At 37.5% G+C, this 144,179-nt stretch overlaps 1 protein-coding gene across 8 annotated transcripts; it reads right to left on the reverse strand.

Annotated features, from left to right (window-relative positions):
* Positions 1 to 23,819: 23,819 nt before the first annotated feature.
* HTR1F (5-hydroxytryptamine receptor 1F) lies at positions 23,820 to 119,261 on the reverse strand. 8 transcript variants are annotated; one of them, XM_081952202.1, is made up of 4 exons: positions 119,112 to 119,261; positions 38,962 to 39,097; positions 36,913 to 37,044; positions 23,820 to 26,180 (listed from the first exon to the last, which is right to left on the reverse strand). In XM_081952202.1, the coding sequence occupies exon 4, from the start codon at positions 26,141 to 26,143 to the stop codon at positions 25,028 to 25,030; it is 1,116 nt and encodes a 371-aa protein (XP_081808328.1). In that variant the 5' UTR covers positions 26,144 to 26,180; positions 36,913 to 37,044; positions 38,962 to 39,097; positions 119,112 to 119,261; the 3' UTR covers positions 23,820 to 25,027. The 8 variants fall into 8 exon arrangements, with proteins under 8 accessions (XP_081808328.1, XP_081808329.1, XP_081808332.1 ...); XM_081952203.1 differs by lacking the exon at positions 119,112 to 119,261 and adding an exon at positions 118,365 to 118,633; XM_081952206.1 differs by lacking the exon at positions 119,112 to 119,261 and adding an exon at positions 86,321 to 86,379.
* Between the last annotated feature and the right edge of the window lie 24,918 nt (positions 119,262 to 144,179).

The following is a 144,179-nucleotide window of genomic DNA, read 5'->3' on the forward strand; positions in this document are numbered from 1 at the left end:
AAGGTGGTATGTCTCTGGCTCCTGACCTGTATCGGGTCATAGAATATAGGCATCATACAGTAACCTTTCCTATTTGCTAAGATTCATTATGACCTAACGGCTGAAAGCAAGACGTCCTTACTAAAGATGTTTGTGGAGAAATCTTTGCTAGTGGAAAATTGCTTAAAATAGGAAAAGTCCTATTTGCATTTTAAGATTATTTTGACTAGGGCTTCATTAGAATACTTCTAGTTGGGATGCTTTGCCCATGTAAGTATTGTGTGAATTTACTATCTAGTCTTTCATATAAATGTAATGTTGAATTCTGAATGTTATTTTGGGTAGCATTTTAGTTGTGTTATTTTTTTTCCTTCTCTCCCCCTGCCCCAAATGTGAAACTTTCTGAGTTTTTTTTAATGCATCTTGGCCATATTTTAAATGTACTGAACAATTTCAAGGCTTCAACAAGGCTTGAATGATTCATGACTAATAGGGTCCATTCCAGTTTTCTCATCCCATCTTGATTAAACTGTTGAAAGTGGTGTGGTACTAGAGGTTTTTTAAAAACTTCTTAAATCCTCTTAAATCCTCTTAAATAATACAGAAGAAAATCTGTATTAAACAGGCTGATTGCTCAGAATTTTTTTCTTGTCTCTCATCAACAAATGGAGGACAGAAAGGATTGGCAATGGGGAGAAAAACATTGAGAGGGAAAGACAAAGTTTTCAGACAACTTGGGGTCACAAAAAAGGGGCAGGGGCTTTAGATATATTGAATTTTCTTCTTTAAGAACAGAAAGGTATATGACATCAGTTCCCTTTGGTCACACATGCACTGTGTTAAATGCTAAAAATCCCAACAGTTGCAAATTATGTTGGCGGTTGGACACGGGATAGGCTGGTTTAAATAATGTATTATTTTCCATAACCTGAATGTTGATAAAGAACAGATACAATCATCTGTACATCTTCATTTTGATCTACTAGTCTGCTGTCTCCAGGGCACAGGAGATCATATACTGTAAATCCCTAGATCCAAGCACTCTGCTATTATGGTTTATCTGTTTAGTTTCTTATGGCACAGAAAATGTATCTGAATTTCCCTTTTAGTATACACATGTGATAATTGTTGATGTGGTAGAGAGTATCTGTGTATACAGTACACCCCAGTCATAGATTTTGGCAACTTTTAAAGTATTTTTGCTGTATGATTAATAATTATTTGGTTTCAAGGGCATGTTTCAAAAAGGGCAGGTAACTACATCAGCCACTAGAGGGAACTGCTGATCCAGGAACGAAACTTATTAATTTTGGTGAGCTTAAAAACTGTAGAAATGGGCCAACCACTGTATGTGTTTAGCATAACTTTGGGTTAAAATACTGCCATTTTCCTTTACTTCAGCTGGCAGTTAGCCAGGGTTATTAGTGAGAACCTTTGTTTTATTGGTATTAATACAAGAAACAATCAATGCTGGGAATACACCTGGTGCTACAAGTCTTTTGATTGGAAAAGCTGATTGTAGAGGTTAAGAAGTGATTGTTTTGTGACAATTCCAAACTCTCCCCTCATCTCGCTTATAATCACCTTTTGAAAAACATTTAAACTTCTTTGGCAACATGTGTTTATTTGTAGACCACTTTTATTATTTTTACAGATTACTCAAGGCAGCAAACATATCCACCACATCTTCCTTCTCCCCCCCCCCCCCAACAATAACTCTGTGAGTTCAGTTAGACGGAAAGTCACCTGGACAGTTTTCATTGCTAAGATAGGGCTTGAATTCATAGTCCCTTGTTTTCTAACCTAGTGCCTTAACCACTAGACCAAACTGGCTCTCATACTGGTTAACAAACTAATAAGTTATATTTATGAAATATACAGAGAAAAATGCAAGATGAATTGAAGATCAGTAAAAACATAATACTCCTCAAACATCTGGAAGCATTTGGGGGCTTCTTTTCTGAAAAGTTTTCTAGAAGGTTTGTCCTACAATATCCACAAGCTGATAATGTACTTTGCCATAGTACTGTTTGCTACGACCCATCATTAAAACTAAAGTCATAATCTGGGTGAGCTATTAGGAAGGAACCTAAATTGTGATGTGCTGATTGTATCCTTTCACACAGAAAGGAACAAACCATCTCATAAACAAAGAATTGTAAAGTATTTCCATCTAGGACTTGTTGGGATTCTGCATGTTCTTGAGGAGAAAACTGGTTCTACCCTTGCTCAAATGGAATCTAAAATTCAGAGTTAAGTCATTGATAATAATAATAACAGCACATCATTGTATTCTATCATTCTTCACCATCTATCTATTCTTCTTTACCTTTTTATCTTTATATTATATTTTATAATATCTATATATAAAAGGCTATATGTATGTATATGTTCCAGCATAACTCTGAAGCACCTTGAGCAATTTCAACCAAACTTGGTACACAGATGACTTAACCTCTGGAAACAAATACTGGGGGGGGGGGGGAGAGACACCACTGGCGTGTGTGTCTGTGTGTCTGTTTCTGTGTTTGTGTCTGTGTGTGTTCCAGCATAACTCTGGAATGTCTAGCCCAGTGGTACTCAACCTTTTTCTACCTACCACCCACTAATGGATCTTTCTTGATGGAAAAATTTCCTTTTTGCGCAAGTGCGGAATATTTTTTAGAAAGGAGGATGTTTTTTTTAAAAAAATGTACATACATTTATCTTTTTATTTCTACTTTATGCATGTTTATAATGTTTTTAACTTTATAAAGTTTAATTAGAAAAAAATAAAGTAAATTGAAATTAGCTTTACTAGTGATTAATGAGATCTTTGAGGCTGATGCTGCGAGACTAAATGTTTGATATCTGGTTCGATTTTTGTAAGGAACAAACGAAGGTCTCCTCTTTCGGTGCTTTTCCTTTTTATCTCCTTTTTTTAAATCTTCCTTAGGGCTATGTACAAAAGTAAGGCTGAGCTAGTTAGCCCACTTATTATTATTAGCCAACAACAATTCTCTCCTGCCTTTTCTTTCTCCTATTTTGCAACTGCTCTGCTCCGCTTCTGCCTGTCCCTGCTATCAGTTTCTACTCGACTTCTCCTCCTCGTCTTCCTCCTTTCCCCACAACCCCACTCCCTTCTAGCAGTGATGATGTTACCTAGTTTGGTAATGAAATGTCTATAAGAAAACCACCAAGCTCAGAAAGCAGCAAGGATCCCATTATCCCCCACCTCCTCTTTCTCCCTTTCATTCTCCTTTTTATCTTTTCTGCTCCTTCCCCCCCCCCCCCCCTTCTAGCACTTCACCAGCTCAGGCGCGACCGGAGAATTTTCTCCTCTCAGAAATGTCTTCAGTGGAGCAGTGAGGAGCTGAGGAAACTTCTCCGGTTGCGCCCGAGCTGGTGAAGGGCAGGCAAGCGCCGTCCCATCACCAGGGAAACAATGAGTGAGGTGAATCGCGTGGTTGCTCAGATCACACGGGTGCAGCCCGACTGGAGAAGTTTCTCTTCTCAGAAATGTCTTCTCGGGCTGCGCCTGTGTGATCTGAGCAACCACGTGATTCACCTCAATCACTGTTTCTCTGGCGACGGGACGGCGCTTCTCGCGCGCGTTAGTTCAAAAGGAGGTTTTAACCTCCGAAATCCCCACCGCCCACCTGGAATCCCAAAAGGCCCACTAGTGGGCGGTAGGGACCAGGTTGACGACCCATGGTTTAGCCCATTAAGGAGAGCGAGTGCAGCATCCTAGAACGGCAATTGTCTGTGATGTCATTTCCTTTGCAGCTTCCTCTGGAAAGCCAGCCATGATATTTGCCCTCCAGGGAACCAATGGGGAAGCACCTGATGGATTTGGGGCAATGTGCCAGGATTGTAGACAGGGTAGAAAAGAGGAGAGCTTGGGAGAGGGAAGGGAGAGGGCAGGGATGATGGGCATGGGAGTAGGGGGAAGAAAGATCCCTCTCAATGGCTCCCTGTCAGTCAAACGCTTTGGGGCAAAGTGCCAGGATCATAGGCAAGCGGGAATGAGGAGCACATGGAAGGGGAAAGGGAGGGGGCAGGGATAATGGGCATGGGAGTAGGGGGAAGGAAGGCCCCTCTCAATAGCTCCCTGTCAGACAAATGCTTTGATGTCTATAAATACCCGGGGAACACTGGGTTATCAGCTAGTATAATATATTAGAAGATCAACACTTGCAACAAAGAATCATGGAAAAGAAGTTAGCTGTGAAGATTAAGATTGCTTGTGGAATTATTATAGCCACAAGGTATCTGTCTTAATTGTCTTACATTTAAAATATCCTGTTTTCAAATTTCTTTTCATAAGGAGTTAGTTTTAACTACTAAAAATTCTCCTACGTCCTCTCTTTGCACTTCTCCATCTCCTTGCCACTGGATGTCCTTAGATTAGGGCTGTCAAACTCTTGGCCCATAGGTCACATGGTCACGTGCTGGTCATGCCCACATGAAGGGGGAAAAAGTCCCTATATGTCATGTTACACCACCATGATGACATGAGTTTGACACCCCTGCCTTAGATGATGATACAAAAAGCAAGCAGCTTGGTCCCTCAGGGAGCAATCTGACCAGAGTGCTGAGCAAAGGAAAACAGTAGTCTACAGACAACAAGACTGTTTTAATACACTCTACTTGGCCTTAAAGAACCTTTGGAATTAACATTGGTTGCTAATTGGCTTCTGAGTCCAATTTACAGTGATATTTTTTCGTGGCTTGCATATGGATATCTTCAAACCTGTTCCGGATGCCGATGCAACTGGTATGGTGCAACAGGGCCGGGTGTCCACCACATGCACGGGTGCAGAGCGCATGCATACTTACAGCCCACAATGCTCCGTGACGCTCCAACTGCTCAGCGGAGCATTGTGCAGGCGCCGTATGCTCCGTGCACGTAAGCCCCGATCGGCTCAAATACAGGTAAGGAGGCTGGGCGAGCGGGCCCTCGGACCGCCGTACCGGAACAGTACCGGATGTTCCCAGTAGGCACCGGGGTGTACCAGTTGTATCCCGCCACTGCTTCAAACCCAACAGTTTGAACCAAATAAGATCTATCTGAGAGAAACTAATGCAAATGCGATTTTTTTCAGTTCATGGGGCTGAGGTGAGATTGTATTGTGTTTCTGTTGCATGCTGAATTGTTCAACAGCCTTCCAATGGAGATTATTGGCCTTTCTTTTACCAATCAGCTCTTCCAGATTTTCATAATGCTGTTATCTAGTGAAAACCCTGCTAGTGCAAACTCATCAGTATAAACACTTATGGAAAAGGGAGAGGACTAACGAGTACTGATGCAGAAATGAAAGCTAGCTTCCTAAGAAACATCGACACCATCTTCACTTCTGAGAGCTCTCTTTATCCTTATTAAGGATAAAGATCAAAACGGAGATACCAATGAATTAAGAAGCTTGATATTACCTAAATACTTCATAAATTCCCCAACAATAAGCCTTGCATGTTGTGCATTAAAAGTTCATTTAAAAAACAATCTGGATCGTTTTAGCTTTTAGAAAGCTATGCCTGTGTTTTCAGCTATATTTTATTGGTCTGCCTTCGGTGCCATAGTAAGCAACCCTTCTGTCAGTCAGTTTATGGCTAATTATAGAGACTAAATTATGTCTTTTCTATTTTAACCAATTTTCCTGCTTCATCTATTGTGCATAGCTCTGTGTGGGTGGAAATAGCACATGGAAGAAGCTAAGCACATGGAATGGATAATTCTATGAACTGTTGCTTTATTTATATACAATAACACCATTTTTTTTTTCAAATTTTCTCCTTTCAAAACAATACTGTAATAATTTGTCAGTAGATTTCAAAATTTTAATTTCAAATCGGGAAATAAATAGCAAGAAAAATGAAGGTAACCTGAACATATTTTAATAGAAACATTAGCTGACACAATTTATTAATTGGCAAAAAAAGCCACACCATTGTTTTGTTCTTGTCATTTTGTGGTTGATGGCATTAATGTCACATAATGTCCTAACCTGGATGCCAAGAATAAACAAAATATTGCCTAAAAGCAATCATGGAAATAAAAAGCTGCAGTCAAGGTGAGGATACTACTGGATAAGCATTTTTATTTCAATCAACTAATCTTCTTGTTACTGGCTGTGGTCCTTCAGGCTGTACTGTATTATGTGATTAGTTGTACATAAGAGGTATGAATAAATTAATTACATATTTAAGCTGCTGCTGCTTTCTAAAATCAAAGAATTCAGTACAAATAGTTCTGAGTCGAGGATATTCTCATGATATTATTATTTTTGCTTTGTTTTCTTGATTCAATACTCCACATTTCTTCCTCATTTCTTCTTGCTTTGTTCCAATCGTTGGAAATGTGTTCTCAGGATAGATTAGTAGAAACAAACATTTCTCCACTGGCCTAAACAAGCAAGAACTCAAAATTAGCATGTACTGGAAACACTGCAAAAGACAAAGAAAATGCGATTGGACAGTGCAGACATGAAACACATTTCACAGGGATTGGGACAGAAACGAAGAACTTGGGATGATTCAGGATGATTTTGAGAAAGATTTTGAACTTAATTCAAATTCAAAGTACATCATACTTGTACAATCTATTCCCAAAATTAATTTATTTCCTGGTTGTTTATTTATTTCATTTGTACTGTAAGCACAGTTTGTAAAACACACTACTTTAAGTTGTGTGTTGCTTTGAAGACTTTGAGCATTCCTAAAAGCAGCTCTCTGGTTAAATGATGGAGTAAAAGTAAAGTTTCCTTTGACTCAAACTTGACTCCTGGCAATTCAGTGGACACAGTGATATAATTTTCTTGGCAATTGTATAGATGTGATTTGACACTGCCAGCAAGTTGTTTGACTTCCACTCTAGGATTTATCTCATCTAACAGCTCATCAGGTTTGCCACTGCTTCACCTTCTCAAGGCAAGCAAAGTCAGCTAGGCACTGCCACTGCTAAAGCTATCATGGGACAAGAACTAATTAAAAATCACAGCACAATCCTCTTTTAAAAACCAGTAATATTTAAGGAGGAAGATTCTCTTATGCTTTGGGGTCAGAACTCACACAGGTAATTTGAGATTATGCTACGGTATGGATGCCCAATAAATTGGCTGTCATAAAATGGAATTGCTCATTTATAAATTGCTGTTATTATAGCAGCCTGAAAAACTTTTCACCACTGCTTCGAAGTCTCCCACAATATTTTAAATTAAACATATGTCATTTCCTCCTACCTTCATATATATTTGTTTTCGTAGATTTTCACGGGTGTAGGTATGCTGGTTTTGTTGTATTCGGGTCTTTTCCCGTGTAAGGTTGAGATTGTCTTTGCAACGTTTCGGCAGGATCTCACCTGCCATCCTCAAGCTGTGGGCTAAAAAAAAAAATACTTTTTTTTTTGAGCCCACAGCTTGAGGATGGCAGGTGAGATCCTGCCGAAACATTGCAAAGACAATCTCAACCTTACACGGCAAAAGACCCGAATACAACAAAACCAGCATATCTATATCTATATCTATATCTATATCTATATCTATATCTATATCTATATCTATCTATCTATCTATCTATCTATCTATCTATCTATCTATCTATCTATCTATCTATCTATCCCTCATCTACAATGTTTTCTAAGAAAATAAAGATAATGCCTATAAAACCTATATGCAACAATTTATCTTGGAATTAAAGTTTATTGTGGATGATGAACAATCACTTTACAGCTTTCCAATTTAATATTTTAAAATTTGAAATGATTTTGGAAGATGCCAGGTGGACTTAAATGGAATTCAAATTGGCAAACTGAATTAAGAAAATGAAAACAATATTGATTTAAGGTAAATGCATCAAGAACAGAATGCTTAACATGCAATCAAAGTAAGATAGGACATTTTTAGTTAAAAAAAAAGTTTTTTCTAAGGAGAAACAAATCTTCTAATACACCATACCTACATACATATGTACATTCATATGCAAGATATTTGTAATCTCTTTCCCCCATTTGAATGTTGTTAAGTTCTTACATTAAAACCAACATATAAAATATTGTCAATTTGCAGAAGATATAGCTATTCCTGGTTTTGCTATTCATATCGACTTGCCTTATTATATAACTATTAATAGTGAGGACCTGTGAAAAACAAAACAAACCACGAGTGTGGTGAAATAATGGGAATCTTGGTATGATCTTGTGAGGTTCTTTGTTTTCCAAAGACTGGGCATGCCATAGCAAAACAACTCTGTTCATTGTAACACACATCTTTCCCAACAGGCTATTGCTCTGAATAAACTGCACTCTTCTAGGATTTGCAAGATAATGTGGCCACGTCTTTCATATCCAGTCCCTTCATACTTTTTCTTTTAATACTCAGTTCAAACTAAAGTTTCAAAGTCTTTAAAGTAATATACAGCATTTGTCTCTTTTTTTCTCCAAATGTTCTTGCATTGGTGAGATACTATTTCATAAGGTGACCAACCGTCCTCCTTTAGGGAGGACAGTCCTTCTTTTGTAAGTTCTGTCCTCCCTCGAAAAGTGTCCTCCTACATGTCCTCCTTTTTGATATTTGAAGGCTAATCTGTTGCGCGTTATGTGACGTATTTTATTAAACAGTTTTTAATGGTGTTTTTTTTTACTTCATCGCAAGTATATTGAACAGATATTGAATCTTGTGTTGAATTTTTATCTAAAGAAATTCTAGACATTAAAATAGACGACAATAGTCTCTTTGAAGAAATTAGAAGACTGAATGTATATTTAAATTCTGAAAAATTAATACAATGGGAAAATCAACATGTTGAAATTGATAAAAGATGGGTGGATATTTTCAGCCATTTCAAAAATGAACATATTCCATGTGAACATTTATTTATACTTGTTCGATTTACGTTGTGCTGCCCTGGAACTAATGCAGCAGTTGAAAGAGTTTTTTTCAATTGCCAATGATTTTTCGACAAGTGAGAAATCGAGATTGAATGTTGATACTCTAGCTGCAGCACTTGCCGTTAAATTCAATATGAAGGATATTTCTTGTTCAGATATTTCCAATATATTGTTAGAAGATGATACATTGACAAAAAATATTAATTCAATGGAAAAGTACTCATTTAAATAATAATTAACAGGCATGTAAGCATAATTACAATATAAAATGTTGCAAATGTTTTATTATGCATATATCATATTTTAGTGTATTATTGTTGCAATGAATAAAATATTTCTTTTATTTACAATATATTTTTTCCAATTTATTTGTCCTCCTTTTCATTGTAAAAAAGTTGGTCACCTTAGCATTTTGGACAATAGAACGTGTTTTGTCCTCCTTTTCATTGTAAAAAAGTTGGTCACCTTATATTTCAGTGTAATTGTTCCTTTTACTTGCTTGCTGAGCTTCAGGCAAATCTCCAAGCTCCAGGCAGGGCTCCCATCAGGACATGCTATTCACTACAGCTTCTGGTCTGGCAATTCAGTGAAAGTCCTCTTGCTTGCTTCAAATAGCGGTCAGTCCACAGACCTGACCTCCACTTCCTCTCATTTGTATGCCATTTGTTGTCACCTTTCCCTGTACACACACCCTTTTCCCCACTCTGTCTTAGCATTTCCTTTTATATGTATAAAAGACTGGGTGGGACGAGGCTTCCTCTGGACATCAACTTGCCCTTGAAATTACCAGGCATGGCTCCATTGGCTAAACAGCTGGAACGATGGCTTGGATGCCTGTGAGTACAGTTCTGAGGGAATGGATGACTGCCTGAGGAAGAAGGGTGTAGGTGTGGAGATGAAGCTTGTCTACATGACTGCAGCTACTTTCGAAAAGAGCTTTACTCCTCCACAGATCTAGATATGTTGCTGCTGCAGTGTTCAAAATTACTAGTTAGAATGTGCCCAGGGTATCCTGGTAATCAAGTCTCAAAGAAAAAACACAAAACATCTGGAAAGTCCTGTATTCACAAAAAACAAAACAAAATAAAGCTCTCTGCTCAGATGATTGTATACATGCATTTCATATTCCATACCATTTACTGTGAATCTTGTTATTTTTCATTGTTTGTACTTTGGTTGTCTTTCTGCCCCGCCATCTCCTAAACTTTAGAAGCAACAGAAATCTCTTTAGCTCCAACTTATATACCCATAAAGACATCCTTTTCCTTGCTAGATTCGCCTTCTCATTTCGCAGTGTCTTTTGATACATTTGTCTGCAAAACAGTTCTGAACGTTAGCTTTGGGAGGGAATTTCCTGGCTGCAAAAACATCATTCCTCTGTTGTATTTAAAACCTTTTTTTAATATATGTCTGTGCATGGCCTTCATGAGCTCTGTTTTCAGCTGCAATGGCCTCCTGCAGCCCTCTGCCAGTGAAAATGGGGCTTGGGAGTAATGCATGGTGGCTGCGCATGGGCCTCCTGAGCTCCATTTCTCTGGTAGAGGCAACGCAGGCTGGTCCTTCACTGTTTTCAGGGCAGCACTGAGGGCCAGATATAATAAGCACCTTGCAGGCCAGATCTGACCTGCGGGACTTCAGTTTGACACCCTGTTTTAGATGCAGAAAAAGCTGGTAAGCAAATGAGCAGTGGTGAGAGAGGCAAAGAAAATGATTCACACAATATATCTTGCTAATGGCAAATCAAAGGTGAAGGGCACTGGCCAACACATCTAAATTCAGAACATAAAAACAAAGCTGATTTAAGATCTGAGACAGATGTGTCAATTCAGAAGTGAGAATGAGACACAATCTGCAAAGCTAGAGTGAGAAAAGAATCAAGCAGGAACATAGGAATCAGCAGGGATTAGGTACATGTAAAATATGTAGCAGGAAGCCTAAATAAACTGTTAAACTAATTTATGCCCAGGAGGAATAAGTTGTTGCTGTTTGTCTAAGGCAGGGGTCCCCAAACCCCTATTTACAACCTATTTACAACTGGGCTGCGGGCTAGCACACATGCACACATGCAGCTTGGCTCGGGTGAGTGGTGGACCGCCGCTCATATGCCTGCCTGCATATGTGTATGCATGTGCATGCTGGTCTATAGCTTGCATGGCTCAGTTCCCTTCTCCCCCACCAGCCAGACTGCCAAGCCCCAGAGTTTGGGGAGTGCTGGTGTAAGGGTTGAATCCATGTGCAAATATTTCACTAGAGCAATTATTCTGTATAATTTTTGTATTATCCTCATGGACTTTCTCTTTTTCACCTGTGTAGAAGAAATTATTTAGTAATCTTTCAGTAGTTGCTTGAATCAGAGTTGGATGTTTAAAATTTTTAATTTGGATGATCACAATAGAGTTTACAATGACCTTCAGCAGTCTGCAAAAGCCCTAGCACATATTATGAATAGCATGACCATTTGCCATGTTGATTAGGATGATGATAATTGTAGTTCAACCTATTCTTACTTTATTGTCTTAAATGCCACATTATACTATAATTCCACTTTACCCAACCTGGGTACTTTTTTAGGAATGTGTGAACTTCAACATTGAGTAAGTCCTCAGCCATTGGTGAGTTTTCTTGAAATTGGCCCATCTATCTGGAAAACATTGAGATGTGGAAAGCTACTATAATTAAATAATCCAGGATTTTCAAATGCTTTCTATTGTGCAAGGTTATCCTCATCAATGGATATCTTATATTTCAATAGAAATTTTGTAAGTACTCATTTTATTTTCTACTCCCAAAATCCTAACATCACCTTATTTCTGTTAAATCCAAGTATGTTATGTTATATGATATGATATATGATATGATATGATATGATATATGATATGATATATGATATGATATTTTATATTATAATCCCAAGTAGAGTTAACAAAATAACATCTTGTTATTTTGAAGCTAACTTTCTCAACATGAACTGGCCCAGTTACTTTGATCAGTAGATATCTTCAGTTCTTTTATGAGACAATTAGATAACAAACAAGAGATTAAGACTTTTATTTAAAAAAAGGTTTATTATACAATTATATGCAAAATAAACTGAATGTTCTCATCCTAAATACTATGATTTCTGGTTTGTGTCATTTTGGAATGATATTACTCAATATTCTTAATAGTTTTAACCTTGGAATTTCATTTTAGTCCTAAAATTCTTTGTACTTATCAATAATGTTCTCTGCCTAAACACAAAATTGTTCACTTTACTCTTCCCTGTTTTCACCTCACCATGGTTAGCTATTATTAACACTTTCTTGACTCTTTAATTGTTTTACGGCTTAACTCTTATTTTATTACTTGTTTTATTACTTTACTGTCTTTTCTCTTTCCATCTTCTCTTTTTCCTCAGCTTAGCTCCATTCAGGTTTTTCACGAAAGTCTCTGTATCTCAACTGGTGGCTCTCAATAAAATCACATAGCTCACCTGCTCATGGTGCAATTTCCCTCTCTTAGCCTCCATCCTTTTGTAAATATCTTTTATGGTAATTTTGGGGTGAATGTACAAAGCACTTTTGCCAGCTTTCTTTTTTTATCTCAGTCCTTGTGGTATCTATTCAGCTTCTTTACACATTATGCTTTCTCTGATTCCAGCAGCTATCGCCATCATCATCCTTGACTTTGCATAATAACAGATTTGGGAAGGACAGGGCTATTTCATATCAATATCACTTAGACTTACATACTGCTTCACAATGCTTCACAGCTCTCACTAAATGGTTTACAGAGTCAGCCTATTTCCCCCAATAATGTGGGTCCTTATTTTACCAGCCTTGGAAGGATGGAAGGCTCAGTCAATCTTGAGCCAGTCAGGATTAAACTCCTGGCAGTGAGCTGAATTAGCCTGCAATACTGCATTCTAACCACTGTGCCACTGTTGCTCCTCCTCATCTTCTCTTGTTTTGCTTCTCTCTCAGTTTTACTTGAAACATATGAAGCTTTCAGTCTGCTGGATTGCTGACATCCACATCTTCAACAGCAATCTTTTTTCCTTGCCTTACTACTTCATCTTCACTCTCTTTGGGATAACTTATCTTCCCCCCTCCCGCCCCCGACCACTGCCAGTAAGCCATTTTGCTGTTGTCATGGATTGCCTGCAGTCTGTTGTCAACCCAGTGACTAATTCCTATCTGTTCCTATTTAATACTTCTCAGCTTCATTTTCCCATTCCAGAATGGTAGCTTTCTACATGCCATAGAAAAATTCTTCTGGCGAGAGACATTAACAAGTAGCAGATAGAGAATTTTATGTCATTGCAGGAAAGGCCCTTTTGAAGGTGTCTGCCTCTGAGAAACTCAGATGTTTGTGTGAGAGGACTTTCTTGTATGTAGTTCTCAACTAAGGAATGAATTCCCAATATTAGCTGGGCCCCAACTTTCCCAGGAAGACAAACCACATAATGGAGAGAGTAATGGAGAGAGTAAGCTGGAATGAATGGCAAAAAGAATTCTGAATTAACAGATTGGAATCAGAGTCCAGTAAGAATTGTTGCTCAGGAAATAGTGGTGTTCTAAGTCTTATTTGTTCTCTAAAAATCTAGGAAAAGTTAGATAACACTGCACTAAGTTTTATTTTATTTTGGCCTCTGTGTGCTAAAGATTTGGTTTATTTTGTCTCTGATATTTATTTATCCCATTTCTGGGCCATCAAACTCCTTGAAAACTTCAAAAGATTACAGATAAAAAGGAAAAAAATACAGTATATGTAATAGGAAATAGTCACTGTTATTTATATGTTGTTTCTATGCAGTGTATTTTTGAATCAAATTGAGATAGCTTGTTTTTATAATATTAGTGAATCCATGCATTATATGATATGGTCAGAATCTTATTAACTATATATTTTTAAGATTCTTCAGAAGGACTCCTCTGATTTTAGCAGCACTGTAAGAGAAGGAGTAGAATAGTCCGGGGGGTGGGAGTCAAAAGAGGAATTAACCTAGAATCTCCAAGTTGCCAGAAGTGGACTAAATCCAACCTCTCTTAAATTCTGTTAACCCTTATCTAATACCCCAAAAAGTGCTGTTAGTTGACTAGATTCCTGTGCATATACATGAACAATACTGTAAATCAGTTTAATTGGAATTTAACATATGACTCTGGCTTTCACATCTGACAGCACTTATTTAAATCTTATCCATCATTTATTATTTTCTTGTGACTACTTATGTTATAAAGTAAGTTTTTCATGTTATATTTATCTATTTTTATATAGTGATTATTTTTAAAAGTAGCATTTTAGGAGTTTGGTTTAATTTCTCAAAGAAGAGGGGTTATGTTTTCTCTAGTAACATGCCTTAAAATGCCAAAGGCTAAGAGGTGGCACTATACAATACTCCCCCCTCCCTTTTCCCATAACGCAAACTGTCTCACCCATTCTTGGTAAGTGAATGATGTCATGAAGACATCCTGCAGAAGGATACGTAGTAACAATAACTATGAAATGTTACAATTGTGCTTTGAGTTAATTTTGCTAAGAAGTAAGTTGATTCTGTGTCTAAGGATAACAGGTAAGAAAAAGCAGCAGAAATGGAGGTAATTAGATCTTTTAAATGTGTTTCTTTCACTAAAATATTAATATAGTTTTTCAGTGGGCTCTTTAAAGCTCTTTTATTCTAACAGTAATAGGAGACAAAATCTTTTTTGAATTTAAATATGGTATTTTTCAGAGCTAAAGGTTAACAAAGGACCACTATTGATCACTGGATGGTGAATGATTTATAATGACTTATAAAAACAGAAGGGACACTGATTGTATCTACTTCTTATAGAAAAAAACCCCCAAAATTGACATTGTTACTTGCATTGATCGAGTTTGAATATTATAAAACTTAATTCAATAATAAATTAGAATAAAAGTCTTTATGTTTTCTTGCAGATAAATAAATTCGTTATATGTTTAAAGTAGGAAAATCTTCCATCATGTTGCAGAATTTGTTTCAGTGTTTTGTACAAAATTCGTCTAGACTAATAACACCCCGTGTTGTTCATTACAGCTAGCTTATCTTTTCCTCATTAATTCAGTATATAATGTTTGTTTGAAAAGTAGAAGCAGCACAGGGAAATTGAAAAATGGAAAACATAGATTTCCCATAGATTTCCCAAGGCCTGAAAACAATACAAAGTTGATTGCAACATCACACCTAGTATTGTGCAGGGTATTTTTTCCTAAATAATAAAATTATCTGGCATTTTTAGCTTATTTTAAACTCCTTGTTAAATGATAATTTGCCCTTGGGAATAATTTGATATTTTTCTTCTCCAATAGGAGTGTTTTAGGAAAATTCTTGCACTGATCAAGCATGATGATAATCAAATACCACTGAAAAGTGTAACAGAATTTTCCTACTATATCAATTCAGCCCAAATTAGGATTTCCCCACTTTGAATGGGAAATTATATTTATTTCAGCTCTATTGGCATTTTCCTATCTTTGAATTTATAAATTAATTCATTCATGCCTATATCTCTTAGCAGCCATATAGATTCAACAGAGAAATGAAAGATATGTCGTGTGTTTGAATCCTGAGTGGATCTCTCTGTTTTCCTTTTTGAATTAATGAATAGATTAAGCCTAAGTATTCCCATGGCTCTTCAAATTTACCGGTAGTTGAAGTCTGCTTATCAAGTTAGGAAGGTTGTATTTATCACTAGATTCAAACTTCAAACTCCTTCCTTATTTTCTGTGCAGATGGTCATGTTGACATTTATGCCACAAAAAGCTCCTAGAAAAATAAGCTCTCATGAGAAATAAAATGACTGCAAAATAAGTTTTGGAATATGAATTGTATTAAATAGAGGTTACATAAAAAACTTCTCAATACCTTAGAATAGGAGTCATTGTATTATACAATACAATAGCAGAGTTGGAAGGGACCTTGGAGGTCTTCTAGTCCAACTCCCTGCCTAGGCAGAAAACTGTTCTGTAGGGAGAATGAGGCAGGCAGGAACTGAGGCAAGGCAGGTGGAAGCTAACACAACCTTTATTAACAGTTTAACAAGGCAAAATGTAAGGCAAACCTCGACCCGGCAAACAGCAACATTTGACAGCTAACAGCCCTTTTATACCAGAGCTGTCAGACGCTGAACCAATAGAATGGCTGCATTCTCCCGCCAGCTGGCTGCTCATGTCTTAACCAATCAGGAGCTGGCAATGATAGTCAATGGCGTCGTAGCCTCGAGGACTTAACACCCGTCTCTTCCCAGTTAGCACATGCGTAGTCAGCCAAGTATGCCGGCCGGCGTCAGCTCCACCCCGATCGTCTTAGTTCAGGGGCAGTGGCCAAAGGAGGAGAAGCCGCCGCAGGACTCTCAGGAAAGCCTGGTGACAAGAACACATTGGTGGGGGGTGTTGCATGCGACTTTTTTTGCGCTGGAGCAGCCTCTGTCGATATTAGTTCCCTGGGGCAGGATTGGGCCTGCACCCAGTTCCGGTCTGCTGCGCTGGTGGCTCGCCGTCTGAGCTGCTTGATGTGTTGGCACCACATTTGCCCGTCACTGAGCTGGACCCTATAAGAGTAGGGTCCAGTGAGTTGCGTGATTTCTCCGGGAAGCCAATTGGTTTGGCCTCATAGTTTTGGGCGTAGACTGGGTCTCCCACATTAAAGGCCCATGTGGAGTGGCCTGCGAGGGGGCTTTTCTCTGCTGCATAACCTGGGTGTAGTCGGTCCAGGGTTGTCCGGAGCCGATGACCCATAAGCCGTTCTGCGGGACTTTGCTTAGTGATTGAACACAGGGCTGTATGCTGTGCCAGGATGCATTGGGACAGTTTGTTGTGCCAATTCCCTGGCCCCAGGTGGCCCAATGCCTCCTTAACTGACCAGACGGTTCATTCTGCCAGGTCATTTCTGGCCTGGTGGAACAGGGCCATCGGGCGTGTTGTATGCCATGCTGGTCTAAAAACATCTGGAAGGGTGCCAATGTGGACTGGGGCCCATTGTCAGTCACCACCACATTGGGCAACCCATGGGTCATGAATAGCCTCCCAAACAACCTAATTACGGCCTCTGAAGTGGTGGAGGGCATGAGTGTCAGCTCCACCCATTTCGAGTAGGCATCTATGAGGACCAAGAAGTTCTGCTCTAAAAATGGGCTGGCAAAGTCCAAATGGACTCATGCCCATGGAGCCCGGGGCATGTCTCATTCCCCGATGGGCACAGAAGGGGGAGCCGGTCTAGTTTGCTAGCACTGCTGGCAGGTGGCTACCCAGCTTTCTATTTCCTGGTCAATCTTTGGCCACCACACGTAGCTTCGGCCCAAAGCCTTCATGCGCACAATGCCCAGGTGAGCAGTGTGCAGGCAACTTAAAATTGGCGACCTAAGCTTTGGGGGAGCTACCACCCTATTGCCCCATAACAGGCACCCGTTAAGAATGGACAGCTCATGCTGCCGTATATAATAGGGGTGAAACTCAGGATCTACTGGCCGCTTTGGCCACCCCTTGCACACCCTGTCCAAAACTTAGGCCAGTATGGGGTCTGTGGCAGAGAGCCTGGCAATATCCCGGGCGGATACTGGCATGGCCAACTCTTCCATTAAGACGACTGAAACTGCAGGAGCAGGGTCCAAAACAGGCACTGGCAGAGGGCAGCGACTGAGGGCATCAGCGTGCCCCAAGTTTTTTCCTGGTCTATATTGCAGCTGATAATTATATGCCACTAGAAAGACTGTCCATCTGGACATCCTTGGAGACAAAATCTGAGGAGTCTGGCGATCCCCCGCCAGAAGACCCAAGAGGGGTTTATCGTCGGTCACTGTGAAAAAAAGACCATAAACATAATCGTGAAACCGCTTTACCCCTGCTACAGCAGCTAGGGCCTCTTTATCCAGCTGATTGTAATTTCTTTCAGCTGCTGAGAGAATGCACGAATAATAGGCAATTGGGGCTTCTGAGCCATTAGGTAGATTGTGACTCAGAACGGCCCAATGCCATAAGGTGATGCATCGCACGCCAATGGTAGGCGGTCACTGTATTGCACTAATAAAGACTTGGATGTAAGGATATCCTTAACTGCTCTAAAGGCTTGGGCTTCTTTAGACCTCCAATGCCAGGGCATCTTGGAGTCCAGGAGCCTATGAAGAGGCTCTGCCAAAGATGCCTTATGGGGTAAAAAATGGAATAAAAATTAAGCAGCCCCAGAAAGGCTTGCAGCTCAGCCTTAGAAGAGGGCGTGGGGCTTTCTTAATTGCCTCTACCTTGGCTGGAGTAGGGTGGATGCCTTTGGAATCAACTAGATACCCCAAAAATTCTACACTGGGAACCCCTATCCTACATTTTTCTTGTTTGAGCTTCAGCCCCGTTTGGTGGAAACAGGTCAGGACTGCTCTTAATTTATCAACGAGCTCAGCTTGATCCAAAGCAGAGATAAGCACATCGTCGAAATAGGGTACCACCCCTGGCAGCCTCTGGAGCATCCAGAGCATTAGGCTCTGGAAAATACCTGGGGCTACACTAACCCCAAATTGCAAGCATTTACATTTGAAAGCTCCCCGGTGCATTACAATGGTTTGAGCCATGGCAGTGGCTTCATCTACTGGAAGCTGCTGGTACGCTTGTGCCAAGTCTAACTTGGCAAAAATGTTTCTTTGGCCTAAGGAATGGAGCAGATGTTGAACCACTGGCACTGGGTAAGGCAACCCTTTATTAATTGTGTATTTAAAATCCCCGCAAATTCTAATACTACCATCCTGCTTAATAGGTATTACTATGGAGGTCTCCCAGGGGGAGTGGTCTACTGCTTCGAGCATTCCTTGTGTTATTAATTTATCTAAATCTAAATCTACCTTGGGGTGAAGAGCAAAAGGCACTCTCCTTGGTTTTAGACATATTGGCGCTACCTGGGGATCCAAGTTAAAAGAAATGGGGGTGCCATTATATTTACCAAGCTTGTTGTCAAATACATCTGCGAACTCACTGGCCAGCGCGGCAAAGGAATCTGGAACAACAGAGTGGATGTTGCCGGAGATGTTGAGCCCCAATGCAGAGAACCAGTCAAGCCCCAGGTGGCTGGGCAGAAGGCCATCTACAATGATGAGGGGAAGAGGCCCCCGGAAGTTATTGCTGGCTATGGTGAATGTGCCGCAACCCACAATGGGTATTGGCTGCCCTTGATAGTCTCTGAGGTGAAGTGCCCAGCCTGACCAAAGCTCAACTGTCTGAGTTGAGCTTTGGTCAGGCTGGGCACTATCCGTTTGATAGAAGCCCAAGAGACCAAAGTTTTGGAAGAGCCAGTGACCACTTCCATCTAGCAGGGCTCTCCCTCTATGTGCACGGTCAGGTATATCTTATGGGTAGGCTTAGTCAGGGAAGCATGGCTGATAGCCCATTCAGGGTGCTGCTGGTCATCTGCGATGGCAAAGCAGTCGTCGCGGTGTTTGGGAAGTTTTTTTGTGAATTGTTTAGACAAGGCGCGTTCCTGAGGTGGGTCAGAGATTGGCATGGCCACTCTGCAGATTTTGGCTAAATGTCCTTTCCTGTCACACCGACGGCATATTGCCGCTTTGAACCTGCAGACTGACCTTGCATGATTCCCACCACAACTCAGGCAGCCCGCCTGAGGTAAAAAATCAGCCTGAGTAATTTTTTTCTGGTGGCCAGTTTGAGGCGGCTAATCTCTTCTTCCTTGTCAGAGAAGTCTTCTTTATCATCTTCTTCATGATGCACAACAAGGCCCCTGCTGGCATGGGTGGCTGGTGGCAGAAATCTCTGAATTTCTGCGGTGGATTTGTCCGACATTTCATATGCCGTGGCTTCATCCACGGCTGCCTGAAGGCTCAGCTTTTTTCGTGCCAGCAAGCGTCGCTGTAGTCTGAGGTCTTTGATACCACAGACCAGCTGTTCTAACAGGGCATCGTCCAGTACAGGAAAGTCACAGTGCAGGGCCGCTGTTCTGAGGGAAGCCATGTAGTCGCTTACAGATTCCCCTTCTCTCTGGGTTCTCTGCCTAAAAGCATAACGTCTGGCTATGCGCGAGGGAGTTGGAGAGTAATGATTTTTAAGTTTCTCCAAAAGAGTCTCCCAAGGCATCGAATGGACGGATTGAGGGGCTGCTAAAGCCCTAGCTGTTCCAAACATCTCGTGGCCACATGCGCTGAGAAAATATCCTCTTTTACGGTCGCTGGACAAACCGGTGAAGTTGTTTGCCTCCAGGAAGCACTCGAACCGCTCAAGGTAGGCATCCCATGTTTCAGTGGCCAGGCTGAATGCCGGTAGACTAGCCATCCTTAGAAGGACGTAAGGCAAACCTCGACCCGGCAAACAGCAACATTTGACAGCTGACAGCTGATCGTCTTAGTTCAGGGGCAGTGGCCAAAGGAGGAGAAGCTGGTGGAGAGTCCTGTGGAACATCAGGAGACTGTGCAGCTGAGTCGGTGGGAAACTTGACCTCTGCAGGACTGACCGGATTCTCAGGTAAGCCTGGTGACAAGAACACATCTTTCCAGAGTCTCCACATCCTTTTTACATCGTGGCGACCAGAACTGAATGCAGTATTCCAAGTGTGGCCTTACCAAGGCATTATAAAGTGGTATTAACACTTTACGTGATCTTGATTCTATCCCTCTGTTTATGCAGTCTAGAAATGTGTTGGCTTTTTGGCAGCTGCTGCACACTGCTGGCTCATATTTAAATGGTTGTCCACTAGAACTCCAAGATCCCTCTCACAGTTACTATTATTGAGCAAGGTACCACCTATACTATACCTGTGCATTTCGTTTTTGTTGCCTAAATGTAGAACCTTACTCTTTTCACCATTGAATTTCATTTTATTAGATAGTGCCCAATGTTCAAGTTTGTCAAGATCCTTCTGTATCTTTAGCCTATCTTCTGGAGTGTTGGCTATTCCTGCCAGCTTGGTGTCATCTGCAAATTTGATGAGTTCCCCATTTATTCCCTCATCCAAATCATTGATGAAGATGTTGAAGAGTACTGGGCCTAAAACAGAGCTCCATTGAGGACTACACGTTGAGTGCGGTTGGTCAGCCAGTTACGAATCCAACAGATGCTGATGCCGTCTAACCCACATTCTTCTACTTTACAGTAGAACCTCATCTTTCATTCCTTAATTATTATCTACAAATATATCCATTTTTATGAACCTGAGCCACTGCATATTGGCATTAGTTTCAATCACTTCATTCCCAGCAGTAACTTCCTTTTTCCCTTAATTTTGGTTCTGCTTGCTTGGGTTTTTAAAATTATTACAGTGTAATGCTCCCCCCCCCATTTCATAACTATTATGAAAATGGGCCAAATTAATCAATTATTGGATCAGTGATTAGGAATTGAAAACTTTCAGTTTGGACAAATTTAATTTGAGGGTAATGATGCAATGTAAGAAATCCTTCCTTTAACATATAATTTTACGGTTCTTTGGTGTGCTATTCTCCCCTTGAAAAAGCAAATTTATGACAGTATTTGAAGTAGGAAAATTAAGTTCCACCCAACTTCCCTTCTCCCTTAACTGATTTAAACTTTATAGCTGCTGTATCTGGAAAAAGAGATATTTACTTCTAGCAAAATGTTTTGAGTCAACTACACATTTAACATATTTAGGAATATTAATGAAATTGCAGTTTCTTCAGTTAAAATGTTTTGACAGTACAGTGGTACCTTGGTACTAAGTTGCTTTGAAACACATTACATTTGGTACTCAACACATTTTGACATAAAATTTTTGTCCGGGTACTCATCGTTTGTTTGGTACTCAATGCACAAGCCAAAACCTGCTGATGTCAGCTGCCTTGTGATTCACTACATTATTCCTTATGGGGAAAAAATTGTTTAGTAATCATTTTTGGTTAACGATGAGTACCGAGGAACACTTTAGTTTATAACTATGTTTCGCAACAAAAGGAATAGGGAAATAGATGATCATAACAATTGCTCTTAATTATAGTTATGTTATTCTCTCTCCTGTCTCAGTCTAGTTATGTGTGCTAAAATTCAATGATACTATGTAATTATTACTCAGAATTCAAATTAGGACATTTAGGGAGATGATGGAGGGATGACTGAGTGACTGGCTGTCTGGCCGGCTGTCTGGCTGGCTGGCTAGATAGCTAGACAGCTAGCTAGCTAGCTAGCTAGCTAGATGATAGATAGATAGATGATAGATAGATAGATAGATAGCTAGATAGATAGCTAGATAGATAGATAGATAGATAGATATGATAGCTAGATAGCTAGATACTGGTAGCTAGATGTTTAAGGACACTTCTTCAGCAGTTCAAATATCAGGTGACATTAGAAAGGCATTAAAAATAACAATGCATTTTACAGACTCATAGTTAAGGATGTGTCATATTCCTAAACAAAAAATGTGATCCAAATATAAACTATGAAAGGAGAGAAACTTGAAAACCAGATTGAAGTGAATTTGGTGGTTTTAGTCCAGGCATGAAGTATCAAAGAGCTATAGCAAATATATAGAAGCAAGTAAAGAAGGTAAAAGATAAAGGTCAAACAGGTCCGTAATACTTACTTCTGGCTGAATATGCATTAAAATGCATTAAGTCTAGGAAAGAAGCACAGGTTAACAATGTTTGAAATAAACTAGTGAGACTTCCTAAACACAGTAGATCACAAAAATTCAGCCTCATGAAGGTTGCTTATAGAAATGGAAATTAAAGATAATAGAGTTGGTAGATATAATATGTAAAGATCCTTAAAATAGGACAATAGAATTGCTTTGCAATTTGCAAAATTCTCTTATTAAAAGTTTTCAACAAACAGATGCTACAGTGGGGCATTCTATTACATTTTTTGTAAATGGCATTTAGTTGGCATTTTTCTACACCTAACTATTTGGGAAAACAAAAGTGGGCTGACTTTAAAGTTGGTTTATTGATTAGGGAAGGGATGAGTAGCTCAGTTCCAAGTATTGTCTTCCATCCCTAAATATCCCTTTTCTCCTACATCTAAGACAATTGTTGCTTTTTAACACTAATTCCATTTTAGTTGTTAAAGGAAGGTGAGTGCAATGATGCTGAATGATTGAACCAAAATTTCAGATTCTATTAATAGCTAAATAATGGCAACAACAATAATATAAATAAAACAAATAAACAATTCACTTTGAGAAGAAAGTTACTATGGGGTAGGGAATCATGGTCACCAATCCATGTGCTTCTTACCAGGGGGAAAAATACTTGCTTACTAGGGTAATTTTATAGGTTTCCTTTCAGTGTGCTAAAATAAATTCTATAAAGTCTAATTTGCCTCATGAGCCAAATCAGATGACCTCCTCACAAATGTTCTTGTAGTCTTTTGAATCTGTGTTTTAGGCAAAGCTAAAGTAAGGTTTCAACTAAAGTACTTAGGTAAATACCTTCCTCAAAAATGTGTGATTTTTTTAAAAAAACAGCTTCAACTTTTCAATTACTATACTAGATAATTATTCGTTTAACATTCTTAGTATATTTTATTTGATGAACTATTATTAATAGTTTGTCAGTGTCCTGAATTTTTTTTAACTGTGCCATTATCTCATTGTAACCTGTTTAATTTTTCCTCATGATTCTGCAGTTCTGACTTTATTGATTTATTTATTAAGGCCACCTAATTCCCAAAAGACTATGAACAGCTTCCAATATTTTCAAGCCATAAGTTTAAAACATAGCTAAAACCACATGACTGTCTTGACTAATACAGTATTCTCAACACTCAAAAATTTGTATTTATTGCTTTAGTTATTTTTCTTAGCTTTGGCAATTACTGACTGTATGACAACTTCTTCCAATACTCACTCATTCTCTCTCTCTCTCTCTCTCTCTCTCTCTCTCTCTCTCTCTCTCTCTCTCTCTCTCTCTCTCTCTCTCTCTCTCTCTCTCTCTCTCTCTCTCTCTCTCTCTCTCTCTCTCTCTCTCTCTCTCTCTCACCATGTCATATGCCCAACTTAAAGAAAATGTAGTAATAGGAATAGACCATACTGATACATATATTTTAATAAGAGCTGAAAGCTGACCAAAGCCCCAGGAAACAATATTGCACCATTTGTGATGAAATGAAAAGTGCCCTTGGTTAAAGGAGATAAGCTTTGCATGATTTGTCCCTGGTGATATTACTGGCTGAAGCCTTGTGATAAAAGGGCTATTGGCTGTGGCTTTGGGAAAGACAGGGAAATTCTAAAGTGGTGTTCCATAATCTCCCCCTGAGCTAGACTAGGCTGAGGAATATATTTAAAGAATTCACTTCCTTAAGGAAAGTGACCTTTTGTTATCCAGGGCCACCACACAAGGAAGTGCTATTGACAAACTGTTACTTTTAAAAAATATCTATTATTTCCCGTATTTTCTACTTATGTTATAGTTTAAGTCATTCCACCATTAAAAAAATAAAATAAATTTGTCATATAGGAGTTTTAAATAGTATCGCAATCCTTAGGTTACTGAGTAATTTTATGTTAGTTACATTGAAAAAGAATTCTGTATCTTCTTGGTTTTAAATACGATCCTAGAGAACGGATTACCATGTCCCCTTAGGGTGCACCTTCCATGGTCAGATGTGTGCTCTTGTACTCACTGAAGAGCTGAATGTTCCCATTCTCACAAATATTCATACAGTTCTCTGTGTACCCAATAATTATAACCGTTTACTCATTTGAATCAACTTTTGTAGTTTCTTTTCTTCCCAATATACACTTTAACACGTGAAAACATTCATTATGATATATTAATGATACAAAACAGATATTTAATAATTGGCTTCTTTCTTAAACAGAGTGTACATTGTTATAAGTTAAATATGTAAACAATTAGAGCTACTCCACAAATAATTGAACTGAATTTGTTGTATATGTGTAGATTCTCATCTTATTTCTGGCACCAGAACTTAATCAATCCAGCTTGATTTAAATTTCTGGGAAGCTTTCTGGAAAGACTTGAGGCTAAGTTGTTGTACATTATATATATGTTTCAAATACTGCTGCAGTGCTAAGTTATGGCATAAAATCAGGACTATGAATCATATGTAATATACAACTCCTACAAAAGCTTCTGGAACCTTATTTTACCCTTTGATTTGGTAAATTCTCAATGCAAAGTTCCATAACGGGTAGATCGGTGAATTTGATTTTCAAATCCCCCCCCCTCTCAAAAATCAGATTTAAATCAACCAATGACTAAAAGCTCTCTTTTTTTTTTTTCAGAGAGAGCTCTTGCACTGAATAAGTTTCTGGAATGCTTTCTTAAAATCTTCATTAAAGATCGTGTAAATCAGTGGGTTAACCAGAGAATTGATATAGCCCAACCATGTCAGAAAATTAGACATTTCTTCTGAAATTTGACATCTTTCACAGGTATTAACAACCACCTCTTTTACAAAGAAAGGCAGCCAGCAAATCACAAAAGCACCCAAAATCAAACCAAGGGTAGTTGCTGCTTTTCTCTCTCTTGTAGTAGAAATGCGTTGCCTTTTCCATCCTTTTTCATTCTTAGATTCCGAATCAGGACTTCTCAGTGAAAATCGAATTCTCTCCAAATCTCCCGAAGGGTTGGACCTTTTATCTTTTGTACATGATGCGGTTGAAGAAAGCCGGCAGCTTTTCTCATTTGCTTCCAAGAGGTCTTGCCCATTGGCTTCCTCTTTAAGAACCCGACTCATACTCCTTCTATGAAAAGTCTTGGCTGCTTTGTATATTTTGTAGTAAAGAATCAGAATTAATGCCAGTGGGATATAAAATGCTCCAAATGTAGAATATATGGTGAAAGCAATGTGGTCATGCTTAATGATGCATTCATCCTCTTTGCTGGCTGCTTGATGTCTCCAAAACAATGGTGGCATTGAAATGAAGATGGAAATAATCCAGACAATAGCAATCATAAAGCCAGCATGTTTAGGTGTTCGCTTCCTGGCATATTCCACAGCATCAGTGATTGCTCTGTAGCGATCTAAAGCAATGGCCGAGAGGTGCAGGATGGAACAAGTGCAGCAGGTGATGTCAACACTAAGCCAAATATCACACATCACCCCACCCATGATCCAGGTTTCTTTGACAATGTAGACAATGCTGAAAGGCATGACGAGGATGGCCACAAGGAAATCAGTGACTGCCAAAGAGCATATTAAATAGTTCGCAGGGTGATGGAGTTTCCTTGTCACAATTATTGCAGTCATCACTAGAGAGTTGATAACCGTTGTCATTACTGCTAGAACAGAAAGTGTAATAGAAACTAGAATCTTGGAAGTTACTTTTTTAAATGATTCTGTATCATTTTGTTCTAGTGTATAATTTTGTTCAGTAAAGTTTAGGAAATCCATTATTTCCTTGAAGGTTGTCTTTGCCTAATGAAGATACCTGCAGGGAAATAGTTTAGAAAGAAAAAGCAACAATTAAAACTCCCAATTTTATATAGTTTCAAGTATTATGCAATATACAATGTTTTTTTTAAAGAGACTACTGGACTTTCTTGTTTTTCTTTGAAGATGTTTCGCTTCTCATCCAAAAAGTATCTTTCTTCAGCTCCCAGAAGCTGAAGAAGCTTCTTGGATGAGAAGTGAAATGTTTTCAAAGAAAAACAAGAAAGTCCAGTTGTCTCTTAAAAAAGCACCTTTGGGACAACCATGACATGGATGACTGGGAATCTCCATAGTCATTTTTTTTGAAACTTTCTTCCCAAACTTTTCTGTCACTCTTTGAATAGAGTGTATTTGAGATTCTTATAGAAAAAAGGAATCAAATACGTTTTTCATGAAATTGAAGTTAACTTTACCTAAGACTAGTACAGCTACATACATGTTATATCTATCTCACTATTCAATTTCAGGATTAGCAACATTGCAAAGTAAAGAAAGGCAGGGGAAAAATAGCAAGCCAAATAAATTAGAGAATTGATATAATTAGAAGAACAGCTTCTTGGCATCTCCCCATATGTAGACATCCCTTGTTTCCATAACATCCATATAGCATTTGATATTCCATACAATGCATGTAGAATGAAGTTCAAGATTATTTAAAGCAAAACAGGTGTGATATTAAATCTGTCTCTGCATTTTCTTCTTCTAAATAATAACAGGGATCAGAATAGGGCAGGTGGCACAAGTGTAGTACCTGTCAACCCTAAAGCTGAGCTGACTGGAGCTATATTGGAACTTCAGTGTTACCACACTGGAGGTGAAGGACAGGGATGGGGGATTAGAGATTGAGGGGTTTGTGTAGCCAAAATAAAACACTTTCTCTTGAAAACCAAGGACATTCTTAAACCTGCACTGTAGAAGAAGGCGAGAGGTCTCCAGATGACCAGACAGCATCTTGATTGGACCATGTGAATGATTGTTTGGGATTTGGGAAAAACTTTCTCTTTTAACTAGGTGAAAACCGCAGGAATCTTTAGAGTCGGTTTTCACCAGATATGTGCCAATATGATATTTCCAATAAAGCTATCCTTTGAGGAAATTGCCTGCCTCAGAGTTTTGCTTGCTATTGATCTATTACTTGGAATTCTGACAGTACCATTGAACCCTTCCTCCCTGCTACTGTCATTCTCAACTGTAATTCTCAAAACTGGTATTAGTACAAAAAATAAGTACAAAACACATAAATACAGGTATTAGATACAGTACTGATAACGTGCATGATTCACAGTTAAGAAAAGAAAAAAGAAAAGAAAAGAAAAGGAAGCCAATCTCAAGCCGCTGTTAGTATTTTCCTCAAAGCCAAATTTATTTCGAAAGTGTTTTGAATAGCATTTTGTTCTCAAGGAATAGTCTTTAAAGATGAGAGTAATTTTATGCTAATGCAATTTGACATTTTACCACCCCTAGTTCTCAAGGGTAGATTCAGAAAAATCTTCTTTACTGAAAAATCCTGCCCTTTCAGTCTGAATGCTATTGAGTCATAGCCTCGTATCCTAATATATTGTGATTTCTACAGAGATTCCCTTAAGACTCCGAGCACTTTTCTTTAGCTATTTCCCTGGCAGTCAGCTGAGTTCTACGTTTGTCACCAACTGTCAGACAAGAACTGAAGAACAATAGTTATCATAGCCAAATTCACATTGATAGCCTACAGGACTAAATCACTCTTAATAGCAGATTAAGCCATGAAATATCTTATTCACCTATATTTTATTGGCTGTAATAATAGAATCTCATGCTTATGCTTCATCTTCTCTTCCCCTTATAAGCCACTGAGTCAGGAAGAGTCTGATTCTTCCTAATACTATTTCCATGCTCCCTAAAAGCTACTCCATGGCCCCCTGTACCAACTCATATTCTTATGTTCCATGCCTAGCTGACCCCTGGCATTTAGTATATGTCTTTTTAGTTATTGATAATTGTCTGATGATTATGAACATTCCTGTAATAGAAGCAGTGCTACTAATTCTTTCATCTATTTTTTAAAAGAGACATTCAATATATTTGTATTCTTCAGAATTGCTGAGAAACAGCATTTGTAATAATTAATTTAAAAGATAACATTAGAGGCAACATTAACTGCAAATAATCATAGCACCTGTACCTGAGTACTTACATTCAAATGGGGCAACTAAAATAATATCTACCTGTTGCACCAACCAGGAAAATATAATTTGGATAACTTCAAGATATAACATTTATGTATTTTAAAGACCAGATACTGATCAATGTAAGAAAGTAATTATTATATCCCATTTAATCATTTTTAACACTAACATAATGTGACCTTCACTAAATATTACCTTATACATATCTAAAATGAACTATTGGGAATTCTAGAAATTGTCTACAGTGTTTTGGTGTTTTGTTGTAGTCTATAGTGTTTTGGTGTTTAAGAATTTAAGAATTCTTTCGGGCTAGTCTTATACATCCCTACTCTTCCCAGACTTCCTCTTCTACTTTCAACTGTGGGGAAAGTTACTAATGTGGGATACTCACAAACAAACAAATAGGTATTCGAGGAAAGGAAAGAGTAAGCTGGAATGAAAGTTGGCAAAAAGAATTCCAGAATTAACAGATTGGAATCAGAATCCAGAGGAAATAGGAGTCTTGTAAGCTTTATTTATTTTATAGAAGAAGAGGGAACAGTTAGAAAAGACATGCATTAAGTTCCAAGTTTTTGTCTCTGATATTTATTCATCTTTTCCATTTCATACCTGTCATGGCTGCATCTCTCCTACCCAAGCTTCATGAGCTGACAGCCTGACATTATCAAGGGGGGCGGGTTGGAATGTAAGGAGGAGAAAGGAGGGGGAATGGAAGTCCAGCTGAGCTGGCTGCATTGTGAGAAGCTTCAGTCAGTCAAGGTCAACCATCAATATGCAGAGCTGAAACTGAAAGCCTGTTTCCTAAACAATATACAAGCACCTAAGTGGACATTTACAGATAACAGTAGGATGGCGGAGGGGCGGGGGGAGTGGAAAATTTACTTTGTATTGTTTGCGTGGGAAAACCTCAGAAGCCTCAGTAAAAATATTCTTGGCAAAAGCAAATGGCCAGGAGTCTCTCTTTGCTAGATGAATGAATGGAGTAGTTGACAAAACCACTGTTAAAAAAAACTTCTCTTTTTCTCTATCTTTTTCTTCACCCACCTTCCAGGATGGTGTCATTTGCAGATCTAATAATATTTCCTGCAAACTCTTCGGGAATATGAAGGCACAGGACACATATTGGTCAGAAACCCTAAAAACAGATCCTTGACGTTATTGCTAGCAGTACAAGCTTTCTCTCCCAGTACACACGACAATCTTGGTATTTTCACATGGAGTGAAATGAGAGGGACATATTATTCCCGTGCATCATAACGATCCAAATACTCTTCAGCAAATCTTCCAGTGTTATTCATGATAAATAACACACATTACATTGTACCACAATTTTAATACCATAGTTAATTGTCCTTCTCTTATGCTCTTTGCTTGGCAGGGTGGCTTAAAAACCACTTTACTGTTTTAATGCTATTTCTAATTATATGACGAGCCTCTCGTTTATGTTTTCTAATGATACTTCTCCTTTCTTCATCTTTGGTTTAGCGGCTGGAAAAAAAATGTTAGCTTTAATCAAAACCACTGAGTGCTGAGAAGAATGGGAAAATGTTGGACCATGGACAGGCAGGTGATTTTGAGTACAAAACTATATATCTGTATCATATAGGAGAAGAAGTTCTCTTAGAGCCATTTCACACAATATACCCATGGCTGAGAAATCAGAAGAAATGGTCTCTTTCTAGTTTTATGAGCAGGCTTCGTTGCATCATTTGTTTCAGTATTTCAGTATGCTTTAGTTGAAATTATTGGTTTTTTTTTTAAAAAAAGCAAGGAATTACTGGCAAATTTAAAGGTGCAGCTGTCTGACTGACTCTCTGTTAACTAGTGACAGCTGAGCTGAAGAATCGTCTTAAGAATGTATATGACAGTAAAAGGTACAGAGGGGGCGGAAATAATTTGAAGAAAGCTTGCAGATTTCTCAAAGATTTTGGAAGTTGTGGGGGTGGGAGGAAGACAGATGGATTCTGAGTTGCTACCAGAAATGCTATTTGCAAACAGAGAGGGTTACCATGATTTATGCCAATTCACAATACTGCAGTTTTAGAAATAGTGGTTTTATTAATAAATAATTAGAAAAGGTAACGGTAGCCAGCAACCTGGGTGAATTTAAAATAGGATTAAATAGATTCATAAAAGCAATAATGATGCCTCTATATTGCTTCCAGAATTTTTTTATACTATGCCTATTTATTCAAGTTACTAGGAATGGCAAGCAGAAGCATATTATTTTCATTTGTATTGGTACTTCTCCAACTGTTTTAGTAACGCACAACTCCTGAATCTGGAAGTTCTGTTCTGTTATCACTCCTTCTACATAATTCCTTCTTTACACAATGTTATTTTCATTTAAAGCTATTCACAGGCACAATATTTGGTGGTGGACGTGTATGCGTAAGGAATATTGGCAAATGTAATCTAAAATCACATAGATGAGTGCTATATATACTGTGTGTTTCTGAACCTTGCTTTTCCTAAACACACATTGTTTGAAAGTTAGCAATTTATACTATGGAGATAGGAACTGGAAGAAATATCAGTTTCTAGGAACATAATTTGATAGATAACACAATGGTGGAGATAAGGGACACTAGCATAGGGATTTTTCCCTATCCCCCAAAGGCCCCCTGTGGAGGTTAGTGGACTAGCTATAATTAGAAATTGTCCCCCCTCCCCACTATCTAGCTTTAACTCATCACCAATAAAGGCAGTTGGAGAAGAACCTTGACAATTCTGTCAATAACTACTTTTTGCATTTTGTTTCTCCAATTTGTCAGAGGCCAACCATTCTTTTCTTTTGCACATACTGCTTAAATAATAAATCCGAAATACTATAAAAATGATTACTATTTCCAATTGCATTGCAGCAGATTAATAGAAAGTAGAATTCCAAATTAGTTTCTATGCCTTGTATAAAGTATGTGAATGTGTTAGAGACACTGGTGTAACTTGCAGTTCATTAATTGAATAAGTGCATTAGCTTCTGTATTCCTGCCTATTTTTAGTTACTTGTTACCTGTACTTGGCCTTAGAAAGCTGATTACACAGTTGAGAAGTATTGTATGTGATAAATATAAAATCATACAAAAAGCACCAGCTATTGACATATGAAATTGCTCATTACATTGTTCATGTAAATATTAAGCTGCTTTTACTTAATCAATGCTTCGTTCTATTTATCTTATCAGAGCACTTAAAAAAACAACCCCTGAATCCATGGCTAACTGAGGAATGAACCTATATACATTTGGTCAATAAATGTTTATGATGGTATTAAACTGGAATATAAATATAAATAAACTGTAAATTTGCATTCTATTTTGGAAATATTTTTGCAAGCTTCCCAGGAATAGATGGCCTCCTGCCCTGCCATAAGGATTCTTCTTAGGCTCTTAATATTCTGCATAGAAGTATTTCATTTTTCCAGTTGAATTCTTCTACTTTATACACAGAAGACTGCTATGATTTTCTTTTAATTAATATGATATAAAAGCTTAGTCTGATTTGTGGTATGTTCTGCACCGGCTATTATCATAGCGACTTTTTGAAAAGCTTTGTTTAATAATCATATTGCACTGAAATCTGCTTTGAATTTCTCAAAAAAAAATGCAAAAGGAAGAGGCTTCTAGGTTTCTGCCTTATTCTCAGGGTGGTTGATTTTTTTTAAAAAAAAAACCTTTCTTGGTTGGGTTAGAATCAAAAGAGGATGATACTGCTGGTATTTCAGTTTTTGATTATGTGTCTTCTAATCATTTAAATCTTCCTAGCTGGTTCATGTTTTCCAATCTGGAAAAAAAAATCCAGTGGAAAAGGTTCAGTCATAATTTTTGAGGATTTAATTGAGGAATAGGAAACCACTAACTGGATGACCGTAGATCCCATGTAATAGAAGAAAATATAAGTAGCTCAGGATTATACTGTGGAACCCTTGGTGCGCTCAATGTTTGATTGTTGGCTTCAACATTTGCTTGCAGAAGTTTCATTATCCAATGAAGTAACATCACCATAGTAAGTGTGGAGTTTGCTCTCTGTTTATATACAATAGCTTGTCCTTTGTAAGCCAAAGAACTTACAAAAAAGCTTTGAGGATATGTCACAGAGGGGAGAAAATATTCTATCAACTCCCCACTATAATGCTTCCAAAGACTTAAAAGTAGAAGAAGTTCAGATTATGCTTTCATTAGATATCACAGCATTCTTTATACCCATAGATCCAGAATTAGTGAAAGAATCTATGGCAGCAGTACAACACAACACAACACACCTGATCTAGCCCCAATACATTAGATTGAAATACCTAGAATCATGGACCTCATCAATCTCTGTTTCACTATCTATTTTACATTTTCTGTCTCACCACCTCTTTTCAATTTGATTGACATATCAAAAACCCAAAACATTTTCAAAGAAATAAAATTTAAAAAGGAAGAAGATAATAATACAGTACCCTTTCTGGATATCCTCATCAGCTGAGGGAACATCATCAAATTAGAAACTTAAGTCTCTATAAAAAAAACACCACTCTCAAGTATACAGTACAAGGAACTACTATGTAGAACAGACAGATAGAGACAAGTAGAGTGCATCATGAACACTAACTAGTAGTCAAAAGACAGGATGAAAATTCCTTACTCACTTCCTTACTCTTACAACACATAGATTGTCAGGCCTGTAGTGGTTCATTTAAGAATCTTTGGCCTGCCACTCTCTCTCTGTCTAGCTTCATCTTTAGTATGCCTTTTCATTAAGGGGGGGGGGGGAATAGCAAGGGGTAGAATGTGTTGTTTTCAAAACAAAAAAATCATTTCTAGAAGCTCAAAGTTATTCTTTGTCTCCGCACCATGACACCTGACCAGAACCAGCGGGAATGAGATGCCAACGTGGAAGAAGAAGATTGGACCATATAATGGATTGGTGGGTGGGGGACAAGATCATGAACTTTCAACTGGGTGGGAATCCCAGGTAACTTCCAGAATTGGGATTCCCACAGATGTGCCAACATGTCTGTATTATTAAATTGCAACTTTAGAGATAGCTCTGGCATGGACTCTGATTTAATTCTGCATGATATTTGGAACACTGACATAGATAAAATCAACCATAATTTGAAGTGGGAAATGCTGAATATCCTAAACCAAATTAAATAAAAAAATCTAGGGAATTCTTGGAAGCTTGGTATTCAGACAAGCAATAAATACATGGAGATAAAGCACATTTACACACTAATTAAAAGAAACAGCTAAAAAAAACCTAAGAAGGAAAAAAAGATCAGGCATCATCTCCAAATAAACAGGGATTCACTCTAGCTAAACAATCAAGCAGAAAACAATATTCTAATGAACCACATCCCCACAAAAGTAGTAGGGCAATTTGTTGTATGCAGACAGGCAGCAAGTCCCACACTCATTCACACTGATTATATTACCTAAGTATAATCTTTATTGTCATTGTACTTAAATACAACGGAATTGGTTATCTAGTCAAGTAATGCAATATCTTCAAGCAAAAACCAAGCTTAGAACACATAAAGATTCCACAAATGACTGTAGAATAAAAATCGGAAATTTGCACCCATGCACATCCATGTGTGTGTATGTGTGTGTGCACGCACACACACACACACACACCCCTTAACCTTATACCTTATAATCAAATAAATGAAAATATACCATGTAATTTTTTCACAAATCTCTTTTTCTTTAACAGGAATTTCAAAAGCAAATTCTCTTTCATAAAATTAAATGAGAATTAATAGACAATAGACAATTTCTCTGGTGATATCCTTTGGAAATAGCAATAACACTTAGACTTATACACCACTTCACAGTGCTTCACAACATGCTCTAAGCAGTTTACACAGTCAGCATATTGCCCCCAACAATCTGGGTTCTCATTTGACTGATCTCAGAAGGATGGAAGGCTGAGTCAACCTTGAGCCGGTCAGGATGAACCTTCAGGCAGTGGGTAGAGCTAACCTGCAATACTAACCACTGCGCCACCACATCTTTTAAATGTCACAATATATTTTCTTCATTGTCTCCATAATTAATACTTTTTCAAGTTGATCATGTAAAAGATCAGATGTTAATCATCTCCTCAAAAAGCCCAATTCTAAAGCTTTCTATCTTCACATAACAGATACTGCTACCAAAAAAAAATCAAAAACAAAACTCAAGTATGTAGTCAAGACATTACTAATCAAGGACGAAAAATTCTAGCACTTTGATTTTGCTCAGGAACAGAGCTGGCACAGTTACTTTACTTTTACTTTACTTTTATTTAGATTTTTATACCGCCCCCTCTCCCCAAAGGGACTCGGGGCGGTGTACAGTCAAATAAAAACACATCAATAAATAAATACAAACACAAAGAGGAGGCAATAAGAAACTGTACATATCTGAAGTAAAGTAGTTAAAAGCAATATTTAAATACCCTAAAAATACCCAATTAAAATATCTGCCAGGAGGTAGAATAAAACTATAAATGGGCCAGACCGGCTAAACGGAACAGGTGAGTCTTCAGTTTTTGTCGAAAGGAGCGGAAGTCGGTGGTGGTTCTGATATGGTGGTTGATCCATGGCCTCCCAAAAATAACTGCTGAATGATAGAAAGTAAGCTACCTTTCTGTTAAATGTAAAATGAAGAAACCTTCCATAATTAACAGTTCATGTATTTCCTCCCCTTGTCTCCTTAAGTAGTTTCAATTTAAATACAAAGAATAGCACTGTATTATCATCTAAATATTCTGGAAGAGTAATAGATCTGCTCACATTTAAAATCCATTATTATATTATATTTTCTTGCAGGAAATAAAAGACTAGGACATTCTGTGGTGAGAATTCTTCCCCCAAAAGAACAAGTGCCCAAGGGTGACTAAAAACAAATAGCTGCCTACAGATTTTGCCTTGACTCTGTTATGCTTGAAGACTTCAATGTCTCATATTTGTTTCATTGGTGATATTAATCTTTTACAGATTCACCCATATAATCATAAATACGTATGTGTGTACGTACATACATACATACATACATACATACATACATACATACATACATACATACATACATTTTCTTCCTGAAAAAGTCAAGGCTTTCTAATCAGAACAAGGACTTTAGCATTTGTTTTTAGGCTGTTTATCAAAAAAATGCAGTCAACTGTGAATGTGACCCTGCAGGAACACAGTCATGAATGAAATTGTCTTCCTAAATTGTAAATGCAATTTTTTTCTACCTTATGAAGCAAGAAACCAACTTTTCTGAGACATTTCTTTTGCTCTAAAAGCTGACACCCTCTAAATACATTGGATAAAACCTTTGTAGCTGCGAACAGGATTAGCATTTACCATGCTACCTTGAGACTGTGGGGACTGTAATTTGCTTGCTTGCTTGTTTATTTATATTTCATATTTTTAAACCACCCATGTCTCTCAAAGAGTAGCTCTGGGCAGTGTACAATATAATATAACCGATAAATAAAAAATAACATTAATTTAAAATTAAATTAGGATTAAAAGTTTGACAATTATAGAATAATGACATTAGCCTGTGACATCTAGGTTAGTAAATGAAGCTACTTCACATTGGAATGATTTCTAGTAATATGCTCCATTGACTTTTTTTTCAAATTTAAAGTTGCTTAGTTCAGCAAAAGGTTAAAGACACTATTATTTCTATGTATCCCAGCTAAGGAATTTGATATGATCTGATATCTGATATCTGTATACCTGATATCAATAAAGTATAATGATTATAGAGATAACCAACAATTGAAGTCTTTATAGTAACTAATTAAAGATTTACTCTGTTGCTAATTTATTTATTTAGCCTATGGAATACAATGTCAGAGAACTCTACACATTCTAGACACACAATGACTAGAATGAGAGCCTAGAATGCTAGATCATTCTGTTCAGCTCTTATGCGCCTATACTTGGTGCATTGCAGGGGGTGAACTAGCTTTATATCAACTAAACTAGTTGCAAGCTGTTCTGGGCACCTCCGCTGGACTTGTCTCACTTTGAATCATGTTGCAATGCCTCATGTCCAGCCAGGTCTAGTGTCAGCTTCTGCCCTCTACACATACAAACGCAGCTAGATTTTTCCTGCCAAAGTGGTACCCGTCTATCTACTTGCAATGTTGGATGCTTTCGAACTACTCAGTGGGAAGAAGCTAGGAACTGATTAATGGTTGAACCATCTTGTGAGGCTGGGTTCGAACCACCTGAATGCAGACCATTTCTGGTTGGTAGTTCTAGCGTCATTAGTCTCTGCACCACCTCATCCTTCTCTTTGCAGAAGTATGTAGCTATACAGTATTAAGAGATGTTGGATCATGCTAAATTGCCTACATAAAATCTAACCCAGTTTTTAAATGTGTATTCGTCAATTCCCACTCCAACAAGCTGTTTAATTAAAAAATTGAAGATACAGAGACTTAATTTTTCCTATACTTTAAAGTAATTTCTTTTATAAATTAAATCTTTCATGCATCAGGATCTTGCTGACATTTGTACAGACAATCTTATTTGAAGATAAGCACAAACTACTGTAATTAGATCATGCAACTAACCTGCAGTTCACTGGAATATTTATTCCTAATCCCCCTTCTTCCATCTTTGTTGAATTATGCCAAAGATCACCTTCTAATTATATGTTCCAAAATTATCTTTAAAGTTGCATGCATCAATCAACCAGATATAAACTGCAAAGAATAAAGATTCATGGTGAAATAAAAATCCTTACCCCAAAGCTTCTCCTGACAAGCCTAGAAAAAATCCCAGAATTACAATTGTACTTGGCTTTATCAATATTGTAGGTACTGTATACCATACATTGCATTTCAGTTAATAGTTCTGATGAACGCCTAATCCTTAAAAATGACCAGAATTTTTGTATTCATCTTCAGAACAATGACCCTTTTTGATCTGGCTCCTTACAAAGAACACTGTATGCTTTTTAAAAAGCTGGATATGTTGAATGCATATATCTAAGGAAAGAGCAGCTTGATATGTTTGCTTCTGATTTGTTCTATCTTTGTTCATGCTCAAAAGATTTAGGTGTATGATGGGAAGAGGGTAAACCCTAGAGGCCATACCAGAAGTAACAACTTGAGATCTTCTGTTAATATCTGCATAGGGATATGCATTGCCAGATAGTGCTGATGATACTTCAAGGTGTAAGCTGCCTAGACTTTGAAGTAAAAATTGGCAGTTATATTTGGCAAATATTTTGAATAAAATGCTTTTTATTGTGCAATTCCCTATCAGCATTTTATAAAAATACAGACCACTATTGTGAACAAGTGGTCCTCCTTTAATTTCGTATTTGATCTTTTTCTTTTTTCTTTTTAATAGCAGGAAATCTCTAAGGAGGGAACACACTTTTTGGTTGGGGACAGTGAGAATGGAATAGAATGATATTGGGAGGATTCATATCTGTCCCTATAAAGCCAGTTCAATTCACATGTCACACCAACTCTATTTTATTTTATTCTACTCTGTTTTACTTAAAAGACTGCTCTTCCCCCAAATTACTCTGGGTGGCTTACAGAAAGGAAAATGTTATGTATGCCTAGCCAAAATTACCTATTTTAATTCAATAGGAGGCCACCAGGTATTCAACCAACAATGTAATTCTACTCCTGGAAACAAAACTCCATATTCAAAGACGTATTGTACCTTAAGGGTAGAAGTCCTGTGAATTACTTATTAGGGAAATGTATATTATTGTTGAACTTACAACTTCCGAGAGAATTAAATTGGTAAACCTTTGATTTCTTAGCATATGCAATTGAAAGCATAATTGAACTTAGCTCTTGTGGTTCTCTCTCCTGCCTAAACAGAATTGCTGGTGGCTGCTGCAGTCAGGGAAGTCTTTGACTCCTGATGTTATATTCTTAGGATGCTTTATTATTCCCATACCAAGTCCTCACAGTTAAATCCCTGTCTGAAACTCCAGCTCTTAAGCAGCACATATCTTCTGACCAGATATTTAATACACAAATACAGATGTTCATTAGATGCCAACCAACAGATTTTTTAAAAAAAATCTAATTTTTTTCAGTGTCTTGGGTTTAACAAACAATCAACTTATGTTTTCAAAGATTAAAAAGTTCAGTCAATTGATGGTAGAATCAAAAGAAAAAAAATTCAGTGTGTAGAATAACAGCAGCATTGTGCATGGCAATTGGAGGAGGGTTTTTCACATGCAGGATTAGAATTTCAGTGAAGGAAACTGGAAATTGTAAACTGTAAATTTTTTAGTTGTATATGTTAAAACTTGTAACAGCTAGCTTTAGGGCAGTGGTTCTCAACCTTCCCAATGCCGCGACCCTTTAATACAGTTCCACATGTTGTGGTGACTCCCAACCATAAAATTGGTGTCTCAGTTCCTAAGACCATCGAAAATATGTGTTTTCCAATGGTCATAGGCGATCCCTGTGAAAGGGTCGTTTGACCCCCAAAAGGGTCCCGACCCACAGGTTGAGAACCACTGCTTTAGGGCAACATAATTTTCTGCTGCCTCTTGGATGGGCAAAGAATACGATGAAAATTTGTGTGATAGAACAGAAACACAAAGATGAGTGATACCACTGATCAAACAAGGGTTTTTATTAGACCTTTTCTTGAAGCTCCATCCATTGATGTGAACACTGAATATGGTTCCAGTTTTAATCCAAAGTCCTGCTTCGAGGTAAATAAGTTTCCAGTGGGCTTCTTTTGAGAAAGGATGGGAAATGATTTTTATTTGCCATTCTGTAATAAAAAGAAGAAAAATTGTTATTCCAATGGATTAAAGGGTTCTGTACTTTCTTACACTTTTGAAATGTATATCATTTTATATATACTTTTTATTAAATGTTTTGTAAAGAATATAAAATAAACACTAATAGAGAAGTAAATGAGGGAGTAGGGAGGAAGAAAGGAAGGAAGCAAAGAAATAGAAGTTTCAAATTTCAAATTTTCAAATTTAAATACAATTACAATATAAACTCTTGCTCTGTGAGTACAAAAATGCTCCCCTTTTTTTGGTTATTCCATTTTTTATAATCATCAAAATGATAAACCATGAGTGCTTTTCCCTCCCTGTTGCACATAAAAAGTCTATAACAATGTTTATCACTTTTTAATGGAATTCTTGAAATACCACAACCTACCCTAGCCTGGTGGTTGCCAATTGTACTGGAACAAGGATTCCTAGTCATCGTAGTTTATATGAATGTTTTAATACATTATACTGTTTTTATGCTGTTGATATTATTTTTAGCGCCATGCAGATGTACAAAATGTGTAAATGTTAACAATTGGCATACTTCACTTCCAACCTCTTTAGAAATCTGAAATGTAGATTTACATATACATTTTATTTTCTTCGAATTTCTAGACCGCCCCCTCTCCCGAAAAGGACTCGGGGCGGTGTACAGTCCACACAACAAACAATAAGTATCAAATACAAATATAAATACGGATATAAATACACATAAGGAGGAGGTTAAAAATTTAAAAAGAACTGTACGGAAGAATATAAATCTGGTTCTAAAAACCCTAAAATCAGTTAAATTTAAAACCGTACCCTATAAATAACCAGGTAAGAATATGTTTCCAGGAGGTAACAGTTGTCACAATTATAATTATGCCAGGCCAGCTAATCGACATTCTGGACATTGGTCCATTAATGATCTGGAGCTTTTCTTTTCTTGGTTCCTGATTGCATATCTCTTTAACTATAATTCAATTAACATAGTTGTATTTCCTTTTCAGTCTTTCAAAGAAAGCACCTGGATATTAGAAATGGAGGAAATGGAGCTGCAGCATAGAGTTTTTGCTCTCTGGCTCTTAGAAGACTGATTATTCTAGAAGTGGCTTAAATTATTTTTATCTATATATATATTAGCCAAATACCACTTACTCATCACGAAATCTCCAGAACCGTAAAGCCTACAAACTTGAAATTTGGCACATATGTTCCTCTTGGCTTCTAGGTGCTCAAAATGACCATCAGATCATTAGTATTTCTTATAGAGTAATTAACATGCTCTGATGCTAAGAAGTTATTCTACTCCCCCTCCTAACCTGAAAAAAAATCTGTTTCAACTTCCAGTTGCCTCACATTCCATTACCTCAGTTCAAACTGGCAGACGTTCCACTCCTTCACTCAGGAGCGGTCTGGGGCTCCTTACATTATTAAACGTCGGTACCTCGCCAGAATGCCTATGCCATCTATGGAACTGCTTCCAGACTTAAGGCAATGGGACCAATATTCCCTTATGTGTTTCAATCACCGACCACTACTGAGCCAACAGATTGAACTGGACTGAACTGGATTTCCCCTGCATTTCTCCATCCATAGTTCCATTGTGAAGCATGGGTATTCAGCTAGTATGCTATATTTCTTTAAAGTGGCATTCAAGTCTTTGCTTCTGAAAATATTTCCAAAACACTCTTGTGAAATATCTTGAACATGAAGTTCTCAGTTTAGGAAAGCAATGCAGGTAAACATCGACTCACCCTTACAACATTAGTTTTGCATCAGGAATTCAGGATTTATTACAAACCAGAGATCGGAGAGCAGGGGCTGTTCTAGAGGGAGTGATAGTCTCCTACATAGTAGCTGTTTCATGTGTCTCATATGCTTATAAAATGCAAAAGATAAGAAAGATGATAATTGGCCTCAAGGTTTATGTGTATATAGAGGAAGTCTGTGCTTCACCTTGCTTTCACATTTGACAAATATAGAGGAAGACATCTGTTTCTCAAATTTTAAAATAGGGCAGTTTAAGATATTCAAGTAGGAGAAAATTGGACGCATATAAAATGGAGGTTTGACAAATCCTTATATTTTCTTTCCATTTCAGAAAAAAAAACATACATTTCTGCAACAATGAGTGAAGGATTTTTTTTCTCCCTGTTTTTTTTCCTTCCAAGATATTTTTTACTGAAATGAAGCTGCTCTTGGAAGCATTTCACTGAATCAAAAGCAAATGATAGCATGCAGGTGTTTGCCTGCAGATATTTTGTACCAAGAAAAATACTTTTTTGTTGATAGTCATTCGGAGGCAATGCCAAAAATTAACATGGCAAGTCAATCATATTCATTTTTGTTGCATTCTGAAGCACTGATGTGATACAGTAGCAACATTTGAAAACAATTTACAGAAGTAAAGACCCCATTTCATGGTAATTGCTTCTATAAATTTTCCTTTCCTAGGTTACTATTTTTAAAATGATCAAATATATTTGACTTTGATTCTGAAGGCAAGTCACTCCACTGGTTGATTGTTCTTACTGTCAGGAAATTTATCCTCAGTCCTAGGTTGCTTCTGTCCTTAGTTTCCATCCATTGCTCCTTATCTTGCATCCTGGTCTTTAGAAAATAAGTTGACCCCCTCTTCTTTGTGGCAGCCCCTCATCTATCGGAACACTGCTATCATGTCACCCCTAGTCCTTCGGTTTACTAGACTTTACATACCCTTTACTACACCTGTTCATTATATGTTTTAGTTTCCAGCCATTGGATCTTCTTTGTTGGTCTTCTCTGCACTCTTTCCAGAGCTGGATGCTTATTTACTAAAATCAGCTAACATCAAATAGTTAACTAGCAAGAATGGCATAAAAGGCAAGGCAAGAACAAAGATAAAGAGTGACATGAAAGGCATGCATTTTCATTATGTATATCAAAAGGCACAAAATTTCCAAACTATTGGAGCCCTGTGCATAATTTGCAGGGAGAGTCCTACAGAGAATGGCCTTTGGTAGTTCCAACTTTAACCCTTTTATGTACAAAACAGAAATAGAATAGAAATGAAAAACCAGATCATTCTTCCTGTAAGTTACAACATAAAGGATAATCTGGCAGATAGATTTATGGTATAATCATATATCATTATGTCCTGCAAATCTGTAGAAGACTGATACTGACATTTCTGGCTTTGAATACAAGGGGCGAATTATGAAACTGAGAAATATACTTTACCAGAATCCAAAGTCTCACAAAAGGATCTCTTGAAGATCAATAAAAGTTAAATAGAGGCTTCCAAATACTTTTCCAATCAATATGTGAATTCAGAACATTATATTTTTATTACACTTATCATACAATCCCTTTTTCAAATTGACAGAAATCCACCATGGCCAATTCTGAACAGTTCAAAGCAGTATGCCTCCTTGATTTTTTCTTTTAATCATAGGCTGTCTCAGTTTTAAAAAAGAGAATCTGTTCTTATATTTCAGCATGTTCATACAGAAGTTATAAAAAGGAACAGTTTGGACCCAAGCACCTCTTTACCTGAAATCAGCACCCAGATCAGCATAGATTAGCTGCAAGTTTAATATCAGACCAACAATCAAGTAAATAATACCCTGAACAAGAAACTGCCAAAGAGCCAACAGTAAAAAGCCAAACCAAAGAATATCTAAGACCATCTCCACCAACACTGACAGGGAAAGCCAACAGGATATAAACTGACAGCAAACTGCACTCCTTACTAGCACTGATTATGTCACCTAATTTGGGTCTGAGACACCTGCAAGATAACAAGCAAGCTTCAAGAGCACCAAGGATCACTCATTTCAACCCCAAACTACACATGTTCTTCTTTATTGGTACTGCAACCAATGTTATAAATACATGCCAGTAACCAAATGTCCAAATTTTCATCATATAACCATGAGAATCCTGCACCGGTTTTATGAAAACCACTCAAAAGACACTTTTGACAGTGCTGTTGTAACTTTAAACAATCACTAAAGGAATGGTTGTAAGTCAAGGACTATCTGTATATACTTAATGCTAGTTTATTCGCGTTATGATACAGATAGATCATACACATATATTCCTAAAACAGACTGAAATTTAATGAAATATAGTATTGGTTACTGTTGGTCCTTGGAGTAGACCAATGATGCTTTCTGTTGGATCCTTTTCATCAAGTTGGAACAGAGTGAGGCTATTCAAATGAGATTGAGTCATAGGCTCTTCAGTAAGCAGAATTCAACATTAGTGCTCATATTATTAAGCTACAGCATTCCCTTACGTCCCATTTATGCCTTATATCAGCAATCTGTAATTTGGCACTTTCTAGATGTGTTGGGATGTTACCTCCTAAATTTCTCTAGCCAACTTGACCATTCTGTAAATTCTAGAAGCTGCATCTCCAATACATCTAAAGGAATGAGATTAGGTAACAGTGCTTGCACACTGAAGTCAAAGAGCAATCTCTCTTTTCCTTCCTTATAACATCAGAAAACATCAATTATGCAACAAAAGCATAAGTAAAACTATGTTTTATCAGGCCAAGGGCCCATCAAATTCAGTATCCATTTCCCATGGTGGCCAAAATCTTGTATACTGGAATCCATAAGCAGAACATGAAAGACATGGCTTGTTCAAATGTTGTTTCCCAGAAGTTGTTAATTCCATTTATAAAGTAATGTCCCACACAAACTCTGCTTAATCATGAAGGGAAGCAGAATAAAAATTTAATGTAGAGTCAGATCCTGAATTTTTTCATGATAAAATCTCATGCCTGCATAAGCTAGCTTTCAAACTGAGACATTTCGATTACTGAATAAGGTATTTGAGCTGACAGCATTTTGCTGCCTAATTCTCATTCTTGATATAAAAATAATTAACTGAGCTTCTTTCTCTTGCACAATGTTGACATCCTTATGGCATTTAAAACAAGGTTTATACATGGGTGGATGGCTTTAAAATTTAAGCTGATTATTCAGAATTAATAATGAAGGACTAGCTTCTGATGGAAGCTAATCTGATTGTGTAAAGCTAATTCAATTTTAAACTTTGCCCAGAGATAAAAATATGTAAAGTTAGTAGATATTCAAAATGCTACCCACTTTTTTTTTAAAAAGGAAAATAACTTCATACACGTATTGCCAATCCTATTCATAATAATTCTCAAAAACTTTCTGAATCATCCATGATTGTACTAAAGCAACTTTTATTTGTAAGAGATCATTCAAGGTAAGAAATTAGCAATCAAATATGGAAAATATTTAGCTCCCTTAAATGTGTGACTTAATTTTTTTTTTAAAAATTAGGATTTCAGCGTAAAAGATGACAGCGTCATAAACTTGATTAGTTTTCTCTTAAGAGTTGAGAAACTAAATGTTGCTTTGCAGTTGCAAAATACTATTGAAAATAATAATATATAATTATTATATAATCTATATCTATATCTATATAAATGGCTGTGTGTATGTTCCAGCATAACTCTGAAACGCCTCGAGCAATCTCAACCAAACTTGATACATAGATGAAGATATCCCTAACACCCCTTGATATGTGTGCGTGTGTATGTCTCTCTCTGTGTGTGTGTGTGTGTGTCTATGTGTGTGTGTTCCAGCATAATCCCGGAACACCTGGGCCACTGAAATGAAAAGGACTGAATTATATGTATAGTGTCAAGTCACAGTACTTTTGACAGTGATAGTGTGCATTTTGGATTCACGTTCTGTTAAGATACAGCCTGTTGTGCCTTAAAATGGCATCTATTGTACAGCACAGTAGAGTTGCATGGTAACGGCTTCACAGTACTCTACAAGGGGGCTCCCTCTGATACAGGATTGGGATAAATTCATACCTGGGTTATGCCAGGTTATCAGCTAGTATATTATAAAAGAATAGTCATACTGTATATTTGCTGCAGTTATATTCTTTCCTTGAAAAATCCAAAGCAAATCTTCCCTTCCCATCTCCTTTGAGCCTTGTGACAATCCTGTTACTGGCCCAATGGCTCCCAGCTTTTATGATTGTATGACAACTTGAACATTTTTGTCTATGACCACAATTTTACACCTGACCACTATTCCATGCTGTATGACAATCTATATCTAGAAGAACAAGTTAATATAGACTGAAATCACACTGTTTCTGTTTTCCTTATACAAGAAACAATCCTACACCTACAGTATATTGGAACTTGGCTGAAAATGGAGACCTTTAAGAACATAAGTGGCTATATTCATTTATAAGAATATTAATACTGAATGGTTGGATTCCCCCACTTTAAAATGGCTAATTTGGTTTACATAAAAATGTATGTCTATAGGATTGTAACCTAAATCTCTGTCCTTAAAAACACATGTGCTTCATTGTTTTAACTTTATTAAAAAGTTAAATAAAGTTAACTTTATTTTCATAAAGGTTTTTTTCATATCAAAGGAGAAAGCTGGCTTGTACTAGTGGTGTAGGAGATAAGATTAAAAGATTAAAATTTGGGAAGAGTGTGTAAGCGAACACTCAAAATAAAAACAGATGTAGATTTTTCAACACAGTTTTCTCTAGAGTCACCTTCAAGCAACTAACTTCAAAAATACATGGCTTATTCGACTTATTACATGGCTTCTTTGTTGTCATGGCAAGGGTTTAGGATAGAATTACAATTTTGACCCTTATTGTCAACATAAATTTACATTCTGAAATAATGCTTATTTGAAAATGCAAGCATTCATTTAGGGATTTGTGAACTAAGGGTTATTAAGATTGTAGACCAGCTTATTGCCAATAAAAATGTTAAACTAGTTGAGGAATTTGGATTTTTGCAAATTGGAAATACGTATTTCAGTTTTACACTTTGATTGTGGATATAAATGTATAAAGGAAGGAATAAATAAATGCTATCATTGAAATGGATCTTCAAAAATCCAAGTCTGCTGTTCTTTGAGATAAATAATTTAAACAATAATACTAACTTTGAAGGTGGTTATTTCATGGAATTAAAGAACACCCTTTTTGACAAATCAAATTTTAAAGTCTTAACATAAATGTTCTTATCATCTTAAATTGAGATTAATTAATTAATTAATTGGACACTAGGGAATGTTTAGAAAGCTTATTTAGCAAATAATCTGCCACCTATAATTGAGATTTTGGCAGGCCTGGAGGAAGGAGTTCCTTGTCACAGATGTGCCTACTTGGATTTTAAGTTTGGTGATAGCTGCAGGGCAGGTGGATGAGAGTGTGGTGGATGACAGTTGTTGACGACAACGGTTGATGACTTTTGGCATCAAATGTTGATGACTTTTGGCATCTCATTCTACAATGAACCTAATGTGAGAACCTTTGTCTGAAGTTGGGCTCTAGGGAGCATTTTTTATTTTTGCTGTTCTACTGACCTCCCTGCTCCATGGAACTGTCTGAACTGTTAGATTTTGTGAGTGGTTGATTTCTTAGTATTGATAGCCATGGATACTTTAATATGCCCCCAAGTACCATGGAGTTTAAGAAAGCTCAGGATTTTATGGTTACCATGACCACCATCAGCCAAATCACTAATGCCAGGTGTAGATGGCAGACAGAATGGACTTCAGGGACAGGAATATTTGTCAAGGCAACCATCAGTTAAAGAAGCCTGAGTCTGGGGCAGGAATGTATGTAACATTCTCTAGAATCTTCCTAGTTCATAAGTGAGAAAGTGGGAGACACATTTAGTATACAATATGTTTACAGATCATGTTATTCTGATCTTACATTGATAATATTGGCCTTATATTGATAATATTGGTTTTTTAGTCTGGCCTATCTAGAACGGCTGACCAATGCAAACCAAGGATCACACATTAAAACTTTGGTCTTGTAGCATTTATAATGTGATCTGGTAGTGGATTATATTATCATTCAGTTGTTTGTCATGATTTGATTACTCTGATTCTCATCTCTGCCCCCTCCCAGGAGTAGAATCTATTAGTCTTCAATTTTCTCTGAAACCCATTAGGGTTCATTACCATCTTCCCCAGGTGGTAATGAATTTTGATGGGTTTCAGAGAAAGCTGGGGTTTTGTGTGTGTAACTGAGGATCTTGCACTCATTGATTCTCTGTATCACTCTGGGGGATGAAATAGCTACTACTGCTTGTCTGTTTTCCTGGCAAATACTATACAATAATCATAACTGGAAGAGTAAAGGATAATATCTTCTTTTTCTTCTTCTTATAATTCTCTAATAAGAATAATTGAATCCTTGAGGTCTAGTTAATGATTCACTTCATTAGAAGATACCCTTGAAAAAGATTAAATGCATGCTATTCTATGTGAAATCCAGATAGCTTCCGGTATTATTCGGCTACCTTCCATTCCTAAAGCAATTCACTATAATTTTGTGTCAAATATATAGTTAGGTGTCATGTCCACAAATTGCCAATTCTCTTCAGCAATATTTACTACAGGGTATTTCAGATGGATTGCAGTATTCTGAGGTACTGAAAAGAAATATTGAAACCATCTACCCTGCTTACTAGTCATTCTTCTCTTGCTAAACCCAGTAATGATTTTATTTCACCAAAAGACATAATGAAACAGATTTATCCATTATGTTTGTTATCTCATGCATTATATGACAAAAAAAATGACATGGCTATAGGTTTTATCCAGTGGTGGGTTCCTACCGGTTCGCACCGGATCGCGCGAACCGGTTGAAGATCGAACCCGGAAGTAACCGGACCCGGAAGTAACCGGGAACCGGCACCGGTCCTGTCACTTTATCCCCCTTGCCATCCCAACGGAGCTCGCTCGCTCCCCCGCCCGTCCGCACTAAGCTAGCTAGCCCAGCTAGCCGCTCATTGATTGGCTGGAGTTCAGCCAATCAGTGAGCGGGCTGGAGGCGACCCGTTTAAAAGCGGGTTGTCCTCCATTTCAAAACTCCCTTCTCTTCGCTGGGAGCTTGCTGCTTCCTTCAGGTAAGCAACTAAGCGCGAGGGGGGGCGGGAGGCTAGCTTCGGCGAGGAAAGGCCTCTAGGCCTTCCCTCGGTGAAGCGGCGGGCTGGCGTGGGCCGTGCGGGCGGTGGGCAGCTAGCTTCGATCAGGAAAGGCCTCTGGGCCTTTCCGGGACGAAGCGCCGGGGTCGCGTGGAACGCGCGGCCGCCGGGAAGCTAGCTTCGCCCGGGAAAGGCCTCTGGGCCTTTCCGGGACGAAGCGCCGGGGTCGCGTGGAACGCGCGGCCGCCGGGAAGCTAGCTTCGCCCGGGAAAGGCCGCTGGGCCTTTCCGGGACAAAGCGCCGGCGTCGCGTGGAACGCGCGGCCGCCGGGTAGCTAGCTTCGCCCGGGAAAGGCCGCTGGGCCTTTCCGGGACGAAGCGCCGGCGTCGCGTGGAACGCGCGGCCGCCGGGAAGCTAGCTTCGCCCGGGAAAGGCCGCTGGGCCTTTCCGGGACGAAGCGCCGGCGTCGCGTGGAACGCGCGGCCGCCGGGAAGCTAGCTTCGCCCGGGAAAGGCCGCTGGGCCTTTCCGGGACGAAGCGCCGGGGTCGCGTAGAACGCGCGGCCGCCGGGAAGCTAGCTTCGCCCGGGAAAGGCCGCTGGGCCTTTCCGGGACGAAGCACCGGCGTCGCGTAGAACGCGCGGCCGCCGGGAAGCTAGCTCAGCCCAGGAGAGGCCCCTGGGCCTTTCCGGGACGAAGCGCCGGGGTCGCGTAGAACGCGCGGCCGCCGGGAAGCTAGCTTCGCCCGGGAAAGGCCGCTGGGCCTTTCCGGGACGAAGCACCGGCGTCGCGTAGAACGCGCGGCCGCCGGGAAGCTAGCTCAGCCCAGGAGAGGCCCCTGGGCCTTTCCGGGGCGAAGCGCCGGCGTCGCGTGGGACGCGCGACCGCCGGGAAGCTAGCTCAGCCCAGGAGAGGCCCCTGGGCCTTTCCGGGGCGAAGCACCGGCGTCGCGTGGGACGCGCGACCGCCGGGAAGCTAGCTTAGCCCAGGAGAGGCCCCTGGGCCTTTCCGGGGCGAAGCACCGGCGTCGCGTGGGACGCGCGACCGCCGGGAAGCTAGCTTAGCCCAGGAGAGGCCCCTGGGCCTTTCCGGGACAAAGCACCGGCGTCGCGTGGGACGCGCGACCGCCGGGAAGCTAGCTTAGCCCAGGAGAGGCCCCTGGGCCTTTCCGGGACAAAGCACCAGGCTGGCGTGGGCGGCAAGCCTCCGCGAGGCTAGGCCAAAAGCCCCCCACCCTCCCCTCTCCAGCCTCGCCTGGCTGGCTAAGCCCTAAGAGTCTTAAACAGTCTTACCTGTCCTCCTGCCTCTCTGCCTGTCTGCTGCCTGTTGCATCGGAGAGCTGCTGATTCTGCCTGCTGGTAAGTAACCTGGTTTTTTTTCTTTTATTTTTTTAATGTATTTTAAAATAATATTTTATTTATTGTGCATAGAATTTTTTAAAATATTTTTACTTAAAAGTATTGAGTGTAGAATATTTTAAAATGGTTTACTTCAATTTATTGTGTATGGATTCTTTTTTAAAATTGTCTCAGACTATTTTAAAAAAGATTCTATCCAAAATAAATTAAAATAAACCATTTTAAAATATTCTATACTCAATACTTTAAAATGTATTGTGTATAGAATTGTTTTAAATTGTTTTATTGTAATTTATTGTGTATTGAATGTTTTTAATGGTTTCATTTTAAATTATTGTGTGTGGAGTAGTTTGAAATGGTACAGTATAAATTATTGCTGGTGGAATAATGGTTACAGTTGGTACAATACCTTAAAATAGTTATAGTATAAATTATTGCTGGTGGAATACTTAACAATGGTTTTTTAAGGATTTTTTTTATTTATAGAATATCTTTTTTAAATTATTGTTTGGGAATTTTTATGTTTTAATTGTTTATAAAATATATTTACTACAAGAAATATTATTCCTTTTTGCAAATGTTTTCTTTGTGGTGCAATATGTTGCTTAAAAGTGTTCAGACCAGGTTTATATATCTCAAAGTGGGTGCTTTTCTATGGGCAGGCCAGGTTGGTGCAAGGCAGCTTTGCCAGATTTTGTGTGTTTCTATGTGATACCTGGTTGTTTAGGTAATTGTGAGGTGGTTGCTGGTTCTGTGAGCTTCCTGGCACTGTCCTTTATAATTTCCCACAATGCCTTGATGGTTTTTATTCCAGTGGCTTTGTCTTTCCTGTCCTTAGGGTTAGGGGGAAAAAAAACACTGGTTTCATTTGCAGTCTTTGGGGGGGGGGACAAAAAGGAGAAAGAGGGAGGAGGTGGGGGAAAGTGGGATCCTTGCTGCTTTCTGAGCTTGGTGGTTTTTTTTACAGACATTTCACTACCAAACTAGGTAACATCATCAGTGCTAGATGGGGTTGTGGGGAAAGGAGGAGGAGGAGAAGTCGAAGGACAAAAAGGAAAAAGATAAGGAGGGAGAGGACTGTGGGGTCCTTTGGTGTTCTCTGAACCTGGTGGTTTTTAATTATTTTTAGGGAATTTTTATTTATTTATTGTTTATAGAATGTTTATTACAAGAAATGTTATTCCTTTTTGCAAATGTTTTATTTGTGATGCAATATGTTGCTTTTAAGTGTACAGGTTGGTGTATGGTATGTGTCTCAAGGTGGCTTCTTTTCTATGGGCAGGCCAGGTTGGTGCAAGGCAGCTTTGCCAGATTTTGTGTGTTTCTGTGTGATACTTGGTTGTTTAGGTAATTGTGAGGTGGTTGCTGGTTCTGTGAGCTTCCTGGCACTGTCCTTTATAATTTCCCACAATGCCTTGATGGTTTTTATTCCTGTGGCTTTGTCTTTCCTGTTCTTAGGGTTAGGGAAAAAAACTGGTTTCATCTGCAGTCTTTTGGGGGGGAATTGTTTTTTGTGTGTGTGTTTGTGTGTGTTTTCCTGGCACTGTCATAGTTTGTGTTTGTGGGTATGTAATGTCCTGCAGTTATCTACACATTAATAATGATCAAGTACTAATAATATTTCCTTATACATTTTAATGACCTTTCCTTTCATAATTGGTGTTTTCTTTCATACTTTTAGATTTCTAATTGCTGTTTCTGTTAGTTAGCAATTGATAAAACAAATTCCACGTGAAAAAGTATTCAAAGCCTTCTTGGTTTTAATTGTCAATTTATTCATTCTTGCACATTCTAATATTTATTCATTTTCATATCTTTGTTTTTTCCACTGTTGTGCAAACACAATTCCAACAGCTGTTAACATGTGTAAAATTAAATATGTATTTATTCCCTTCTGTAAGTAGCTCTTTTATTGTTTTGTGTACTTATTTTAATCTTATTTAAGTAGTAAGTGCACAAAATAATAAATTTCCTTTTTTATATTTTCTTTTTGTAGATCATTCATTGGGGCAAAAAATTCAGTGACATTGTCTTGGCCACTCCCATCCGGTCACATGACTGCCAAGCCACTCCCACCCGGTCACATGGCCGGCAAGCCACTCCCACCCGGTCACATGGCCGGCAAGCCACTCCCACCAGGTCACATGGCTGGCAAGCCACTCCCACAAAGGAGGCCACACCCACAGAGTAGGTTCCAAAAAATTTTGAAACCCACCACTGGTTTTATCATAATGATTAAGGGAACATCAATTTCACTAAAAGTTTTAGATGACATATTTTATGTAATATTTATACTATACAAGTAATGTATATTTTCTCTCTCCTTGTTCAGAGATCAGGATAATCAGTAATTTAAAATATGGAACAAGTTAAATGAAAGCATCATGTAAAATAGCTGATTCAAGTAGAACATCTGCTCTTGAACAGGTGCACTTATTCATTAGTTTCAGAGAGATTATTATGAATGATACATCTTTCTCCTTCCAAATTCTCTGTGAAATGTTGCAAACAGAACCACACCAATCATTTGGTTAAATTAAGCAGTCACTAAGAGAGCCTTTCACTAGAGTTAATCTCCAACTCATTAATGGAATTGTGCTCCTGACCTTGCACCTGAACCAATCATTCCCTTGGACCAAGGATTCACACTTTCCTGAGTATTTTACTGCTCTATTGGCCAGTTTTTAGGAATTTCATTGATACTCGAAGGATTGAGTTATTGGCTGAGTGATGCCAATAGGGAAGTAAATGCAATGAAGATGCAGTGTATAAAAATGATAGACATTCCTCCCATCTTGACTGTAAAATCCATCTCAGCCATCTCTAATTGCAAAATTCCATTAAATGTCCTTCACTTCTAAAAAATGTTGTTTTTGTGAATAAACTACCAGCATACACCTTCTACAAGATTGAAAGAAAAATTCCATTAAGTAAGCATGTGCCATTTCTGTTCCTGCCATTTACTGATTCAATGACCAATATTTTTATTATTAATTTAGAGTCTGGAATTGGACGCTGAATGCAAGCGGTTCTACTCTCTGAGTGTGACAATTTCCAGGTAATTAAACATTTTAAAATATTTTGAGACAGCTGAGACTTGCCAGACTTAATAAACAATATACTTGATGGCTCCTCCTCAAGATGGCTGCTGAAGAGTGAGGGCTTTGTTCTTTTACCCACAATTTGCTGTGTTTGCTGCTGGAGCTGGTTCTTTGGCACTTCTGCCTCCTGGATTTGAATGGGGCTACTTAGGACTGACCCAAGACAATTTTTGGATGACTGTGGACCCACAATGGAGGGGGAATCTTGAAAATTGCAGCTTCATATGCCAGAAAATCTGATCTTTTTACATCTGTTCCTACCGGCAGAATGTTTTTGTAAGTATGCATTGGACTTTTAAGTGCAGTTTTGAACTTTTGCTTTTGCACTTTATCTTTACATGTTAGTTGTCTGGCTAAAGGCTGATTTATTTCAATCCCCTGCTGGATTTTAGGGTTTTTTTTTCAGCTTTTTCCCTTTGATTTATTTGGCTGGTCTCATCAACTCCTGCCCTTCTGTATGGAAGCATAGCATGCGCCTCTGAATGATGAAAATATTTACATTTGAATTATATATCATTGACTATTTATCCCAAGTATCTCTATTTTATTAATATGCAAAAGCACTTTGAATCAAAATAGTCAGAAAATATTTTCTCTGTCGTTCCTGCTCCACTTATCTACTTCATTGAGTAGCAACATATCGAATTACAGAGAGAAAGAGGAGGCTGACACTCAGGAGGGAAAAAGAGACTGTCTAGCATCATGCAATCTTTAGCTGAATTAATCAGCAGTCAACTAGGGAGGATATTATCTGTATATGTGTTCGTCCTTTTTCTTATAAGACACTTTTTTCTTTTTAATGTCTTTGTTGTGTTTTTTTTATTTTTCAGTCCTTTTTTCTTTTAATTATTTTGGAATTTTGTATTTTAACTTTCTTTGAATAAACTAAATACGATATGCAAAAAAGAAAAAAGAAAAAGAAAAGAAGAATAGGCTTGGCAATACAAATGATTCTTTTTAACAACTGCCCTGTTTAGTGACTGTTTGAACTTATGACAGTGCTGAAAAAGTATATTTGTGACTGTTTCTCAAACTTATATCAGTTGCAGTGTGCCTGCAATCATGTGAATTTGACTCAGATTCTTGTCAACCAGCACACACTTATGACCGTAGCGGGATCCCTCAGTCATGTGATCAACATTTGTGACCTTCACAGCTGGCTTCTGACAAGCAAAATGGACAAGCCAGAAATAAGTCTCAAGTTGTGGTCATGACGTCATGCTTAACAATGATAGCTGATTCACTTAATAACTACAGTGAAACTTATGTTGTAAATTGGATATGATCACTAGATGTTTCTATACAAACATATTCAGATTAAGAAATTAAGGGTCAACGTAAAGATTTTATATATTTCATGTATCTTTGCATATGTGGTATCTGATGCCCATTAGCCCATAGTCTGTGAGCTGCTTCAAACTATAAGGAGATAATATAGTAACAGTTACCCATGATAACTATTCCCCTTGCTAATCTATAGGAAATACCACTATTGTACTCTCCTGGATCCCTTTTGCTTTTGTTCTGGCTGGTGCTATCACTGCTACTGCTGTGGTTTTTCATGAGCACCCTTAAGTCTACTCTCTGCACTCTTCAGTCTAGGTCAGTAGGTACTATTCTCCATACTCTTTCATGACTTGACCACCGGCGTGCTTGGTCTTCTCCTGCTTTCCTCCTTTCTTCTGAAACAACAGGAAACACCTGTTCACTTGCTCACATACCTGGCCTCTTGCCTAATTACTGTTGTTGAGTCTCTTCTGCTTCAGATGCTTATGGCTTTCTATCAATGCTCTGCATTGAAATTATAGATAAATAATGTAAAACCAGATGTTGGGTGAAAAGAGTCAAATCTGATCCTCACTTTGCTGTCTAGTTCATGCTGCATTGCTAATTATTGCTCTCAATAAACTTCACTGTTTAATGCTGAATAGTTTTATGACTAACCTATGACTAACCTAATGAATACTAATGACTAACATACTGTGGAGCTGTAGCAGACTTAGGTTTTACATTCTTATGATAGATTGCTGGAATTTTTTAGGAAAAATGGAAAAAAGTATTAAAAAGAACTAACTAAAGAGCTAGAAGCCAAAGTTATTAAGGAAAAACTTCTGATTTAATGCAAGCTGCAATGCATACTGATACCATGTGATATTCTATTCTAGCGTAGCTGTTTGCTGTGCAGTCCTATTTCCTTAGGCCTGCTTTAATGTTGGAAAACAGGTACTATATGTGCACTGATTCAATAAATACTTGGTCCTACACATTTAAGCATGCCACAAATAGCTCCAATGAAGACTAGTTTTAAGCAGACAAAGGGACAATACCCTAGCTCCTAACTAATGCAGGAGAGAGAGATTAACAATGGAATGGGCTGGTAAAATAACAGGTTTAAGACACTGTACTTACTCAAGATGGGTAATCATACAATCAATTGAATATTAACTTTTGCCAACAAAAATCTCTGATTGCAATGTTATCTCTATTTGCCACATGCATAAGAAAATCTAGGCTTGTATTTGTTGCAACCAGCGAAGTTTGGATTTATTAGGCTATATACAGAAAGAATGTTCCCTAACATTCATTTGCTGGTTATAGTTCTTCTATTTCAGTCCTTCGATTTAAACAACACATGCATAGTAATATTTGAATCACAGCATGTCTGTCAAAGGACTGTCTATTTCCTGAATTTAGACTTCTGGTAAATTTCTAGAACTACTTTCCTTCATGGCAAGAGATTTGTTCTGTGCCTTTTATTTGTGGAACAACAGAATCACAAGTTGGAATAAACTGAATCACCTGTCTGCTTTAACTGTTTTCAAACATTTCATTTTCAAAGTAATTCTTTCAAACATTTAATTAACTAAGGGATAAGTTTGGCATTCTTTAGGATACTAATAAATTGGAGATGATTTTGTGGTGCATACACATTTTTCATGGATTACTAGCAGATGATACCAAGGAGATACCAATTAAACATTATTATCCCTTAATTAAAAAAAATATACTAGGTGGGCCATTATTGATATAAGCAGGAGCTCTTCATTTCCCTAACAAATGGCTATTATGTATGTTGAAACAAAATACACATGATCTGAAAATTTTGTTCTATTTGGGTTTTTGCAAACTATTACACGGAGTGGTTTGCAAAATACTTAACTCACTGTATTCTGTTTACTTCTTTAAATGTTCTGCTAATACTGTCCATGTCTGCATAATTTTTATGTTCCTCTGTTTGTACTCTAATATTAAAACTCTCAGAATTTGACATCTACAGGCTGATTGAAGGTCATCCAGTGATGAGTAAATTACATGTTAGACAACTAGTCACTGATTAGGGTTTCTCACTGAAAACACCTTTGGAAGATTTAAAGGAATCCTGTTTTCCAAAAATCAATTTAAAAGCCACTCAGCTCCTTGAATCAGCAAAGTTTACCTAAAAAGAACTTCTAGGAGTTAAACTTCTAAAATGTTTAAATAAACAAATAGAAATGGTGGTTTGCAATAGAGTTGGAAAGTTTTCCAGAGTCCTAAACTTAAATCTAATTCAAATGATGACAAATATACAGTACGTATCCCAGAATATCCATCCATCCCCTGCATGAATTGCCCCTGTAACTATGTAGAACAGACGGGGAGGAAGCTAACCACCAGTTTGCAACAACACAAGCAATTGTGTTTGTGCATATATGCATATGAGGAGACCCAACCTCATTTGTAGCCTCACATTGCAATGCATATACAATTTCGCAGTTACTAAGATTGTTGGCCACGCAGGTACAAAGATAACCAGGGAAATGATTGAAGCCTGAGAAATGGACCTCTTTTCAGTCAACAGGAGTGCTGATTTACCACCAGCTTACCAGGTACCGAGGAGTTGAGGGCTTGGGAGCACAATGAAGCAATAGCCAATCACCAGCGAACAACACACAGTCAACCAATAGGAAGACATCACATAAATACAACTCACAGACTAGCCCAAAACAATATTTCAGTAGAGAAAGATTTCCTGAAGATGGGCTATAGCATGAGTCTGAAAGCTTGGAAGAATAAACCTCTGGTCCCGGTGACCAACCAGATTGGATCTTAAATCTTACTTCCTTTAGCTCACAATAGCTACCGGTATGTCCTACTCCATTAAAGCCATTCAGATCACTACTTCCTAGGCCTCAAATGCCATATAAGGTCACAAAAGTGTTTAAATTCATTTTGTGTTTTAATTTTTATATTCCTTATATAGTTATTGAATGTTTTCTTTATTTAGATTACTATACTAATTTTAAATATCCTGTTTTCTCTTTTTAATATAAATAAACGAAGAAAGAAAGAAATAACCATCTTGATGGGTAGGGGGGTCAAACTTGTGGCCTCCGACCTGGATGGGTCATGTGCTAGCCCTGCTCCCGCCTTATTTAGCAAAAGGGAAAAAAGTCTTGATACGTCATGTGACACTGCTGTGATGACACAAGTTTGACACCCCTGTTCTAAAGAGTCCTTTATTGCTCTAAGTAAATGTTCCAACAAATGACTCTCCATTGACCAGTAAGGCTCCACACCATGCCACACTACACTGAAGGCACCACCCTCAGACTCCCAAACAACAGCCTATAGGAAGTCTACAGAGTATAAGAAAAATGTGCTTTATCTAATTATACATGTACTAACTGCGGTGCGTATGACCTATGCACAATATTGGAAAAAAGAAAATACACCATCAGAGTTAGATATATTTAGAAAAAAAGTGGCCTGTGCGGAAACAGATAGGCTCACTTTTGAACTTAAAAATAAAGGGGAATCGGAATATTTTGAAGTTTGGAACAGATTTTATGATTGGTACAAGACAAGGTGACAAGACTGGAACAAACTGTAAATAATGTGATTGGATAGAAGGATAGATAATGTATTAAGTAGGCTAACAGTTACTGGATGAGATTATTTGTATATAATGTGATTGTATGGTCACTTCGACTTCACGGTGCTGCACTGTTTTAAATGTAAAAACAATAAAAATATATTTTTTTTAAACAAAGAAAGTCTACAGAGTAAGAGCATGTTCACAGGACAAGGTCCAGGGTCCCAAGTCCACCAGGCTAAGTGAGTCCATGCGGAAACTGTAGTCCACAAGGGAAAGTCAAGGCACAAGAAAAGAGGCAGTCCTAAGGTAAAGGCGGAAGGTGGAAGACGGAAGGCAAAAGGCAAGGCAAGGCAAGGCAAGACAAGACGCAAAAAGCAGCCCTCAAGGCAAGGACAGGGTACAAGACAAAAGGCAGAAGGCAGTCCTCAAGGCTAAGCAAAGCAAAAGGTGATAAACAGCCCCCAAGGCTAGACAAGGTAAAAGGCAAGAGTCATGAGTCAAAGCTGGGGGAGTATAAGCCAAAACAAACAATTATTCCTAACTCCCTATGGCTTCTCCTTAAGTCAATCCACTCCAGATGTTCCTTGTGTGGAGGGGTGGGGTGACCTTCTCCTGAGTAGCCTCACAGCCCTTCTCAGAGCTTGCCTACTCTCCAATCTCCATGCCTTTGGATTGAGTGGAAAAGGCAGCTGTTCCTCATCAGAGGAGATCTGTTGCCTATTAGCACCACTGCCTTTCAGTAGTGAATCCTCCCATGTCTGTGATGGCAGGCATCTTTCTGTCCAGTCGACCACCTCCTGAGGGGCCTAGGACAGCATTTTCCTCAGTGCCTGGCCTCTCCCACTCCAAGGGAGATGTGGCATTCCTGTTGGATGGTCCCAGTTCCAACCCCTTCTCCTTCTCCAAACCGGGCTCCAATGAGGGCATGACATATCTGGTATGTTTACTGAAAGTATACATAAGTGCAAACCCACCATTGGATTATCCTCTCCACATTGGGTGGTGTGTGTGTGAGTGTGTGTCCGTGTGTCCAATATTTTGTGATGGCTATTTTGACATAACTTAAAATTGTGCATTCTCTAGTGACCCTATGATTCTGGTTCCTTGGCAATTGTGATGGCCTTCTGTATTCTATATCTATACTAAGCGGTAAGGAAGCAAATTATAGATACAATACTTCTGACTTTGTCAGGAATATTTTTTTAATCTTATGTTACCATTTTTGTTGCAGATGTGAATCCAAAGATAACTGAAATGGTAGCAAATGGTTTTATATTGTTATCAATATAAGAGCCTAGTGTTTGTTTTAATTCATTGACTGCCTTAAGTTAATTTTACTTTAAGCTAATTTTATGAAAGAGACTCTAACTGTAGGGCTTACCATGTTCGCTGATCAGCCAAGAAGAAAATGTGTTTTTTTCTTCACCCAGAAAAGTATTTATGGGGAAACGGAGAATTTGGGGAAACTATTTTTGCACCAGGTATTGAAAGTAAAAATAACCATCACTTAGATTTATGTAAGTGAAGTCAAGTTAAAGCATAATATCTCTAGAGACTGGATCCACTTCATATGGTTTATAGTATTAGATCTTTACCATTATTTTTCAATCTTCTCTGTTCCAGTTAGCAGGTTACAGAACTTGTTAAAGCAAGAATAGCTATTGGATCATGACCTGATGCTTTCTTACAAAACCGCAAGTGCACTAAATTTGTGGACTTAATGGGCATTGACATAGAAATCACTGTATTCATTTTGTTCTGAATTATTACATTAAGACCTTTCTGATAAACACGTTGAGTATGAGTATGGAAGAGAATTGTGGGAATCCAGAGTGCATATTGCAAATAAAAAGTAAATCCCATTAATTTCAATGGGACTTATTTCTATGAAAGTATGTATAGAATTGCAGGCTCAAAATTCTAAATAATTAATAAAGAGTAATTCTCCCATACTGCATGATTTATGCCAAGGTAAGAAGTAATATCTTGTCAGTTTTTTACATTATGGATCAATTTGGTATGTCCTACATAAGGCATAGATTCACTTCTTGAATGTGTAATTACCATTTGACACAAATAAGCATACTGTATCTGTATCAATATATGTTTCGCTAACATTTACTGACATGTGAATGGGGGGTGGGGAAACCTATCAGTATAAATTATTCATTTATCAAAATTATTTTTAATTTTGCATATTTTAACAGAATGCAGTAGTTTCAAACAAAGTTGACCTAACCTTTTTCAAGTAGTTTAAGCAGGACAAACAAAGCTAGGTATATATAATTAACTTTCCCATTTCGTCTAGTAGTATTATATGATTTATCTTCAGGTGAGGTCAAATTGGCTTGACTAAAATAGCATCAGGCACTTTATTAGCTTCAATGAAATATGTATGTATTTGAATATATAAATATTGAATTTCTTCTGCTACTTTATAGCAGGTTTGCAGTGTATGTATACAAGAGGTGAATTGTATATAGAAGACTTTCCTGACCTGGTGCTTTTGAAGGGTATTAGAATTGCAATTCTCAGAATTTGCAATCAACAGGACAGTGCTGGTGCAGAGTACTTGGAGTTGCAATTTTGTTAAATCTAAGTAAAGTACCAGGTTGCTTGCTACACACACTTGCTACACACACATATTTTTATTTATTGAAAGCACCTTTAAACATACTTTTTTAAAAAATTTGGAATAAGCAAACTGATTTAGCTTGTGGTACTCCTTCTTATAAGGGAAAATCAGAGCATGACTTCTATTTGTTGACTTCCTCTGGTGGAAAAGCTATCTCTGATCCAATCTTTTCAAAGACAATTATGGAGATTTAAGGCTGTGAAATAATGCACCGACAATAAGTAGATAGATTTATCTGGCACACTTGAATTTAAACTTATATTTATAGTACAGGTAGTCCGTGACTCACAACCATAATGGAACATGTCCATTATGGTCAGATGTCATGACCACCCTTATGTGAAGCACCCATTTGATTGCCTCACCTCATACCTGCTTTTCCATATGCAGTTGTTAAATGAATGCGTGGGTCTTAAAGCAGAGAATGGAGTGCCTTAGGCCACAGAGATGCTTACTGCAGGTTCTACATTGGGCATCCCAAGATATCCCCCAACACCTGAGGCATCCCTCAAGGAGGCACTCCCATCCCATTGGGTCCCACACCTTCCTCCTCAACTTGCATCACCATCACACACTTACTCTTTGAAGATCTCCACAGGTACAGAGCTCAGGTTAGGGAAGCAAAGAAAGCCACCTTTCGGCTGCTTAGAAAATAGCTGTTGCTTCCTGGATTTTGCCACATGGCCAAGCAACAAAACCGCTTGCTTTGCTTTCTTAACACAAGTGCTGCAGGGTAACGTAATTAAGGGAGGAGTGAGAAATGCAGAAGTATTTTGGTGGATTGGGCAACTTTTAATTTTTTTAATTCACGTATCTGCTTTATATCTGCTAAATCACTGATGTCTCATTGTGTGCAATTGCATGTAATACAAGTAGTTAGTATATAAACCAAATTTATTCACTTAATATTTTTTTATTCTAAATATTTCAAAGTCTCCTTCTATATTGTAGTATGTATTGGTATATCAGCCTTTTTCAGTGTGGTATCTTTCATATGTTTCATCTTGGGAAAAATTCTTGAGTATAGCCATAACATATCTAAATGGTATTAAGTCTGGGAAATGGGGAGCTCTTAGAGTAATCATGTAAAACCTTATGTTCTAGAGTTGCATTGAACCCTGAACACTTTGTGTGATTTCTAATGATCTTAAGAATATGTTACTCGGATGTAATTTTTAGTGCTATAAAATATTACCGTGTAGTAAGTAGGGCAGAAGTATGAGGAATGACATGGTCAATGAGCGGGGCTGCAAGAGCTTCTGTAAATGGGAGGTCAGATGGCTTACCTCTGCTGCACTTAATTTTAGTGTAATTCTGGAAAAGAGCTCTTTATTATCAAGTTCCCTCAATACCTGAATAAGGCAGCAAATTAAAAAGGATTAGTTTTATTTTTTACTGCATCTTTGCTACAAATAATACTTGCTATCATGTTTTCCCCAAAATAAGACATGGTCTTATTTTCTTTTAACCCCTAAAACAAGCACTTCACCTTATTTTCAGGGAGGCCTTATTATTTTTGAGGTGCAGGAGGCGGCAAGCGTGGTCACCTCATGGCTGATGCTGTGTTGCAATATTTTCGGGGAGGGCTTATTTTTGGGGGAGAGCTTATTTTAGCGCATGTGCTCAGAAGCCCGATTTGGCTTATTATCAGGGGAAGTGTTATTTTTTGGGGGGGGAACAGGGTACTATTAAATAATTAAATATATTTGGGGATTAATCATATCAACTATATTTAAAATTTAACTAAATATAAGTGAAATTAAATGTATGTTCACATAAAATTCATTTTATTATATTTTGTTATATTTAGGTTATATATTTATTATAGCTTTATAGCTAGAAAAAAGCTAGGTTCTCTAATGGCCTCAGCTATTACTTTTTGTTGTTGGTTTTCAGCCCATGGTCTGCCAGACTGTGAAGCAACTTAACCTAACACTGTAATTTGTCTCTGCAAGAAATGAAACATGAATTTGAAACTGTGATGATCTAGTCTAGAAAATACTATACAGTTAAACTAGACATTGAATGCCACAGCTGAGTACAGCAAGAATGTTTGTGAACCTGTAGTTTTGTTTACACTGCCTCAAGAGAGAGGCAGTCTGCTCACTGAAGGATGAAGGAAGACTGAAACAAAAGCTATTTACTGTTCAGTTTAAAATATCTAATTATATACTTTCAATATTATGAGGAAATGGTTCCAGTTGTTTATTTCTTTTGATAATTGGCTTGAAATTTGAGAAAATTGAAGTTTGGAAAAATAGGATTTTGAGAGCATGCACAGAAATGCAGATAGAAGTTTATTAAAACTTTTATGCAAACATTTCTCAATATTTCTGGAATTACTACCTATTGCATTTAGAATGTTGATGTCACAGCAAGTGCTGTATAATAGGCAACAGCTGGAATCATGATCTGCTGGTTATGGTCAAAATCTCTATTCTTTAGGAGCTGGTTGGAAACTCAAATCCTGCTGACAAACCTATTTATGAGAGTAATGACTTTTGGATCACAGCACTGAGGGAGGAATGAGCTATTCAAATTGCATCTTTTTTTAAGTCGACACCTTGAGAGGCACTTTGGAAATGGGAGGCAGTTGAACAAATTGCACATTTCATAAACCTTGGCTTTTTGATAAAACCATGTTTTTATCATACTTAAATATCTCCTGTACAGTATTCCAAAGTGGATAATGGTACTGTACACATTAATTAACATTTAAATGCAGAAGGTAGTTTTAAAAGTTGATGTACTGAAACTAGATCTTGAGTTACTTCCCTCTTTTTTTATATACAAGGTGAAATGGAAAAACAAAAGATTTTATGGAATCTGAAAACAGTTGTTTGCTTTTATTGCTTTATGCTTTAGTTTCTTCAGTTAAGCAGTATAATTGAGAAGCTTTCTTTGAGAGGCATTCTATTCTCCTTTCTTTCTTTTTTTTTGCCACCATTGAATAATCCCCTCTTCTCATGTACAGCAGGGGCGTAAAACTTGCGTCAACACGGCATTGTCACATGACATATTGTAACTTTTTTCCCCCTTCGCTAAACCGGGTGCAGGCATGGCCAGTGCATGACACATCTGGCCCATGGGCCACAAATTTGGCAGCCCTAATGTACAGTCTTCTTTAGTGACTTCTCCATAAGATGGAGGCTCCTTTAGTCAGTATGGTTTTGGCAAATGTGGTTTCTACGCTTGCAGCAACTATTAAAGTACTAGTGCAGTGATGGGTAACCTTTTTGTTGTCACATGCTGAAAGTGTGCGTGCGCAACAGTGCACATGTATGTGTGCCTGCACCCATAATGCAATGCATGTGCAACACTCCCTGCATGCCCCACCCCCTGCGCATGCACGTGTGACCCCCCCCGCATGCCATTTTGGGCCTAGCAGGCCTCCCTGCAGCCTCCTGGGACCAAAAATGGGCCATGGGGGTGTGTGCCCCATGCAGGAGATTCCCATGCATGTGTGACTGCCCCCGTGCATCATGTGCATCTCCCACATGCACCCTGCCCCCGCGCATCTGTGGCAGAGACCTGAAAATCAGCTGGCCGGCAGGAGGCGCAGTGAATCTGAATTGGGGTGACGGCTTGGATGCTCGCAGAGAGGGCTCTCCATGCCACCTGTGGCACATGTGCCATAGATTTGCCATCACAGTACTAGTCCATGAGGAAGAAACTTGGAAACCTAATGTCTTGATTCTGCCATGGTCTGGGTTGAAGAGGCTTAGCTTTGGTGAGCTCAACAAAAAAGGTCTAAATCTCCTTTCCTCCTATGCCATTTATTGCCTGCCATGCTTGAAGATGGAATCATAGATAGGGAGAGTGGCTGTTATTTGACAGCATGAACAGGTATGTTGGTAGAGATGATCCAATTATATATTTGCTTACTTGCAATTCAAAAGTCTTTTAACAAAGCCTCCTGCCAAAGTAAGCTTAGTAACTGTGCTCTACTTGTGACTGGGTGTCTGGCTAAATGAAAGGAAGAAAGGATCAGAAATAAACAAATAAATGCTAAAGTATTCTATAAGTAAAAGGATTCATATAGTGATAATTTTTTTTGCTCTTTTTATGTATAGCTAAAATGGAGACAATTGCTATAGCAATTATGCAGAAATGTAAAGATACAAAGCAAGTAAAGTAGCACTAAGGCAATATTTTTTTCACTGCGGAGATAAGTGTGTTGTTTTAACAATAACTTGCTTCTTTTAAAGAATAATAAAGTAACAGGTACTTATATTTTATTTCCAATAAATGTCTTCTGGGTACATCTTTATTTTTAAATCATGTTCTGAAAATTCTATTTCGAATAACTTTATGTATTCTGCAATATATAGCTGTATACATAGCTCTATATATTCTGCATTTGCAGAATTTGTATTTGCATTATATATGTATGCATTTGCAATATTCATTAAGATCTGCATTTATAAAGGGTGATGAGTTCCAAACTTGGTGTTGGATTTAGCCTCCAAATTTGTTAGATCAGCCTGGAAATCTGATTTCTATTTGATGAAGTTACACTGTAGCTCTGATGATTTTCCTATGCCTTCACTCCTTATACTGTTTTAATGTCCTAGTGTAGTCATACAATTGCAATTTCATCAGAGGCATCAGAAGAAATTGCACCTTTAAACATATGCAAACTAACCTGATGGAACAAGGCATATGGATTCTTACATGAAAAAACTGATAGCATTTTAGAATGAATATTTTCATAGTTGATATGGAATAAAATTTAGGCAGACCTTAAAGTGCCATATCCTTGGTTTTTAATGAATTATATTGTATTCATATTTTAATCTCGCTTTCATTAAATTATTACATTACTAATGCAATCTGAATATTTTAAAACTTTTATTTAGATGCTTTATCACTTGTGCTAGAGGGATGTGGTAGCTCAGTGGTTAAGACACTGAGCTTGTCGATCAGAAAGTTTGGCAGTTTGACAGTTCGAATCCCTAGTGCCGCGTAACGGAGTGAGATCCCATTACTTGTCCCAGCTTCTGCCAACCTAGCAGTTCAAAAGCATGTAAAAATGCAAGTAGAAAAATAGGAACCACCTCTGTTGGGAAGGTAACAGCGTTCTATGCACCTTCGGCGTTTAGTCATGCTGGCTACATGGCCACGGAGACATCTTCGGACAGCGCTGGCTCTTTGGCTTTGAAACAGAGATGAGCACCACCCCCTAGAGTCGGGAACAACTAGCACATATGTGCAAGGGGAACTTTTACTTTTATCACTTGTGCTAAGTATTTGAGATAGCTAATTATTACCATGATCTAGTTTTCCTGATTATTTTAAAGACTGTCATTAATTTTTTTAGATATTCTTTCCAGAACAATTTTATTCTAGTTGATTCTTACCACTTTTTTGATGGCAATTATTTCTATCAACAGTGTATCAATTTCTTCTGACTAACATCCAAAAATGAATTTGAAATAACATTTATTCTAAATTGTTTCTTAACATGAAATATATAGATTAGTTTATTCTAAAAACTTCCTAATTATAATCCTATGCTGGCAAGTATAAACTGTCCTTAGATGCAATTTAGAAGATAATTTTAGATGCAACTAAATTCAACCGTTTTGTAAGAATATAACAAACAGACTTTGACTCAATTTCCGCTAATGACTGGAAAATGAGTGGAGAATACCTGGCTTTGATCATCAAAGTTCTATAGTCCATATTTAGTCTCAGCCTCATCTGGTTCATAAAGAGCTCAGGACTTTCTTCACTTAATTAAATGCTATCCACTTTTCTTTGTGATATAGATATTTTACCACATATATTCAGATTTTCCAAGTATAAAATCAGCATGGCATTGAAACTTGAATGCTGCTATCGGGGCAAGCTGGTCTTCTTTCATTAACAAAGCTGCAGTTTTAGGAAACTATTTAATTATATACTCAGTACTTTAGCTTTGAAATCTAAAGCTGTATTGAAAAGAAATTATCATTTTTTTAAAAAAATATTTTTTTCCAACAGCCAAACGACATATCACAATTCACACTGTTTCTGAAATTCCCCTGGGGTTCAAAAAGATTATTCAAATAGCAAGATGAGAAAAGGAGGTCTGATTTGAGAAACAGAACCAAGAATTTCTTTGATGCACAGAATCAAATATGCATGTTGCTTGGATTCAAATTCTAAAGAACAATTTAAATAGCAATTTAACAGTTTTCAGATACCACTCACAATGTCAGCAAGTTTTTTTATTTAGTACTAGATAATTGCATTTTACTTACATACATTAAAGATATGCAGTTTAGATAGACATACTGAGAAGTCTTAACCACAGAAATACACATCAGAAACACAGATGCCTAACCACCTTATACTGTTACTCAGAACAAAAAACAACAACCCACCAATATTTTATTTGCTGCATGCTTTTGAGAAGAATAGGTATTAAATGTAATTCATCAATGAATAATAAAACTGATATTGGCCATGTATTATTTAAATATGATTTGAAGCATCAGTATTTTTGCTAATGTCAAATCAATGGCAATAACAATAGCACTTAGACTTATATACTACCCTACGGTGCTTAATAGCACTCTCTGGGTGGTTTACAATGTAAGCATATTGCCCCCAACAATGTTATTTTATCGACCTCAGAAGGGTGAGAGGATGAATTGACCTTGAGAATCGAACTGCTGAACTGCTGGCAGTCAGCAGAAGTAGCCTGCAGTACTATATTCTAACCACTGTGCCACCAGGGCAGAAGAGTAATTAGGATATAAATAACAATAGTAGATCAGGCATGTTGAAGCCAATCAAAGCTGACTATCACTAGAGGAGAAAGAAGCATAGTAGTTCATCTTCTTGGAAGGATACAAGACAGTTAATGATGGAAAACAGCAGTTCTAAAGATAGAATACTTTATTGGCCATCTGTGACCTCTGGTGCATAAACTCTCAGTGTACATACAAGGAACAAGTGATTATATTCATGATCATAATTATAAAATACAATAATCATAAATCATAAGATATGACAGAGATAGTCATAGGCTATTAAATAAGCAATCAACATAAATCATAACAGGATACTAATAAAAGCAATTAGCATAAATAATAATTTACAAACAAAGTTATAGTTATGAGAAGCTAAGAAAATAGGCAATAGGAAATATGAGAAGGATAAGAATTATACAGTCCTACAGGTGTTTTGACATCCCAGAGCATAAGACAGTACTGTGTTGTGGGAATTAGTTGTTTAGCAGAGTGATGGCATGGCGGGGGGGGGGACTGTCCTTGTGTCTAGTTTTTTTTGATGTACAATATCCTACAGCAGGGCTGTCAAAGTTGCAGCCGGCGGGCTGGATGCATCATGCACTGGCCGCACCCATGCCTAATTCAGCAAAGGGGGAAAAAGTCCTAATACATCATGTGACACTGCTGTGACGACGCCAGTTTGACAGCCCTGCCCTATAGTACCATCTTAAGGGAAGAAGTCGAAAGAGTTTATGTCCAGCATGTGAGGGGTCTGTAGATATTTTCACAGCCCTCTTTCTGGCTCGTGCAGTATTCAGGTCCTTTATAGAACTATAAAGGACCTGAACTTCTTGGGCAATCTGAGTTTTCTGAGTTGGCGCAGGGAGAACATTCTTTGTTGTGCTTTTTGGATGATGTTTTTGATGCTAGATGTCCATTTTATGTTAAATATTATAGAACCTAGAAACTTGAAGATCTCTACTGTTGATACTATTTGTTAAGATGTGGGAATGGGTGGAGGGTGATGTTAATCATTCCCAAAATGGTGGAGGATAGGCAGAGTAGTAACAGGCAGACAGAAAGTGTGGCTTGACCCTAGTGACTATTTGGATGCATCCATTTCATTTTCTTAGCAATAATATAATATATAAATTACTTGCTCTGCTTTCTAATTTTCTTTGCTTTTTTATTTCATAGTCTGACTCACAGTCCTGGCTGTTCCTGATTATTTCTTTCCATGTATTTACTGGGACAACCCTGTTTAGTTGTTTTTGAGATCAGCCAACTCAGCTATGTGTTACATCATTAGAATTATGCACTAAGCTTTGTGTTCATTGTTCTTCTTCATGCTCCAGGTAATGAAAAGGTAATATTGGGAAAAGACATTATACAGAAAGATGAAATTTTAGGAAACTAGTCTTTTCCCAGATTATTTTTCCTGCTAATCTGATGGTTTAATCACAGTAATTTCTTTATCTGTTTAAATCATCAAGCTTTGTTAATAATGATTGCCATTATAGTGCCAACGGCATTATAAGTATTACAACTAATATTTTCTACAATATAAAATCATTTTTTTCCATATTATTAACAAAGACCTACCTTCTTTTTTTTCTAATCCCACTTTCTGTTCCAAAATGCCAGAATATTATCCATTTTAATTCTCCCATCTCCCCTTCAGTTTTTTTAGGGAACAAAATCACTAGGCAGTCAGATGCTCTGCTGGAATCATATCTTGCTATTCCAACCTTCTGTTTCTTTGATGAATGCAACTGCTACAGGATGACAATGCAGTCAGAGATGTCTAAGCAAAATACATTGTTACTTCACTGAGGTTGCTACAGCATTAATCTTATTGTAAAGAGTTCTTTTCCAACAGAAAAAAACACTTCTCATGAATTCCTTTAAAGCTTTCTTGCCAGCAGACAGAGAAGTAGTCTAACATTGTTATAGATCAGATGCTGCAGAGAATTTGTATGTATCATCTATCTATCTATCTATCTATCTATCTATCTATCTATCTATCTATCTATCTATCTATCTATCTATCTATCTATCATCTATCATCTACTTACCTACCTACCTACCTACCTACCTATCTATTTATAATCTACTTACTTACCTACCTACCTACCTACCTACCTACCTACCTATCATCAACTTACCTACCTACCTACCTACCTACCTACCTACCTACTACCTACCTACCTACCTATCATATGACCTCTATAGAGATTATATAATCACTGTGGTGCAAATTTAGTCTAAATAAAGCCTCAGAAAATATATATACATACACACATACATACAAATGCAAACTCACATACATGTATATCTGTTTATGTACAGTATATGTATGTATTTATGTATGTAAAGGTAAAGGTTCCCCTTTCACATATGTGCTAGTTGTTCCTGACTCTAGGGGGTGGTGCTCATCTCTGTTTCTAAGACAAAGAGCCAGCGCTGTCCGAAGATGTCTCTGTGGTCATGTGGCCGGCATGACTAAACACTGAAGGTGCACAGAAAACCTTCATTCATTCATTCATACATACATATTAATGTATACATATATACATTAATATACATTATATATAAAATTAGGTGGACAATTCAATATAGGAGATAAAATATTAAATTAAGATAAAACCATAATAAAATCTCTATAATATGGAGCCAGAGAACTGCAATAGGATAGATGTTATAATTTAATATCTAAGGAAGCTAATCTTCTAACTAGCTTTTGGTGTGGCTTTGATTAAATCATCCCAGGTGTCTTGAAATTTCTTGAGGAGACATTCTTCAATTGTGTGTATTATAGTTTGTTCTGGTGCATCACAGTCACATTGCAGGCTCTCGGTCATTCTCTACTTAAAGAGCTTTGCCTTAGTTCTGGCATGGCCTGTTCTGATTCTATTTAAGTGGCTCTATATTTTTTGAGGCAACTGGATTCTTGAAAGTGATTCAGTTGCATCTACATGATCTGTTTGGTGAGGTTATTAAAAGTCATCCATCTTAATCGCTATTCTTCATCTAGATCATAAGATTGTAAGTATGTGTATAAAATATGTACATGTATATATCTATATGTAGTCCTCAATTTATGACCTGCAGTTGGGACCAGATTTTCAGTTGTAAATTGTTAACCGTCATAGGTCACCCACCAAGATGAGGCCTAATTTAAACTTTTTGAAGTGGCCGTTAAGTGAATTACCACAATTGTTAAGTGAATCCATGATTGTTAATCCAATACCATGGTCATAAATACAAAACCCAATCTTCTGAATGGGTTTTTGGTATAAACTGACAAAACATCTCAAAACATGGTCATATGACCATGGGATGCGGTAACCACTCATAAATTTGACATGTATGCATTTCCACACAATGTACAAACTTAGAGAATTGTGGTTTCTCCTTTTACCAATCTAATTTGTCTTAGCTAGATTTCAAAAGATGTCATTGTATTTTATTAGTAAATGTCAGTTAGAAAAAACAATAGCTTGTGTAATTCCAACACTGTAAACTTGTATTAGGTTAGATTAGTTTAATTTTTATCTTTTATTGTATGGAAAAGGTGAGATGTCATGTCCTAGAATAAGATATTGTCATTTATATCTGAACAACTGGTATGATTTAAGTATTTGACAGAATTGTATTAATGTATCTTATATCATGAGCTGGTAATGAGTCTAGGTGCCAGCTATAATGATAAGTGCCAAAAATAAATTTAAAGAATCCTGAAAGATTTTGGCTATATCTTCTTCATGATCCCAAAAGATTTGGGCAACAGCAAAGATTAATAAAATAGTCTAATTTATTTTGACATTTTTCAGACCCTACTCTCTGGGGTATTGCAGATCTCATGGTGTATGTAATTCTTGTTTTGCCAGTTATCTTCATCCAACCTATATCCTAGGATTAGTGGTTTGAACAGTGGAAAAATAATCTGGATTAGAAACTAGTATTGCTATAGCAATGTTTTTCAGAAACTCAAAGGATAATGAAAGTCTTATAAGTTGTCTACAAAACAGTATAGCATTTAGTAACCTATTCTTTCTCACACCCAGCTGGGGCTGCTATGGTTAGTTTGTGAGAAAAAAGCATAATTGTTGCACTTGAAATTTCTTTTATGGCTTTTTGCCCTACATTTCTCCTAATATTGATTTAATGCGGATAATATAAAGAAAACCTCTGCTTTATCTGAAATTATATTTAATAGAATGAATAAAAATAACATCATAATCAAGGCTCAATCAATTTCCACAGTGGGAAGTGACAGCCTTCTTAAACCTGCTCTCGTGGAAAGTGGGCTTGATAAACTAATGTAACACAGCAAGTCCCTTTCATACCACAGCATGATCTTATTCACATTTATTTAATATCATATCATATAGAGGTCAGAGGAATTAAGGGTTCAAAGAAAAATATACGCACACAGATACGCAAACTCCCAAAGAATTAATCCAATCTTGCTATTACATAATTTTTGCAAAATAGCATCCTTTACTATTCATAGTTTAAAGATGATAATGAAATATTTGGAAACCACTGAACTTTAAAAGGAGAAAAACCAGCTGGTCAAGAGTCTATTTGAAGATGCAAAAGTGGTGGTGCTATGAGTCACATTGGTAGAACCTAAAAATAATTCAAAAGATTCAGAATGCAGAACAGCAGAAAAGATGGAATACTCGTGGATAAAGAAAGGCAAGAGCTGCCACATTCATCTAAAACAAGTTCAGCATCATATAGATGCCTCATGTAGATGCCTACTGCTCAACAAAAGTCAGTTTGGACTTTTTCCCCTGAATGCAGGATTCAGCCCTCAGTGTACAAACTTTAAATGACATAAAGTTCACACAACTTGTTTAGATTGAGCACCTTTCAGTGAATATGTTACAGATTTACGTTCTAATAATCACATTAGACCATTATAAAAATGCATCTGATCTAAATGTCTACTTAATCTGATTTATTCTTATGCATAAATTAATTTCCCCTTTGGTTACAATTTTTCATAATCTTCTGTAAATAATTTAGTATGTTTAAGTTTGATTTTGAATATATACATATGTGCACACACACACATGCATATACATATGTACACACATACATATATATGTACACACATACATATATATACACACACATACATAAACATACACACACAAACACACATATCTGCATTCTAACCACTCATTGTAGATAGATAGATAGATAGATAGATGATAGATAGATAGATAGATAGATAGATAGATAGATAGATAGATAGATAGATAGATAGATAGATAGAGACAGATAGACAGACAGACAGATTTTGTGTACACAGACACAGACACCAGTTCTCTGGGACTGTCTTAATTTTAAAATCCTCATCCAATTTCTTCTGTGTTTCTTAATGTTGCCTATATTCTTCCAGACAAATTCTTTTTCAAAGTCTTGGTCATACTGTTCTTGGGTAAATTTTGTGGCATATCTTTTTTAGTAACATCTTCTGGGAACAGATTGTTCTCAAGAAGACATAACATAGCTGAAATTGATTCAAAGTTCCATTGCAGTTCTCAGTTCAGTTCCACACAGATATCAAGAAACACCATTAGTAGCTACTTGTCTTGTTATGTCTCCAAGTAAAATGCCAGAAAAGAATGCATGTATTCTTTATGATTAATTTCAAATTCTTAATATTCAAATCCAATATTCCAATATTTGTGAGCCCTTGCTCCATTTAAAACTTTTCTATAGCCAAAATTGTATCTTGCTTTTTGCTGTTTATTTTAGATAGTTCAAGAGTGTAATGATAGATCTTTACAGTTACCCTGTGGTAAGATGGGTGGACAATACATTTTATAAATAAATATTTTTCTCACATTAAGAAATTTAAGGCACTCATCCAGTGTTTGCAGTGTTTGTTATAGTGCTTTGAAACAATTAATAGGCAAGTTTCAGAAATGATTAGCGAGGGAAGTATAAACTTAGTGAAAGGCTGGAACAAATTATAGTAAATTCTTTTATCTTCTGATCTTCCCCTCTTCCATTGAGTAACTGTAAGAAAAACAGTTTGAGTGATCTCTCATCCTCTCTTTATCCAGATGGTCAAAGAAGGCTCTTGTTGGCTTCCTATTCATGACTACAAACAGAACTGCTTTTCACAGAGTCATCTTCAGTTCCCTGTGTTTCTCAAAGTACTTAGCTTTTTTATTGATTATGAATGGTGTGCAAATATTGTTTATTACTATGTGTCTATTAATGACTGATCTATCCAAATGCCAACCTTTCAGAAATTCTCTAGTGTGTTTGGATTTAGCTTTGGCTAGGACCATCTCCCAATAGAAACTGTAGTTGAGTCCATTGTGAGATTAAGTTTTCATCATGACTTTTGTCTGCTAGTTGTGTCATGGATTCACTTAACTAGACTTCTGCCTCTTTGTCCTATACATTGGCTATTACAGCCCTTAAACTGTATATTGTAAATAATTCTTATTCCACCCCCCTCCTTGGACTACTGGATCTTTTGGTTTACTTTTTGAATGCTTACGTTGGTTTGTATATTATGGTAGTGCTAAATGGTTGTAATAATGTGTTGTTTCTGAGATGTTTTTGAGGTTTCATAGTATAATTCTTTTTGTAATTTGTATTGGTCATGCTATAGTGGGTTGAGTGGTCGGGAATTTTTCATAATGTTATGCATTATGAATTTTACATAATGTATATGTAAGTATACATTATATTGGAAGATGTTGTGTAGGCAATCTGTTTCCTTTGTTTGGTGTTTTGAGTTGCTGCAATGCATTTGTAGTCTTTTGAAAAACAATCTATACTAACCAAGTGCTTCATTACCAAAGTAAAATCCAAGCTCGAACATCATTATTCAGATAAGTACAAATTCAAAAGCGACATAAAAAGCAGCCAATGCCTACATTTCCAGCACCCAGCACCCAAATAAGCAAGGATTAACATTAAACAAACAAGCAAGCAGAAAATACTATAACCAAGGAATCACCAAGAGAAAAAAGCAAATCCCCACCAAAATTAGCATGGCAAACTACTATATATAAACAGGGAGCAAACCTCACTCACTTTCACTGGTTATATTATCTAGTTGGGAAGTGAAATATTTCTAAGCAACCAAGCAAGCTCCAAGAGCCCAAAAGATGATGATGATAATGATTGTATATATTAAAAATTGTATATATTAAACAGATGAATATTAAGATGTACTTGCAGTAAATGGGATGTGAAAAAGTTATAATCAAATGTTCGATGGGTCATCTGACCTGATACTTACTCTTGATGGACACCTTGAAAGCTTCTGTTCCATCTTTGAAGGAATAACAGAATAACAGAGTTGGAAGGGACCTTGGGGACCTCTAGTCCAACCCCCTGCTCAAGCAGGAAACCCTATGCAATTTCAGAGTTTTCCAATCTCTTCTTAAAATGATTCTTTCTCTAAGTTGGACTTGAATTAGGTTGTTCTTCTGATATCAAACAAGGTGAGCACCTTTTGAAAATCCCTTTAATAATACAGATGAGTGCAAATTCCAATTCTAGAAGCACATGTGATTTCTTAAATTTTCTTTTTTTTCTTTTTAAGCCCTCTGTAAACCTTCCTTGAGCATTATTTCCAAATATTAGATGCACCATTTCCTATAATTTTGAACTAGGAGTTTTAAAAATAACATGATATAACATGCCTCCTATTTAAACCTGCTCCTGGAGATTCATGAGAAATAAGGTGGTTTTGGTGATTAATACACTCACAGTTTATAATTTTGGTAAAGCCCTGATCAAACAAATTCTGGATTTAACTGAATATTGCTGGTGTATAGAAAAGTAGTTTGTTGATTATAATTCTTGGTATTAAAATAGAAAAAGATATACTTAAACCAAAGAAAAACCTGCAATGCTTTCTTGATTTTCTAACCATAGGATTTCTGGAACAGTATGTCTGGGATAAATCTATACATTATTTTCATTCAGACACATAAAACAATAAGGACTGTTATAGTATATTAAATGTTTGGTTGGCAATAGAATTATATGCAGAAGCTTCAGGAATGGCATTGTTTGTACATATATGAATTAAAAAATTGTTCCTTAGTAAATGTAATATATTAGGGCTTATTGGTATTTACAAGACTGTACATAAATGGATAACGAGAGAAGTTAATTATGTCTCAATGAACTTAAGCTCATGTTAGGTCTCAGAGACTATTGTTGGAGGCTGTCAGAAAAAAACCAAGAAGTATTTCTCCACTGAAATTACACAGGACATTTAATTTCTTTGTAATGCAGAATAAAATAGATTATTTTAATGTTAATACTGATGGGGCCAACATTCTGTGGGGATTTTGAGTTTCAAAAATGTTATTAAGCCAACAAAAGTATTATAATTCCAATTTGAATAAATATGCAATCTTTTAGAGATATTGTTTTTTAAAAAGTTGAATTAGATTCAGACTTAATCAACAGGTGATTAGTCATGGTTCACTTAAATTCTATTAATCTGAATTAATTTAAGTATTATTAGATCAGGATCCAAAAATTCCATTCTATGCAAATTCAGGCTTTTTGATATGTATTCTCAGGTGTGACATTGATTTTCTGCGATTTATAAAGCAAATCAGTCTTGTATAGACATATCAATACAAAAAGAACTTGGAATATACTGCAGTGTTCATATCTCTGAGACAATCAAATTTTAAATATTAATGATTTTGTTGTGTGTAAACTCTGCTGGATTTCAACAGGATTATATAACCACAGGTGGTTCTGGTAAATGCAGTCATAAAATTTGATGACAAAGTATAGCACCCATTTACAACTTAGACTGCTTGTTTAAGTGTACTACTATTAGTGTGGTATTTAATTTTTAATGTAATAATAATGCGTACCATATTGGAATAATGTAGAACTGTTAGAGCTATGGGAACAGTCCAATACTGTCATGAAAGCTATTCAAGTGAAATTCAGTAGTTAGCAGAAATGGTTCAAAGATTGAATGTGACAGCAGAAAAGCTATTACAATATTATTCAAGAAAATTATAGGGAAAAATTTCTAAATTTTATGAACTATAACTTCTTGTTTTTCTGCAGATTCCACACCTCCAGCCTACTTATGCTGATGCTATTCTTGCCCATGGTACAACCACACATAATGATATGCACGGTATATGAGTCTAAAACTTGCTTTGATTAATTGTGCATATAGTATTTGCTTATATGTGGAAAATGAACTTTTATGAAACTTTTAGGCATATGGACTATGGAGGACACATTGATGTATTCATGGAATGCATTTCTGGTGTTTTGAGATGCTTCTAAAATATATAATGTTCATAAGGAACGTCTTGCACGCACACACAATCTTATAAGAAAAGCCATCCCACCATTAGGCTTCAATCAATGTTCCGCCAGATACTTTCAAGAAGTGCAGGCCCCTTACAGAATAAAACTTCTAGACTAAGAACTGGCTTCTTGGAAACCTAGTATTTTCTTGCTGGGGATGTTCTTAGAACCTGAGTCAAAATTTTATGCTGATTAGTTTCTACTGAACATATTCAATCAGTTTTATGACTTCTCTCTGGCTGCATGATTTCTTTCTCCCAAATAGACGTCTTGCACTTCCATTTAGAAATAATTCTCAAAAAGTAAGTTTTACAATTTAGTCTCTTTCAGTAGAAAACAAGCCATACTAGAAAGCAAGTCTCCCCCAAATGTCAGAATTATAAATAAAATCAAAGAAACTAGAGATAGATTCAGAAATGATATAATAACAATCTGAATATTAAGCAACAGATGTAATCTTATGCCTCAAGGATAAAGTAATGCATATCAGCCAATGTTAAAGGAACTAGAAGACTAAGTGGATGTTCATGATAAAAACCATTTGACAATACAATTAGTAATCTTGGAGTGAAAAATCTTTTGAAAACTTTTGGCCCCAGGTCCCATCTAATCTAACAAGAATATCATGTCACACCAAGGTTAAATTTACAATCCAAAGAAAATGGTAACTTTTCTAAAAATGCTACAGAATCTTTTGGTTTCAATGGTTAAAGAGTACGGTTTCTTACTGGTAACTCCTGTTAGATTCCCTGCATTTTCTCCCACAGATCTTTCATCTGGATTTTGAAAATGAATATGGATGGGCCAGGTTGTTCTTGATGCCATTCTTAAATTTTCCAAGAGATGGCTTGCAAGTATGACTGGGATTTTAGTTAATATAGGAAAAAGTCTAGTGCTACAGATATTTTCTCAGTCTATTGCCTCAGGAAATATCTTTTGATTATTGTGAGATTTTTCTCATCTCGGCTCCTTTTTGGGTTTAGAAATTGTGGAGGCAAGAGAATACTTTTCTGTTTAGCTTTAGTCATCTTAATTAGGCCAAAGTACTCTTAACCTTTGAATAAGAAATAGTGTATTAAAAGGAGAGCAGCAAGGGCCTTTTTGCTCTATGAATTGACCTCCTTGAAATATTTGGGTTGAGATTCCCAGTGCTGTCTCATTCTTAGTGGAAAGGGTAGAACTTTTTCTGGTAAAATCTATTTGTCCTGTGACTCTAAAGTCGTCCTTTAATAAATACAGGGGATACTGCCTTCATGAACAATTAACTCTGACCATAAGCAGTTATTAGAGATTTTTGGGCTGATAGACTCTTTTTTTTTAAAAAAATTGCTAATGGCAGCAATTCAACAGTGGAAACAATTACTGAGAAGTGGTGGCTTCCTTCATTCACTGAAATCAAACAAACAGCAAACAGCTGTTTCTGGATGGCTCTAATTTAGAATACCACAGTATTCTAAACACAGCCTATGTGTGTCTTCTGAACTCTATGATTCTAGAAACTTTTGTCTCTGCTGTGATGTGATGTCATTTTCTCCCAATATTAATTTAATGGAAAATAATGCTAGAATGAAATTTGCTGTCCCAGCTCTCAACCCTACTCTGTCTTAATGGCCTCTGATTTGGGTTACTTGATTTGCTTCCAAAGTAAACAATTTTATGCAGCTTGAAGTTGTCTTTGGATTGTATTACAATGAGGACAAAAAATATTATTATAATGCCAGTAGAGTTCTGATCAATACTATAATGACACATTAAGGCAGTTTTGTATAGTCATTAAGCATAAATTGGCAAAGACTCATAATCTGATGAGTTGTGTAACTATACAGTTTTGTTATTAAACTTACTGAAGGCTACAAATAAGAATGATTTTGAAGGAAGGTAACTAATGGAGAGTAAAGCTATTGATACATGCTAGTTCAGGGATGGGTTGCTACCAGTATTACTGCTGGTTCTACACGCAAAACATCCTTGTCCAAGCTAAAATGTGTCATGGTATTCTTCCTTTTAAATAAATAAATAAATAAAATATTTACCAAGGTTTCAGTGTGGCATAGAAACAGTCTAGATGGTATGTTGAAGTTTATAGCAGTCTGTAAACCTTTGTCCTCAAACCTCAATATAAATAGTAACAATAATAAAGGAAGAAATGTTTCATTAAATAAATAAAAATAAAAGGGAACTTTGTTTTATCATGGTACTTTACTGATTATTTGATGGATGGATTGTGACATAAAAATATAAAAGATTAAGAATCATTGTCTTTAAGGAGACAGCTTTTTCAAGAACTACTACTAGTGTAATACTTCATGCGTACCGCTGCTGAGCAAGAAATTAAACAGCTCAAATCTTGAATATGAACAATTCTGTGGAAGCTTGGACCTGTTAACATGGTGCTGATTATGGAAATTCTCTAACAGAAATTTAGTATAAGCATATTTAGAAATGCACTAACTCTTCTTAATAATTTCATAGATTAAACATCTTAATCCTTAATAACTTTAGTTTGCTTTATGTTACTGACACATAATTGTTTTGTGTTTAATGACATAAGTTGCTTCATTTAAAATACTGAACAGTTACTAGTTGTAAAGGTGAATACTTACTAGTTTTTACTGAAGGAGACATAACATAGATTATAACCTTGAAAAAATGAATTTCACATGAGTTTGATTCAGAAATGCATTCAAAGGTAGGAATTGTAGGTCTCTGCAGAACTGGTCTTAGTTGAAAAAAAATGACTGTGTGAAAATGTCCCTTAATTTTATATAATTGAGAAACATTATCTTCTCTGGTTTCAGATTGCTCCTGCAAAATATAAATAGGCAGTGGAGAGAAATACATTATTTACAAGAAAACTCTTAAGAAAGAGATTGCTACATCACAATGGTGTGAACCTTAGGAAGCATCTGTTGGCTAAATTAGAAAATTCCTGTCAGAACTGCTTGTAAACTGCTCAACAATGACTGCATTTGCAGAATCACATGCTCAATGAAAGAATTTTCTTACTTTAGACTAGAGCTAAAATTTGATGGAATGCAAGTTAATGGAATGCAAACTATGAACTCCTGATATAGATATCCAGGGAATCTTTTTTTTTTTTGGCTAGTTCTGCAGAATCAACATGTGCTAGTACAAAATTAAGTGTATATGAAATATTACCACAGTAATATTGGCAATTGATAGAAAGGAACTTCATGTAAAATCTGCACACAATGTACACATACGTACTTTGGTGAAACAAAACAACCACTTCACAAGAGCATGGCACAACATAGGAGATCAAACCCATCAAGACAAGATTTAGCAGTTCATCTGCATTTGAAAGACAAAGGTCACTCTTTTAAAGACAGTACAATCCACATTTTGGATAGAAAGGATCATTGGTTTTAAAGAGGGATAAAGTGTTTTATGTTAACACTGGGCAGACCTCTCTCAACAGATGGGGATGGATAAGACACAATCTATTTCAAGCCTACAAGGCAGCCCTTGCAGCAATTCCAAGAAGATTCCACAATCAATTGCACTCTGATTCAGGTGAACCTGAGGACAAAGATAAACCCTCAAGTGGCTTCAAAAGCTCTCAGAAAGAGGGCTAAGGACCAGATGACTGCAAAGAAATACAATCTCTTCATTCCCCATCCGGTCAGAACCAATCTTTCCATCTACCCACCATCCAACTGACGAAGCTTCTTGGATGAAAAGAGAAATGTTTTGTTGTTCTTCCTCAAGGAAAAAACAGCCCAGTTGCCTTTTGGGGAAAAAAACACCTTTGAGACAACTTTGACATGGATGACTAAGAATCCCCACTGATATCAAAGAAATATTTGACTGTGTATTTAGGATCAGAAAAAAAATCATTCCATAATCAGTAAAGCTCTGGATGAATTTGTTCCCAGACTCATGGTGAACTGGGTACTGTATCTGCATGTGCAAGATATCACTTGCAGCAAAGACATACATCAAAATGAGAAGAGTGTTTCTATAAAATAAAAGCAATTAACCTTTATATTTCAATTATTCTTAGAAGCCTCATGCATACCAAAGTAACAAAGTCTGAATACCTGCAAAGGACAAAGGAAAAATACAGTTGGTTCCAACATATTTCTAGTAACTATACAAAAAACCTAAAACGAATGATTTCTGATATATTCTCAATCAAAAATATATTTAAAGCAAATATAATATTTCGGCTTATGTTTTAATATATGTTGCATGTATTTTATGCTTTAAGTTAAGTAGCACGGCAGGCAACATATTAAATATTTTACATGAATAAATATTGTATATGTTTTACTTGATATTATTTAGGATTTCACTAGAAAATTTTGTAGACGTTTCTGTCTGGATATTACTGGCTCATTTATTTTTTAAATTTATATAGCCAACCATCTCAAATACATAATACTAGGTTGCAATTAAAACGATCTCAACACATCTACCCCACCACACACAGACAGGCATCCCAAATAAAAGCAATATAAAAAATATATACATGACATAAAGAAATACTCAGGGTAGGTAAATAGTCAAGCAATCCAAGATGTAATAAATGCACAGAAAAAAGTCATTTTTACATGAAATAATGTATAGCTAAAGGTATATTACCCAGTATCAACTGTGAAAATTTATGGGTACTTGACACCTGATTTTTAGACTATGAGGTACAAGCAACTCCAAGTACTCTGGGCCATTCGTTTTTCATCCAACCAGTCAGCTATAATTTTTAGCTTTATTTTTTTAACAACTTATTTTCAATATTTCTCTCCTATTCCTGGAACACTATGAGGTGGATATTCCCATGACAATGGACAGAGAAGAAAACAAACCAATGGATCATCAAACAAATCAACAGAGTTCTCATTCAAGGCACAAATGATCAGGCTCATAATATCTTACTACATATATAGTAGTTTATGTAAAAAATCAGCACTCTTGAGAAGGCTCCAATATTGGGGAAAATCAAAGTAAAAAAGAAGATAATAACCAGCAGCAAGTTGGATGGAATGAGTTTTTGAATTTTTGGCTTTGGAAGTAGTTCACAATGTTTTTATTTGGTTGGTTTGTTAAAGTCTGTGTGCTGAGTATGCTCTGCATTGTCATTTACCTTGTTGTGGAGAACATTTAAAAATACAATCTCTGCTGAGGCTAGTAAGATACGATTTGAAATATATGTACATTTTATATTGATAGTATATTTTGGTGCATTTTTTTATTTCAGCCATTGTCTGTTTGGCATATCCACTACAATTATTCTTTTTACACTTCAAGTGCAAAACAATCTGAATTTGCTGTAAAAATATGAACTGGACCACATATGATTAACTTTTTATATTCCTCTCAATTAATATCCTCCTTGGAATAGCAACACACTTACACACAGTTCCTACTAACAGTACTTTTAAAATATTTTTAATATAATCAATTTAAGTGGTGTTTTTTTTCACTATAAAGGCCTGCCATCATGTTTATTTTGTGGCTCTGGGGTAAAAAACAAGGAAAAATTTATCAGATTTGTTCTACACTTCCACTGTTTTTTTTTCGTCCTAACATTTAAAAGACTGGTTTTTGTTCCATTAAAATTTTAAAGGCATTTCCGGAAATGCAATTTTGTTCTAGGCTCGTAACAACACATTTTCCATTTCAGGCACACTCCAATTCCAAAACCTTAATGATTTTTTATGGCAATTCTATTAGAAATGGTTTTGGACATGATTGATGATAATGGAAAGTCAACTCATTTATACAGTCTCCAAATATATACTTATATATATAACTTATTCTGAAATAGCATAACTTTATACCCTATAACTTATTCTGAGACAGCATTACTTTCAGTATTTTATTTCTATCTGCTAGAATCTGAGCCAGAATTAAAATGTTGTAAGGTGTTTAGTCTTCTCATAAATTTGCTTCTTTGTGTCAGATAGCGTGTTGCTCCTTGAAAGAAATCATAGATGTTTTGAGTAAGAGTAACACCTTTGAAATTAATCAAGGCATATGATGATGCATAAGTACAGATAATGTACTTACTTAGCCTTACATCCACCTATGTAGTATAGTACCTTGGATGATGATTGCTCTACAGTGATTTTGAATAGAATTCATTGTTTCAGTAGTGGTGAAATGGAATGTATTTAATTTTCAGAAAATGAAATAAAGATGTGTCCTACTTGAAAAGGGTCAAGGAGAATGGAAGTTTCCCACCTTATATGAATTTAACACCTACAAAAGGAGCCTTTCTAACTAAAGGGCTTTTTATCAGTAGTAAGATATTTTCTTTTCTCTCTTTTAGAACAAGTTCAGTGTTTCTAAGCAACTGCACAATGATCAGAATAATGTACGGTGGCTTTTAGATGATGCAAGAAAGAATCCTCATGGATGTAGTTGGCTGTTGAAATATATAGGACAACTTGTCCTCCAAACTCCTATCCTCCCACTCCTCTCCCTCTTAACAGCCAGAAAAGGAAAGCTTTAAAAACTAACCACTTACTACATCCTTTGGAAGATTCTATGTAGCAGCTTACCAAGGTAGTGCCATCTAAATGCATTAGGGCTGCAACTCCCATGACACCCAGCTAGTACTGGTGATTTTTATTCTTGTATGCTGGATGAAAAATTTGACAATAAATTTATTTGTAGAGCACCTGGTAGTGAAAATAGTTCTCAATTGAAGGCTATCTAAATCTCCCCATAACCATTGGAAGAGAAATTTGTCTTGGGAGCAAATATCTTCCTAATTGTGTTTGGTGGTGTTGAATATCTGCTGAGTTGGAGGCATTCTGCACAAAAAATTGCAGATGAGTTAGAAGGAGCCCTTGCCCTGGGAAGGATAAATTGTTTACAGAGAGGTGACCCTAAAGAGGATGGCCCTTTAGCACAGGAATTGTTCTCTTACGAAAGCACTGGATGAGAGTGGGAACTCCAATGTATTACGATCAGATCACGCTGGGTTCGGTTGTAGAGTGGCAGTAGCTATAATAGTCTGTGGAGGTGGAAGATCAGTCAAAATGATTTGACCAAAGCACTTGATAGATCTGATTCCTTTTCTGAATGGAGAAATATTTGAGTTGACTGTTGGTAATACTGTTGAAGCCCTGGCCAAATTGTAGAACACAGAGATGGTGTGGACAGTGTGGACAGCTAAAAAAACTGCATAATTGCAACAACACAAGGAAATAGATTTTTTAAAAAAGTATGAAGATAATTCTTTGTTCAATACCAATATTTTTTTCAAGCACAAACTCTACACATAGATATCACCAGAAGGATAGAATCAGAATCAAATTAGTCACATAACCGGAGGAAGATAAAGAAAAGCAGTTAAATCATCCAGGAAATTTCAGGTGCATATTCTGGAACATACCAATTTGAATTATTGATATTGAATGTTTAACCTAAACTTTAAAAAAATTAAACATGCAAGATTTAACCTGAAGGTGACACTCAGAATATAAAACCAATTAAATGCCAGCTTATGCAAAAGTAAGCCAGGCATGCTGTTGAGAAAGATAAATAATATTGTAAAAACTGAAATAGAAAATTATATGCCAGAATTTAAAAATGAAAAAAGATCCAATTGGTTTTCATAACTATGTATCATAAGAGATGAAGGCCTTGGGCAGCAAGAACATAGTAGAGTGTAATGATTGAGTACAGACTTTCAACTCCATAAGAGAAAGGAAAGGATATTATCTCAAACAATAATGTCAATTAATAATAAGGAAAGGAAATTTAAAGATAATTTTAAGAGTACTAAAAATCATAGAAAAATATAGCTAGATATATTTATTTGAGAGTGATAATTGGAGAATTCTAATAAAAGCAAAAGAAGTTAAAGGAAGACACAAAACATATTCACATGTTTTACAATGGGATATTAAAAACAAGTATATAAATCTTCTTTTAATATACAAATAAGACAACAGTGGAAGAGAAGTAACACACACAAATAGGCAATGGAAACAAAAATAAACAATAAAAACATGATACATAGAAGAAATGATCCAGTTAAATTTTGAAATGAATAATTAAATCTGAACATGAGGTAGTCCATTAAATTAAAATAGGACAATAAAAATTCGACTTTATATCACATAAGCAAATGTTCCATCAGTTTACATTTTCAACATGACAAACTGAATAGATAACTTTAAGATAAAAAACTCTATGAAGCAATCAATAAATGTAAAACAGAATCTAGTGCTGAAGTAATCCCAGATTACCTATCTATCTATCTATCTATCTATCTATCTATCTATCTATCTATCTATCTATCTATCTATCTATCTATCATCTATCTATCTATCTATCTATCTATCATCTATCATCTATCATCTATCATCTATCATCTATCTATCTATCTATCTATCTATCTATCATCTATCTATCTATCTATCTATCTATCTATCTATCTATCTATCTATCTATTATCTATCGTCTATCTATCTATCTATCTATCTATCTATCTATTTATCTATCTATCATCTATCTATCTATCTATCTATCTATCTATCTATCTATCTATCTACCTACCTACCTACCTACCTACCTACCTACCTACCTACCTACCTACCTACCTACCTGTAACCTGCCTTTATTATTTTTACAATAACTCAAGGCAAAAATATCCAACATACCTTGCTCCTCTGAACAGCATGCCTTATGCTCTCTCTCAGCCTATGGTTAGGCTGAGAGAGAGAGTGGCTGGCCCAAAGTCACCCAGCCAACTTTCACGGCGAAAGAGGGACTTGAAGTCATGTTCTCCCACTTTCTAGCTGACGCTTTAAATACAAAACTAAACTGGCTCTCAGATTAAGACCATAAATAATAATATTCTTCAAAATTCTTAGTGATTGGTTTTTAAAAATGAAATGTACAAATCTTGAGATTTTGTAACACATACTCATTTTAGTGATATTCTTTAATTGTATAACAATAATTTACTGTAGATGTAATATCACAGAAAGCATAATACCAATAACAGTTTCAGATGCCTCTAATTCTGCAATTAACAGATGTTTGAATTGAATATACTGCCAATTTGCAATTTTAGGCCATCTAGATTCTTCTAATAATTAACCTAACACCGAGTCAGGTGACAATAAGCAACTTGATTGGCAATAGCTGATCTACAGCATTACTACTCATTGCTAATTGCTCATGATTTAAATAAAAAAGAAAATGTACCTATTATTTTTAACTACAATTATCCAAAAGTGGAGGTTTGTCAGGTGAATAAGTGTCATCTTCCAAATTACCTTGCAAAATTTAATTCAACAACACTTTAACTAAAAACAACAACAGTGCCCAAATTCTACCATGATATGAAACAAGGCATATAAAACTTTGGCAAGTATTTCCCACATGGTTAGCAAGTTGAGGTCTGTTATTATATTATCAAGGCATTTTTATTCATTCCTTATTTTACTTATGTTGCAATTCCTTCTAAAAAACTTTTCTTGAATTACTGAACATTTTTAGGAGCTGTTAAGGCAAACTCCTACACCTGCTATGATTAAGAGCAGCACTAAAAGGTTTAAATTTAAAAGAAAAGCAAAATTCTTTTTAAAAAGTCCTGTAAAGTGTTCTTTTTAACATATTGGCAGTCTGGTTAAACATTTGATTGTTGATCTTATATTTAAACTTGATAGTTGTTAGCCATCAACCAAAATGGCAAGTATTTTCCCAGAAACTCACAGAGAAGGTGAAATGGGAGAATAAAAATAATTAAAAATGTGCTATCCTGAACAAAAGGTAATAACAATATTCACACATGTATACGAGAGAACATAAGAATCGATTAAAGGACTATGTTCAAAAATGAATGAATATTGCCCCCAGAGGAAACATTAAAGTTGAATAATTCTGGGACTGATATCCGTTTATCTGTACTTATACACCAACTAATTTTATGATTGCAGTAATCTATTTGTATTTCTGTCAGGCAAAGAACTGAGTAGTATCACTAGAATGCAATGTCTAGAGAGAACATATCTGAATTTGGGAACCAAACTCAGCTCTGAAACTCAGAGAGAAATGTTAGATTTTGATTACCTGACAGATTGTTGCGTATCAATTAAGAATGTACTAATCAATTTGCTCACAATAAGACCAACAATTCTTGGTATTCAGTGGCTTGTCTAAATGTCCTCACTAACAAGGTTGGAATAACATGCGTCCTAGAATTCTTTCCAACCCCTTTTGCAGTAGGTCATAGGAATGTCTCTATTTTATTCTGTTTAATGAAATAATGTGTTGTACCTGTGTCAGGGGTGGGTTCCTGCCGGTTCTAACTGGTTCGGTAGAAGAAGTTCCACAAATCCACCGTGCTGGTTAGAACCCGTTCCATCTGTGGATGGAAGGAAGGAAGGGTGGGGCTTCTTAAGAGGACCTGAGGCAAGAGCAGTGTTGAAGCCCTCTCTGAAGCAGCTAGAAAAGGTATGTGCGGGTCAGAGGGAGGGGAAGGAATTCAAACTTCATCCTCCTGTGCTGGGTGGGGCTTTGGCCAAAGATTTGAGGGAAGGACCCTGGCTCGCTTGTGCTCTCCCTTCCCAAGTGTAGTTTGATTGCAGGCGGAGCCACGTTGCCTTTACAAACCTGTAATCAGTGAAGCTAGGCTGGATTTTTACATAGCCGATCCGGGGAAAGTGCGTGCTACAGCATGGCTCTTTGCTTGGCTTCCTGCCTCCTCCTGTGGTGGTCTCAGTGCTCGCTCGTGCTCTCTCTCAAGTGTAGTGATTTCCACCCCAGGCCCCCATCCATTCCCCCCCCTCCAGAGCTGAATAAAGCTATGTAAAAATCCAGCCCAGCTTCACTGATTACAAGTTTGAAAAGGCAATGTGGCTCCGCCTGCAATCAAGCTACACTTCAGGAGGGAGAGCACAAGCGAGCACTGAGGATACCACAGGAGGAGGCAGGAAGCCAGGCAAAGAGCCATGCTGTAGCACACACACTTTCCCCCAGTTTTGGGGTTTATGCAATATGAGCATTGTGTTTCTAAAAGGGTTTGGATGATTCCCTGCTTGTGAATGGAGCCAAACTTTCTCTAGGGTCATTATCTCATTATCTCTATCTGGCAGGCATGTGGAATGAGCCTCAGGCAGGTTTCTTTGTTAGCAGAAAGAAAGAAAAACAGCACAGCAATTTAGAGCTAGAAGGTTACTAGGAGGTCATCTAGTCCAAGCCCCTGCTGCAGCAGGAAACCTTACATTGTATGGATTATTTTGGTGCCTCTAACAGAGAGGAAAATTGCCAGAAAGGAGAAATAGTTTACTAGGACAAGGCTGCCATGCAGAGGAAGGTAGAGATAGTCCTTGACTTATGACTACAATTGAGCCTAAAATTTTGGTTGCTAAGCAAGAGCGTTGCTAAGTGAGCTTCACCACATTTTATCCAATCCATGACATCTCCTGGTGAGTGACATCAAGTTGGCCACTCCCACCCAGTCACATGACTGCCAAGCCACTCCCACAACAGGCCACACCTACAGAATAGGTTCTAAAAAAAATTGAAACCCACCACTGACCTCTGTCTGTGCAATATGCTTTTTACCCAAGGACTTGGCATGTGTACATTATATAAAACAATGTAGGGATTAAGGAAGATTACCTTAGTACTGGCATCTTTGTTGTGTATTAGATGCACATGTAACTAGAATATCCTGAAAAATATATCTTATATAATTACTTGTACAATGAATTACTTGAAACTATGCTGATATTATTGTTTCCATACTGTTTTAGTCTTTAATGTTTAGTAGAATTAATTTTTCTGTTTTCCAAAAACATCTTTTATGGCCTGAATATTTATGGAGATTCTCAGTCATCCAGATCATGGTTGTCCCAAAAGGTACTGTTGAAAAAGCAACTGAACTTTCTTAGCCTTTTCTTTGAAAACATTTCACTTCTCATCGTAGAAGCTTCTTCAGTTCAACTGAAAAAGCTTCTTGGATGAGAAGTGAAATGTTTTCAAGAGAAAAAAAAAAACCAAGAAAATACTGTTGCCTTTTCAACAGCACCTTTGGTCCTTCATTGCCTATGAAGCACTACAGATTTTTGTATGTGGTGTGTGATATTTTAATGCTTTCGTTATTATTGTAGCATAGCTGAGAGGTTTGTCTCTTCTTTTTAGGTTGTACATTTCTCTACTGCTCTGCAGTTTCCCCAGCTTTCAACACTTCCCAATCTGAAAAAGCTTCCCGAGAGGCTTGAAATACAAGACTGCTAACAATGCAAGAAAGGTATTGCAATACCTCTCAATACACAGACACATCTCCCTTGGCCCTGTTAGTATTCTGAGATCCGATTCCTTACTGAATTCAGTATAAGACACAGTGAGCAGCTTCTTCCCTCTCCTCTTTCCAAGATATATTGGAGATGTCACTCGTGAGCTATTCTGCATGGGCACAATATGACTGTTTGCAGCCAGGGTCTTTGTTTGCCTGTGCAATTCCATGTGAGGTAGAACTCTGTATTCACATGATTTTGACTCATTGCGAACAATCATGCTGTATCCGTGGAGACCAGTTCTCTGGTGATATATACTGCATGGCTTGGAATGACGAGGGGTTGCTGTTTCCCATTCTATCATGTTGAATTCCATGCAGGAATCTATGGCATAAAGTAGGCTCTTATACCTAAAGTAAGAGGAAATATTTCATCTGGGAAAAGTCACCAAATGTTTTGTTTTTTATTTTTATTACCCAAAAGTAATGTTCTATAAAGTTGGATGTAAAATGAAAAAGGAATCAATTCAAAGAAGTCATGCCTAGTTTAAGCATTCTTATTTTCATCACAGATGATACATAATACCCCTTGATCCTTCAAAGCAAATGCCCACATCTATGCAATGTCTTCCTCTTAATTTCCTATTCTGCAAAAACTTTTCATTTGTAGCTTTCATGCCAACTTTTCATACTCACAATTAATTTAGCTATATAGCAGGGAAACCACTAAATGGTCAGTGGAAAGTTAAATGACCTTTGCAGATATATGTGAAATCCCATCACTAAATTGTTTTTTGCTCTTAGTAGATCAGTTATGGCTCCAATAGTAACCTGGCCTCATGTTATGTATGACTTTAACATGAAAACCAGCACCTTTAATTTTACCTAGAAGCCTACAGGGAACTGATGTGACTAATGTAATGGTTGTATTACAAGCATATGCTGTGAAGCACCCAATATTGAATGTGTTTTTGCATTCTGGATCAGCTAAACCTTCAAAATATTCTTCAAAAGAAACGTCATTATAATCGTCCAAGAAAGAAGTGACTAACATGTAAGTGACTGTAAGCAGTGTCCTCTAACTTAGAAGTGGGCACTAATAGAGCAGAGAATGTAATTGTGCAAAGACCACAGCTGCCTTGAGCAGAAAACCCAAACTAAGAGATCACTCAGATTGCCCAACAACTCTGCCTGTAGGAGTATTATCTCATTCAGCATTAAATAGCATACTGGTGATACTTAATCCCATAGTGGCAACTATCTGCAGCTCGGGTGTAGGATGAGGATGAAAGTTTGTTCTCCAAGCTTGTGTGTTGGTTTCCAGGCTAGGTAACATCTTCAGTGGAGTTTAGGGCATGTCAGCGTTCTTCTGTTTATAAGGGCTTCATGTGGTCAGTAGGTCTTGTGATAGGTCAGGTATGGGTGTATAAAGTGAGGGTCTTATGACCCTCACTTGACACTCCCACACCTGACCCATCATAAGACCCTCACTTGACACACCCACAACACAAAGCCCTTATAATCAGAAGAACACTGACAATGATATCACCTAAACTCCACTGAAGATGTTACCTAGACTGGTAATGACAAGTTTGCAAGCCAAGGCACAAGCTCACAGAATGAACATTCACCCTCAACTTAACCTCATGTCAATAGATGATCATTCCAAGAGGTTTTATATATATGTATATGTATATGTATATGTATATGTATATGTATACCTATACCTATACCTATACCTATACCTATACCTATACCTATACCTATACCTGTACCTGTACCTGTACCTGTACCTGTACCTGTACCTGTACCTGTACCTGTACCTGTACCTGTACCTATACCTATACCTATACCTATACCTATACCTATACCTATACCTATACCTATACCTATACCTATACCTATACCTATACCTATACCTATACCTATACCTATACCTATACCTATATATATATATATATATATATATATATATATATATATATATATATATATATATATATATATATTTGTGTTACAACCCCTGGTATGACTAATCATACCAGGGGTATTCTAATCCCAGTAAGGGTATGGCTAGCTGATGAGAGCTAATTAGCTCGAAATAGATCTATACTAGTCTCCGTTTATTTATCAGTACAAATACAACATTTATATATATATATATATATATATATATATATATATATATATATATATATATATATATATATATATATATATATATATATATATATATATATATATATATATATATATATATATATATATATATATATATATATATATATATATATATATATATATATATATATATATATATATATAATAAATGTTTAAAAAGTAGTGAAAGAGTCAAGCCCAGCAGTGTCTTGTAAAGAGGTGTTTAGATCATGAATCACCATCTCCCAAACATTGCCTGGAGAATCACCACACTGGCCTGAAACTTGATTGGTATATGTACAGATACCAAATCGCTAGAGAGGCAAGCTACCGTCTGTAAAAAGCCACTGATATGCATCAAGAAGGGAAAGTTGTATATGGCATGGAAATTGTCCAGCATGGTGACCTCTTGAGGATGGCAAAAGCCCCCTTAAAGGCAGGTAGAACTGTACCCTCCTACAGAAAAATGTTTAAGTACATGTCACTTTCCAGGAGGTCTTGACTGACACAGAGGGCCATGAATCTAACATGTAAGTGCAGAATTTAGAATGCTGTGGTGCTGTCCACAACCTCAGGAGTCACAGGATGAAAATCAATCCAGGGTTTCCGGTTTGATGTTGTGGCAAGATCGGATGCAAGGAGCAGGGCTCTGTGAATTCATGCTGAATCCTCCTCATTGGAGCCCCCCCCCCCAAGAGGCTAAAGTTACCCTGTTGGCATGACGAAGAAAGGAAGGGCACCCTGCAGGTCACGGAGAGTGGCGACTCTTCAGCTGGATCTAGGGATTCCCTCCCATCCAACAACAAAAAGGAGAGGAAGACATTATGGCTCCTGTGAAGCTGGGGTAGCTGAAGAAACAAAGAATATGCTGGAGTGGTGTAGATGAACAGTGATTGGAACTGGGTGATGTGATTCTTTTTTTTACCTAGAACCTAACCCCAAAGAAAATAAACCCTGGAAAAGAGACTCTTTGAAATGCTTGTCATAGTTACAGAGAGAAAAATTATAGACCCAAAAGAAAAGGAACTAAGGGGAGAGTGCAAAAGCTTTAAAATATAGAAAGCTTGAATTTTTAAACTTAATTGGCAATATTTTGGAAAGGCATTTTAAAATGCTGGAATTATTTGTCTGAATATTGATTATTTCCAAAAACTGAAATAAATATTTGTCAGATTTTGTGCAACATTGAAATTTAAGCTGAAGGTGCCTTCTACTGGTGAATGAAATATACTAAACTCCTAAAACTTTGGGAAGTACTGATAAGACAAAGGGGGGGGGGGAAGTGGAAAATAATAACACCTGGAGGACTGCTGTGCTATCTACTGTTCTATATCTGTCTACTTAATGGTTATTGAAGATTTAACTGTGAGATTATTGAAGACATCTAAAGAAAACAACTTTTAAATGCCAGGATCTATTACTAAACTTACAGAATGGACTGAAGGAGACATTTGGAAATCTTCCTGGATTACCTAAATGGAACTAATTGACTAACTATGGGACACAAAGAACTATAACCAGAGGTGGATTGCTTCTGGTTCAGCCCAGATTGTCTGAACCAGTAGTAGCAGCGGCGGGAGGCTCCATCCACCCATCTGAATGCGCCCACCCACCTGGATGTGCAGAAGCATCACATGTGCACGAGCGTGCACAGGAGCGCACCCAAATCGGTAGTAAAAAATTTGGCAACCCATCTCTGACTATAACAATTGCATTCCCCTGAGGAGCAACGCTAGGACTGAGCAAACGGTTTCTATGTTGGCTTTCTGAGGTCATAGGCAATTGAGACTTTGAGGTGATGACAGGCTTTTGAGCAATATTTGGACCTATCAAAATAAGACAAGATGTTTCATCAGGCGGAGATGAGTGGATTTCAAAAAGAAATGGTGTTGATACTCCAAAGTACTTTTGATATATTGATAAAGAACCACAGGGAGATAAAAGACTTAATCCATGACATTGTGGGGAAATCAGAAATTGTTCAGCAAGGGACAATGAATAAAGATAATAAAACACAGGAAATAGAGGAGATAATAGAAAGACCAGAACACATAAATCAACAAATAAAACAAGAAGAGAAGATGAAGACAATAAAGACTTATGAATCAAACAAGGGACAATATATATTAAGAGACGAAAAAATGGGGACTTCCGGTTCCGGCGGCTACGGCGACGGGCAACTCCTTTGCCCGCTCCCGCTCCCCGGTGGGCTTCCCCGCTTCTGGGGGGCACAGGACGCCCCGAAGAGGCGTCCTGCCGAAGGAGTGGCTTGCGGAGGACCCTGGCATCGGCGGCGGCTGGTGGGGGCTTCTCCGCTTCGCTCCAGGCATCGAGGAGCAGTCTCGGAGGGTGCGCGATCAGGCTGATCGGACGATGCAAAATTGAAGGAAGCAGCGGTGGTGTGGTGAGGCGCTTCCTCTCTTCATTCCCTTTCTCTTGATATGATGGACTTTTCAGCAATTTAAAAAGCTAAACTCTCGGATTTTTTTGGAGGTGCGGCTGGGGGGAGGGGGATTACCCCCCCCCCTTGGACAAGCGGCTTGAGAAAATTCTGCTTTCGCCCCCAGGGGAAGGAGGAGGGGGGAGAGCCTACCAATGATGCCTCACCCCTGTAAAAGTGATTTTCACTGGATTTAGCTCCAGAATTTATTGATGACCTGAGAACTTTGTGAACTTTTAAAACTTTACTATGCCTCTGAGCCCAAAGCTGGCAGGGCAAGATGGCACACTTCCGTTGTCTTCATGAACTGTGAAACCTGACTCCACCTTTAAAATTCAGGCTTCCGGTCTTTGTCTCCGTGTCACCCAGAAGAATCTCTTGTGGATTGTTATTTTCTTGAACTCTCTGGGGGGAAAATTCCTCTCTATTCCCAGACTGACTAAAGAAACTCCCATCTGCTTGGATCTTCTGTCTCCTGGACTCATCTGTCTGCTCTACTTCTCCAGCTGTCCATTCTCTATACTGACTGATTTCTCTACTTTATAAACTATGTCTCCAAAAAGACCACCCCCTGGAAAACCTGGCTTTGCTACTTCTGCACCGACATCTGCAACATCCAGTCCTGCCACACAGTCAAAGATTACAGAACTGATGCAACCTAAAAGTACAGAGATGGATTTGCAACAAATGCTTCAGCAACTTATACAGGGCCAGGAAGAAATTAAGAAACAATTAAAGGAAATGAAGGAAGAAATTAAAGAGAATCAAGTCCAAATCTATAAGAACTCACAGAGACTGGACCTTGTGGAGGGTGGGGTGGTGGAGGTGAGGGGGGGGGTAGAAGCAGTGCAGAAGGGAAACAAAGAACTTGATACCCAACAAATGAAAACAGAGTTTGAGAGAATGTCCTTTTATCTTAGATTTCAAAATGTTATAGAAGCAGATGGGGAAAATATAAGGGACATTATGACTAATATTCTAGCTGAATACATACATAAAGAAAAACAAAAGATGGAATGGGAGATATATCTGGTCTATAGAGTGAATTCAGCTTATGCCAGAACACACAATGTACCCAGGGAGGTCCATATTAAATTCCTTAGAAAAAGCACAAGAGATGAAATTCTGGGTGTACAAAGGGGGCAAGCATTGATATACCACGACAGGGAAATAACCATCCTGAAGCAGTTCCCCCAAAAAATTAGGGAAAAAAGGAAAAATTAATCGCAATTGGCGAATAAATTATACCAGAAGGGGGTGTGGTTTAGATGGTTGATGCCTGAAGGTATGCTGATATTCTGGGAGGAGACAAGAATTAGAATCAATACACCCATAGAGGCACAGGCCTTTATGGAAAAAAACAAAGCAAACCTAGAAAAAACAGAAGACTCTACAACGGTTATGCAGGACACGGGAGGGGCCGGAGCTCTGCCAGCGGGGGGAGAAGGGGCAATACCAAGAAAGCTCAGATCACAAAAATGAATAAGAAAACCACATTGTTATAAACAGACCGAAAGTAGTAATGAAATTATATGTAGAATATATATTACAATATATAAACTGATGGAAAATATATTTTTAGAATTAATATGCTGATTTTATATGATTATGTACTAATGTTTTATATTCAGATGTATTTTATGAGTTTGGAGGGAGGGGGCGCCTGCCACATTTGCAACTGCCAAAATTTGTATACCCTTCCATTTACCCTTTTCCCTATAAATGTTTAAAAAACCAATAAAAAAGAGATGAAAAAATGGGATTGGATAAAAAGGATATTTTTGAAGAGAAGATAGGTGCCTGGGCAGATCCTCCAGAGGTATGGCAGAAAAAGATAGTAGAGATGGAAGAAATATTTGAGTTAAATAGGAAAGATGTAGACAGAGACAAAGAGACAAGGGACAAGTTTGGGAGGCAAATTAAAAAATGAATAAAAATTGAAATACTAAAGCAGGCAAGAGATGATGGTTAGAAAGGGAATGCTGTTTAATATAAGATTGACTTCATTGAGAGCTAGAATAGAGGTAGAAACAAGATCAAGGGGGAATATTATTATACATATTTCATATAATATACTAAAAGTAATAACTGGATATAAAGATTAGATGTTGAAAGATGGTATCACAATGTATGTTTAAATAATATTGTGATTGTTATTAGAATGACACACAAAAACACTGAATAAAGATATACACTCCAATACAACAAACACATATGTAATAACACCACAATTACATAAGTATGATTAATGTAACAAATATTATTAATATTACTTTTATTATTTGTATTTAAATGAATGATGCCTCACTGATAAATAAATAAAGGGAGACTAGTATAGATCTATTTCAACCTATTTAGGTCTCATCAGCTAGCCATATTTGGGCATACCAGGGGTTGTAACACAAATACATACATACATACATACATACATACATACATACATACATACATACATACATACATACGTGTGTGTGTGTGCGCACGCATATACGTATATGTATATGTATGTATGTATACAGCATATATAAAATATATTTAAAAAATCAATCCTAACTACTGTAGAATTCAAGCCCCAGTGATTTTCAGCAGTCTAGCTTAGCCAGAGGCCAACTATTATGCTTTCTTATGACTAACGATTACTTTAGTGAATGAAGCAGCACTTGATGAACTTGTTTGAGGTGTGGAGAGTGCAACTCCTTATTTTCTAGCTTGGGGTGAGATCATTCTTACTCTTGTAGTATGTAAATCTAAGCTAAGTCGTGATACACACATTTGTTTTCTTTTATCTCCTGCTAATTTGTGGTTCACCAGCAGATGAAAATTCCAAGATAATATTAGAGTATTCTGAAGGACCACAGACAAAGGATTTCAGGCTGCATGTGGCTCTTGGACTTTGTGTTCTCCACTCCTGCCTTAAGCTAAAAACAAACAAGTGATTATTTTAAATAGGCTGATATCGCAGCATGTGGCTTGAAGCCGGTAGAACCATGGTCTTATAAAGCTGCTGATGTTAGCTTTGCTCTTTACTCTGAAAAACTGTTTTTGTACTTGTTTGACAGACTGACTGACAATTTCTTTTGTTACTCTCCTGACCAGGTTGTCGGTCACAAAAACAAAAAAATCACAAATAGATAGACTTGAGAAAGAAAATACAGAATTACATGCTGATGGATGAAAAAAGAAGCGTCTTTATTACTGGTGCAAAATGCAATTAGGCTTTTTAAAATATTTTTCTAAAGCAACAATAAGTTATAGTAAGTGGAAACATTTCTTCATGATCCCAAATAAATATTCTGTAGCAAGACTGATCAAGTTGGGATATCTTGGACCTTGCTTAGAAATGGCCTAATTGCAGGTTATCTAATGGCCTCACTTTACAGCATCTCAGGACAGCTGTCCTCTTAGGCAGGTGAAGTCAAAACAAGGTGATCCATCAAGAAACTAATGTTAATGATGCAAGTCTTGTATACAAACATTCTGATTCACACAGAGAAGGAGCAAATGATTGGCTTTTCTGTCCCTTGATAGCCATTTCCACTTTGCTTGCCAGAGAAAAAAAAGAGCTATAGTCAATAGCCAAAGTTTTTGCATTTTTTAAAAACAGGAATACTGTAAATTACATAAAATAGCATAAGTAATGTATGTTGTAAAGAATGTTGTCATACATATTAAAATGATTTTACTTGTGCTGAATGAAGAATCTTAATGAGATGCATTAACAAAAACAGAGGTCCCCAAACTTTTTGGATCATTGGGAATTCAGAGAAAGCCCAGTGGGTATAATTAATATAAACCAGCCTTGTTTTTGACATCTAAGTCAAATAGGCCATTGCTGGATGCACGAGCAAGAATTATAACTTCTGTCATCATCTCCAATAAATTTGGAATCTCTGCTGCTTAGAAATCATTAACCGGCAAACAGCATATAAAGAGTCCATATAAATGTTCTTTCTCTGGCACCAGCCTTAGAGAACAAGATTTGTCAGTAGTGTCAGTGAAATTACTTGGATACTTTTATTTACAAAAAATTGTGGTAAACACTCATCCAAGAATATCACCCCTTTGGAAGGTTTTTTATGAGGTCAAAGATCCTACGGTAAACATTACCATTTTTCTCACCGTAGTGATGCATACCTTTTACTTCAAAGCTTTTTAAGAACATCTGAGAATAAGGACTACTAAGGTGGAAGGTGGTGAAATATATACATTTTCAGAGAGAGAGGAATAGGGTTGGCAACAAAGAAGGGAACAAGATTTCAGTTTCCACTGCCTGTGATGCTCCATATCTGGGGTCTGAATAAAACAACATGACCTTTAGGGCGAAAGGGATAGGAATCCCAAACCTTTTATACATGATGGGAACAGTGGCGTCTTTGAGAGTAAAGATATAATAAAAAGTTAATTATTATTACCTAGTAGCCCAATGTTTGCAATTCGTTTTGATTGGCATCACATGGATTTAAGCAGAAGCAGCAGCATGCTGTATGTAAAGCCTATTTGAAAGAAGTCAAATGCTGTATTGACTTCTATAACAGCCTAGCCTTTTTAAATTCTAAGCCTTGTAACCGTTTTGGAAATTCTGATCTTTGACCGGATTTAATAGATCTCTGTTGCTGAACTTCAACTGAAACATGTCTGGATAAACTATGCTCAAATAGTTTGTATTTGCCACTGTTGTCTTGACAACTTCTCCCAGAAGCAAGGGTTGGATATTACCCTATATTCCAGAGATTGTCTCTTTAGAAGAGGGTGCATAATAATCTCCACCAAAGACTTCTGGCAGTTCTCTCTCACCCTGAAATTCAATAACACATATATGTAGTTGCTTCTCCATCTATTCCTCATAAGAGCCAAAATGGATAGTTAGATGGGGTCAACTATATGTGCAGGAGAACAAATTGTGCCTTATTATTCTACATATGCTGCTTTATCCCCTATATTTTGTTGCTACCAAAAGGTTGTCCATTCCTACTCAACATAAATGGAATATCGGATCCAATAATATACATTTGAAATAGACTATCAAAATCTGTTGGCTATTCACCCCCCCCCCCCTTTTTGGCATTAGTTGAATATAATGGCTGTTTCAATATGAAAGCATATTTTTGTGCATTAATGATCCCTTTCAATCTTAAAACGAGGTCAAGAGAGGAATGTATCAGTACATTCTTCTAAAGATCTTGATATCATATTCAGAATAAATCTTTTGAAAATCATTTCAGTCTACCTGAACAAGGGCATTATTTTACTGTCTCCACTTGATTTATTAAAATAGCAAAGACTAAAATGTAACATACACATGTTAAAACAGCAGGATACTAAAACTTTAGTAATTGATTAGTGTGGAAATTTTCCTAGTTTTTAGCAAGCAAATCGTTTCAAATAAAGTCATACTATTTTAGCCCCTACCAAATGTGAGAATTACAGGAGGTAGAGAAAAAACAAATATCAATAAAGTAGCACTTTGATATTTAAAACATTAACATCATTATATAATTAGGATGAGACTGTTCTTTTAAAAAATATTAAAAAGTTAATTTTCCACATAACAGGAAGTACTTTGTTCGTTGTTATCAAAGCAAATTAACAAATCAGAATTAGATTCCATTTTTTAGAGCAGAAGACTTTCATCCTCCTGCTGGGAATATTTGCTACTATATTTTCTTTTGCACTTTCCCCCCCTAGGCAGAACTCAGCAATTCATTTTTAAAGTTAGAAATGTACAAAGGAAATGGAGCATATATTAACTTTTGGGGAGAAGCAAAAGGCTCAGTTGTGAGGTGGAAAGGAAAAAAGAACTTTATGGGGGGGGAGGGGAAGTAGAATGTTGCAGCTATAGGGGCTCTGAAATAAGCAATGTTTACTCTGAAGTCATGAAGGAAACTTTATTTAACTATAGCCTGATTTATAATTGACTCAATGTGAGATGGGCAAATATTTGGAGAATATTTGAGAATATTAAGAAAGAGGCATGTGGATGTATATGAGTCACCTAGTCCTACCTGTAGCTTATTTTGGTAAATCCCACCACTCGTGTTGTATACTGAATAGGGCAGCTATGGAATTGATCAAACAAAAAGTGCATTAATTGCCCTGAACTTGAAACAAAATTCACTTTCCACTCTATCTTGTTCATCTAAGAAAAAGATTACACTGTATTTTTTATACCACTTCTTGCTCAAATTGCTTTAAAACAATTTGTTCCAGACATTCTTTTGCAGGATTAACTTTACAAACTAACTGTAAAGTTGTTTTCATGAATGCATGTCAAGCTCTTTGAATATTAAAAAATCTGCATAAATACTGCAAACACTATGCAATAATCATGGAAGAAAAATAAGGAAAGAAAATAAAGGAACTAAGACTACAGTTTTTAAAGTCAACTAGGGCATAGCTAATTAGCTGTTCTGGATACTACTGCTTCAAAAAAATTGAAACAAATGGAGCTGCATGTGAAAACGGGATAGCATATTTTGTATTAATATACTAATGTTATGTTTCCATTTTTTATAGTTTGCCTTGATCTGCACTCAAATTATTCAAGCCAGAAGACTTTGAAAAAGTGATTGATTGATTCTAGGTGAGAATCTTCTGTTGTGCCAATTGCATATGAAGTTGGAAGAAGCTATAAATTCAAAGCAAGACACTTTAGAATTAAGTTATTACATTTAAATGTTTTCCTGACATTTAAACGTGGATTTATGCTTTGTCCAATTTCTTAGCATTAGTCTTTTCTTTACATTCCACAGTGGCTATTTTTGTATAAATTTAGAAAAATAAGTTTAAATTAAAATGGAAATTTAAATATATCTGCCTCAAATCTTGATGTGTACTTTTTCAAAAAAAAAACCCAAAACCCAAATGAACAAACAAACAAATTGTGCAATTTTTTGACAGATGACTTCATTCTTCTTAATCTTTATCTCATAAATATACATTTTTTTCTGTTGTCAAAACTGTAAACATGTAAAGCACATCTTTAAAACTGAATATAATGTAATGATTCATATACCTGATTACTGTGTAACTTAATTCTACCAATTTAAGAAATGCTTCGGTCTCCAGAGTTAGCATTATAGCCTTGAATTCAAAATACATGTTCCTATATTTTTCAGAATATTTTGCATTAAAGCTGAGCCAAAAATTTCATACCTTCATTCTCAGGCTCCAATGCTACATAGGGCAGTTTAGCAATGTTAGAAATTCCCAACATTTACCAATTAATGGAAGAATAAAATCAGATCTTAAGAATGAGGGAGGGAGGTTGATTTGGAACAAGTTTGCTCATTTAACACCTCTGTTGCACAAGCTGCAATGGTTTCCAGTTTCCTTCCAAATACAATTGAAGGTGCTGGTCATCACTTTTAAAGCCTTATAAGGTGGAGGGCCAGGCTATCCGTGACAATGCCTTTCTCTCAGGACATTTACCCAGCCTACCAGTCCAAATAGAGTAGGTACACTTCTAGTCCCTTCTCACAAATATTGCCATCTGATGGGAGTTAGAAGCACCCTCTGTGGCCACCCCTGTCCTATGCAGCACTCTGGGCCCTGATGTTTGGCTGGCCTCCAGCTTTTTAGACTTCTATAAGACTTTAAAGACATGGCTTTTCCCCAGGCAGTGAGAGACCAGATATTTGCACTTACAAAGTTGATTTGACACCAGGTTTTTTGTTTGTTTTAATCAGTTGAGATTTATAGCTTTAATATGATTAAAACTTTACTTGGGAGCTGCTCAGAGTTGATTGAAAGTGGTATGGCTATATATATTTTAATAAACAGCTTATATTCTGTGATGAATATAACTTTAATATCATCAAAAACAACATCTGCCTATAACATGATAAGTGGATAAAAATGCCAAATCAAGTCTAAGCATCTGGTTTATTGTATGACCAATCATAATAAGCATAAGAAAACCCTGATGTTTGGGGAAAAAAAATAAAGTAATCAAAAAGGGAAGTATCTAAATACTATATAAGATAATACATACAGAAGATTTCAAGAACTCAAGCAATTGACAGACAATATTGGCAAAATTAAGTTTCTACATCCTTAAGACTTGAATGACTGAACAAAATTAAACTGATTTGTAAAACAAAGAAATATATATTCCAGGCACTCCATTCTGTTTCTATCATTTGGTACTGAAAATGTTTCATATTAATCAAATTTATTGCAATTAGCTCTGTGACAAATATTTACACCATCATACTCTCGTTGCAGACTTTGACTAGCTATGTTTTAAAATCTAAGTCAAACGAGGAACTGTGTTCATCAGGAATGTTTGAGCAAGAATTATACCTTCTATCATCAGCTCCAAAAAAATCTCTAATCTCTGCTGCTTGGAAACTCAGTAACAAGCAAACAAAAAAGAAAAGAGAGAAAGTCTTTAGAGCTCCAGTGGTCTTTCTGTCACCAGCCAGAGAACAAGGTTTGTCAGTTATGCCAGACGAATTATATTTGGGTATTATTGTTCACAAACGTGTGATAGAGACTATTCTGTTACAATTCAGCTATAAAATATCTATAAAACATAAAGCCTAATGAGTTTATTATAAAGTCAAATAATCATTGACTATTATGCCGCTGTAATCCTTGCATAAAATGAGGAACACAGAATTAGAAATAAAATGCTTGGCTGACAGCCTACAAGAAGATAGAAAATAAAACAAAACACTAAATGTTACAACCATCACTCAAAAACAGCAGATTAGAAAACAAGGTGCTGAGAAAGAATGAATGAATAATTTAATGCCTACATACCTAGAGATATCATAATCATTGCAGACGTATCATTGACTAATTCAGAAAAGAAGAAGTAAAACCAGATGCTCTCCTTCACAGAAAGGGACAAATATATTGCATTTTATACTTGTTTATTCAGTTTCTATGTTATTTTTGTGGCCTTTTTAATGTGCATTTGTTGGATAAATAATAAATAATGTGCAGTATTTTTATAGGAAGAAGATTGTTTCAGTAATATACAGCCCTTGAATATCTTCCTGCTTGAATATTGGTAATCATGCTAATATATTTGGTAATTAATTGTCATTAATATATTGAGTAAATATCATGCACATCAACTTTAAATATTGTGTGCACAACTTTTTTCAATAGAACAAAATTCTTAAGATAAGAATTTGATATGATATGAATCCTACCCTGACTGAAAAAGGTCCTGAACTAATGTAACTAATGAAGTATGTAATGAAAATACACAATCAATGAAAATGACTCAGAAGCATAATGTTCGATTGTAAAAAGCAATACATACATTGGAGGGGGGCCCCCGGATCCCTGCAAAAGTATCAGGATCATCAACCTGTGCAAGACTCAGCCTAAAAAATAGGATTAGTTATAAAAACAAATATTTCATGTATTGCTGTTTTTAAAGAATACACTTATTTTTTCAAAATTAATTTTTCTATACAAAGAAGAATCAGTTCAACCATCCTTTCTCTCGCAGTTGGGGTCAAAAAAGAAAAAAAATTCCCATTGTTTAAGGGAAGTGAAAGTAGATTTTAAACTTTCTCTCTGTCCCGTAAAAGGGAGAGATTTTCCAAGTGCCGCTTTTCCAAGGGGTGTGTGGAAATTTCCCCCCTCCAATCTTAACTCCTTTAAAGGTTGAAACAGAGTCCCCCCCAAAAAAACCTGCAGAACAGTCAATAGAATAAAGGCAGTAAAAGACCCGGGGAGACCCCTCACCTCACTGCACTTCAGCTGTTTCATTCAAATTGATCATTTTCTTCCAGGCTGCATTCGGCGAAGCACGCGGTGGCATTCCACGCGCTCCCTATACTTTCCGGCTCCTGGGGCAAAGCTGGAGACCCCCCCCGCGGCCACCGCCATTCCAGGGGGTCCCAGCAAGCCATCCCTATGGCAAGGCGCCCCTCCAAGGCACCCTGTGCTCCCCCTAGACTTCAGGGGAGCTCACCGAAACAGCGAAAAGGCGGACGCACGCGACCGTCGCCTTCGGCTGCCAGAAGTCGTCCAACAAAATTAATTTTTGTAGTCAAGCATCACTTCCAAAACAGTTATAAAAATGGCTTGTTCCTTGTTATTTTAAAAATTCAGGAAGATTGGTAATCTTATTCAGTTACAGGAAAGCATTAATGGAAATCTAAGTTCTTTGACTGCACTAGAACCTCTCTTGTTAACCACATTAAAGTTATTATTAGTCACGTATAATAGTCAGATTTTTATTTACAGGAAAAGGGGGAGTGGTGACAGCATCAATTTGGAGCAAAAATTAAATATGTTTTACATTTATTTTTTATCAATAGATAAATGTATTATGCATAACATATTTAGCATCTAACACTATCTGGCCTTACTGTGAAATTTACTGAATAATCCTGTGTACATTTATTTAAAAACAATATTGGTTTCTGTTTAACACTTTTGGGTCTGCCAAATTTGAGAACAAAAGAAAAGGACAAAAGATAAATAACAACAGATGAAAGATGTTTACTTCTAGAATCAAGAAGAATAAAACCCTATTGTTTTGGTGGGTATGCTACTTTTCTAAATAATAACTGATGGTTTAGACAAGTGTCGATATTTAATACAATGCTGTAGGCAGGTGATGATGCTGTCATACTATTTATAAACATTGGATTGGTGGTCATGATTAATCATATTACATTTGCTTCAAAATAAGGAACTTTCCACTTAAAGACTGGAAGGGATCATATTTTAGGCCACAGCTATAACTTAAGGGAGAATTTTAAGTAACAGATGTTGAAAGGACAGTTCTAATAAACTATTTGGCCAAGATCTAAATAGTTATCGGTTACGATAAACTTGGTTTATAAAAACTTTGCCTATTCATGTCAAATTTACTAAATCCTCAAATCAGTGATGGGAAACTTTTTTGTGAAAGCCAGATATTTCCATCTGTGGGTTAGAGTGGTGTTTCTCAACCGTGGCAGCTTGAAGATGGGTGAACTTCAATTCCCCAGGATTCTCCAGCAAATCTGGCTGGGGAAACCTGGGAATTGAAGTCTACCCATCTTCAAGCTGTCAAGGTTGAGAAACAGTCAGTTAAAGGAAACAAATCACATCTACCTACATAGCTATGAGAATAGTGTCTTCTCTACAGAAGCCTGACCAATATTCTGATTTTTTTTGTTCAATTAGTTGAGAAATTCATGAATATTCTGTGGTCTTACCCACAACAGTTCCAGTAATCAGTGCTGATTAAAACAATAATTGCAGATAGTTGTAAAGAAGGGGATACATTGCTTGCAAATTATTTTTGCTTTTGGATATGAGAGAAGGGAAAAGAAAATATGGTTTTCTATTAATATGAAGAAAAAAAGACAAGCTGTGAAAAAGAAGCATGCTATCAAAAGATAGTATTTAGGGACCAAAAGAACATTTTAGTACAGTGAGCTCATCAGTTGTAATTCAGTAACAATCTTAACTAGTACCAGTTTTATGAAATGCTTTTTTTTGGGGGGGGCGATCCATCTACACAATAATGATAGTTAGACAGGTTTTTAATTAGTTGGTCTCAATTCAACTACAGGATTTTGAAAAAAAGATATCTTAGAATTTTTGCTTTTTTGTTGCTCTTAAAAGCTATTTTTTTAGTTCTTATGTTTTAAATTGTGTATGGGCAGTTAATTCTTTTCTCAGAAAGGCATTTTATAGATTAAAAGGGAAAACACTAGATGTTAAAGGATAAATGATTGAGTGTTTTATTCTCCTGTTTAGAAAGTAATGTTCTCGGTATAATTCAATGCTATAATAAAGAGGAATAAACATTATGGTATGCATATCCATTTAATCTCTGTATTTGTTTTATTTGTGCACCTTAAAATTGTCAAGCAATAACATCAAATAGAGACTTGTAATAATAAATAGTGGTTTATTTCTACAAAAGAATATATAGTACATGCCCATAATAGGCAAAGGTCAAATAATCAATCAGCAGCTACAGCAGGAAAGAACGCACAGAGAGGGAGATACGTCCCAAAAGGGCCTCTCTTATAATACAGACTCTTAAAGTGGTAACAGTCAAATAACCCTGCTGAGACATTCCTACCATTGCATCATCATTACAGTATTACAGCATTACAGCATCATGGCAGCTGGTCAGCTGTTAAATTATCATTATCCTGACACTCTTCCCATTTAAAGCTGAACAGCTAAATGCTTTAACATATTCATGATGCTTTCTATCTCTATTATGTCCATGCCTCCTGCTTTGGTGTCTACTCTCACTGCTACAAACACTACTAGTACCATTACTACTACTCATTCTTGCATCTGCTCACAGTGAGTCTTTCATGGTTTGCAATACACCATTCCATCTTTCAGCCACTCCATTTTCAGCTGGCGAGTACAGATTCTTATGTCTATGCCTTATGCCTAAACTCATTAAACATCTTTGGAAATTATCAGACATGAACTCTGATCCCCTGTTTGCAACTGACATACTTTACAACTATACCTTCACTCTATAAGTCTTACCCGTTGTTTGAATTGTTGTAATACCTCTGTCTTGCTTTTTAACAGATAACAAAACCCATATCTCATGTAGTCATCCACAATGACTAGGGTATACCTAGCTGCTCCTAAAGAGGGTGCCATAGGGCCAAACAAGTCAGTGTGCACTAACTGCAAGACTCTGTTTGTTTGCCTTGAGCTTTTCTTACTCACAGGATACACCCTGGACTCTTTACAAATAGCACAATCTAAGTACATCTTGAATTGCTTTAGTTTAAGTCCCTCAGCTAGGTCTGGCATCTTCCGTAGTACTCTTGCATGCCTCAAATTTGCATGCAATAAATGTACACAATAATAAATAGTGGTTTATCTCTACAAAAGAATATACATACACATACTAGGGAAAGGGCAAACAATCAATCAGCAGCTACAGCAGGGAACAACACAGGGAGAAAGAGATATGCTCCAACAGAGCCTCTCTTATAATAGAGACTCTTAAAGTGGTAACAGTCAAATAACCCTGCTGAGTCATTCCTACCATTGCATCTTCATTACAGCATTACAGCATTATAGTATTACAGCATCATGGCACCTGGTCAGCTATTAAATCATAATTACCCTGGCAAAAATAAACTATTGTAGATAACAAAACAGTATTATAAAAATGTACAGAAATCATGAATTTGTGCTATCAAGGATGGCCTACCCTGGGACATTCTGCTCATGAAGAAAAGTAGCATATTAACCACTCTCCAGAATCATGGTAGAGGTTCATCCAAATCATTTTGGTCTCTTGGGCAGAAAATTCCATAAATGCTTCCATCCATCCTGGCAACTAAACGAACACAATATTTTTATGCCTTTCATAGCATCAAAAACTACTGAGGCAAGCATTTATAAAAATAGTTCAGCCAACATTAGACAAAATCCTTCAAATATTCAAAGATCTACACAAATGCTTCAATTGGTAGTACATTTAGCTTTTTTGGTTTTGAACAAGATATATCATAGCTGCAGTAATGAATTGTCCATTGTCCATTATGACAACTGCAAACTGACAATGCAGTGACTTGTTACCTTATCTCTAACTCATCTCTTTGCTAATTCTTTGTCCTCTGTTGTGATAACAACAACTAGATTGTTTCCAGACAGCTGTCTTTCCCAGAGAAATTTCTAAAAGAAAAATAGGAGGAAAAACATCCAGAAAAGGAGGTATCTAGCATAGACCATTATACAGACATTTGAATGTACAATGATTAGCAGCATTCTGACGAAACAGCAATGAAGATAAAATGAATGGAAGCATTTTTCCTTAGGAGTTTTTATTTATTTTTTGGAGTTTTTAACCAACCTTTATTATTTGTATAAATAACTAAAGGTAGTGAAATATCTAATTCTCCTTCCTCGTCCTATTTTCCCCATAATGGAAACCCTTTGAGGTTAGAGAGAGTGATTGGCCTAAAATTCAGTAACCAGTTTTCATGACTAAGGTAGGCCTGGAGTTCACCATCTTCTGATTTCTAACCTGGTGCCTTAACCACTAGTTGATGGGATTGTTTTTATGAAATAGAATGTTTTCTAATGGAAATGTTTACCAATACGTAAAGTAGTATCCTTAAAGTAGGCTTCCTTCCTTAAAAAAAGAAAGAAAATTCTTGGAGTTGCAGCCTATAGTAAATACAGTATTTCTAAGTTCCCAATTATTTTTCTAATAGGGGACTTCTCTCCTTCTCCATATGCTCATAAACATGCGACCAAGCTAGGAAAAATAAACCTGTAGAATTTTGGCAAATAGTATACATTTTTTGAAGACTGAACTTTTGAACAATATCGGCAGGGTCTGCCAATCTATAGCGGATCTCCCTAAACTAGTCTTTGTCTGCCTACCATTTCCAGATAAAGTGTGTTGGAATAGGATTGGTGGGAATGGCAGGGGAAGGATACTGTAAAATCTCCATTCCCTCCTCACTCCAGAGGAAGGTTACTGCAAAATCCCCATTTTCTCCCGATCAGCTGGGACTTGAGAGGCAGAGAATAGATGGGGGTGGGGCCTGTCAGAGGTGATATTTACCAGTTCTCCGAACTACTCAAAATTTCCACTACCGGTTCTCCAGAACTGGACAGAACTTGCTGAATACCATCTCTGAGTAATGGCTACCATGACCAAAGGTGCCAGCCAAGAGAAAAGTTTCCTTAAGTCTTAGCTAATAAGTAAATGGTGTTAGTTAACACTGTGAGATCACATGCTTGATTTGACTGAACTACATAACTACACAATGCTGAATTTATACTGTTTAGCAGTATCCCTATACTGATGTTCTTTCCATTTGTACAGGATATGAATAAGCACATGAGCTTTACCTCCAGTTTTTTTTTTCTGAGATTGTCTATTCTCAGTGTGCTAAGCTGTTGAGAAATAAAAATCTATTCATTAGTGCTTGAGTAGAAGTGTCCATTACTCAAAAAACTTAATCACAGTGACAATCAAGGATTGACGTGATAGACATATTGAAAACAAAGCTTGCTTCTACTATCTCTTCTTTCTTTGTCAAAACATAATGAGTAATAGCTCTCTTTCAAGAAAAAGAAACAAATATTAATTAATTTTTGGGCCAAGAGGCACTTTAAAAAATCCCTTGCTTCATTTCAAAAATACATCTTCCATTCTAATACTATTTTAAAACCCAAACTTCCTTGCTTCTATTAAAACAAGAATTCATTTTCTGTCACTTGCCCTTAAGTGTGGGCTGTGTTAATCCATGTCTACATGGTATATATACTAGTAGTATGTAAATTTACAGAAATTTTCTCAATTACAAAGGAATGTTTCTTGGATTAAAGGTTTAGGTTTCCTTCCTTTAAATGTCTGTTTTGCATGCAACCTAGTCTTTTAGTGGTTTCAATTTCTGAGTTTGACTAATGAAACCTTGGGCTGCGTGGTTGAGAAACAAATGTGTAATGACTGACTTTGCTTGCAAGAATGGATAGACTTCCATTTTAGAATACAGAACCACAGGGCAGTTTCTTTCCCATTTGATGAAAAGCGTTACGAGCTCAAGGCTTTCACTTTGGGGGAGGGACACACTTTGATTGCCAAATTACGGATTTTTTATATGGCTATCTTTGATTCTGAGACAAACCTGCCATCAAATGAAATCCCATATAGTTAGACCTAAATAATTATTGGCATGTGAGAATTGAACATAGTTCCCAGGCTTTTCCTACAAAATTCCACTGCTGGAGACATCCCTTTAAACTAAAGTTCTCCTCTACTGATATCCAAAATATGGCTTTTTCTTTGGGACACCTATCCATAGGAACTCAGCTCCCTCCATAGGTGCTCAAGATAAATTTCATTCTCCTTGTTTATGACATCTTTTGATGATACTTACCCACTTCCCACAGACATTGGTTTATTGATGTAATAAATTTTAATATACTTTGATTCCATTATTATTGTACATTTCTTACTGAACTTCACAGATAGTTATTACTTAACCTAGCAGTTTGAAAACATGCATATGCAAGTAGATAGGTGATCAGCAGAAGTAGCCTGCAGTACTGCATTCTAACCACTGTGCCACCACGGCTCTAAGCACCAGAGATGACCACTATTCCTAGAGTTGGACATGACTGGACAGAGGAAAACTTTATTACTTAACCACAGTTGGGCCTAGCAACTCTGCTGCTATGCAATTTCATCATTAAGTGAAACAACATCTGACCACACCAAACTTATACCACCAGTTTCTCTTTTTCTGTTAAGCAAAACACCCATGTGCTTTAAGCATGTTGACAAATCACCTTGTCTTATGACTTACTGCTGGCTTCCCCATTGACTTTACTGGCAGCTGGCTGTGAAGGTCTCAATTGGAGATCACATGGTTGCTGCAACTATCACAAATATAAATGAATGCAAAGCATCTAAATTACAAACAAGTGACTGTGGGGATGCTGAGATGGCTGTAAGTTTGAGAACAGGTCATAATCTACTTTTTCAGTGCCATTTTATATTCAAACAGTTTCTGAACAAGGCAGATGTAGAGCATTCCCAATTCTTAAATAAACAAAATCATTATTTCTTATAAAGTCCATAAAACATTGAATTGTTTAGAAAAGTCCTAAGGAAGTTGTGATTACTCCTGAAAGCTTAACATTTTCCTAAAGTTGAAAATCATACAAAGCATAATTAATTTTCTAACTTTCCTAGTTTGAAGCAAAGGCTTAAAAACAGTACATTAAAAACTCATTGTCAGCAATGTCAATGTATGTGTGTGATTTAATTTCAAATAACAATTTTGGATCCCCCTCCCAAAAAATATTCCTAAAATCAGGAAAAAACAAAGCAATTACTCTATTCAGATTAAAACAAAAACAGATCTACTGGATCATTTCCCATTTTCCAATTGTTCTGACTCAAAAAATTATTAGGGCTCATGTTACAGAAGTTAAGGAAATACTGAACACTCTTATCTTCTTGCGGAATGTGGGTATTAGTCATGTTGTGTTCAACAACACATGAACACAGAAGTTTTTAAAAATATTTTTTGTTCATTCACAGAAAGTGAGTTTTTAGCAAAGGCAGCGGCTCGAGGTAAGAAACTGTTGATACAAGAAAGTCATAAACACCCTCCTTACATTGACCATAGCAGAGTTAAAATACATGTCTAATTTTCTGCCTCTGAAATTAAAGGGACTTAGAAATGTTAAATTTTAGATCCCTGTAAGCAAATGTTGCACTTTTGAGTGTTCATCAAATTATTAAATTTTACCAATTTATCTTTTAGGGCAGGGATGGCGAACCTTTTCGGCGCTGAGTGCCCAAACTGGAACGTGTGTGCATATGCGCACACATGCCAGAGTGCTGGAGACCCAAAGACCAACTGACCAATGTGCGCATGCCTGTTTTTTGGGTGGGTTTTTTGGCTGTTTTGGGGCCATTTTGGGGTAAAAAATGGCCCTGAAAATGGCCTGAAAAATGCCCTGAAAATGCCCCCCAAACAGCCTGAAAATGGCCCCAAAACAGCCTGAAAACAACTTGAAAAACAGGCTGAAAACGGCCCGAAAAGCCGAGTGTTTTTTGGGTATTTTTCAGGCTGTTTTCCAGCACGCCGGAAACCAGAAGAGCAGCTGTGCTGATGTGTGTGCCTACAGAGAGGGCTCTGTGTGCCAGCTCTGGCACGCTTGCCATATGTTCGCCATCACGGTTTTAGGTGATTCTTTACCAACTACACTATCATGCATATTTTCTCAGAATTATGAACCATTATATTCGGAATGTATATTCACAAGCAGATGTGAATAGAATGGAAGAATATGTTTAAAATTTCTGGAAGAGAAAAATAGGTCAGCAGAGTCGTAATTGACAAGCAAAAAGCCGTGGCATCTGCCAACTAAGACTGAATATTTCGCAAGCTATTACAAAAGTGCCTCAGTCCACTTAAGGCCTTTAAAAAGAAAACTGGCTCAGAGTCATGTAGATATGAGACTATGATGTAAGTAGCTTAAATTATAGGTATGGATAAGCCTAACTGAACCAACTCAGGTTCTAGATACAATGAAATAAGATAGAGTCAAAGAATGTGTGACAGTTTCCTTGGGACTCACAGGGGGAAAAAAACTCTGGCCAGGTTTTTTTTATTAAAAAAAAACAAACCTTAAATCTGCTCATGCGCTAGAAGGGCTGGTATGCAACAATGAAGAAATGTAGGTCAGCAGCATGGGTAGAGACGGAATGGCAGGCAGAAGCAGACTCTTGGTGAGTGCAATAGATACTGCGACCACATTGCATACTTATTGGGATACCACTAATTCTGTGCTGCCATCTATTGGTTGTCCGAATTTTGGCAACCCAGAATGGTGGCCTTGCCAGTGTGGCGCCTTCCTCAAGAGAGTGCTGTGAGCTGCTGCTGTGGCCTTTAAGACATTATGAGTAACTACTTCTGCATGACACTGAATTGTGTCTCTGATCTGCTACATGATTGGAAAACCCATGTTGGATTAAAAAATATTCTAGACACATGAAGATTGTTGGGAAAAATAGGTTTATACATCCAAAGGGCCTTAACGAAAATGGTTGTTTGTACCTCTTTTAGTCAGGATTCAGGCCTAGTTATTCTACTGAAGTGGTACTGACCGCACTTGTTGATGACCTCTGGTGGGCTCATAATGGGAGAGTGCATCCATCCTGGCCCATCTTGATCCTTTAGTGATCTTTGACAGAATGAATCATAGTATGCTTCCAGATCAGTTTAGGGGATTTGGAATGGGAGATATTACATTATGCTTGTTTTTCTCTCTTTTTATCTTGGGCCAGGATATTCGTGGGAGAGTGAGTGTTTTATTGTATTGCAACTCTCTTTAGCTCTAGAGATTTTCCATTTTCAACTCTGCCTGGAATATAGTTTTTCCAGTCAAGAGTTGGGACACAATTTGTAGATCCTTTTAGATGCATGAGTCTTACTTGATAAACAGGTGGCGGCTGTGTTTGGGAGGTTTATCTTGTGCACATTTGAAAGATGAGACAGGTCCAGAATGCAGTGGTGTGAGCAGTTTTGGCATTTCTTATTAAACTCATATAATATCACTGCTTCATGATCTGTACTAGTTCCTAGTAGATTTCTGGGTGCTGGTCATCAATTAAAAAAGCTACCGGACATATGGCCAGGATATTTGTGAGAATTTCTATCTCCCATTATTTCTGCTCTGTCCACCATTTGGATCACCAAGGGCATTCTCTGGGTACCTTATTAAAGGCCTAGCTATTTCCCTTGGCTGTTTCCCCAGGCCAGGAGGCTAGGTGACTGCTGCTGCTGCTAATTATGTGATTTTCTGTGATTGGGATTATTGTTTTAATGTTGCGTTATATGCTGCAGTTTTTGGTTTAATATTTTTACATCACCCAGAATCACTGTTGTCAAACAGGTAGCCATGTAATAAATAATTAAAATAAATAAAAAGCTTATTTCGGTACCCCACCCACTTTCTTTGCAGTGCACAAGGGAATCCAATAGATGGATATGCATGACAAACTTCAGTGCTTAAACAACATTTTGGAATATATTTTAACTGATTTGTTGTATTATCTTGAAGGAGTCTAGATGATCATTTCAATAATGAATCATACCTTGGATGGGGGCCATCTCTAAAAGCTCAATTTCCTTTCCCTAAGATAGAGAGAGAGATGGCAAAATATTTTGCAAGCAAAATATGCCAAGGCCAACACTTTGAAAAGTCTTTGTGCACTATCCAAAGGTGAGTTCTGACTTTATTAATCCATGGTTAACAATGCAGAACAATTATCCTGTTATGTAACAGGTGACAGAACTATCCTAAAATGGGATTTACTTCTAATGAGCAAGATGAAATACATTTTGCTTCACATTTTTAGTCCACTGTATAGAAAGACTTAGCCATATAACTAGCATTTGGGAGTTCCTGCAAATTTAATTACTATTTCTAATCTCAAGCAGTTATTCGACACAAATATCCTGTTGGGCATGAGCTTAAATATAAGTGAGTGCCTGAGACTACTGGTATTTAAGAAGTAGACAGAAGAGGTATTTATCTTTTCTATTCCCTTTCTTGTACAAAAAATAAATAAAACTAAAAAATCAGTCAAAAATAAGAACAGCGCATACATACATTTAATATACTTAATTGTATAGACCAGTGGTGGGCAACCTTTTTTTTCAACTGAGCCAAATCTCGCCAAAACCACGATTGAAATTTACTTTGAGAGCCACATTTTTAAAACCGAAAATACATAGGATGGTACACTGTTTTTAGTTTCAATAAGTTTTTATTGAGAATATTCTGCATGCAAGTATCCACATAGGTCGGGAGGATACAAATAACACAACTAATAAAACAAAAACTTTAGAACGATATTATTTATCGATAACGTAAAATTCCGTAAAATTTGCCTTACAATGTAGAGAAAAGTACATCCTGACATTGACTGACAAAGTCACAACCACTAATGTGAACATTGGCCTTGCATTTCCTTGGATAGTTTGAGTAAGTCAGGTTTGTATGTTGTTGTTTTTAATTTCATCTCTCTCTCCCACTTTCTTTCTTTTTTTCTTTTTCTTTCTCTCTCTCTCTCTGGCTCTTTGTCTCTCTCTCCCTCCCTCCCCCATCTCTGTCACTCTGTGTGTGTATGTGTCTGTCTGTCTCTCACTCACTCTGTGTGTGTGTGTGTCTGTCTCTGTCTCTCCCTCTGTCTCTCTCCCCTCCCTTCCTCTCTCTCTGTCACTCTGTGTATGTGGGTGTGTCTGTCTCTCACTCATTCACTTAATCACTCACTCTGTGTGTGTCTCTCTGTCTGTCTATCTTTCTCTCCCTCCCTCCCCCTCTCTGTCTCTCTCTGTCTGTGTGTGTGTGTGTGTCTGTCTTTCAGTCTCTCTCTGATTCCCTCCCTCACTCCCTCTCTCTGTTCCTCTCTCTGTCTGTCTTTCTCACTCACTCACACACACACACACACACACACACACACACACACACACACACTGTGGTCACCTTGTTGAGTGTTCCAATCACATTTGAAACACTCAACAACTGGCCTGCATTTATGGTATTTTGCAGCATTCTGCAGTCATAGGACCAAAATTGGTTGTCACTCGCCCGGGCTTTTGCAGAAGCTTCCCTCCGAAGCCCGAGAGGAGGGAGGGGAGCGGGCACTCGGCACACAGAAGAGCCGCATTAAAGGGTGTAAAGAGCCGCATGTGGCTCCCGAGCCGCGGGTTGCCCACCACTGGTATAGACTTCATGAAGGCGTACAGAAATAAGATATAAAAGTATCTTGCATAACTTTAGACCAGACCAACTATAAGAGTTTCCTGTTTCAATCACAATGGTTGTGTTGAATTATAAGCAATTATCCTTAATCCAATGATGGGATTCCAAATTTTTTACTACCAGTTCTGTGGACGTGGCTTGGTGTGCGTGGTGTGGCTTGGTATTCATGGCAGTGGAAGAATACTGTAAAATTTACATTCCTCCCCATTCCAGGGGAATGTTACTGTCAACTTGTAAAGCGTTTCCATGTCTACTATCAAGTCGACATAGAAAAAGGGAGGAGAATTCCATGCATACCTTTGGCCAGAGTCAGGTCTCATATTCCTATAGCTGGTGTGTGAAATGCACATATTCCTAGCCTGCCATTGGCACCTTGTTGGTGGATGTGATTTATGACAGAGACAGAGGGGAGGGGATACAGGAGTAAAGTTCAAACACAATTAAGTGGAAATCAGTTTCGGCTACACAGAAGAATATGCCAAAATGTTGATCCTAATAAATGAATGGATTTCTTTTGAACTTTGTCTCGAGGCTCGTAAATTAATTAGGTCATCCTTTGGAAACTTTACAAAATCCCCATTTTCTCCTGATCAGCTGGCACTTTGGAAGCAGAGAATAGATTGGGGGCAGGGCCAGTCAGAAGTGGTATTTACCGGTTCTGCAAACTACTCAAAATTTCCACTGCCAGTTCTTCAGAATTGGTCAGAACCTGCTGAATACCACCTCTGCCTTAATCTCTTTCATTCGATGACTGTACAATACTTACCACTGTATTATAGTATCTTACAGACCATTTTTGTAAAAACTATCATTATAAAAACTATTTATGTACTAATATCTCCGTGGCTCTGTGTGTATAGCCAATTTGGACAAGTGATCAAGGCACCAGGCTAGAAACTGGGAGACTGTGAGTTCTACTTTCAATTTAGACATGAAAGCTAGCTGGGTGACTTGGGCCAGGCATTTTCTCTCAGCCCAACTCACTCCATAGTTATTGTGGGGAAAATAGGAGGCAAAGGGAGTATTAGATATGTCTGCTGCTTTGAGTTATTTATAAAAATAATAAATGTGATAAATAAATAAATAAATAAATTCAATTTGGTTTTCTTCGGATGCATACTGGATTGTTAATCTTAATCTTCCATTAATGACTCAAAAAGATTCTACTCCTTACATGCACATGAAGAGATTAATTTGTAAAAATAGCTAGTATGTCTTTTATACGTGTTGCCTGAGCATTCTGGGAGTTGTAGTCCAATACATATGTATGTAAGAGCTGAGATGATATAGGTGTGTTCTCTGGTATGTCACACAATTTTTATGTCCTGTTATTTATTTAACCATGACTGAATATACGATGATACAAGCATCCATTTTGTTGTATTTAAGTACAATGACAATAAAGATTATACTTATAGATTCCACAGAAGCTTTTACATAAATGTGATTGGCAGCCTGATGTTTTTTTTTTAAATACTCTGCCTCTCCTCTACCAATAAATGTAGGTAAACAATTATAGTGAAAACAGAAAGTTTCAAATTATGGTCTAGCAATTTTATTAAGAATAATTAATATATATTAATATAATATATATTATATATAATACTGTCTGACTTATCAAGAAGCCATTTCCAACATACAAGTTAACACTGATAAAAAAAAATCTTGCTACGAACTCAGAAAGAAAATGTGGACATGCAGCTTTTAAATGTCGTTTTTCTATTGCTTTTATTATTTATTCCATTTTTATATTGCTCTGTCTTTCAAAACATTTCCCTTCAAGCATTCAAAACAGGATTTTCCCCCCTGGTTTAATATCAAAAGAGGTATGTGGATAAGAGCAGTTTGGCCTTACTTCATCTTACACCAAAATTACCTTTTATCCAACTTTCTTTCCTCACAGACCAGCAATTGTATTAGATGTGAACAAGGCTAAATATAAAGCTGGATTCACATCCTTTTATATCTTTCTTTTCCCTAGACCTTTTTTTGATACCTGAAAAAAGCTTTTGTATTTAATTATCCTACAGGGTATCTCTTGATTATACTTATTGATCCAGAGAAAAATATTAGATATCCTCCGTTTGATGAGTATTGATGTTCAACTTTTTTTTTGTCTTCGTAGCATTTTCTGGGATGTGCAGGGTCTCCTCTTTTGGGGAATCAACCAAGTGATGATCTGTTTGTTTCAACAGGAACTGACTGGCTTGTTACCTGAGCCTTATTTCCTGAACTGAGTAAGAGTTACTGGCTCAAAATTACAGAGCTCGCTTTATATGCCTAAAACCAGACTAGAAATCACAGTCTCCTGGTTTCAAGCCAGGTGCTTTAACCATTAGACTAAACTGGCTCTCCTATACATATTTACATATAATTCTGAAAATTCCAAATCACTTACAGAGAATTACATTCTTAAGATTTATATTCTACCATTTCCCTTAATTTTATTCCTTCAATAACAACCCTGTGTGATAGACTAAACTGAGGCAATTATGAGTCAGAGCCAGATGTTAGCCACTTTGTACTTTTCACCCATTTTAATAATTTGGGTGGCCCTCCCCACTGTTTTAGAAATGCTTGCACAGTAACAAGCACAAGAAGTTACCCTACAACCCATTTACCCAGCTAAAATGGTAAATAAAAGTCACATAGCTATGATGTTACTCTGACATCAGAGTAAAGCAGGTAACACTGCTTTGACTGGCTGGGAGGGCTGAAGCTGGTTCAGGAGATCATAACAAGCAGGGTTGAAAAGCAGCAGACCTGATAGATTTAACTTTGTTTTCATTTCAATTTGCTTTGATTTAAGTTTGGATTTTGCTGCCTACATGAGACCTATCAGACCTGAGAAATTTTTGTTGTACTGATAAAGACATGCTTGTTTTGATAACCCCTAAAACCACAGGATCTTTGCTTGAGATTTTAGGTATAAAGGTTGTGATTTGATTGGGGCAGGGAAGGTTGCACCTGCTTTGAGAAACACCAGTTGCCTATTTTGCATAGAATAAACATGTTCTTATCTTCACCCTCATCAACAGCATGATTGCCTCAACATTATCCAGTAAATCTCTAGTTAAGCAATAACATCTTGTTTACCATTATGTAAAAGTTATGAGAATTGGGGGGAATACCAGTTCCTGCATGATGTAGCTGTCAAAATTTGTAACCATACCCATCACCCTTTTCCTTAAAATTTTGTAAAACTAATAAAAAAATTTTTTTAAAAAACAACAACAACATTATCCAGTAAATCTCTATGGCTAATGGTACTTAAACTGGGTCTGTCTAACTAACACCTTCACCACTATCACTACAAAACAGACATAAATGCAGACATACATACCCAGATGTGCATACACAAAGATATATTTTGCATTTGTAATCATGATATACTTGATAATTTTCACATTATTTCAAAACAATGTATGAAAAGATTTTGCCCTAATATTTTGAAGTAAAATTCTATGTATCCTGAATGTAAAATATACAGCCTCATGATATTCAAAACTATTTAATATAAATCTTAGGAGAGATTTAACAGTTTTCAAAAAAAAAATCCTAAACTCACTTTAAATTATTGGATTTCAGCATTATTGGACATCAAAAAATATACTAAAAATAAGTTTAAAATATAATGATGAATAGCCTTTTCTATTTTTACAAAACTAGATTTTTAAAGCATCTGTTAGTAAGTTGCAAGTAGTTAATTGTATAAATAATTAATTTCCCTTTTAATGTGATATTATCATCTTTTTAATAAAACCCAAACAAAGAAAATAGAATGGAATGCTCATTCTTTCAGAAACCAGGCAGAGATCATATAAAAAGGGTGCTTAATGTCACATTTGTTGCCTTGCACATGTAAACATTCTGTCTGCACAAGAGACATTCTGAAATTCCTAATCAAAGTAAATACAAAGTACAGGTTACAAAAGATTACAAAACACTGAGAACTGAAAGAAATAGCTAGAATGGAATAAGTTTTTCTTTATCACCATCCACACAACCTAAGATTGGTAAATTCCACCTCAACCTGACAAATAAACTGCCACTGTTCTCTCTCCAATGTAATAGAGTGGGTGAATGAATGAGAGGGGGGGGGAGAGGGAGAGGGAGAGGAAGAGAGAGAATGAAAGGGAAGGGATCAGTAGGAGTTCAGGTGATAAAAACAGTAGTGGCAGCTCTTTTGGAAGAAAGCTGCACAGACCCTTCTTTAAAGCTTGACATACCTGGAATTAATGAATGCCAGTGGGCTTTGCTGACAGGAACATTGATAGAAAAACAACTGTTGATGCCTGGACTACCACATAGCAAAACGCATCACTATTTCTCAAAGTAAGGCAAAGAGACCCTCTGGTACTGTAGGTCAAAAGAGACACCTGCTTGGCAGTAAATCTCCTTGAATTCATCCTTTACAGCTGAGCTATAAAATAAGCAGAATTCAAAGCTGGGGAAACTAAAAATCACATCTGAAGAATGAAGGATTAAAAGATAGTTGATCGTTCATGGACTACATCATTCCACCTGTTTCCCACAGAGTCCAGCTACACACAGTCCTTGTAGAGCCTCTTCTCATGATTCAGTTTAGTATTCTCATCTTGGGGGGGGGGGGGGAGATAAGGCAAGACTTCCATACCACTTAATAATTTCACAGGAAAGAGAGTTCTGGCTGGTATCTTTCATTATGTCATCATTCCACAGCACAAGGAGACCATCATTTAAAGCAGTTCTCAATTCTGCACCACAATTAAAAATAGAAAATTGTAATGCTATATTGCAACTGGTCATCCAGTATTTCAGTAGCCTGGCTATTTCTCTGCTTACTGATAGAAGCTTCATGAATTCCTTAGCAGATATTTTGGAACTTCCCTCTGCTACAGCATTACAAGAAGATAGGTATTGCTTGGGTAAGTGGGAAGCAAAATCATGCAGTTGAGGGATCAATAGTGTCCCACTGAATAGCATGCATGTCTCACCTCCAAGCTCTGTCGACTCATCCCGGACCAATGAAATGATCCTCACAGTGGCATTTCCAGTCAGCACCATGCTTGGAATTCCCTAAAGAAAAGTGTATGATAGTCCATGCTGCAAGGAGGGGCCCCTCTGTAAACAGCATCTGAAGTGAAGTGAAGTGTAACAGCAAAAGCAACTGAGATGACTCTGGCACAGCAATGCAGCCAGCACTTGTGCTGCTTTTATTGTTTAATAGGAAAGCCAAAATAGGCACTGGCACTGCCATCTGCTGGCTACTTAAACCATTGCTTGATTAAATTTGATAAGACACCTAAGTAATTCATTGTTCTACAGAGCACTTTTATGACAGCAGAGGCAAATTCTTCCCTTACCTTTCAAGATTTTACAAAATGAACCATGCCAGATAGAAGATAATAAATGTGCATAACTAACTAAAACCATTTAGTGTCACTGATTTAATGCAATGTCATATCTCAGTGTAATCAAATCTATATTATAATCTGTTAATACACAATCCAAAGCCAATGTTCTGAAAAATATAACTTCTGTGAATGTAATGTATAGGTTACTTGGAACAGTATTAACGTATTTCACGCATTTTCCCACGAGTTCGTCTGATGAAGTGAGACAGAATCAAAATTGTGGGGATGTTTTTATTTACCCTTATTTAAACTCTGTAGGTTACAAAAGGTTTCTCTTTTGAGCTTTTAAGGCAAAGGCTACACTGCAAGAAGCTGGCATTTTGATTTCAGCATCATAGTTTCAGAAACTACACAGACTATGGACAACAGGTGAGTGCACTCTTACTAAAACAAAGGAGACTGAGAAGTTATATTTTCTTTAGTTAATCATTTAACTATACTAACCAGAGCAGCATATACAAAACACTAGTCACATATTTCCAAAATAATCTCCACAAAATAGTACTTTCATATAGGTGTGTATGTTATGTGTGTGTGCAGGTGGACACTTGTATTTGTGTAAATGAAACTATTGAAAGTACCCTGTTTTTTCTTTACAATTTAATCTTTATCAGTTTATTTATTTATTATTCATGCTTCTAGACCGCCCCCTCTCCCAAAAGGGACTCGGGGCGGTGTACAGTCCATGCAAAATATATAAAAATACAATAAAAAATTGAATATGTACAGTTGGAATGGAGGAGGTTAAAAATGGAATTAAAAGAACTGTACAAAGCAGTATATATAAATATAGGTTTTTAAACCCCTAAAACACACACAATAAATTAAAAACAATACCCCTAAAATAACCAGTTAATAGTACATTTGCCAGGAGGGACAGTTGTAATTATGCCAGGCCTGCTAATCGGAACAGGTGAGTCTTCAATTTTTGCCGGAAGGAGCGGAGGTCAGTAGTGGTTCTAATGTCGGGGGGAGGTCATTCCAGAGGGTTGGGCCCATCACAGAGAAGGTCCTACTCCTTGGTGTCGCCCGTTGGCATTGCCTAGTGGAAGGCACCAGGAGAAGTCCCTCTCTGTGTGAGCGAATTGGCCGCAGGGATGTATGTGGGAGGATGCGATCCCGCAAGTAACTAGGTCCCGTGCCATGGAGCGCTTTAAAGATGGTAATCAGCACCTTGAAACGCACCCGAAAAACCACAGGTAGCCAGTGCAGCTCGCGCAGGAGAGGTGTTACGTGGGAGTACCTCGTACTCCCCATCACAGCCCGCGCGGCTGCATTCTGAACTAACTGCAGTCTCCGGGCGCGTCCCAAGGGCAGCCCCATGTAGAGAGCGTTGCAGTAATCCAGTAATCCAGGCAGGACGTCACCAGCGCATGAGTGACCATGCGTAGGGCATCCCGGTCCAGTAGGGGGCGCAATTGGCACACCAGGCGAACCTGGTGGAACGCCCCCCTTGCCACGGCTGCCACATGGTCATCCATTGATAGCCGGGCATTAAGGAGGACGCCCAAATTGCGCGCCCGTTCCACAGGGGGCAATTGTTCGCCCCCTATGGCCAGCGATGGAATCAGCTGGCTGAACCGAGGTGCCGGTAGCCACAGCCACTCAGTCTTGGAGGGGTTGAGTTTAAGTCTGTTGTCCCCCATCCAGACCCTGACGGCTTCCAAACACCGGGACATCACTTCGACTGTTAATCCATTAGTTTGCTAATGGATTCCTTTTGTCTGTATCCAAACTGGCAGACTTACATGTATAACCTCCTTGCCACTTCTAGTTTATTCCCACAATTGCAATGGAGGACATTTCTTTCTTATAAATGTTTCAGGCAATCCAAAACAAAATAATAAATCTCTTCACTTCCTAATGCCCTGTTATTACTCTCTAAAATCCCATTTTGCATATATTTATTATCAGGGATGGGAAAGTATGCTACTGGGCTTTTTGATTTTACCTTAACAGCTGAACATCAATGTTGGCATACACCATTTATTCCACCGGTAGCAGCAAAATAAAATAAAATAAAATCTTGGGCATCCATTGAGAAAGTTTGTTTTCAGTCTTCTTTTAGCAAATCCATAAATGCAATCCAAGGATTTACTTCCTGTCTCAAAATTAAATGTTCATTTATACCTAAGATTTCAGATGGATGATTCCGAATGCTCTAATTAAAAAAAGCAGCTGTTTTTTCTTGGTATTTTAGGAGTTTTTCTCTGTGTAAAGAAAAAAGAGAGATGGATAATTCAGTGGAATATATGTGAAGTTTTCAGATGAATATCATTGTGGTTCATATCTGGACCGCACTAGAAATGTGGGTGCTTTTCCATTACTTATTTCCACCATACCAAGGGAACTTTCATACTGGATATACTGAACTTCCACATATAATTCATTCAGTTCCTATGATGTATCTACAGCCATTGATTTTGCTCTGTTTTCTGCTTGTCTCATCCATATATTTCAAACATTTAAAAAAAATCTGTTTGTTCTTCTGTAGAGTATGCACAAAATACTACCCGTGCACAAATGTGATTGAGGAGTCTTTGGAAAGGAAGAATCATATGTGCAGAAGAGGGTGAGTTGTGGAACACTCTTTTCTGAAATTACATTTCAAAATATTCCATCCAGCATGGAGATGGGCAGACTACATAATCAGCTGCTTCTGATGAAATTACTCTTCATTTGTTGGACGCTTTTTGTAATGGTGGATAGATATCATTCTGTGTAACGGCCAATGTTAGCCTCTTTCTCCATGTGAAAAAACAAAAACAAACCTAGCCTTTTCCCAAGTAAATTTAGCAACCGTTACAGGCTTTTTGTTTGCACTTTCTACAAATAGATTTTGAGGAAGAAAGAGGGAGGGAAAGAGATTGAAGCATCTACTTAGTCATAGCTATTAGAAGCATATATTTATTTAACCAAGACTGCTTCACTTAATTGTTATTATTTTGTTTGTTAAAACACTGAGGTTATTCTTCAGATGTTTAAATTTCTAGTGGATTTGACCTCAATCCAGATTTTAGATTTTCTCTTTGAGGCACCTGTTAGGAGGATAACTGTCTTTTGTCAATTTCTATCTATTTTCTTTTCTGTTTTTTTTCAAAGACAGCCAAAAGAGGTACCTATAATAGAACTTTCAGACATTACTCTCAGTGTACTATATTCATTCTTGCTTCTCATTTCTGGTTCAAATATAAGTCACTTGCCTCAATGAACCAGCCTTTTCCTGGTTTTGTGCTAGACCTGTTCACAATCATCTCCTATTCCTGTCTTCATATGCATTCTTAAGAGCAGCACGACAAAAAGCTGCAGTTATATCAGCAGCAAAATGGAACGGATGGGTAGCAGAGTGAAATATTTGTCCTACATTCACACTATGTCTTTCAGAGCCATTCCCATCAGATGAGGAAAAAGAGGATAAAGAATGAATGTGAGTTATCTTAGCATTCATCTCAGGTGGATCAGTCTGTGTGTAGACCTAGGTGTGGTAACCCTCTCAATCTGTCCCTTTAAATTTTGTAGGGTGTTTATTAATTTTATTATGCATTGTAAAGGTAAAGTAATATGAAAGCTGCAATTTTTGTGAAATAACGGTAGTTTGCATGGTTGGTACCTTTTTTCTCGTGTTTTAATGGTTATTTCTTGTTTGTCTTGTTTGTTAATATTTCTTCCATGTTCAAAGTATAAGTTGTAAATGGGAAATGTACATTCTCTTCAATATTTTTTCAGGAGATACTTACTAAATGAAGTGTTGCAGCAATTGTTTTCCCTTTACCTTATACTCAGACTTTCAGAGTCCTGCTATTATTTGTGTCATTTCCCTCCTTTCTCCTTCTCCATTGTTAGAATGGCTTGTCTAATTTGTAAACATTATAGAGAAACTCTCTGCCTAAAACTTGCAGGCTCTTCTAATAGCTCTTCTACAGATATTTTAGGTTGTTCTAAATTTATATGCTGCTGCCTAATGCTGTTTGAGCCATGTGTTTAAACTAGAACTCAAGCTCAAAAGGCTTAATAGCATACACTCTTTGGCTTTGGTAATTTGTGGGGACCTGGTCTCCACCATGCTTACCATTGGCCTTGACTGGTGGCACCCATCTTTCTTTGCCTTTCCTATTCTATGATTGTGTTTCCCATCACTTTTGTCTATTGATGAGCCAAGAAAAGAAGGAAGGGAAAACAAGTTTTATGATCCTCCTTGCCAAAGGTTAGAATATAAAACCACCAGAATTCTTGGTAATTAAAATTGTACTACTTTTGCATATAAATATAATAAGCATTCCACCAGAAAACTGGTTAAAAAAGGATCTTCATTATTCCACCAATGAAAGGAAAAGGGACATTATGTCCACTTTTTATAGTTCTGGGTTATGCAAAGGAAATTGTCGGCCAGACAGTGTCGGCTGGTGACCCCCAGGGGGAGAGCCTTCTCTGTGGGAGCGCCTTCCCTCTGGAATGAGCTGCCCCTGGAGCTTCGCATAATCCCTGACCTCCGGTCCTTCCGACGCGCCCTAAAAAGTTGGCTTTTCCAGCAAGCCGGCCTGGCCTGTTAATTTTAACTCATTTTTTAAATGTATTGTTCTATAAATTCGATTTGGTTTTTTTGGATATATATTTAATTTCTTTTTAACTTTCGGGATGTGTGTTTTTTAATGTTGTACGCCGCCCTGAGTCCTTTGGGAGAAGGGCGGCATATAAATCCAATAAAAACAAAACAAACAAACAAACAAATTGGGAGACACATGTTAAATGTTGCTAATATAATTTGAGTTCAGATTGTCTCAAAATATTGTCTAGGATGCAGAAAGAAATAATGTTTGAGAATAAAGAAATGTGTTTTAAATTCATTGAGGTCATGAGATTAATATAAGTTAAATATCAAGATCTTGTAGTATAGTGGTTAAAATGCTGGAGAACAATTCTTTTTGTATGCATAAAGTTTTTTGTAACTTGAAAAAGAAATATGCAGTACTAGCTGAATACCCATGCTCCGCTACGAAACTATGTGATCGGGCTTGATAAATCGACATTTACAGCTTGAAAATTAATGAGTCGTTACGATCGGCCTCTCTTCTCTCCTTCTCCATCAGGCTTGCCGCACAGAAGCCTCCCCTATCGTATCCCCTTCTCTCCCTCAGCCTTGCCCCACAGAAACCTCTCTGATCTTATTTCCTTCTCTTTCTCAGGCTCCTCTCCAAACTCCCAGCTAGGAGGCCAGATGAGTCACATGCTGGCCATGCCCAAGTGGCAGTTTGAACAGAAATCTTTTCAGGTGGGGAGGGGGGAGTAGAACTCTAGCATCAGAGCGTGTTGATAATAATATAACAAATACTAATGCTTGATGGTCATTTCGAAAAATCCTTTTTAAGTGAGCACCTAGAAGCTAAGAGGAACATACTTGCCACATTTCAAGTTTGTAGGCTTTATGGTTCTGGAGATTTCGTGATCCGGCGTGAGTGATTTTTACTTTTATATATATATATATAGATAAAGATAGGACTTGAGATTGAAAAAGACACATACCACCCATGAGAAAGGATTTGTGTGTGTGGTTTTTGTGTCTGGGCTACAAAGGGATGGATGTGCACATGCGCGGGGTGCAAATTATCCTAATTAATAAGTAACTATAAAAGGTGGTGAGGAGCACCAGGTGGCAGCTCTGACAATTTATTCATTGCCTTAGTGCTTTGTTGGTCAGTTCCTGCCGGAGGAAGAATACAAACTGTATTTACAAACCGTTTCTGTGTTTGGCTGTTTTCATTAACCCTTCAGAACCTGACAGTTTGTCAGAGCTCAGGCCATGGCTGGAGATACAGTGTTTGGGTTGGAGGCTGGGGGCTTGGAGGAGTCTGCCGTGGCAACTGATACAACTGTGCCGGAGCCTGTGTCAGGGCCAGTAGGAGAGGCACCATTGGATGTAAGGTCTAAGGACCATTTGGTGGCATGGAAGCCCACAGCAGAACTTCTGGAGGCTGATCTGGGCCAAGCCCATGCAGGGGATTGGTGTCTGGGCTTGTCAGCGGCTCAGGACCACAGAGGCTTACCATCTCATGCTCCCCAGCTCACCTCTTTTGAAACCCATTTTGCCCAATGGTGTGAAAGGTGCAGCTCAGATGACAATTGGAGTTACACCACTGCGGTGGACAGCCCAACTCTACAGATGCTGCAGGAAAGGTTTGGGGCAGTGGGCTTCCGAGATAATGGACGTGGCAGTGGTTGGAGAGGGTCCCTGGAACATGGATCCCAACAGGCAGGGGGAGTCGTTGGACAGTCCAGCATAACCAATCCAGAACGGTATGGTGACCAAGGGCTCACAAGAATAGGAGATCAGCGGCCTGGGCTAGGTTTACCCCAAGCTGCCTGGAACACCTGCAGGAGACGAGCAGCGCGAGAGAGCTATGCACCTCACCCTCTCCTTACCCAGAGGGGGGTCTCCAGCTGTTGATGGGCCCAGAGTGATGGGATGCTGGGATCCACCCGCAATACAGGCTACGTTTGATGGTAGCCCAGGATGAGTGGCCCTCTTCTTAGGCCAGGTGTTAAATCACATGGATCGTTATGGCCATATGCATACATCACAGTGGGACATGGTGATGGCCATGATAGCAGTGATGGACGGAGAAGCTGCTGTCTGGCTGGCTGATCTATATTGGGATCATGCTGTGGAACTCACAGACATTGGTCTGTTCCTGATGGCATTGCAGGAGAGGTTGATGGTGCATTACTTTAAGGCCAATCTTGACTGAACACTATGCCAGGCCTGCATCTACAGAGGGTTGCCACCTAGACTGACTGCATGGTTCCAGGCTGCCATGGAATTAGCTATAAAGTTCCACGGGGATAAGCCAGCAAGGGAGAGGGGTAGGCGAGGACAAAGACTGCAACAGATGCGTTGTATTGGAAGAAACTCTGCCCCCAAACCCCGCAACCCACAGCAGTCTGCCATGAGACTGGTTCTACAGCATCCATGATCACACCAAGGAAAAAAAGGGGATGGCCAGGAAGAGCATGCGGGGTGGCCAGGAGAAGACACACGGGGCGAGCCAACCAGTTCCTATACCAGTTGACTCCAGCCCATCGGGTGATATGCTGAATACCGGTGGCAGTGACTGGCGGGGAGGGTTCCAACCCAATGATAACTAAGCCTCATACTGTTTGTGATACAGGTAGTGGTGGAAGCAGCCAGGCAACAACAATGTACAGCCTTGATCGATTCAGGGTGCACTCAGTCACTGATAGTCTGGGGGTGGGCCACAGGAAGTTGGCTAGACCGATGCATTTTAACCAGATGGATGGGTCATTATTGGGAGGCCAACCAGCCACACATGTAACTGATCAGGTGGTATTGCGGATAAGGCCCCATCGGTAGTTCTTGGATTTTGTAGTGGTTCCACACATTACAGAGGAGATTGTACTAGGCCTGGCATGACTGGATAAATAGGGACCCACGATATGGTGGGGGGGGGGGGTTAGGCATCTCAGAATAGGCCTTGGCCCTGACCCCCCCTCCCCATGAGGTGCAAACCATGGCCCAGGGTCCGGTGTGATTCCGAGCAACAATGTCATCGGTACATACAGCTGGGGAGGAGGGATTCCCTCAGGTATATGCAGACTTAAAAGATGTATGCAGCGAAAAGGAATGTGATACTTCGCCCCCTCACCGCCCTACAGATTGTGCAGTGAAACTACTCCCTGGGGCTAAACTGCCAAAGCCCCAGATATATTCTATGACCCCGCAAGAGCTAGCAGAAATGAGGGTATAGATAGAAAAGAATTTAAAAAGGGGCTTTATTCAGCCAGCTGGATCAAGGGTGGCTGCCCCCGTTCTTTTCTGGGAGAAAAAGGATGAAGGCTAATATCTCAGTGTTGATTTTTGGGACCTTAATGCTGTCTGTGTGGAACATCAGTTCCCTCTCCCTTTAATGAAGGACATGCTGGCTAGGTTAGCAGAGGGATGCATATTCATGAAATTAGATCTCAGGGATGCATACTATAGGGTACGCATTCAGGCTGGTGACGAATGGAAGATAGCCTTTAATTGTCCTCTAGGCAGTTACCAGTTCCAGGTTATGCCCTTTGGACTGCAAGGAGCCCCAGCGGTGTTCATGCAGCTAATTAACAAAGTGCTGCATGAGCATCTGTATCAAGGGGTACTCATCTATTTAGACGATATTCTTAGATATACCAAAACAATGGACCAACATGTAATTTTTGTATGTCAAGTGCTTAAAAAGCTGCTGGATGCACATTTATATATCAAATTGTCTAAATGTGAATTCCACAGGATGCAGCTGGATTACCTTGGGTTCTGCATTTCACCTAAAGAGTTGGAGATGGACCCCACAAAGGTGAAGGGGTGTTGGACTGGCAGGCTCCCAAAACCCGCAAGCAGTTGCAGAGTTTTTTTAGGGTTTGCCTATTTCTATCGCCAGTTCATCCTGTCCTTTGCCCAAGTGGCCCTTCCACTAACCGACATCTTATGCACAAAACATCTCACAACAAACCCTCAACCGGGAGCCCAGTTGTGTGGGCAACAGTGTGTCAGCAAGCGTTTGAGCAAGAACTTCTTAGCCAATGCCCTCTCCCACAAACCACAGTATGATAATAAAAGGGAGGATTTAGTGCAGGCTATCATCCTGACCTCACAGCCTAGGGTGTTAGCCACTCAACAGGCCCCACCAGTACCAAACTTGTATGCCCAGGGGGAAGACCTCTCCAGAGCAATCAAAGCAGCACTCCCAATGGACCAGTGGTTTCAAGAAAATCAAACTTTATTAACAGAGTGAGAGGGCTTTGCCTGGAAGGGGTCGAAGTTATATGTACCAAGTGTGGTACGGGTGGCCGTGCTGCGTTGCTGCCACGACGTTCGCTCGGCTGGACATTTTGGGTTCCTCAAGACACTGCATTTAGTAAATCGCCAATTCTGGTGGCCCCACATGAAGACGGACATAGAAGAATATGTAAGGAGTTGTGTTGTTTGCATTACCATGAAGGCTCGCCTCCTGGACTTTTACAGCAGGTGGCAGATCCAATTCGGCCATGGGAACAGATAGCCATGCACTTCATCATGGATTTACCAGACAGCCAAGGGAACAAGGTCATTTGGCCGATAATAGACCTGTTCTCCAAACAGGCTCATTTTGTAGCATGTACCCACCTTCCATCTGCTAGGAAGCTGACAAACTGTTCATTACCCATGTGTATAGACTCCATGGCATCCCCCAAAGGATAATTTCAGACAGGGGAGTGCAATTCATTGCCTGGTTCTGGTGCATATTCGTGGCAATGATGGGGTCTTCACAGGGACTTAGTACAGCCGTCCCCCCCGCAACCAATGGTGCTGCGGAGAGAGCAAACGTGATAGTAGAGTGCTACTTAAGATGTTACATCCAGTAGCAACAGACCGATTGGGCTGAACTCCTTCCCTTTGCAGAGGTTGCATATAACAATGCACTGCACAAAAGTATGGGGTTTACCCCATTTCATGTGGCCACAGGGCAGGAGTTCATCGCAATTCCGGAGTATCTGCAGGTGCATCCAGATGACACGATCTCGTAGGAGTGGATAGCCCAGATGCAAAAATGTTGGAAAGTGGTGAGGGATGCGTTATGTCACTCTTTTGCCACATATAAAAAGAGTGCCAATGAAAGGCGGAAGGTGCAAGGACCTTTCCACGTAGGCCAGAGGGTATACCTCTCCACGAAATATCTCAGGCTGCCGTTGCCATGTAAGAAACTCAGGCCCAAATTCATTGGGCCTTTCCCAATCATAAGAGTTATTAACCCAGTCACAGTGCAGCTAAGACTCCCCCCTCTACTGGGGAAAACACATCCAGTCTTCCACTGCAGCCTGCTCCAATCAGTTCAGGCATCTGATATCAGAGGAGACATGCTACGGCCACCAGCTCCGGTTTCTGTAGATGGGGAACAGCACTAAGTAGTGCAAGATATACTAGATACCAGGTGGCACAGGGGACGGTTACTGTCGGAGGCATCATGGGTTCATAGCAAGCACTGTAGGGCGCCCCACCTGATAGCGAGGTTCCACCGCAAACATCGCACAATACCGGGAGCAAGGGGTCCTTCAACTCCTAACTGACTGTAATTTGTAGTTTCCCAAATGCTGTCTCCGTGGGAGGGTGTCGCATGTCAGCTCCAGCCAGCCCAGAGGCCTGGAGCTGCCATTCAGGGGAGAAACCAGGGCCAGCTGCCAAGACTCACCAGGCTTCACTCCTCCACAAACAGCTGAGTAAATCTACAAAGCTAGTGATAGCCGACTGACAACAATCCATGATTAATTGCCAGGTGGTTTTTGTTCTGGGTTACGAGAGAATGGGTGTGTGCACGCACGGGGTGCAGGTTAACCTAATTACTAAGTAAGTATAAAAGGTGGTGGGGAGCACCGGGTGGCAGCTCTGACAATTAATTCATTGCCTTAGTGCTTAACATTTCAGAGTTAAACTTACAGTATTAGAGTTAGAAGTGAAAGGCCACATAACCCTGAAGTTTGATACAGAGGGTGTTCACAACAAGGATCTACTTTGGAAACATCCAAGATCCCAATTATAAATGATGTGAATTTCTTATTTACTGAGCAATAAGTTTTTCAATGCTTATAGCATGAACATTAATGCAAATACTGATGTTGATAAATGTGGAGGAAGAATGGAAACCATTTCTTTTGCCCTGTGTTTTGTGAAAACTCTCATATGAATTAGTATATATTTGCAGGGAGGGATCGACCACTGATACTAATTTTCTATTCATTTTGAATTCTGCTTCAAATATGTCTACAGAATCATATTTATGTTCTATCCAGAACAGATTTTCTTGAATTTTTCCTTCTTCTAGATATCAAGTAGTTACTTTGTTTAGTCTCAAAACAGAATTTCAGAGGGACAGATTTTTGACCATGCGCTGACCATTACGCTTCGATATTAACCACAACATTGAGACAGTAGGACACATTGTCTCATCTTATGCTTTGATTAGAAGTTCTAATACAAGAGAATACATGTAGCTCAAAGTTGAACTGTGGAGTCATTAAGATTGATTTTTTTGCTTGCAGAAGTTTTAGTGCCAATTCAGTAATAAATGTCACCCAACTCAGTAACATCATCATATGAGTAAGTGTGGGAATTGCTGTATTTTATATACAGTTGCTTGCGCTTGCAGTTTTGGTGTGGGTGTGGTTTTCTCATTGGTCGTTCCTTGATTAGGATATTGTTTTTCACTTGATTATTTGCCTGGTGTAAATCCTTGGTTGTTTGAATATTGGTGTTAAAAAGGACATGGTCTGGGCTTTTAAAAAAAAATTCCTTAGCTTTTTATTGTCTTACTTGAATGGTGTGTAAATGTGGTTTATTTCTACAGTTCTTTTCATAGGTGATTTGTCTGAATGCCAAACTTCTAGCAATTCCCTAACATTTCTGGAGGGAACTTGGTCTATGATACTTACAGTCTCCCAGTTGAAACTCTACAATACAATACAATAGTAGAGTTGGAAGGGACCTTGGAGGTCTTCTAATCCAACCCCCTGTCTAGGCAGGAAACCCTATACCATTTCAGACAAATGGCTATCCAACATCTTCTTAAAGACTTCCAGTGTTGGGGCATTCACAACTTCTGGAGGCAAGTTGTTCCACTGATTAATTGTTCTATCAGGAAATTTCTCCTCAGTTCTAAGTTGCTTCTCCCCTTGATTAGTTTCCACCCATTGCTTCTTGTTCTACCCTCAGATGCCTTGGATAATAGTTTGACTCCCTCTTCTTTGTGGCAACCCCTGAGATATTGGAACACTGCTATCATGTCTCCCCATGTCCTTCTTTTCATTAAACTAGACATACCCAGTTCCTGCAACCATTCTTCATGTGTTTTAGTCTCCAGTCCCCTAATCATCTTTGTTGCTCTTCTCTGCACTCTTTCTAAAATCTCCACATCTTTTTTACATCGTGGCGACCAAAACTGAATGCAGTATTCCAAGTGTGGCCTTACCAAGGCATTATAAAGTGGTATTAACACTTCACGTGATCTTGATTCTATCCCTCTGTTTATGTAGCCTAGAACTGTGTTGGCTTTTTTGGTAGCTGCTGCACACTGCTGGCTCATATTTAAATGATTGTCCACTAGGACTCCAAGATCCCTCTCACAGTTACTACTATTGAACAAGGTGCCACCTATACTGTACCTGTGCATTTTGTTTTTCTTGCCTAAATGTAGAACCTTACTCTTTTCACCATTGAATTTCATTTTATTAGATAGTGCCCACTGTTCAAGTTTGTCAAGATCCTTCTGTATCTTAAGCCTGTCTTCTGGAGTGTTGGCTATTCCTGCCAGCTTGGTGTCATCTGCAAATTTGATGAGTTCCCCATTTATTCCCTCATCCAAATCATTGATGAAGATGTTGAAGAGTACTAGGCCTAAAACAGAGCCTTGGGGTACTCCACTGCATACTTTCCTCCATGTAGATGCAGTTCCATTGAGGAATACACATTGAGTGCGGTTGGTCAGCCAGTTACCAATCCATCTGGTGGTGATCTGTCCAACCCACATTCTTCTACTTTATCTAGTAGTAGGTTATGGTCTACCTTATCAAATGCCTTACTGAAGTCCAAGTAAACTATATCGACGGCATTCCTCTGGTCCACTAATTTTATCACTTTGTCAAATAATGCAATAAGATTAGTCTGGTATGATCTGTTTTTGACAAACCCATGTTGGCTTTTGGCTATTACTTTGTTTACTGCTAGGTGTTCGCTAATTTGTTGCTTGATTATCTTTTCCAGAATCTTTCCTGGTATTGAGGTCAGGCTGATAGGTCTGTAGTTTCCTGGATCTATTTTTTCCCCTTTTTTGAAGATGAGAACCACATCATCTCTTTTCCAGTGCTCTGGCAGTTCCCCGGTGCTCCAGGATCGCTGAAAGATATAGTTCAGTGGTTCTGAGATCTCATCTATAGTTCAGTGGTTCTGAGATCACTTCCTTCAGAACCCTGGGGTGTAATCCATCAGGTCGTGATTTGAACTCATCTCGGGTAGACAGGTGCTCACTTCCCATTTTCAAATTGTGTTCCTAATTTGATTTTTGTGGTGCTGGTTTTCATAGGTTGGACTGTTTTATCCCTTTGTGTAAAGACTATTTAACTCATTTTTTGAGTTAAAAGGACACTACTTTAGTCCTCTTCGTCTCTCTGACTCCCTCCTTGTAGCCAGCAGCTCCAATCACCAGCCTCAGAAAAGTTCAAAACTGTAGTTGAGCTTGTCTAAGTCTGTTTCAACTGAGAGACTAAAAAATGGGAAACTGCGAATATTTTCTTGGAAGCTTCTTGTAGTTCTTTTTTTATGTTTGTGTTACAATTTTCTTTTATTTTCTTAAAAAAAACAAGTTAAGAGAGTAGGAGTACTTTCTCTACTATTTTCCTAGTACAGCAGAACATAGTGCTACATAAAGTTTAAAAAAAAGGAAAGGAAAGAAAGGCAGAACTGATGTGTAGAAGAAAGGAATGTAGGATTCAGGAGGAGGAGGAGAATGTTAAGAGCTCTATGAATCTCTTGGGGATACTCAGTGAAAAGAAAACAACCCCTTATTCAATAAATGTGTGGGAGTGAGAAGAGAACAAGGGACAGGCAGGGAGAAAGGAGATTCTCTCCCCCCCTCTATCATTTTCTTTTGTCCTTTTGCTAAAAAGTAGTGCTCAGCATCAGAACATTTGCTGGTTATGGTTCTAAAGCAGTCTGTCCTGATCCTAGACACAGATTGCTCTAAGCTGATTGATTTAAGTGGGTTTAGCTATGTCTGCTATTGCCACAGAGACTACTGTTTAGGCTGTCATTTCAATTCACTTGGGAGTCATTTCCATTGCAAATACTGGCGTTAAGCTCAGACAAAACTATGCAGGTGATTTTCCTGCTGGTTAAAGCAGTAGGTCTGCTTTCTGGAAGACTAAATGGGAGGTTTTTCTAATTTATCTCAGTGTTCAGGGTATTAAGGATTCAGGAGGATTCCTATTAGGGATGTATGAGATACAAATCCGATTAAAAGATATTGGAATGAAAGTGTATAAAAACAGAAGTGATAAGAAAAATAGAGTCAAGTGGTTGCAAATAGAGGAGCAAGCTAGATCACATCCAGCTACAATAGAAACAATAGTTAGGAAAAAGAATTATTTTATGAAGGGTCATGGATTGCGAAATGAATTTATTTGAGATGACTTAGCAGCATGGATGGTCTGGCTGATATACCATGCACAACAACAGAAAGTTAACAATATTAACCTCAACTAATGCCAAGTCAACCTAATCTCCTTTCTGATAGAAGACGGATCCATAGCAGTACTCACCACTCACACTTCACTCACATCATTCTCTGCCTATTCCCAGCAAATATGTCCTGTGTGCAGGTTTACCAGCTATTATTCAAAGCTCCTCTTTGACTTGATCTATCTTAAGTCCTTTAGAGCTTTGTCATATTCTAGTAGCATCCTAGCTTTAACTGGCTGCAATACTTTCTTTTCTATCTAGCTTGTCTCCCGAGGTTCTATGTTTCCTTCTGATGAGCAATATGTTTTAAAATAATCTGGGGCTGATTTCACAAAAGCCTATTATATCAGAAAACTATCTTCAACCTTAGAAACCTATGCTCTATTCAACCCTTGCATCTCTCCCTGGAGAGTTTTTGTGTTTTTGCCCATAATGCTTTTGGATGAAGTATGCTCCCTTTGGTTTCCCACCCACTTTCCACAGCATGACAAGGCTTTCCTTTCTTTCAACTCGTTTTTAAAATATATATTTTAAGTTGCAATATAGGGAAATTGCCACTTTGTTTCTATGAAACTGAACTACCGATTCTTCCTCACATCAAAGTTCACCTGGAATAACAAAGAAACCAGGGGACAAAAGAAGAACCTGTTCTTCATTGCTTTGATTATTGCAGCATCAATGAGGATACTCCAAGGTAGAATGGGAGAAAAGAAATGTCAGCACCACTAGATAGGGCAGATTAATAAATCCAGGAAAGCTAATCCTATTCTTTGAGATTAGCTAGAATAATAGAATTTTGTATGGCTGATTGTGCAGTACATCTCCTCTTCCTCTTATAATTTAAGGAGGCATCTGACCGAACTGTTTCCAAATGTTATTTTGCTGATCTGTACTTTAAGAAAAAATGCTTCATCCCTTTTTACCCAGGTAATAGTTACTACACTTTTTTAGAAAACTTCTAGGTCTTCCCCCTTGTGTTGGTTTTGCCCCGGTGTATCTGGAACTGGGCATTCTATCAGTGGAATGTATGGCCTGGATTAACACCTTTAAATGGTGGTTTTGGGTGCTTTTTCTGGCAGTTCCTGGCAGCTACCTCTCCCTGGTGTTCGCGGACTCCCATATTTCTTGCTGGGAGAAAGAGCTGCTGAAGAAACTTCATCTGCTAGGTTTTACGGAGAATGCCTTGGGAAACTACGACCTCAAGGACACCCAATTTAGGATAGTCCAACGGCTTGTGGACATTGATTTACAATATCTACGAGCCAGAGCCAACAAAACTTGCTCCTCCCTGACTCTCAACCAACTTAATAATTTTGGATTGAAGATGGCTTCCTATTTTTATACTCTAACCATTCCCAAGTATAGAAGAGCTGTTTCCCTTGCTCACTTTAATGTCTTGCCCTCAGCACTTTTGGATGCTCGTTTTAAGAGGCTCCCAATTAACAAGCAGCTATGCCCTTGTGACAGAGTCGAGGTTGAAACAGCAGAGCACGTCCTTCTATTTTGCCCCATGTATAACACAGACAGATCTAAGTTACTGTCTCTTCTTGAAATCGTCCCTTCTAGACCTAATGGCTGTAATTTGTTTGTATATTGCCTTGGAGATGTCTCCTCATACATCACCTCTCAGGTTTCCAAATTTTTCTTAAGAGCTGTAACCATCAGAGGAGAATGCTGTAACCTCCCTTAGTTAAGCTTTTGGTGACTGACTGCTATGATACTACGATCAATTCTCCCATGTCTCTTTTGTAGTAGTTGTGTTTTGGTCTGTGACCATAAATAAAGTATTATTTCCTCCTTAACAGTTCCTACATATATCATTGAAGGTCTTATTCCTTAGTCTCTATAGATACTGTGGAAAGGGTGATGGTGAGGGAGGCATTTAACTGTGTAAAATATCTGGGAAAACAAAGGAAAGGCATGGAAAAAGAAAGAAAAATCCCTAAAGGGAGAAAGCAGGATTCAGACAGCAATGTTGCCTTTTCTGCATGAATGGGTTGGAAAAAACAACAACAACTGAACAATAATTTGATCTTTTAGTGACTATAGTTTGTACTAAGCAACAGTATAGTATCATTCACAGCCCACTAAAATCTGAATTGTAATTTCTGAAGTTGACTTAAGAAACAGGTTGGAGCAAAATATGAAACAAGCAGTTTAAGTTGAAGTGTGTAATAGTCCAGAATGACCAACTTAGGTGACCATGAGAATATAATACACAAAATAACTGGCACTATGAAACAACACCACCACATTCTGCACTGGTTTTAGCTTCTAAATGCTTTTCAAGGACAGTTACATCTACAGCACATTATAGTAATCCAAAGTGGAGGTCAACAAGAGCATGAATGACTGTGAAAATGGGACAACTTGCTGTGGCCAACTCACCTCAGCCAATTTGCCATGGGACAAGGGCCATGGGACCCACTCAAATTCATTTGTCCCTCTCTTATTCCATGTCAAATTGTCCTGTGGCGAGTTGGCCAGGAGGAGTCAGCTGGTATGAGTTGTCCTATTCTGCAGTTATTAAGACCTAAATGACTGTAAGCAAGGCCTTCCAGTCCATGAACAGGCACAACATGAAACTATACAAAGGGTTTCCTATTCATGGATGCTACCTATTCTTCTAGCCAGAGCTATGAATTCAGTAAGACCCCAAGATTGTGCACTGTTCTGTCTCAGACAGTGCAACTTTATCCAGAACCAAACATGGAAGGTATCCAGGAGTAGGAGGGTCAACCCCCAAATCCACTTGATCTAGCTTGGGTTGAGATGAAGCTTTTTACATCTCACCCTGGCCATAACAGACTTTAGGCACTGAGATAAAGATTATTATGGTACCATTCTGCTGACCTAAAGTAGAGATATAAAGCTGATTATCATCAGTTTATTGATCATACCTTATCCTGAACTGTCAGATCACCTCAGCCCTTGGCTTCATGTAGATATTAAATGAGAGGATAAAGTATTGAACCTTGCAGCATCCCAAAAAGTAGGGTCCAAGACTCTCTCTTTCCCATCAATACCAGTTGAAACTGATCCCAGGAGAAGGAGAAGAACATCATGCACAACACCATGCTGTCAATCCATAACCTTTTAGCCACTATAGCAGGGTAACATGGTTGCTTGTATCTAAGACTGTAATGAAGAAGAATAACGATGCATGCACCACTCACATCCTGCTGCCACCAGAGGTTACCCAAGAGTGCAATCAATGCTGTCTCAATCTCATAGCCAGGCCTGAAAGGATTCTAGCTCATGTGCTTCTCCCAGAATCTTTGAAAGCTTTGAAGCTAAAAAAAAATGTTGAGAACATTTGGGTCCAGGAATGGCCCCTGAAGGAATATGTAGCCACCCCTTCCTCAAGAGGTGGCAGGACTACCATATGTGTCAAAGAGAAATTAAACATTGCTTGAGCCCAGCTAGAAGATACAGAAGACTTGCTAAAATTGAATTGCTTTTTTTTTTGCAATCTAGAGCTACTAGTCTTATGTACTGTATACTGACATTTCTTTACCATGCTTCAGTAATTTCTCTTTTATTAAGGGTGACTTATGTCTTTATTTTGAGGGGTCATTCTATTATATGCTTAAATAGCTTTTAAACTAAGCTGAAATACATCCTTATACAGAGGTAACACAATAACCACTGCAATAACAGCAGAAAACAAAAAAGCAAAAACAGAAACAGAAACAATGATTGAAAAGTCACCATAAAAGTTCCATCTTCCTCTGGGAAGATAATTTGCAAATTTGTTGTTATATTTGAATGTTGTGATGTAAAGGAATGTTATGTAAAAACTGTCCTGTGAGTTAATCTGAATTACCGAAGTACATTACATATAGAGTACTTCAAATTACAGATAAGAAGGTAGAATTAGTCTAAATGCTATGAAGAAGCTCCTGATGGAACAAATTGTTCAACAATGGAATACATTGTAAGATTTGTACAGTAGAATCTTTGGTCACGAATGCTTCTGACCACATCCAAATCAGGTTCCAACCAAAAAATTCACAATACTTTTGAATCTGGTCACAAACATATACTCGGGTGGCAATCAAACACAGCCGTGGCCGATTTCCCCTTCGATTTCCCCATAGGAAAGGCCCTGGTGCTCGGCTTTGGAGCATGGAAGGAGGACGTGTGTTGGGCCGCTTCTCACTGGAGCTTCCTTGCATAAAGGAAGGCAGGAGGAGCGTTACAGAAGCCAGCCCAGCCTAAGCATTCCTGCCCTCCCGCCAAGGTTGTGGGAGAACCGGGCCCCTAAGACAGCCGAGAAACAGGCAGGGGGAACTATCAGTGTTATTAAAGGATTTTACATTTTACTATTACACCATGAGTTCTATGGCATAATTAACTGTTTTTGTGCTTTAAAATCTTTAAAAACAATATTTATATGCAGTTTGTAGGGGTCTGGAATGGATTGATTGTATTTACACACAATCCAATGGGGAAATTAGGTTTGGGCCATAAGCAAATTGGGTTGCGACCAAAGTTATGGAACAAATTATGGTCATGACCAGAGGTTATATTATATTCTTCATAGAAAGAGAGTTTTGAGCAAAATCAAAAGGAATGCTGTAGCACTAGGTTTTTTAAAAAATTATAATCATGATCTTTAGCTTTATGTCAAGCTCATTGTTACTAGAACAGAAGTGTGGCAAGTTGGAATTAGAAGTATGTGTATACAATAGGTATTTCAATTAAAGACCTTTCATGTTTCCTTAATTATGACTATTGAATAAAATTCCTAAAAAGCTATTCACTATTCATAACTTCTGTTTAATGAAATGGTTAAGCAAATTAGGTTGAACCATTTCGTTAACCATTCTTGAATGAGCAAAAGAATAAAGTCAAATTGTGAAAATATTTCAAATTGAAATAATATATAAATATTTAATAGCAATAAAAGAAAATATCTAGCTAAGTCCCTAAGTATAGACCTAAGCAAGTCTAAATGTGAATCCTTCCTTCCTTCCTTCCTTCCTTCCTTATATTTTGTAAGAATAATAGTACACATTTCCTACTTATTTATATTGCCTTTTTATTATTTATTTTATTTATTAGCTGTATATGCCACCCACCTCCCCAATAAGGTAACTCTGTGTGGCTTACAGACCATAAAAGGAAAATAGAAAGGGTTAAAAGTTTAAAATTAAAAAAATTTAAACTATGCAAAAAAGCAAAAAGCAAAACAGGAACTAAAAGTACAAGAATAAGGTCTTCTTACCTTGTTAACCACCTCCAGAGGTTAGTGTCACCCTTGGGCCCCCAAGCCAACTGGAAAACTTTTAATGGCCTTCTGGAAGGTCAAAAGGGTGGGTGCAGTTCTTACTTCCAGTGGTAGAGTTGTGCCAGCAGAAACATTTCATGCAAATATTAAAAGGGAGTGGACGGAGTGCTAAACCCACTGGTACCTCACAAATGAGTGGCTGTGGGCTGGACCTCTCATTCCCCATCAACACTGATTGGGATCAACCTTGGAGAATGAAATTGAACCAGTATAATTCTTCATCACTCAGCTCCAAACCCTGCAGCTGGCCCAAGAAGAAGATAGTATGGTTGACAGTACTGAAAGTCACTGAGAGGTGAAGGTGAGCAAAGATGGATGCACTACCCCCATCTCACTCTCACCAGAGATCATCCATAAATTTAGGAGGTCATATAGTCATTGCTGTGGCAATATATAAGTAATGAACGCCACGTTTTATGAAATCACAGTGATGGCTAGGTGATGTTTGAAGATGTTATAAATGATTAACCTGGTAATGGTTCTATGATTTTAGTAATTAGTCTATTTTATGACATCAGAGTAAATCTTTATTGTTTTTGCTTTTGCATTTAGGACTGACAGGCTAATTAGACCTGGCAAGCTAATTAGATCTGGCAGCCTAATAAAATGCATTCATGCTTTCTTACATATGGACCATTTACACATCAATGATTTAGTGAATTCTCTAACAACCAATGTAACAATACATTTCTAATAAAGGTAGGTATTACGTCTTTGACCAATGGCTAGATGATTAGTAATCATTATTGTCTGTTTTCCAGACTGTTCTAGACCATGCTTGTCAATAGCATATCACAATGGCCTGCAAAGATTACAGCTTATTCTAAAAGACACAAGAAAAGAAGAAGAAAAAATGGCAAAGATGGATTTTTAAAAAATCATTTTTTAAAAATCCAACACCAATGTTAAAATTCTACTCCAAGTAATGGAGGAGATGCAGGATCTTCACTACAGTAGATGATTCAACTAAAAAGATAAGACAATCCATACATTGTTAGTGAAATATAATTAATTTAAAAACATTGAAAGGGAAGAGTTTTTAAAAATAAATTCTAATGGGCAGAAAGGTATTCTTATACTGACCTAATTATGAGGCAACCAAGGAAATGTCTGAATGCCTTGTCTTTACTTTAAATAATCTCTTCCCTTTTGGGAAGGCTGGGGTTTGGTAAAATAATAGAAAGCACAAGAAAGTCCGAAGAATAAGATGGAATAAAAGAATAGTTGCTAAAGACAGAATTTTAAAATGCATAGAAAGAAAAAAAATCCTTTGTATTAGCACGTTTCCCTTTATTTTTTTCCCCATAACTCTTCTCATTAATCCACTGTGATTATTTCTCTCAAATTTTACATTTGTTTTATCATGCAGTTTTTAATTTGTCCTGTCTCCATATGACATTTCAATTACAATATACAACTACTCCTAATAGAAGATCATGACACTGTATAAACATTTTGAATTTTGTCATGTTTCTCAACGTCCCTTCTTGGGTTTTTTTGAGATCACTTTTTATTTTTCTGCTTATTTGCAGATGCCTTAACCTTGATAGATTCCTTCCTTCATTGAGGGGCTCTTGTGCTTGTAATGTTTTCTGTATTTGTTATGTAAGCATACAGTATGTACTTTTTTTCATTATACAGTGAGGTTTAAAAGTTTGTAATCTTTTTGAAGTTTCCATATTGATGTATAAATATGATCTAAAACGTGATCTGTTCTCCAAATTCTAAGTTCTAACATTAGCGAAAGAGACCTCAACTATACAACTGAGTCAAAAACATTATTAATTGAGGAAAATGATGCAAAGATAAATATAGTATTTGCATATGACAAATATATGTAAATCTTCCATACCACTGTTATTTTTCACAGGATAATCAACCAATCAGTAATATAGCAAGATAAAGTTGTATAATGCACCAGGAGGTTTCAAAGAACCCCAGGGTAATGTCACAGGAACTAAAGGCCTGTCTTGCATTGGTAAATGTCACGTTCATAAGACCATCATCAGGATAACACTGAATAATAGTGTCGTTATGCATGGCAAGGTTGCAGGGAAAAAGTCACTACTTTAAAAAAAAGAACATTACTGCTCATCTATACTTTGCAAAAGGCCACGTGGATAAGCAAAAGGCTATTGGAAAAAATGTTATGTGGACAGATAGACAAAAATAGAACTTTTTGGCTTCAATGAATAATGTTATGTTTGGCAAATGGCAAAGATTGCATTCTGTGAAACATGGTAGTGGTAGTATCATGGTTTAGACCTGCTGTGCTGCTTCTGGACCAAGATGGCTTACCATTATTAATGTAACCATGAATTCTGAAATGTAGCAGCAAATTCTATAGGAAAATGTCAAAGTATCTGTGAACTGAAGTACATGAAAAAGTGGATCTTACAGCAAGACACTGACCCAAAACACACAAATCTACCCGAAGTATAGTTAAAACAGAAGAAAGTACATGTTTTAGATAGAATGACCAAGTCAAAATTCTGACCTTAATCCTACATAAATATGGTGGAAGCACCTGAAACAGAGTTAATGTGATGAAATCATCAACATCCCTACATTGAAGCTACTCTTGAAGTAAAAATAATTTGGGCAATTTCTTCTATTACTGATATTTGGAGAATCTATCCATTTTATTATTCATAATAGGCAAGTTGTTCTATAATACTGTGTCAGATTGAGGAATGCTATAATCCTTCTCTTTATTTTGATTTTGTAAAACTTTGAATCTGACTCTTAATAAAAGAGTACTCCGTATAAATCTGTGATTGGTTTTTTGCCACTTCTGCAGACATGTATCTTAAATTGATATTAATGTCATTTAGAATAGAAAATTCATCTTGGGCAGCATATTCATTTTTGTTATTCAGGAAAGTTTTAAACTGTTCCACCTTTGAAGGTATTTTCTCCATTTCTTCAATTTATTGTAACAATTTTGAAATTTTGAAATGCATCTGAAATGCAATCTGTCAAGAGGTGTACTCGATATTTATCTTAATTTTTTTGTTGTTGTCTCATAAGTAGTCTGTTTTCTGACAAAGTAGTCTTCATCAGGTTTTATATGTCTTATTATTGTATTAGTTTTATTTTCATTAATTTTATATCCAAAAAGAAAATGTTTTTAATCATTTGCATCAACTGCTATATGGAGCATTGTGGTTGCATTATTTATTAATACTTTGTCAGCTGAATAGCATTTCACCTTTTTATTCTTCTCCCTAAATTCTGACCCTGCTTATTTGTTTATCTCTTGGATCTTGTTTGCAAAGGCCTACAACCTTGTTTGTCTTCCATGTTTAAGTATTATGGGAAGAAAACCTCTCGCGCTGGTCTTTTCAGTTGAGAAATTGACTCCCTCCCCCTTCTCCGTTGAATAAATTTTAAAACATTTCTTTAAATCAATTTTTCTACTGCTTTCGTGAGAATGCTGGATGACAAATCTCTAATTTTGACTGGTCTTATATAACAGATTCTGGTAACTTAGTTTCTGACAGCATGATGCTGGAGGCAAGAGCTGTGGGTAATTTCCCATTTTAGTTTCACATCCAGCAAACTGTCTGTAGCTCCCTATATCCAGATCACAAATGCACTCTGTTTAGTTAGGGGGGAAAAAACCCACCAAAAAGCTTCTGTTTATTTATTGAGGTTCATTTTGTGAACTTTATTCACTAAAGTTTACAGTATGTGCATAGGGAGCAATGCTTTTAGACAGCATGTGCTAACTTCCTACCAGCTAAGCGAGTGCATTATATACTACCTTTTAGTTCCACATTCAGTTTTTCTCATAATAGTGCTTGGCAAGAGATTAATAGTGACTTGAAAAACTGATTGCAAAAACCATTCCAAATTCAGCCCAGTGCAGAGTGGATGTATGAGGAACGTACAAAGAACCCATTCTGCAGTCTGCGTCAGTTCAATGCAAAATGATTCAAGCACCAAACCCTTGATAAAGCTTCTGCAAGTTAAAATGATGACAGATCAACCAACCACATACTGTACAATTGGTTGATTTTCTTATCAAATAGAAATTTAATTATAAATAAAGGAGAATATTTATAGCTCAGGGTTTACATGAGTGATCTTTGATGCTCTCTGAGCTTGCTTATTTTCTTGAAGAAGAAAACAAACAAGCTCAGAGGGCACCAAGGACCCATCAGAAGTTTAGTTTTAATAAAAAGGAGAAAAATATTTAACTTCCCATTGCTAATTATACTGCACCTATTTTTATAGAGCAGTAAGTAAATCATGCCATTTGTGAGCTAATAGCTCACACATCTGATTATTTCTTCAGGAAAAGCTACCCCAAAGGCACTTTAAATGATCTTGACATGATTTAACTCCAGAGTGATTTTATTTTAATCTTGCTTCTTGCAGTGTCAAGTTGTATTTTTCTTCCTGTGCTCTGTACCCTTCAGATTATCAGAATGATCTTTCCTTCAAAATTTACTCCATGTTGTGTGAACATTTTGGACATTCTTGTTTTGTTGGACAGGTTGAGTGGTTCTCTTAAAATTACCTTTGGAGCAATGCCCTTACTCCTTAGCAGAAATAGATAGCTAACAATCAAATAAGTGACAATCAAATAATAATTGTAAAAACAAGTCTTGCTATCTTTCGGAAAGAATGATTGACAGTATAAGGCACTGCCAGTCATTCTAAAATAAACTGAGTGCAAAGAATCAGCAGTCTAGATTTGCCACATTCATTCAAATTTAGTGGAGGAGGAGAAGAGGAATCTTAATACATTTAAATTGGATATAGACTTTCACCTCAGGGCACTATGATCTTTGGACTGTCTTGATAGATACTAAAAGCTGATGTGAACTGGAAGAGAGGTAATGTGGTTCCCATTTTTTTTAAAATGTGGGAAAACAGAAACTATAGACTAATCAACCTGACATTAATGCCTACTTCCAGGATACCTCAAAAGATCCTGGAAAAGATAATCAAGCAACAGATCTGAGAACACCTAAAAGCTATCAAAATCATAACCAGAAGCCAGCATGGGTTTGTCAAAAACAAATAATGCCAAACAAATCTTATTGCATTCTTTGACAAAGTGACTAAATTAGTGGACCAGCGAAATATTATG

The sequence above is a fragment of the Natrix helvetica genome (assembly GCF_964273705.1).
Source record: "Natrix helvetica genome assembly, chromosome: 4".
NCBI classification, from domain to species: Eukaryota; Metazoa; Chordata; class Lepidosauria; order Squamata; family Natricidae; genus Natrix; species Natrix helvetica.

Coding starts and splice junctions, on each gene's coding strand:
- HTR1F (XM_081952208.1), bottom strand. CDS start 26,143: ATGGATTTCCTAAACTTTACTGAACAAAATTATACACTAGAACAAAAT.